Consider the following 144,179-nt stretch of genomic DNA (forward strand, 5'->3'; position numbering starts at 1 on the left):
ACATTCATCCTTGTCCTACCGGAAAAAATTCAATCTTACCTGTTCAGGATAATCTGCAGAAAATGTTAGTTGTTGACGAGTCCGTGTAGTCTACTGTGTTTTCACTGTGCTGCACTTGTTTCCGAAAAACCGTTTTTAAATTTCCCTCTCTGGAGCTGTCCAGCACGCTGTCATGCGCAATAGGCCTACCTACCTTAACGGAGCCTGTTGTTGCTCAAAGGGCAGGATCCCAAGGGTTTGACAGCTGCTGCCAATGTAACAACAACTTGTAACAGACTCCCCTGGAAGACAGTACACCATCCGAATGGACAAAAAAATATGCAGTCTGATCTCACTTTTTATATTTACACCTAGGCTAGTACTTCCTTTAATTACTGTGATTGTGGAGTTTCTGGATAAACAGTAGGCTATCCATGGACAATGACGAATTTGAGAAAGGATGGTTTCAAAACAATAAACCACTCTATAGCTGTAGCCACCCAGTCTCTATCCAATATAGTTGACAATTGTCATTGTACGGCGACATATGGTAGCATACTTGTGTGATACTTTTTGTTAGCTAAAATAAATTGTTTGGTCAAGATCGAGGCGCAGGTGCGCTTTAGATGCGTCGCTGTAGCCTACAATACACAACATTAATACATCACTTTGCCCAGTATTAATTTGAAATCAGCGCTACAAATTAAAACAAATTAATTTAAATAAAAAATAAGAGGAATAACTGCTTAAGAAATATGTAGTCCTATAGCGTATTTGTACCCTATACAATTTCCCTTCGATATAATGTCCAGTCCTCCCAAGTTCCAGTTTTCAAGTATTCCAACATAGTAATTATTAGAGACCTTCGACTCTGATTGTGTCTATCGCTGCTTGTTAGCGTCTGAAACGGAATGAATGTGAATTAAAAGGCGAGTGCTTGTAGACAATTTGTTTCCCCGCCGCTACACCCGCGTCTTTCTCCGCACAACAGCGGGAAAAATAGTCTGGAAGGCGCGCAGGGGAGGTAAAGGGTACATGAGCCAAGGAAACAACAGGGCTGAAAAGTTGTCACTTGTCAGAAGAGATTTGAGCTGGTGATGTCAACCTGTGTTATGGGACACAGTATTTCGACTTCAATCTTAGCCTACTTTAGGTGACAATATAAATTGGAAGCAATGGGCTCTTATGGGCTAAACTGCTAAAGACAACTGCTTAGGAAAGGTGGAAAAGTTGTCTACTTCACTGTTATTTTTGTGGGTGTACCAACTTTAAAATCTGTTGTCCACGTTCACATAAACAACTAGAATTTGAGAAACATCTAAGAAAAATTCACAACCGGAAATTAACACAAATGTCTGTGGGGATAGAGCCAATGAAAGCAGTGTCAACCCATGGGACACCACAGATGGTAAATCATGCTGCCGCAATGGACACAATCGATGATTACATGCATGAACGTAACTGACAAAATAAGACCTTCCCCAAAGATCCAGAAAATCTAAGTCCTAGAGCCCGTGGGGTTACACTGTATTATTCACATGGCTCTACTTAGATAATTTGCCGAGGGACCACAACTCCCTTCACTGCGCCATAAATATTTAGTAAAAGAAAGTCTGACCATCCTATTGTCTTCCTATGGCTCTTGCATAAATATGAAACAAGGTTAACGGCTTATTATGTTAACTGCATATTATTACGTTCAGAGAGAGGAAAAAATATGTGGAGGGAAATAATTGAGAAAATGGGGGGAAAAGTACTAAAATGTACTGTAGTGTCACAGTGGTAAATGTAACAAAACATTTCGAGTTCTGATTGTGTGTTTACAGGCTGATGTCATTTTGACTGTGACAGGGCTCTCTCAACAGATTTCAGAAGTGGTTACATTAGTTACATTATACTGATAAAGGATTGGAGTGTGTGACATAAAGTACAGCCAAGGCAATCAACCTCCTTCCAGTTCTCTGCTGCCAATGACTGGAACGAACTGCAAAAATCAGACTCATACTTCCCTCACTAGCTTTAAGCACCAGCTGTCAGAGCAGCTCACAGATCACTGCACCTGTACTTAGCCCATCTGTAAATAGCCCATCCAATCTACCTCATCCCCATACTGTATTTATTTATCTTGCTCCTTTGCACCCCAGTATCTCTACTTGCACATTAATCTTCTGCACATTCTACCATTCCAGTGTTTAATTGCTATATTGTAATTACTTCACCACCCTGGCCTATTTATTGCCTTACCTCTCTTATCCTACCTCATTTGCACATGCTGTATATAGATTTTTCTACTCTATTATTGATTGTATGTTTGTTTATTCCATGTGTAACTCTGTGTTGTTGTATGTGTCAAACTGCTTTGCTTTATCTTGGCCAGGTCGCAGTTGCAAATGAGAACTTGTTCTCAACTAGCCTACCTGGTTAAATAAAGGTGAAATAAGTAAATAAAATAAAAACCAGGGCCCATATTCATAAAGTGTCTCAGAGCAGGAGTGCATAGACAGGGGGGACTTTATCCTAGATCAGCACTCCTACTCTGAGATGCTTTAATAATATGGATCCAGATCACTAGTTCCCCCTACACAAGTAAAGTCACCACTGTCTGCATCAGAAAAGGATGTCCCAGTAAACAACTCCCTGTTCAGAGAACACAGTGATGACATTCCCTCTCGTGCCTTTGTCCAGGAATAATGGGGAAACAGTGGGATTTGACCATTGAACCACGGTTCCATCAACACATATTGATGTTTACACATTTGTTGTAATGGAAATGTTTGTGGAGTATCTACAAATCCTGGACACTCCAGTAGGTAGACATCAGTGTCTGCTCTGACCATTGAAGATGAAAAAAAAGGTGGGTGACTGGACATCTCTAGACTCTATCAGTACACCCAATTAGACATTACAAGATGCTATCATGACATTATACTCATTCATTCTCAATTATGAAAAAGACAAAAACACCAAAAAGAGTTATCAAAAGTGACAGCCACTAGTCCATCCATTCTACTGTTCTACAATGGTCCAGAGAGAGCAAAGATGGATTACTTCAGGACTGGCAATGAAGTTGTAACGGTTTATGGTAAGGAGGACACGAAACAAGAACTATTATGTATTGACTTTGAACCAGTCAGCTCTCAAGATGCTCCAACACAGGCAGCTAGCTGTTTAGCATCAGACAGAGAGGGAGCAGTGAAGAGGTTGAACTGCAGGGGCGACTCAGACAGGCTTGATCTAAATTCTCTCCTGCCGATTCAATCCCTCTTCTATTTGACATGGCAGATGATGACGGTTCTCTGAGAGACTGCTGCATGGACCTAACATCTGAAAGTTGCTTCAGTTCCTCTGTCACAGTGCTATTGTATTGGGAGATCACACACCCTCCATCTTTCAGGTTTAGAGAAATCAATGGGGTTGATCTTTGTGTGACCCGGGTCAAGACCAATTGGGTGTGTTCTTTGGGGAGGATGGCCCTTTTCATAGGCTCAGAGCAGTGTTTCTTCCTCCTGGTCCTGGGGACCCAAAGGGTTGCACATTGTCGTTTTTGCCATGATTTGAATTAGGTGTGTAGTGCTCGGGCAAAAACATACATGTGCACTCCTTTGGGTCCCCAGAACCTGGATTAACAAACACTGGTTTAGCAGTGTTTCTTAAACCTCAGGGACCCCAAGACGTTTCACAATTTTGTTGTAGCCATGAACTAGCTCACCTGATTGACCTAGTCAAAGGCTTGATGATTAGTTGACAAGTTGAATCAGGTGTGCTAGCTCTGGAATAGATCAAATACATGGAACAGTTGGGGTCCCTGAGGAGAGGTTTGAAAACAACTGGCTTAGAGGGTAAATGGATAAAAAGTCTCCATCTCATTCACCGGTGATGCCAGAGTTGTGGGTTCGATTCCCACGGGGTCCAGTACGAAAATGTATGCACTCACGACTGTCAGTCGCTCTTTAAAAGAGCATCTGCTAAATAGCCTCCAGAGTGGCGCAGCGGTTTAAGGCATTGCAGTGATAGCTGTGTCACTACAGATCCTGGTTCGATTCCAGGCTGTGTCGCAGGCTAGCAGAAAATAGGAGCATTGTACTGTGATTGGCTCAGCATTGCACCGTGATTGGCTAAGTGTTCTGTCACTGCCTTTAGAAGGGTAACATCAAGAATGTGAGCTCTTTGGGTCCTGCCATAGACTTAGATTAGAAGTGCCCTTCCAAGAAGGCTCAAGGTCATTGGCCACAGATAAAATGACGTCGAATCACGTTATATGTACAGTAGCTTTGATTGGATTGATCATGTCAACATCATACTTTCACAATCTTAGCTAGCAGTTATCATCATCAATAAAGTCGACAATCTACTGGCAAATCCTTTTTAATCCTTGTCATATAAAGATAAATAATGAAGATAAATTATAGACAAAATGTATCGTTGCTCATCGGCCATTGGACATACACATTACAAGTTGTAAATTTCAAATTCAACAATGAGTTGTTTGGAAATAATCAGTGACAGTGGCTAACTGCAAGCATTGCAATGTCGGAATAAACGCGCTCAGACTGGGAAAATACGTTTTGAGCGGTCATCCAACTCAGAACTGTAAATCTTTCTCTTTCTTTGATGGCAAAATTTGCCAACAAAGGACCGCCGCGCACAACTAGGTGAGTCTAAAAATGTGTAGGTGTAGCAGTGGTAAGGATTCACTCCATTGTGCTGGAAAGAAAGCTCTGCTGTTGGGACAGCTTTATGTAGGCCCTAACAGTTTGTGGGCACCACTCGTTGCCGTTGGAGTGGAATAAATATATTGTTTAGTGTTGTGTTGTGTAGTGGCTTTGCTGCTGGCATGCATCTAAAAAAAAAAATGGGTGTCTTTGCCCCACCAAGTTGTACATGCTAAAATCACCACTGATTGTGTCAAAGAAGCAGTGCGGCTTGGTGGGGTCGTGTTTCGGAGGACACATGGCTCTTGACCTTCGCCTCTCCAGAGTCCGTACAGGTGTTGCAGCGATGGGGCAAGACTGTAACTACCAAATGCATATCACAAAAATTGGGGAGAAAAAGGGGTTACATTTTTTTTTTTTTTAAATACACAAAATTAAAAAAGAGCATCTGCTAAATTACTGAAATGTATTTTTGACCAGGGCCCATAGGGCATAAGGGCATAGTGCAATGGCTATAGTGCAAGGTTGACCAAGTTGGAGATAACTTTTGGTCTGTTTTTCACTCTTATCCTTGTGCATTCCTGTTTCTCTGCACTGTGGATCTTTAAGTGGTGTAAAGGATATCGTCACAGCTGAGCTGAATTCAGTGCTGTATAGTCAGGTTGTTCATACTAGCAACTCGCATGCCCCTGTATTTTTCAGCCATCTATCTCCTGTGTTTGATGGGTGAAAAATCCACTTGTCAATTGGTGTGTATTCATAGATGCCAAGGAAAGCCAGACTTCCCCCCCAAAATGAATTTTTTACATAAAATAATGTATCTTTTATCTGTCTGTGTTTTATAATTTTCCTTTAATTCACAAGAGGCGGACTGTATTTCACAGGAGAAAGCAACCGAGCGAGTGAAACAGCGCCCCTCTGTCTCTATGTGTAGGCTATCTAGCTGATGCTGTCTGGTCCAAATGAGTATGACATTGTTGCCACACATAGCATTGCAGACCATTGCAGCCAGCGAGCATCTGGCATCTCTTGACAAAAAAATTATGAAAAATGTGCCAATCAGCGTTGAGCTAAACCGAGTGAGCTCAACTGTGAATGGTCCTGGTGCACCAAAGAAAAAGTGTCAAGGGAAGCCAGCTTGGATTTGGCGTCACTCCTATCAAATCCCATTGAGAGCATATAGTCGTTGACAGAAAAACATGAATTGTTGTGTTGTTGTCCTCCGGTGGCTAGCTAGTCAGCTAGAAAAAATTGTCCCTTTTCTAAATTAGCCATGGATGGAGATAGGGATTTGGACTTGTGGTTTTACTTAATTCTCTGTTCTGATCCAACCATTAATTCATACACTGTTGTACCCCTGGCCTGAGAGGATGGAAGTTTAATATGTAGCTAGATGTAGAAGTCTATAGTTAACTAGCTAATGTTGCCCATGAATGGAAGTTAGGCTAGCGAGCAAGCATTTTAGCCAGGTAGCCTAGGACAACAAAAAATAAGTGTGTACTGTTTGACAGAGTGATAGACCATTTTATCAACATGAAAGAGAGGTGGATGGCATTGGCGTTTCTCTACAAGTAGGGTGAGTCAACATGTTTTTCTACTTGCATGCACACACACCCACACACACAGAAATCCGAACATTGGACAGCCACATCATATTTAGCTTACGTTTGTTGGACCACATTTTTTTTGTTATCTTTTAGTTGTCACTGTATTAGACTAAGCAGAAGTGATTTGATGATGTTGAAGTTGAAATGGTGCTGGAATAGTTGAGGCAGCTCCTGTTTTCTTTGCGACTTGCGGTAGCTATGGTTCTAAATCAATAGTTGTTTCGTGGTCTAAAGATTTAGGAAACATTAACTTGCTTGACCCTGCTGTAGGTCATGTAACTGTCTGTTACTGTACATGCAATATGCTTTGTGAACTTCACTGGACAGAGATTGCTATCCGGTTTTGTGATTAAAAACAAAGGTGTGGTTGAATTTATTCTGCTACTGTGTCTTCTTATTGTCTCTGCCTTTAGGCCTATATATCATGGTGGCACTCGCAAGGCATATGCATTAACAGGTTATAGAGGGGGCGGCTTGGCTTCCCCAGTGATTTTACCCACGCATCACTATTGCTTGTCACTTAAATCTCACTGGATTGATTTTCATTTTACTCCTGCGACTCTTTCATACCCTTGCTTCTGCCAGTCTTTTCCCCCCCATGAACGTCATGCCCGCGGAAGTGTATGTAAGGTCCTATCAAACACACCCCAGTAATGGCGGAAATGGGCTCATGGAATGCATTATTTTCGTTGCATAAGAACAGTAAAGCTTCGTCTGGGATTTAAGACATCTCGACCCTTACATCACAAGAAAGAGAAGAATAAGACCGTTATTTTGATGGGTGTTCATTTTCTGTGGAATTGAAGAAAGTTATAATTTAATACAGCTGTGTTTACAAATTAGACTGCCTGAAATGAAAGCAACTTCTGAAAATGAACACTCGGATTATAGTGATATTATGTCTGATCTTGTAAACTGTGTAAAGTATATATATACAGTTGAAGTCGGAAGTTTACATACACCTTAGCCAAATACATTTAAACTCAGTTTGTCACAATTTCTGACATTTAATCCTCGTAAAAATTCCCTGTCTTAGGTCAGTTAGGATCACCACTTTATTTTAAGAATGTTAAATGTCAGAATAATAGTAGAGAGTGATTTATTTCAGCTTTAATTTCTTTCATCACATTCCCAGTGGGTCAGAAGTTTACATACACTCAATTAGTATTTGGTAGCATTGCCTTTAAATTGTTTAACTTGGGTCAAAGGTTTCGGGTAGCCTTCCACAAGCTTCCCACAATAAGTTGGGTGAATTTTGGCCCATTCCTCCTGACAGAGCTGGTGTAACTGAGTCAGGTTTGTAGGCATCCTTGCTTGCACACGCTTTTTCAGTTCATCCCACAAATTTTCTGTAGGATTGAGGTCAGGGCTTTGTGATGGCCACTTCATTACCTTGACTTTGTTGTCCTTAAGCCAACTTTGGAAGTATGCTTGGGGTCATTGTCCGTTTGGAAGACCCATTTGCGACCAAGCTTTAACTTCCTGATTGATGTCTTGAGATGTTGCTTCAATATATCCACATAATTTTCCTCCTCATGATGCCATCTATTTTGTGAAGTGCACCAGTCCCTCCTGCAGCAAAGCACCCCCACAACATGATGCTGCCACCCCCGTGCTTCACAGTTGGGATGGTGTTCTTTGGCTTGCAAGCCTCCCCATTTTTCCTCCAAACATAATGATGGTCATTATGGCCAAACAGTTCTATTTTTGTTACATCAGACCAGAGGACATTTCTCCAAAAAGTATGATCTTTGTCCCCATGTGCAGTTGCAAACCGTAGTCTGGCTTTTTAATGGCGGTTTTGGAGCAGTGGCTTCTTCCTTGCTGAGCGGCCTTTCAGGTTATTTCGATATAGGACTCGTTTACTGTGAATATAGATACTTTTATACCTGTTTCCTCCAGCATCTTCACAAGGTCCTTTGCTGTTGTTCTGGGATTGATTTGCACTTTTCGCACCAAAGTACGTTCATCTCTAGGAGACAGAATGCGTCTCCTTCCTGAGCGGTATGACGGCTGTGTGATACCATGGTGTTTATACTTGCGTACTATTGTTTGTATAGATGAACGTGGTACCTTCAGGCGTTTGGAAATTGCTCCCAAGCATGAACCAGACTTGTGGAGGTCTACAATTTTTTTTCTGAGGTCTTGGCTGATTTCTTTTCATTTTCCCATGATGTCAAGCAGAGAGGCACTGAGTTTGAAGGTGGGCCTTGAAATACATCCACAGGTACACCTTCAATTCACTTAAATAATGTCAATTAGCCTATCAGAAGCTTCTAAAGCCATGACATAATTTTCTGGAATTTTCCAAGCTGTTTAAAGGCACAGTCAACTTAGTGTATGTAAACTTCTGACCCACTGGAATTGTGATACAGTGCATTATACGTGAAATAATCTGTCTGTAAACAATTGTTGGAAAAATTACTTGTGTCATGCACAAAGTATATGTCCTAACCGACTTGCCAAAACTATAGTTTGTTAACAAGAAATTTGTGGAGTGGTTGAAAAACGAGTTTTAATGACTCCAGCATAAGTGTATGTAACCTTCCGACTTCAACTGTAGATAGATGTAATCTACAGCCAAGCATGTTGATGTTTTATCCGAGGGTGTCCTGCTGTTGGCACACTTGTTGAATTATACACCAGAACGTGACAACAACAGTAATTCATGAGGCAGTCTCTAGACAGTGCAGGTGAGTGCAAATAGTCCCAGCCAAGACAGAACAAGTTTTTGGTGATTGCAGCCATGTTCCACCCCTTTATTTTAATCTATTCATATATGTATCACGTTTCAGGTAAGACCCAGATGCAGACAGCGTCGAATTAACAGTTTATTAATCCAACATGGGCAGGCAAAAGACAGGTCAATGGCAGGCAGGGGTCCGTAATCCAGATAGGTGGGGCAAAGGTACAGGATGGCAGGCAGGCTCAGGGTCAGAGCAGGCAGAAAAGGTCAAAACCGGGAAAACTAGAAAACAGGAACAGAGGGAAAACTGCTGGTAAGGTTGACGAAACAAAACAAACTGGCAACAGACAGAGATCACAGGTATAATTACACATGGGATAATGGGGAAGATGGGTGACACTTGGAGGGGGGTGTAGACAATCACAAAGACAAGTGAAACAGATCAGGATGTGACAATATGAAAATACACCCAGTGTATTTATGCAAATGAGGCACATACAATTTTCTTAATTTTAACACAAAATATTTTTTAAATACCTGATACCATTAGAAAATGTGCTTTTCAGAAAGTATTCACACCTCTTTCCTTTTCCAGATGTTGTTGTGTTACAGCCTGAATTTAAAATGGATCAAATTTAGTTGTTTTTTTTCACTGGCCTACGCACAATACCCCATAATGTCAAAGTGGAATTACGTTTTTCAAAGTGTTTACTAATTAATAAAAAAAGAAAAACTGAAATTTCTTGAGTCAATAAGTATTCAACCCCTTTGTTATGGCAAGCCTAATTAACTTCAGGAGTAAAAATATGCTTAACAAGTCACATAATAAATTGTATGGACTCACTCTGTGTGCAATAATAGTGTTAATAATAGTGTTTAACATGACTGCCTCATCTCTGTACCCCACACCTACAATTAAGGTCCCTCAGTCGAGCAGGTCATTTCAAACATAGATTCAATTACAAAGACGGGCACCTATTGGTAGATGGGAGAGAACAAATATAGCAGACACTGAATATCCCTTTGAGCATGGTAAAGTTATTAATTACACTTTGGATGGTGTACCAGTCACTATAAAGATACAGGCGTCCTTCCTAACTAATTTGCCAGAGAGGATGGTATGGTAGCCAATGGTGACTTTAAAACAGTTACAGAGTTTAATGGCTGTTATAGGAGAAAACAGACAATGGACCACCAACATTGGAGTTATTCCACAATACTAACTTAATTGAGATTGAAAGTAAGGAAGCCTGCACAGAATAAAAATATTACAAAACATGCATCCTGTTTGCAACAAGGCACTAAAGTAATAATGCAAAAAAATGTGGCAAAACAATTCACTTTTTGTCCTTAAGTGTTATGTGTGGGGCAAATCCAATCCAATACAGTACCACTCTCCATATTTTCAAGCATAGTGGTGGCTGCAACATGTTATGGGTATGGTTGTAATCATTAAGGACTGGGGAGTTTTTCAGGATAAAAAAGTAATGGAATAGAGTTAAGCACAGGCAAAATCCAAGGGGAAAACCTGGTTCAGCTTGCATTCCACCATACACTGGGAGATGAAGTCACCTTTCAGCAGGACAATAACCTAAAACACAAGGCCAAATCTGCACTGTTGTTGCTTACCAAGAACAGTGGCTGAGTTTCAGTTTTGACTTAAATCTGCTTGAAAATCTATGGCAAGACCTGAAAAGGGTTGTCTAACAATGATTAGTTCCTCTCTAGGTTTCTTCCTAGGTTTTGGCCTTTCTAGGGAGTTTTTCCTAGCCAATGTGCTTCTACACCTGCATTGCTTGCTGTTTGGGGTTTTAGGCTGGGTTTCTGTACAGCACTTTGAGATATCAGCTGATGTACAAAGGGCTATATAAATAAATTTGATTTGAAAATAAATTTGATTTGATTAACAACAGATTTGACAGAGCTTGAAGAATTTTTAAAATAATAATGGGCAAATGTTGCACAATCCATGTGTGGAAAGCTACTTACCCAGAAAGACTCACAGCTGTAATCGCTGCCAAAGGTGCTTCTACAAGTATTGACTCGGGGGTCTGAATGCTTATTTCAATTTTCAATACATTTTGTTATTATGGGGTATTGCATGAAGATGGGAGAGAGAAAAAATGTGTCATCCATTTTGAATTCAGGCTGTAACACAATAAAATGTGGGCTTTGAATACTTTCTGAAGACACTGTATATGTGTGCATTCTATGAAAAAAAAAGTTAAATTTGACAATAAATGGAATACCTGAACTCATTATTTGTCAGTGCCAGTGAAAGGTTTTATGTGCTATAATTCAGTCAATATCTGATGGATTTTAAAAATCCATTGTCCAACTGTTGCATTTATTAGAATTGTTTTTAAAACCGTTTAACTATTTTGATGACCTGTTGCTATTCATACAGAATAGGGAAAAATGCTGTTCACATACATATGAAATCATACTGTAAATTGAAAGAAATACATACAGGTGGTTCTTATGTCACATACTGTAGCTTCAGAGAAAGACACGAAATGTTGTGAAAGTAAAGAACTGCCTTCAATGTATACAGGGAGTAATTAACCTTGCTGACCGTGTACTCCACGGCTGGAACATGAACTGAAGAAGGGAGCTCGGCCCTCGTTCCGCTGCTCTGAAAAAATTACTTTGATGGACTATGAAAGAAAGAAAAACAGAGAAAAAGGAAGAGAGAGAGGGATAGAGGAAAAGGGGGAATGGTGGAGGGAGAGAGATAGAGGGGGGAGGGGGGGGCGCGAGAGAGGGAGGGACTTGGCTGTAATGTTCTGATGATGTGAGTGTTATCATCCAGCCTTCATTCTCAGCATGGAATCTCTAATGGGAAAATCAACCTCTTTGACTCCTGTGTAATTGGATTTAACCGGGTCTCGTGCTGAATCAGAGCCCTGTGGGTAGCGCAAAGCTTGTTAAGATTGGACAAGCATTGCTGGGCTGCCGGATTGGGTAGAGAGAGGCGGGGTGCTCGGGCAGAAGTACCCCCCTGACAACTTTTCGGAGTGGAGGGTGGATAATTGAAATGGGCAACATCTGAACATCCATTATGTCTAACTTTACTCCAATGGTGGGAAGCAGCTTGAACTGCCACAAATAGAGAGACATTTGATATTTTCTCTCGTTTAGGTCATCGGGCCAGTGGAAACGGACACCTGTGCTTCTCCTTCCCCCTGTCTGTGTGTGTGTGTGCATGCGTACTTGCGTTGCATTCATGCATGCGTGTTTGCTGCTACAGGTTACCATGTTACTGAGGTAACCAGGTTAATGCTCCCTTGTGGTCTTTCCCTGTGAATACCCAATGCAAGGGAACACCACAAACGATCTTATCCTGATTACGACCCAAAAGTCTCTTGCTGAAATTTTTATTTTTTATGTTGTCTCTTCTTTTTTCTTACAACTGTGTGTTTATAGTGTAAAGATGTAAATATACTGATTATTATAAACTGAGTGGTTTGAGCACTGAATGCTGATTGGCTGACAGCCGTGGTATCAGACCTTATACCATGGGCATGACAAAACATTTATTTTTACTGCGTATGTAACCAGTTTATAATAGCAATAAGGCACCTCAGGGTTTTGTGGTATATGGCCGAGGGCTGTATCCATGCACTCTTCGTTGCGTTGTGCATAAGAACAGCCCTTAGCTGAGGTATATTGGCCATATACCACACCCCCTTGTGCCTTATTGCTTAAATATTTGATGGGAGAGTATAAAGGGTCATTTTGTTCGTATTCCCAGGCCTTTTGGAGGTTATCTCGTAAACCTTGGGACATTTCTTGTCAAGTGTGTGTAGTTTTCTATGGTGCAAAGCAAAGTTCCTTGAATCCACAATCAATGACATCTGATCAGAGAGCTCTAAGATTTAATATCAGGGTCGTACTCATTAGTCACTAAACGGACTGAGACGGAGTGATTACCTAAACTTGTCCAATAAGAAACACTTGTTATTGTATTCTGTTGCAAAACATTTTGCTACATTTTTCTATGGTGTGCAAGAATTAATATGACCCAGCTTGGCATTATGAGAACAGCATTATGTCGAGCAGGGCACTTGTAGCAGCAGTCAGAGACCCTTCTGAAATAGCAGTGGCCCAGTGGAACTATACTCTGAGTAGTTTGTAATTAGCCTGCAATGTAATCAAAGATCAGTAACCAGTCCTATGCTATGCCAGCGGGGGTTGCTGTGCTGCTGGTTCGAACATACACACACACACACACGACGAGAGAGACTCGGAGGAGGATTGGATTGTGTTTCTGCATCTTTGTGTTACACCCCGTCGAGCTGGTAGACACTCAAGTAAGCACTGAATAAGATCTCCCTGTCCCTCCACCTCCATCCCCCATGGCATGAATGATAGATTAAGCAGCCGGGCCGCAGTGCCCTGAGCCTGGGTCAGTATGACCAAGGTGTGGAGGCGCAGAGCACACAGGTAGATAGGACCACCAACCCCTGTGGTAGATCCTCAGTGATGGGTCTGTAGTGGCTGCAGAGGAGAAAGCACTGTACTGTAAATACAGGATTTCTTCAGAATTAGATTTTTGCCAACTAATTGTCAGTGATTCATCCACAGTGACTGACTAGGGCATGGGAGGACATGGAGAAGCAGCACACGTGTGATATAGCTCCGGTCCAGCGAGGGTGAATGAAGAATTTGGAGCCAACCTGAATGTCCGCATCCCATTCCTGAGTTTGACTGAGAACTGACCAATACAGATTTGGAGAATGCAGGTATGATTGAATGTTCCAATGTACTGTTGGTGTGCCATTTTGTATTTTTAAAGGTAGGATGTTAGCGTTAACTAGTTAAAAATCTTTACAAGTAAAAAATATAAAATAACCAATATCATCCCATTGGGGGCTCACTGTCTGACCGTGTTTTTCAGAAGGGGGGCATAGAGGCCCAGCCATTTCAGTGTAGATAGAGTGCTTAAGAAAGGGATGGAGGCCCACTCTGTTAGTGGGGTGTAACAAGATCTTGCTGATCAAGTGAAGAGATTGGCCGCCATGCTGCGGGGCAGAATAGAAGAATGGATGGAGGCAGACTCATTCCATCCTTAGGAGACAGGTTTTCTTGTTTCCTGGCTGAGGAGCGGACTGCCATGGAGTTGAGTGTCTCATGATGGTCCTGTTTATTAGAGCACGCAATGGAATCAAAACTAAAAAATGTTTTGCAACAGAAAACCAACATGCATGTTTCTTATAGGTAGTCCATCCCTGTTTCAGTCCATTTTCTTCCTTTTGGTGCCTAATGAATATGACCCATGTTTCACTGGGTCTTCCTAGTTAGTTTCCCCCTTCCACATCCATCTCTCACAGGGATGAGATGAGGTCACCACTGTTTCAGGCGATGTTGGTTGACACTCTAGACCAAGATGAAGGGGCATCTCTTAAGACAATTGGTCATTTGATCTGACAATGAATGGCTGATTGGGTTCCCTACGTAACCATTGTTTCCACTGTTCTTCATGGGCTTTGTATCTCTGAGTGTTTTAGGTACACAATATTTCAGTCACTTTTATCTGTTATTCAATATAGCCTAGATGGATAAAAGGCATTTGTCCATGGAATTCTGCCGTGTTCAGTAATATGAGCATGTCACCAGTCCACACAGTTGTAGTACAGTAACCTCACAGAGTCAGTGTATTGTACACAGTTATTGCTTTACTGTGGCCATTCTCCGAGTACAGAAATTCTGCCTCATCAGGTACAGTAGCTGTATTAACAGTTATATTAATTACTTAATACATATGATCTGTTATGGAGCTGTACAGTATCCCGTCCCGTTCGTCCCCGTCCGTCCGTCCCTGAGCTTTGCACATCGTCTGCTTGCACGGCCTTGAGAGATGTTTGTTCCCATGAAGGAGGGCAGTGTAAAAAAAATACACCACTACCATCAAGTTGCCAGATTGATTTTGACGTCTCAAATGGTGTGCCTTCAATGATATTGTTCACCTGTCTCAATGGCTTAAAGTGGGGGAAGACTGCGGGGAGGTGGTCGGTGAGGGTTATTGGTGGGGACACGGAGTGAGGGGTATTGTTAAGGAGAGGGGGTGAGATTTGGGGGGGTGGGGGTAGAGGGGGGGTTGGCTGACAGGTGGAAAAAAAACTCATCTGACCAGCCCCCCCTCTTTCCATCCATGGTGCCCGGTGTGAGAAGAGTAATGAAGTCCAAATTACAGCACAGGATTGCTTGGAACAAGCCCCTATTGTTCACTCCCAGGGCACACTAAATGAGTGTCATAGCAAACAGCGGGACATAGACCGTTACTGCACTATTTAGTCTGCCCCGTTGTCTCAAGACGGCCCCGTTTCAGAGGGTTCTCAGATCAGACAAATACTGCCCCCTCCCTCCTTCCCTCCCTCATTCCCTCCCTCCTTTGCCCTCACCCTTCCTCTGTCCAACCACCCCCCGCCCCCCCTCCCCTTCTCACCCCAAAATAGGGCAAATCTCCTCTATTGTGTTTCAACTGGCCAGTGTGAAATTGACTGTGACGTTAAATGTTTTCTAATGAATAATTACTGAATGGATATGCTGGGGGAATATATGTAATGGATTGTAGACTGCATTTTAAAAACCTCCTTTTTGTCTCTGCTCCGTGGTATTTACAGGACAAAAACACTTGGCCTTTCTCAGAAGTAACAAGGGCTATGGAATGGGAGGGGAGTGTGTGTGTGTGTGTGTGTGGGGGGGGGGGTACTAAGGGCTTTGTGTCAATTAGATCCAATGGATTATCTTTTTGAAATGTTTTTTTTACAGACAGAGTTGAGAATCAAAGGAGTTCTGCCTTCTAAAGAAGGAGAAAAAAAGAAAACCTACAAAAGCTGTGAAGAAACCTTTGGTCCAAGTGTTGGTGTTGAGAATGCAAAACAGATTACTGAACATTTTCCCACTCTGCTTTTCTCAAATGTGCCGTTGTTTTCGGGTTCCCCTGTTCCATTTGCACAGGGTGAGGTTGGTGTGTTTGGTTGGTGTGAGCTGTGGTGGCCTATGGGCTGCTGGCCAACACCTCCGTACTATGTGCTCTGTAGCCAACATTAGCTTCTGTCTGTAGACTACCTCGACACAATCAGAGGGCTCTGCTCCAAAGCCCCATGAGAGCCACAGAGCCCTTGTTTCAGTAGAACTAACAGGGACTCCGCTTGTGCTTTTTTTCTGTTCAACCAAAGAGCCTTTTGTAACTTGACTTATACACGATGGAGGAGTTGCTAGTTGTTTACGTCAAATGTTGGCTTGAATGTTGGCTGTATGGTTCATATACAAATGCCATACATATGATATAATATTAATACATTTCTTATCTCATGAAACTACACAAATCCTTAGTTTTAGGCAAACAACCAAAACAAAATTCTCATGAGGTGGAGTGGTGTGCTCAGGTCCAATGAATGTCTAGTTAGTGGACCCCCAAAGCCAAAAGTTCTGTGCCTCTTTAAGTCCTCTTATTTATCCATATACTTTTGTTTGGATGCATGTCTGTAAATGTGGAACTATATAAGGACTTCGTAAAACATTCATAAGCAGCTCATAATACCTTTATGAAATGCTCATTTTCTTCTTCAAGCCCTTATGTACAGTAGGTATCCTTCATATCAAGCATTGCTGCTGTGTGATTGGCTGTAGGGGCATAAGGCACAGGGTGCCCAGGGTCAGCTGGACATGGAGGGGGCTCTGACCGCCCGAGACCGCGTGGGGATCCAGGACTTTGTCCTGTTGGACACCCATACCAGCGAGACTGCTTTCCTAGGCAACCTGAAAAAACGCTTCAGTGAGGACCTAATTTATGTGAGTTCGGAAGTGGCTAACTTAGTACCAACATTATGATATACAGTATGTAGTATCATGTATAATGACGCCATCATTTTAGACTCACTTGCAGACCCTTTTTTGGTGCAATAGTTGAAGGAAAAATATATTATAAGCAACTTTCTGGGATTTTTAGCGAATGTTTTAGAACTATCAACTTACAGATATACTGTAAACCTGTTGTTTCTTCCTGTGCAGACCTATATAGGCACTCTGCTAGTGTCTGTGAACCCCTACAAGGAGTTGGATATCTACAGTAAAAAACAGATGGATATATACATGGGCGTCAACTTTTTTGAGCTTCCACCACATATGTGAGTGTGTTACATAATTTTTTGTGCATGTCTATCTGCATGTTGAAATTGTATTGTTTGTCACTCATGAGATCAGATGCCAATCCACAGTATAAGCCCACACACGGTACAACGTTTATACAATGTTTATACAACATCGCTGTCTGACGTCTGTCTGGGTGCAGGAATAAAGCACAGGAGCAGCATATACCATATATAGGATTTTCTTTCATTATTCTCATTCCTTATTGGCCCAGCATCTGTGTAGAAATGATTCATTGTGGAATGCAAAATGTGCATATCACTTGACACAATCCATTTTTTTGATTTTTGAAGTTATGCCCTGGCGGACAACGCCTACCACACCATGATGACTGAGGCCAACAACCACTTCATCCTCATCTCTGGGGAGAGTGGTGCCGGCAAGACCGAGGCTTCCAAGAAGATCCTACAGTACTATGCTGTGAGCTGCCCCAGTACCACCCTACTGGACAGCGTCAGGGACCGGATGCTGGTGTCCAACCCTGTGCTAGAGGTCTGATCGGACTGTTCTTAGCACTCACTATTATCACACATCTGGTCAGATCTGCTCTCTCACTATTTGTGCTGTGCTATGTTTATTGTCATCATAGCTGTTTAGTACAAATAGATCTGGGACCAGGCTATCACACATCCTGGATCACATAGTAGGGTTGTTCCACGAAATGAGTCATTTTGATATTTTAAGTAGGAATTGTGCCCCAATATTGGATTTTAAAATCCTGTTATATTAAATGAAGTGCACTTTAAATAGACCACATGGAAAATGAATTATAAAAAATATCCTATATATGAATAAAGACTTGCTAAAGTACCAAAATTCAGTATTCTCTGTGACTTCTCTGACGTCCAACCAACATTTATCCAAGTTTTCACCATCACTGTAAAGCCGTAGTTATTTTGTTGCTTTTACAAAGTAATTTCTGAGGATAATTATGTATTTAATGTGATTATTGATAAATTTTAAGGTAAAACAAAACCTTTCCCTCATTTTAAGGTCAACCCTGTTATGTTAACTGAACTCTCGTTTTAATATGGTGAAACTGTTCCTTTTTAAAAACTTTTTTCCAAAAGACACATTGAACACGTAATAGTCAAATCATAGTGTAGAAGCAGGCGAGCTGGTTCTACTCTTTACGTAAAAGCAGGCGAGCTGGTTCTACTCTTTACGTAAAAGCAGGCGAGCGGGTTCTACTCTTTACGTAAAAGCAGGCGAGCTGGTTCTACTCTTTACGTAAAAGCAGGCGAGCTGGTTCTACTCTTTACGTAAAAGCAGACGAGCTGGTTCTACTCTTTACGTTAAAGCAGGTGAGCTGGTTCTACTCTTTACGTAAAAGCAGGCGAGCTGGTTCTACTCTTTACGTAAAAGCAGGCGAGCTGGTTCTACTCTTTACGTAAAAGCAGGCGAGCTGGTTCTACTCTTTATGTAAAAGCAGGCGAGCTGGTTCTACTCTTTACGTAAAAGCAGGCGAGCTGGTTCTACTCTTTACGTAAAAGCAGGCGAGCGGGTTCTACTCTTTACGTAAAAGCAGGCGAGCTGGTTCTACTCTTTATGTAAAAGCAGGCGAGCTGGTTCTACTCTTTATGTTAAAGCAGGTGAGCTGGTTCTACTCTTTACGTAAAAGCAGGCGAGCGGGTTCTACTCTTTACGTAAAAGCAGGCGAGCTGGTTCTACTCTTTATGTAAAAGCAGGCGAGCTGGTTCTACTCTTTTTGGACATATTGGGGTGTGGGTCTAGCAGAACACGTTAACCGTGTTACCTATACATAGACAGGCTAGAATGTTATTTTAAAAATTATAATTTTTAGAAGCTTGCATTCAATTGGCCCTCCCTGTTGCATAGAACAAGCTTCCATTCCCCCTGTCACGAGGGGATTTATGACTGATTTAAGATGAAATCATCAACCCTGTTACTTTATTTGGCACTTAATAGGTACTTACTATAGTCTTTTTTTATAACCTCTTGAGATAAGATTTTTATATTTTTATTAAGTTGAACATCAATGTTAGATGAAATGAAAAGTGTTTTTTCAACAAGTTACACTACCCAAAAGGGACTCATTTCTTGGAACAACCCAGTAGTAAATCTCTCAGTGATTGATGCCTCAGTGTTTCCCAACAGGCTTTCGGCAACGCCAAAACACTGAAGAATGACAACTCTAGTCGCTTTGGAAAGTACATGGATATCCAGTTTGACATCCAAGTAAGGAATGATGGAGACTATGGGCTTATGTTCTTATAGTGAGCAGACGACATGAGTATTGGTTTTTCCTTGAAACACTTTTGCTCCACTTGATTTTGATGGAACAAAGCAATTCTATTTAACCCAGGACCCATATTCACAAAGCTTGTCAGTGTAGGAGTTTCCCAGGTCACCACTCCTACTCTGAGACGATTTGTTAATTCAGGTCCAGGTCTGGTAAGCAGTTCATTGAGGCTAATTGATAATTGATCACGTTTACCCTCCAGGGGGATGCCGTGGGGGGCCATATCCTGAGCTACCTGCTGGAGAAGTCCCGAGTGGTCCACCAGAACCACGGAGAGAGGAACTTCCACATCTTCTACCAGCTGGTGGAGGGAGGGGAGGAAGACCTGCTGCATCAGCTAGGCCTCGAGAGCAACTGCCAGTACTACAGTTACTTGGTGCAAGTATGGGCAACCACTGTGGTCCATTGATTGGCTAGCTAGGGCTAGGCTAACTGCCACTATATAATGGCAACTCCTTCTCTCAAATAGGACGAGTGTGCCAATGTGACCTCAATCAATGACAAGAACGACTGGAAGACGGTGAGAAACGCCCTGTCCGTCATCGACTTTGACGAGAGTGATATACAAGTGAGTTGCTGTCACACTGTTTGTGGAAACAGCTTTTGTGATGACATTCATTCAAATGAGCTGTATATCTTATTGAAATATACTGTGCAGTACTAGGCTGCACATACTTTTGCTTTGTGTATATGTGTGTGTGAGGGGAGCTGCTTACACACAGCCGGCCACCATCCTAACCCTATTCCTAACCCTCACATGTCTGCATTCTCTGCAGCACCTATTTGGGATCATAGCAAGCGTCCTTCACTTAGGGAATGTGCAGTTTGAAGCTGACAGCAAAGGCTACGCCACGTTGAACAAGAACACAGAACTCCGCTGGGTGTCAACAGTAAGCCTTGTTATTCCTTGGACACTCCGCAACGACACCATGCCAAAGCCCTGGAGACCACAGTCTGCCTACACTTTGCTGACTTTGTGTTGCGTGTGATCATCTGTAGTTGCTGGGGATTAACGTTCAAGTACTGCAGGAGGGGCTGACATACAGGAAGATTGAGGCCAAAACAGATGAGGTGAGAGAGTGAGGAGGGGTAATGACTGACTGAATTAACTAATTATTAATTAACTGCACTTACTAGTGGTAAACCCAGTACTCTTTCTCATTCATGATTTCAGCTGTTTCAATCAGATGTGAATTTGCATGCTCTTGTCAGGTTTGGAATTATGTAATGTTTTCCTTTTTAAAATCACCATCCAGGTGCTCAGCCCGTTCACAGTGGACCATGCCATCTATGCCAGAAATGCCCTGGCCAAAGCCATCTATGGACGCACCTTTACCTGGCTGGTCAATAAGATCAATGATTCCATGGAGAATAAGGTTAGCAGATACTGTAAGTGATAAGCTCATGTCAAGATGGAACAGGAGCCCTGGTGATCTGTGTGACTGACCACTGTTTCCTAAAACCTTTTTCGACAGGAACCGTCAAGGAAGACAGTCATTGGTCTCCTTGACATATATGGCTTTGAGGTTTTCTATGTCAACAGGTAGGTGGAACCAGAGCCATATATTTAGAGTTAGGACATTGATGTTTCCACATTTTTATGCATTTACATGACACAGTACAATCAAATAATTCCATATGGCAGCCATGTTAGCTCCCCATGGGCAATAGCAGTTTATGGAATTTTCTTAATTTTGAACAAAGCTATGTAACTGAACCTCTAAAATTAAAAGTAGAATCCAAATACTTGTCATGAATGGATCAATTGAAAGCTCAATGGCATCAACATTGCGTCCGTTTTAAAAGTTGTCCGAACTCTATATATACAGTGCATTCGGTAAGTATTCAGACCGCTTGACTTTTTCCACATTTTGTTACTTTACAGCCTTATTCTAAAATTAATTATATATATTTTTAATTACATTTTTAAAATTTAATATTTTTTTTTCCTCATCAATCTACACACAATGCCCTGTAATGACAAAGCAAAAACAGGTTTTTATACAATTTTGCAATTAATTAAAAATGAAAAACTGAAATATCACATTTACATAAGTATTCAGACCCTTTACTCAGTACTTTGTTGAAGAACCTTTGGCAGCGATTACAGCCTTGAGTCTTCTTGGGTATGACGCTACAAGCTTGGCACACCTGTATTTGGGGAGTTTCTCCCACTCTTCTCTGCAGATACTCTCAAGCTCTGTCAGGTTGGATGGGGAGTGTCACTGCACAGCTATTTTCAGGTCTCTCCAGAGATGTTCGGTCGGGTTCAAGTCCCAGCTCTGGCTGGGCCACTCAAGGACCTTACGAAACTTGTCCCGAAGCCACTCCTGCATTGTCTTGGCTGTGTGCTTAGGGTCGTTGAACCGTCGCCCCAGTCTGAGGTCCTGAGCGCTCTGGAGCAGGTTTTTATCAAGGATCTCTCTGTACTTTGCTCCGTTCATCTTTCCCTAGATCCTGACTAGTCTCCCAGTCCCTGCCGCTGAAAAACATCCCCACAGCATGATTCTGCCACCACCATGCTTCACCGTAGGATGGTGCCAGGTTTCCTCCAGACGTGACGCTTGGCATTCAGGCCAAAGAGTTCAATCTTGGTTTCATTAAACAAGACAATCTTGTTTCTCATGTCATGTGCCTTTTACTGAGGAGTGGCTTCGGTCTGGCAACTCTACCATAAAGGCCTGATTGGTGGAGTGCTGCAGAGATGGTTGTCTTTCTGGAAGGTTCTCCCATCTCCACAGAGGAAATCTAGAGCTCTATCAGAGTGACCATCGGGTTCTTGGTCACCTCCCTGACCAAGGCCCTTCTCCCCGGATTGCTCAGTTTGGCCGGGCGGCCAGCTCTAGGAAGAGTCTTGGTGGTTCCAAACTTCTTCCATTTAAGAATGATGAAGGCCACTGTGTTCTTGGGGACCTTCAATGATGCAGAAATGTTTTGGTACTCTTCCACAGATCTGTGCCTCGACACAATCCTGTCTCGGAGCTCTACGGACAATTCCTTCGACCTCACTGCTTGGTTTTTGCTCTGATATGCACTGTCAACTGTGAGATCTTATATAGACAGGTGTGTGCCTTTCCAAATTATGTCCAATCAATTGAATTTACCACAGGTGGACTCCAATCAAGTTGTAGAAACATCTCAAGGATGATCAATGGAAACAGGATGCACCTGAGCTCAATTTCGAGTCTCTTATCAAAGTGTCTGAATAATTAAGTTAATAAGGTATTTAAAAAAAAAAAAAAAAATTATACATTTGCAAAAATCTCTAAAAACCTGGTTTTGCTTTGTCATTACGGGGTATTTTGTGTAGATTGATGAGAACATTTTGTTCTTTAATCCATTTTTGAATAAGTCTGTTACATAACAAAATGTGGAAAAAGGGAATGGGTCTGAACACTTCCCGAATGCATTGTATAGCTCTGGGTGGAACTAGGCTGTGCAGTAAATTGTAGAAAACTGGTGGGCTACATTTTAAGGTACACATCAATTGTTATCTGTTGTATGTCCATTCCAGTTTTGAGCAGTTCTGTATAAACTACTGCAACGAGAAACTGCAGCAGCTTTTTATCCAGCTGACCTTGAAGTCGGAGCAGGAGGAATACGAGGCAGAGGGCATTGGGGTACACGTAATTTTTCCACACACGGATATTTATCTATCCTAGTCTATCCGGTTCTATTTAGTCAACATGTGTAATATGGCATTTGTACCTTGTCATAGTATTACTTTGTTGTTATAGTTACTGTTGCATCCTGCAATGCCTTGTGTGTTTATGCTGAGTTTAGCTTAGGTAGTATTCCCGTAACTCACACGTCTTCCCATCACCTATTTCCTTTCATCTTCAGTGGGAGCCTGTCCAGTTCTTCAACAATAAGATTATCTGTGACTTAGTGGAGGAGAAACACAGGGGCATCATTTCAGTACTGGTGAGGACACACAAATGGCACCCTATTCCCTATCTAGTGCACTACTTTTGATCAGGACTCAACCCATAGAGTAAATTAGTGATGCATGATGCATCCTATTGCTCTTGGGAAGGACATAGGCTGAAATGAAAGGGATGATCTTGTTGCTTTCTCAGGATGAAGAATGCCTGAGACCTGGAGAGGCCACTGACTTCACATTTCTGGAGAAGCTTGAGGAGAAAATGGGCAGTCACCCTCATTTCATCACGTGAGTTCAGCTATCTCCCTCGCTCCCCGAACCACAGTCCTGCATATGTACATGTTGACCACACACACGGATATACAACAGCGTTAATTCAACCTCTCTTATCACTTAAGTTCAAATCCCTAACCCCCCCCCCCCACCTCACGGGCAAAACATTTTGGTGGCTCCCTTCTTGACGGCAGAGAGAAAACATTTAATTTTCAAGTTAATTTCCTGCAATTCCACACATGTACATCATTTGAGTCAATTGGAGGTGTACCTGTGGATGTATTTCAAGGCCTACCTTCAAACCCAGTGCCTCTTTGCTTGACATCATGGGAAAATCAAAAGAAATCAGCCAAGACCTCAGAAAAAAATTGGTTCATCCTTGGAAGCAATTTCCAAATGCCTGAAGGTACCACGTTCATCTGTACAAACAATAGTACGCAAGTATAAACACCATGGAACCACGCAGCCGTCATACCGCTCAGGAAGGAGACGCATTCTGTCTCCTTTGGTGCGAAAAGTGCAAATCAATCCCAGAACAACAGCAAAGGACCTTGTGAAGATGCTGGAGGAAACAGGTACAAAATTATCTATATCCACAGTAAAACGAGTCCTATATCGATATAACCTGAAAGGCTGCTCAGCAAGGAAGAAGCCACTGCTCCAAAACCGCCATAAAAAAGCCAGACTACGGTTTGCAACTGCACATGGGGACAAAGATTGTACTTTTTGGAGAAATGTCCTCTGGTCTGATGAAACAAAAATATAATTGTTTGGCCATAATGACCATCGTTATGTTTGGAGGGAAAATGGGGAGGCTTGCAAGCTGAAGAACACCATCCCAACCGTGAAGCACGGGGGTGGTAGCATCATGTTGTGGGGGTGCTTTGCTGCAGGAGGGTCTGGTGCACTTCACAAAATAGATGGCATCATGAGGAAAGAAAATTATGTGGATATATTGAAGCAACATCTCAAGACATCAGTCAGGAAGTTAAAGCTTGGTCGCAAATGGGTCTTCCAAATGGACAATGACCCAAAGGATACTTCCAAAGTTGTCGCACAATGGCTTAAGGACAACAAAGTCAAGGTATTGGAGTGGCCATCACAAAGCTCTGACCTCAATCCCATAGAAAATTTGTGGGCAGAACTGATAAAGCGTGTGCGAGCAAGGAGGCCTGCAAACCTGACTCAGTTACACCAGCTCTGTCAGGAGGAATGGGCCAAAATTCACCCAACTTATTGTGTGAAGCTTGTGGAAGGCTACCCGAAACGTTTGACCCAAGTTAAACAATTGAACTGAAATACTAATTGAGTGTATGTAAACTTCTGACCCACTGGGAATGTGATGAAAGAAATAAAAGCTGCAATAAATCATTCTCTCTAATATTATTCTGACATTTCACATTTTTTAAATAAAGTGGTGATTCTCACTGGTCTAAGACAGGGCATTTTTACTAGGATTGAATGTCAGGAATTGTGAAAAGCTGAGTTTAAATGTATTTGGCTAAGGTGTATGTAAACTTCAGACTTCAACTGTATATGCAGTATATTATTTTTGGTGGTCTGGGGCCCCGTAACGTCCTGGGGCCCTAAGCAACCGTTTGTCACTTATGCCTGAAGCCGGCCCTGGATGGACCTCTTGTCCTATTCTGAACCTGTGAGTCGACACAGTAAGAAGGCTTAGGCTCTATCTTTAATTGCCTCTCACTCTTCATCCCTCTCCCCCCCCCCCCCCTCTCTCTCTGTCCCATTGACTGCAGGCACAAGTTGTCTGACAAGAAGATACGTAAGACGCTGGATAGGGGCGACTTTCGCCTTCTGCATTACGCTGGGGAGGTCACCTATGGCGTTGTGGGTAAGGGATCCCATGGTCTCAGGCCCAGTGGTGGCATTACCCTCCTCTTCAATGTCCCTACATGTCCTACTTGTAGATTTCACTGCCACTCTCACGTGTCCCTTCTCACTCACCACTCTTTCTCGCATGTTGTTGTTTGTGTCATCCCAGGGTTCATCGACAAAAACAATGACATGTTATACAGAAACATCAAAGATGTAAGTCTGCAGGTTTCTACTGATGGATTATGTGAGACAGGGGAGGAAGGAAGGAGGGGAGGAGGGGGGGGGGGGGGCAGAGAATGGGACTCTTTTCAATTGGTTCCTTAATTATTTACTCTCCTGTAGAAGTTTTGTAAATAATACAAGAGGAGGGGAATGCAGTGAATTTGCCCAATTGGTTTTGAGTATCCACTTTGATGCGTGGTGTGTGTGTATGTGTGTACACAGGTGATGCGGCAGTCTAAAAATGCCATAGTCAGAGAGTGCTTTGCTTCCACAGAGTCGGATAGCAGGCGGCGACCAGAGACGGTGAGAGCTCACCAAGTTTTCCCCACCACTTTCTTGTCTGTCCCCCTGAAGTCACAATGACATTGTTTTTTCCCCCTTGTACACTGCCTCAATAGTATAACATATTGTACAGTATAGCTGGATAGGAACACACAGTTTTCAGAATGACGGACAACTGAGAAAAGTAAAAGATGTCTCTGTGTTTATATTGGATTATTTATTGTCCCCTTATGCAGCATTTGAACGTCATTTACCTCTGTAACTGGCAGCCTGTTGTGGTCCATCATCCATGTGTATTTGACAGATAAACTGTTGGGGGACTCTACAACTGATCCCAGGCCTGTTTCTCTGTAGGTTGCTAGCCAGTTTAAGAGCAGTCTGCTGGGACTGACAGACATCCTCATGTCTAAGGAGCCCTGGTATGTGCGCTGCCTCAAATCCAACGAGTCCAAACAGCCAGGTGAGAGACCCTCTGACCTCCACCACGTGCACAATATCATCACCAGCTGGTGGTACTTCCAAACTTCAATCTACTTCAATCTGTCAACTGTGTTTATGAAGCAATTTCTCCTTCATTCTCTCTCTTTTTCCCTTTGTGTCTATTTCTCCCTCTCTCTTTTTTTTGGCACACACACAAACACACATGCTACAGGTCGTTTTGACGACGTGCTGGTTCGGCACCAAGTGAAGTACCTGGGGCTGATGGAACACCTTAGGGTCAGACGGGCAGGTTTTGCATACCGACGCCGCTACGAGTTGTTTCTGCAGAGGTAGGCCAACAGAACTTGTTGCTTTAGTAGACCACATTGATTACTTTGTAGAAACAATATTTTCCTTATAACATTAGGCTTCACCGGCAAATGATTCGACCAGAATCTTTGAAAGATTTTGCCTTTACTTGAGCTGTTGATATCAAATAATGAATTAATTTCTTTATTCTGTCCCCTTGGGTAATGTTGTGTTGCATTTTAACACAAACAAGCACAGGCATTACAGGCATTCCAAATACTGTACATCTAGGACAATGAGGTGATGTGTGATCCACCTCCAGATACAAGCCCCTATGCCCAGCCACCTGGCCCCATTGGAGAGGAGTGGCTGCAGAAGGAGTGGAAGTGCTGGTGCAGCACCTGGGATACCTACCAGATGAGTACAAAATGGGCAGGTGAGAGCAGTTTGGGCAACTCATTTCTCCTCCACTAGATTGGTTCTTACAAATCTCTGTTACTTTTCCATTTCACTCTAGAACCAAGATATTTATCCGCCACCCCAGGACACTTTTTGCCACAGAAGATGCCTTCGAGGTCTGCAAACATAAACTTGGTAAGGGCATGAAAGCTAAGAGAAATCAAGAGATTTTATTTACTTGCATAGAGATTTCAATATTATTAATGGGTATTACAGCATCAAGGATTCAGGCCCAGTACAAGGGATACCGGCAAAAAGGAGAATTCAGAAGACAGAAAGAAGCTGGTAAGTGACAGCAAAGCTACATGGATGTGGTCCTCTGTAGCTCAGTTGGAAGAGCATGGCACTTGCAACACCAGGATAGTGGGTTCGATTTCCAGGACCACTGATACAGTGCCTTCAGAAAGTATTCATACCCCTTGACTTTTTCACACATTTTGTTACGTTACAGCCTTATTCTAAAATGTATTAAATACATAAAAATCCTCAGTAATCTACACACAATGCCCCATAATGACAAAGCGAAAACAGGTTTTTAGAATTTTCTGTAAATGTATAAAAACTAATTACCCTTTTCTATGAGACTCGAAATTGAACTCAGGTGCATCCTGTTTCCATTGATCATCCTTGAGATGTTTCTACAACTTGGAGTCCACCTGTGGTAAATTCAATTGATTGGACATGATTTGGAAAGGCACACACCTGTCAATATAAGGTCCCACAGGTGACAGTGCATATCAGAGCAAAAACCAAGCCATGAGGTCCAAGGAATTGTCCGTAGAGCTCCGAGACAGGATTGTGTCGAGGCACAGATCTGTGGAAGAGTACCAAAAAATGTCTGCAGCATTGAAGGTCCCCCAAGAACACAGTGGCCTCCATCATTTTTAAATGGAAGAAGTTTGGAACCACCAAGACTCTTCCTAGAGCTGGCTTCCCGGCCAAACTGAACAATCGGGGGAGAAGAGCCTTGGTCAGGGAGGTGAACAAGAACCCGATGGTCACTCTGATAGAGCTCTAGATTTCCTCTGTGGAGATGGGAGAACCTTCCAGAAGGACAACCATCTCTGCAGCACTCCACCAATCAGGCCTTTTAAGGTAAAGTGGCCAGACGGAAGCCACTCCTCAGTAAAAAGCACCACAGCCCGCTTGGAGTTTTCCAAAAGGCACCAAAAGACTCTCAGACCATGAGAAGCAAGATTGTCTGGTCTGATGAAACCAAGATTGAACTCTTTGGCCTGAATGCCAAGCGTCACATCTGGAGGAAAACTGGCACCATCCTACGGTGAAGCATGGTGGTGGCAGAATCATGCTGTGGGGATGTTTTTCAGCGGCAGGGACTGGGAGACTAGTCAGGATCTAGGGAAAGATGAACGGAGCAAAGTATAATCAAGTCAAATCAAATTTTATTGGTCACATACACATGGTTAGCAGTGTAGCGGAATGCTTGTGCTTCTAGTTCTGACAGTGCAGTAATATCTAGCATGTAATCTAACAAATTCACAATAACTACCTTATACACACAATTGTAAAGGGATGAATAAGAATATATACATATACATTTATGGATGAGCGATGGCCGTGCGGCATAGGCAAGATGCAGTAGATGGTATAGAATACAGTATATACAGTACATATGAGATGAGAAATGTAGGATATTTCGACATTATTAAAGTGCCGTTATTTAAAGTGATCAGTGATACCTTTATTAAATCCATTTATTAAATGTATTAAAGTGGCCAGAGATTTGAGTCTGTATGTTGGCAGCAGCCACTCTATGTTGGTGATGGCTGTTTAGCAGTCTGATGGCCTTGAGATAGAAGCTGTTTTTCAGTCTCTCTGTCCCAGCTTTGATGCACCTGTACTGACCTCGCCTTCTGGATGATAGCGGGGTGAACAGGCAGTGGCTCGTTGTTGTCCTTGATGATCTTTTTGGCCTTCCTGTGACATCAGGTGCTGTAGGTGTCCTGGAGGGCAGGTAGTTTGCCCCCGGTGATGCGTTGTGCAGACCGCACCACCCTCTGGAGAGTCTTGCGGTTGTGGACAGAACAGTTGCCGTTCCAGGCGGTGATACAGCCCGACAGGATGCTCTCGATTGTGCATCTGTAAAAGTTTGTGAGTGTTTTAGGTGACAAGCCGAATTTCTTCAGCCTCCTGAAGTTGAAGAGGCGCTGTCGCACCTTCTTCACCACGCTGTCTGTGTGGGTGGACCATTTCAGTTTGTCAGTGATGTGTACGCCAAGGAACTTAACTTTCCACCTTCTCCACTCCACTAGAGAGATATTTTGATGAAAACCTGCTCCAGAGCACTCGGGACCTCAGACTGGGGTGAAGGTTCCCCTTCCAACAGGACAATGACAATGAAGAATGGGAGAAACTCCCCAAATATAGGTGTGCCAAGTTTGTAGCGTCATACCCAAGAAGACTCGATGCTGTAATCACAGCCAAAGGTGCTTCAACAAAGTACTGAGTAAAGGGTCTGAATACTTATGTAAATGTCATCTTTCATTTAGTTTATTTCTTATAAATTACCTAAAATTTCTTAACCTGTTTTTGCTTTGTCATTATGGGTTATTGTGTGTAGATTGAGGAAAACAACTATTTAGTAGAATAAAGCTGTAACGTAAGAAAATGTGGAAAAAGTCAAGGGGTCTGAATACTTTCCAAAGGCACTGTATGTAGACAAATGTTTGGATGCATGTCTAAGTCGCTTTGGATAAAATCATCTGCTAAACGGCATAGATATATTATATATCATAATGTGTGTAACATGACAGGATAAACAGTGTGTCTTTTTGGAGAGCAGAAACATTGTAGGCAAGATACAGTATATATTCATGTCACTGGCCATGCAAACATCTACAGACATTCAATAAATTCACATTTTTCTCCATCTTGATTTGATACCTGTTGTGTAATGTGTTCTTTAGCCACCAAGATTGAGACTTGCTGGAGAGGAGTACAAGCCAGGAAAGAGAAAGAGAGGAGACAATGGGCTGTCAAGGTCATCAAGAAGTAAGAGGAGGGAGGACAAGATCACATCTTTAGGCTCTAGCACTTTAGGCTCTAGGCTCTAGCACTCTAACACCAATGTTGATCCATCAACCAAAATAACATATCATAAATTTATACTCTGAAGTTTATGCCACAAACTACAGATCCATAGTGGATTAAAGCCTATAATGTTCAGCACATTCCCAGAGGGCAGTATTATTATTAATACTGTAGATGACCAATTATGTACTTCTTTATTCCAGGTTTATTAAAGGATACATGACCAGAGGGGAGGCAAAGACTACTGATAACTCTGAATACCTGGCCTTTGTCAGACAGAACTACCTAAACAGGCTGAAAGACAATCTCCCAAAAACGGTTCTGGATAAAATCAGCTGGCTAACCCCTCCACCTGTATTGACTGAGGTATTTATTCACATTGGAATTCAATTACATTGAATTGAGGACAGCTATTTTGGTGTTAAAAGGGAAGCTCAGTGAAATGTCTATTGGACTGTGCTTGCTCTTCTTCTACAGGCCTCAGCGATCCTGCGTCAGCTCCACATGTGTGTCATGGTGACGAGGTACGTCAGAGGGATCACTGCACAACAGAAAGCACAGGTAAGGCTAGGATTACTCCAGAATTGTCCCTTTTAAATCATGATTTTATCAGGTTTGAAGGTAAGATCCAGGTGCAGACAGTGTCGAAGTAACAAAAGTTTATTAAATTGAACACGGGCAGGCAAAGGTACAGGACGGCATGCAGGCTCAGGGTCAGGTCAGGCAGAGGTCGGTAAGCCAGAGTAGTGGGGCAAAGGTACAGGACGGCATGCAGGCTTAGGGTCAGGTCAGGCAGAGGTCGGTAAGCCAGAGTAGTGGGGCAAAGGTACAGGACGGCATGCAGGCTCAGGGTCAGGTCAGGCTGAGGTCGGTAAACCAGAGTAGTGGGGCAAAGGTACCGGGCGGCATGCAGGCTTAGGGTCAGGTCAGGCAGAGGTCGGTAAGCCAGAGTAGTGGGGCAAAGGTACCGGACGACAGGCAGGCTCAGGTTAGGCAGAGGTCGGTAATCCAGAGGATTGGGGCAAAGGTACAGGACGGCAGGCAGGGTCAGGGCAGGCAGAGGTCGGTAATCCAGAGTAGTGGGGCAAAGGTACAGGACGGCAGGCAGGCTCAGGGCAGGCAGAAAGGTCAAAACTAGAAAACAGGAACTATAGACAATACAGGAGCAAGGGGAAAACCGCTGGTAGGTTTGATGAACAAAACTAACTGGCAACAGACAGAGAAAACAGGTATAAATACACAGGGGATAATGGAGAAGATGGGTGACACCTGGAGAGGGGTGGAGACAATCACAAAGACAGGTGAGACAGATCAGGGTGTGACAGACTTACATCATGGACATAGTAGACAACGTACTGTTGTTGTATACCTTACCTTTTTAGTGCCCTGTATAGCCTATTCTGTGTAACCAATTCGTGATCACAAAGATCCTATAAATCATAATTCTTTAGCTAGTTCTATGTTGGTGATGTTCATTCCTTGTCTCACCCTCCCAGCTTCAACTCAAGGGGATCACCAGTGTTATCTTCAAGGGCAAGAAGGACAGCTACCCTCAGAGTGTCTCCCAACCCTTTGTGGACACCAGGATCAGTCAGTATATAGTAGCAGATATCTGCTAATTACATGTGTCATCTTACTCACACTCGTATTTTAGGATCAAGTGCAAAAGGTGGCATTTGATATGTTATATTTTCAGGTGAACAGGACATCAACATGAAGGTCCTGCAGATAATTCGCCATGAACGCATCAAGGTAATTAAGACATTTGCATTGCAGTATGTCCTTAACCCTTAAACTCCCTTATTTTAAAATTCTCACTTTCTCTATCATTTTAAAACCCTTAACACTATCACTTTCTCTCCCGCTCCCTCCCTCTCTCTCTCCCAATCTCTGTTCTCTCTCTCTCTCTGCAGTATAGCGTACCAGTGGTGAAGTATGACAGGAATGGGTTTAAACCCCGACCTCGGCAGCTCATCCTCACGCAGACGGCTGCCTATGTGGTGGACGAGGCCAAGATCAAACAGAAAGTGCAGTACACTACTCTGAAAGGTGAGCCTACAACATGGTATGGATGTGATGCATGGGGTTTGAGCTTGTCTGGTCTCACTTGCAAAATAGATTTGATTTCAGTGGGGCGAATCCTAATTTCCATCTGCATCAAATTTTCACAATGGATTATTAGTTTAAAATTCAACTGAAGTGTAAGTTAGGAAAATACTGGTAATATATATAATATACAGTTTGTTTAAAAGTGTACTGATCTGTGTGAGTGCTGCTTACTCCATTGCAGGTGTGTCTGTCAGTACCTTGAGTGACGGCATCATAATTTTCCATATTGCAAGTGAAGACGTTAAACAGAAGGTAGGAGGACACTGTCGTCACACAGCATAGTATAATAGCTCGGTAAAGTGAGTGTAGTGCCTCTGTTTTTCAAGTGATTCTAACCAGGATATGTTTAGAAGGAAATCCATCCTATTACAGTGCACTACAGGCCTTGGAACATGGTGCCCTTTCAGGCACACCCCTAATGCTACCCAATGTGTCCTGACCTCATGTTCAGGGGGACCTGGTCATCCAGTGTGACCACCTGTTTGAAGTGTTGACCAAACTCAGTGTGGTTGCCAACAAGCAGAGCGCTATCAACGTGGTCCAGGGCAGGTGAGGCTGTGGCTGACAACAGGATGGATTCTGGGAGTTCTAGTCCGATGGATCAAGTAGCCAGATGAGCTGACTTATGTTTATTTCATCTTTATTTATTTAGCCAGGATAGTCCTCTCCGTAACACGTGCCACTGTTTTCCATGGAGTCCTGGATGAATATGATTATGCTGTTGTTTTTCAGCATCTCGTTTCAGATACAGGCGGGGAAAGAGGGCATTGTGGACTTCAGCAGTGGCCAGGAGTCCATGGTGTACAAGGACAAGAATGGACACCTCATGGTGGTGAGTAATGCTATTGCTGCTGCTGAGAGGAGCCTGGTCCCAGACCTGCTTGTGCTGTCTTGCCAACTCCTATGGCCATTGCCCACCATCCTTTGCCTCAGATCTGGGATCAGTCTTGTGCACAGTTGGCTAGTATCACATGCTTTCTGCTGACTTTAGCTGCTAGAAGAATAACAAGTCCTGTATTGTCCACACAAAGTGGAACGTTTCCTTTGGCTTCCTCGTGGCATTATACACAGAACAGACAAACAAATATTGAAACCACTGTGATCACGTTGAAATTATATCATATATACTGTATGAAATGTTAAAGGTCCAATGGAGCTGTTTTTATCTCAATATCAACTCATTTCTGGGTAACAATTAAGTACCTTACTGTGATTGATTTCAAAGAAAATTGTAAAAAAAAAAATGCTACTTAGCAACAAGCAATTTCTCAAGCAAGACATTTGCTAGGACTGTCTGCGAGTGGTCTGAGTGGGGAGGGGAAAACTGAAAACTAGATGTTATTGGCAGAGAGCTTTGGAACTCTTATTGGTCTAACTAATTTACTGCCTGGTGATTACACCAGGTAGGCCAAAACTCCATCCCACCCAAACAGGCTGAAATTTCAGACAGTCTTCTCAAACAGCTTTTGCACTAAGGGCATTATCAACATTTCCACAGTATTATTCCAATTTCATAGTGTGGAAGTACATATAAAACACAGGAATATCACATTTTTGACTGCACTGGGCCTTTAACAAATGTTTGGAGTAAGATACAGTGATTGTATGGTGGTCTGAAAGGCATGCACTATCTTGTTATGGACACAGTCAACCATTTAAAAAAAAGAAATGCAGAGTCTGAAACAGAGGGACTACATGGGTGTCCAATACAAATATCTAATTTAATTGCAAATGGTTTTTAAATGTTTTCTGTTATGTTCCCTAATGAACTTGACGCAGGTGATCAACACATGCAGGCTGAACAAATAACATATTTGTCACTCTAGGTATCCACTCGGACCAAGGCTCGGTGACCTGCTCAGTGCCCAGCAGATACACACTAAGGAGAGAACGAATAAGGTCTCAGGAGACTGACCAGGCACATTAGAACCTGTGGACAACATCTGGATTAGACCTAGAATTCTGCTCCTGTATAGCCTGATTCCAGATCTGTTTGTGTTGTGCATATATTTAACTCAATAGCCAGTTGGCAAGACACCACAAACAGATATGGAATCAGGCTGAGTTTTATAGAGATGAACCCCAAAACAGAACTACAACGGTTGTTTTCATGAAAGCTACAAACCATTGAACGACATTCTCTAGGCAGAGCTCATAAGAAAATAAATCCCCCTTCTTATGCCCCCATCCTGTCTAAGATAATTGACTGGAGACAAGTGTTCATTTAAGGGACCAAAACAGCACAAACCTATAAGGATCTTTCTTTGTGAATTCAAGGCTAAGGGAGGCATGTGTATACTGGTTTAGTTTTTCAGTTGTAAACAATACATTACTGCACTGTTGAATGAGAGCAGAATGCATTGCTCTCTAAAATAGTCAACTACATTTCTTTGCACTATATCAAACCATCAGGCTACTCTTGTATAGGAATCATTGATCGATTTCGCAACATGTACCATCATTTTACACTTCAAATAAGAGTAAACGCAAACATTCTTGTAGAAATGTTTTATTTGTTATAAGGTATGTATAAATATATGTAAAACATTTTGTGGTACAATTGTACAGATGAATCTACAAGTACTGTGTTTGTTAAAAGGGGACACAGTGTGTAGATGTACGGTTAACAGATCTAATTTCTCTGCCTGTTAAAAGCCCTCCTTGGGTTGAGCTCTGGTTTCAGACATTAATTTCAGCCTTGGAGCTCTTTCAGCCCAGATAACACTTCACACCACAGCTCAAGTTGTCTCCTTTTAAACAATCACTTACATGGCATGAAGGGACATTGCATTAAATGGGAAATCCTATTCATTAAAAAAAGAGGTTGTGGGAGAGTGGAGGTACTCGATTGTATGATATTTTGATTCAACCGATATTCACAGAATGGGGCAAAAGGAAAATACAACGATTTAATTGGAAATTGATAGCGGCCTGTCTCAGATTGTTTCAATAATGCCCCCTGGTGGACTGTTTTTGTAGAACACCTGATTGACTGCCATTATAGTGTCTCCATACACTTCAAATATCCAGACACTCAGCAACAGGCGTAATGATTCTTGTTCTTCTTGCTGCAACAAAGCAAGGACCAAAGACAAATGCATGATGCTGACATTTTAATTCCCTCCAGTATAACCACTGACAATTCCATTCCACACAATTGACGTCCCATTCATAATCCAATTCACATTCACACATAGTAGAAAATCCAATCACCTCCTAACTCGGCCTCCACCAGCCTCTGAGACACTAAACACCCCAAAATGTTGGATGACTCAGGAATTCTTCCTCAGAGTACTACATGAAACAACTTCACCACTACACACAAAGTCTCCACTCGTCTCTCCTCAGCAGTGGGCTCCCGCTGTGGGGGACTGGTGAGAGAAGAAGAGAGAGCGAGGCGCTGGAAGTAAGGCACACACATGGTCCACTGAGAGTCCAGGATCAGACATCCAGGGATGGGCTGGGCTTTGGATGGTCAAGGGGGGTGGTCAGTCAGGGGTTACTGGTGGTGGTGTGTGCGATCGTCGGGCCGCTTGACGTGGATCCTGCGGACCCTGTCAATGCGCTCCTCGTCCTCGTCCAGGTGGTGCGAGCGGCCAGCGGCACCCCCTGTAGCCTCCAGCAGAGCGTTGTCAGGACCCCTCCCATCCTGGGACTCATACAGCAGGATGTTGAGGGTCTCCTCGTAGATTCGTGCCTCAGGGAATTCCACCTGGAGAGGAAGGGGTTTATGTATTTAGGTCTGCCTGGTCATTATGGTATCTGAATGCCAAGAATGCCTGTACTGTGTAGCAAAGAAAATGTCCCAATGGCATATTAAAGTATACTTTTCTACAGTAATCTAACAGCAGGCTAGCGACAACAAACTCCCAAATTGGGGTAGTTTACTAGAGGTGTTCTACCTTCAGAGCCTTGAAGCCAGAGACATGTAGGTGCTGAGTCTGTGTTCAATAAAATATCTTAAGATTATATGCCATTGCAGAGTGATTTTTTTTTGCATTACCTTGGTCTGCTTCTTCTCTGTGGCGTAGACGATGGAGGTGCAGCACACCTCAGCGATCTTGCGTCCCTGACCGTAGAAGGACCAGCAGCAGATCTCGTCGCCGATCACATCCTTGATGAAGAGCACACGGTTGTTGAAGCGCAGCGACAGCTTGTCAAACAGCTCAATGTTCTTCAGCATGTTGTCGTCAGAGTTACTGCATGGAGGGAAGGATGGGGAAGCCTGGTTAGTGATGATAAGAGGTCGCGTTCCACGCCAACTAGACTGCAGCCACGTAATTGCTGTCGCACAGTAACCACCTATTGTTTGCCACGTCATCGACTATGCAGTCGGACATCAGATTGCTATATCATATGATGTGGTTAGGTGATGTTAAACACTTATCCAGGCGTTGTGAGATCTGGCAGCTGGCTACAATGTAGTCAGCCTGGGATGTGGACTGCACTTAAACCATACATTTTTCACTTTACATTCATCATTTACACGTCTTTAATAGATGTAAGAATCTCTCACCTGGTGTAGGAGTATTTGTTGTTGCTTCTGTTGTATAAGAGTTTGACAGTGGGCTATGTAGACCCAAAACAGGAAAACGTCAGTCAGAATTGAATACGTGAGACTAGATCTTCTCAAGTAAATACTGGGCGTGTCCTTCACTCTGATGCGTGACTTGGTCAACAATACCTTATTAGAGGTGGCGATGAGTCTCTGTTCTTCCTTCAATGATGTCACCAGAGGAACTTTACAGAACGGCTCGTATGACTCTTTGTTCTAGAACACCAATAAAAATACTTGAATGGTAAAGACAGATTTGAGCTAGAATGGATGATTTTTAACATAAGTCCTCTAACAGATAGATGCAGATTGAGTGAGTTGGCTGGGCCCGTAACGGTGTATGTGTAGAATGTAGTGGCAGTGGGAGGTAGAGCTAGTTGAAGAGTGGGGGTGGAGGGATGAGACTGACCATTTCACACCATTGTGCCAACCCAAACAGTATTGGCTCTGATATTTTCCTTTTGACATGTCCTTTCCAGCACGGTTCAAGCAACTATGGTCGATGCATAACCAAACCTGTGCAGTGCAGTTTGGCTCAGCTCAGTAGTGTGAAAAGGGGTAAAGAGTGAGAGGAGAAACGAGCAGTCCCGAGGGTGACGGTACCTGCAGGGCAGCCTGACACTCATCAGCCAGGCCCTGGACCAGATAGTATTTGGCCTCAGCCATCAGCTCCTCAGTCTCCCGACGACTCTCTGGGAGCGGCACAGCCCCGTCTCTAAGGTAGTTCAGAATCGTCCCAAAGTGTTTCCCACACCGGTCAATCAGGATCCAGCCTGGACAGGGACAACCACCAGTTGTCATCATCGTCAGCCGGTGATTGTCAAGCAAATAACTGTCGGTCTCACGGTAATTCACCGTTAATTAACAAACACATTTAGCATCTCCTGGCTTCCACACATAGCCTATAAGCCATTGATGCAGACCTTTGAAACATCTACGTTTTAAAAAGTCTAATAAATCCATGTAATATAGCCTACACCTTCACAATGAATCCATTATTTGTTTTAGACAGGTCTAAAGAAGCATGATATGAAGAAAATGTAGTCCATTTCAGAAGAACAGAATAGCATATTATGAGTTGTTCTCATGTTAGGTCCTGATATGGCTGTGGGCTACACTAGTTCATTTAGCAGACAAGATTTGCCTAGAATTCCATGGCATTATTTTACAGTATGAAAAATACAATTGAACAAAGCTGAATAAAATAAAACATTTATCCAAACGATTTGATGGAGTGCGCATATGCGGCTATTCTGTGTTGAGCGGTTAACAAAGAAACAGGTACTCCTATATGGTTAAATTTAACTTTAGTTATGATACAAATGTTTGGCAATATGTTTTGATTTTTAATACATTGTAAGGCTGCATGATGCGACGAATGATGACTTGAAAAAAGCTTGCCTTTGTTTTTTGTGCAAGTTGTACACACTTCATTAGTCTCTCATTCACAATTTGACAAGCACTTGATAATGCCTCGAATTTCATGGTGGCATCCCCTTTGTGGCTGTAATGCACCCTGCGATTTTGCATGTAATGCTTTTATTATAAAGATGCATTTTTATGGTGAAAATGATCTTCCCCAAACTTAAAACTCATGTGCTGCTTATGTATTCCAGTTAGCCTCTACACTCCTTGTAAAGCAGATTAATCTGCTTAATTTTAAGAAGTTATTTGGCCACTTTAGATGTGATACTAACCTTATCAAAACATATAGGCCTATGGGCTAGACTACATGAGGTGTGCGACTATGATTCGAAAAAGTCGCAAAAAAAGGCAGTTTCTTATTCTGTGATATATAACTCAAGTGATAGGCTAATATTGTCACCCATCAGTCTATTCTTGATTTACATATACTAAATAATATGTAAGAAATTTGTTTTGATTTAGAATGGACCATTATCATGCACCTGTCTCGAAACAGGGGCAACGGGAAAAAATACATGTCATCTATGCACATAAATAGCGAATTGAGGACGCTTTTCCTGTGGTTCATTTTCGTGCCAGCCAGGTAGGCTATACTCCTGTTGTAAAGATAAACAATGTGCTTAATATTAGGAAAGTTGAGAAATAAATATAGTAGGCCTAGCCTATAGAAAGCTGATCGGATCCTCCTCCTTTCAGTAGAGGCTATCACTGTGTTTTGTTGTACAATTGCATAGCCTACAGAAATGTTGCGCAATATGAGCTCATGGGTTCTCATGAAGTGTTTAATTAGATTTTCAAAATACATTTGCATTGATGTCAAAGTGATTAGAGGGACAATAGAGTGCCAGGCAGTTAGCAAGTTTGGTAGGCTACTAAGGACCATCAGCGGCATCAGAGCTTGGAGAAGCCTAATTACCGTGACTAACCGATCACGTGGAATTGGACTGCCTTTATGACTCGTGACCACTGGTGTGGCGGTAATAATACAGGTGTTAAAGACTCCTCACTCTCACTACCGCCAAATGTATCTGAAATGAGTGGTGCCATGGAGGTCTGACAGATACAGTACCTTCACTGTCTGTGAGGACTTCCATCCTGCCGCTGAACATGGCCTTGAGCATGGTGTCCTGCTTGGTGAGGGTCTGCATGGTGGTGTAGTAGAGCGCCCCGCCCACGTTTAGCTTCACATACTTGGAGCTGGGACTGGAGCCCTTGAAGGAGGTGGTCCGGGTTGTAGCCGCCGGCACTGCCGAGCTCACCACGCTCTCTCCTGACATCTCTTCCTGTGACGGGGGCACAAAACACCCCCAAGTCAGGTGTCAAGATGGCAAACAGGACAATGAGCCGCATGGACAGGTCAGCTTTGGAAAACTAGTCCATTCAATCCCACATTGACACCAAGCCTTTAACTCTAAATTGCCCTTATGGATTTGGGATCGGAAAGGATTAGCTAGCTAGATAGGTAGGACCAATATGATTATCAATTCTTACAACTATGACTTGTCTTGCCCAGTTAGTTGCCCTGCCACTTACACACCCCGAATGGCAGTTAACTTTTGTTCTGGTGAGTTCAGACGGACAAAGACTGACAAAACCAGCACTTTATATTCTACAAAACGCCCATGATATCCTTTACAGTGATCTAACTAAAGCATAACTAGGCGTACCCCATTCATAGACGCTAACGACCTTTAGCGTTTATTGATTAAGGTATTTTCTACCCGGGGGACTGTTAAGTGCCCAAATGCTCGGTCTTAACTAGCCCAAAGGCCGGCTGATGGTGATATTGAGTCGTTTAATCTTACCGTCCAAAGGGAATCTATGCAGCCGGCTATACACTCGTACCCCCGTGGACCGGTTCAGACATAAAACATTCTCCCTTCAGGCTGCAAAGGCGTCTATTTTCTGCTTAACTCGATTTAAGACTTCTCTGTTTTCATCTACGCGGGCCGGGCGACATGGCTTCGGCGGACCCGCTCTCACTTGCGGCCAAAGCCAGGCCACTGGTACTTTTCAGTTGTAATTTACATAACAATGGCTTACGGTGAACTGTAACTCCTCACCACCAACCACAGGTGGCCTCATGAGCCCACTCTGGTAATCATCAGATGGGAGGAGGAGAGGAGGCTCATGTGGGTAAGTAGGGGTCCCCTTCTTGGTTGGGTAACTGATTCTGGGCCGGCCCTAGCCTCTTGGGGGCCCTAAGCAAGATTTGGTTGGGCACCCCACCTCGTGGGCAAAACACTTTATTCGCCCCCCCCCCCCCTCTTGACAGCAGAGAGAAAGTTAATGTCCTATATTATAAACATTTTGCTATGGGGCGGAGAGTAATTTTTGCAGTTTTAAAGCTAATTACCTGCTATTATTCACATTTGCCATTGCTTATGCCATGTTAATGATCTGAGTGAGAGTGACTAACAAAATCAATGGGGGCCCCATGGAGGTCAGGGCCCCTGAGCACGGTCAGTATTCTGCCATTACTACTACACGTTTGGATAGCTGGCTAGACTAATTTACCAATCTAAAAATTGTTAGTTGACATGGCTAATTGAGTGAGTGACATAAGATAAAGTGCTGATGCACAAAAAAAATCGTAATTGCACCTTGTGTACCCTACTATTCTGAGAGTAAGTTGAAACCCTGACAGAGTCGTCGTCATCGGCATAAAAAAAAAAAAAACAAAGCCCCGAGGTTTATGATAAGTTAATACAGGCCCTGTTCAAAAATCCTCCTGTCAGCCCGAGTTATGGAAACACAGTTTCCCTAGTATCACATAAGAGTGCATACTAGTGGTACAGTCCAAAATTAGCAATAAGGTCTTTGGAGTAACGGTAAGCTCGCCTACATTATTGCGCTAAAGTAAACGTAACGTTTGCTAAGAGTTCCGGTTAGCTAGCTAACGTTAGCTAGCTAGGAGACCTGAACCAAAGACGGCTAAACGTTAGCTAGCTAACTTAGGCAAAACGGACAAATACGTCGACATTTCACCAATTAGTGATGATTTATTCAATTGTTTTCTATTCCGAAAGTGTCTTTTAAAACAACATTGTTCAGTCATATTTACCATAGAACCCCCCAACAGACTTCGGAATTCGACGAGCACCAGCCCCAAGAATCACCTGCTTCCGGACCAGCAAACAATTGATGACGTCATTATAGGTAGGGACTGTGCGCACCAACAAATTAATAATTTTCCCTTTTAATTTACCCTGCATTTTGTCTCATCATTCATTACTAAATTAGTTGACGGAATTGGTTAAAATGGTGCAATGGCCCATTTTGCTTATTTTCTCTAAAGTTTATAACATGTATTGTTCTTAACAATACACTGAAACACTTCTTCAACACAAAGTAGAATATTCACCAGGTCATTGGCCATGTTCGAGAGGATCAAAACCGTAATCTATCATGGTAAATTCAAATCAAATTGTTTTTGTCACATGCGCCGAATACAACAGGTCTGTAGACCTTACAGTGAAATGCTTACTTACAAACCCTTAACCAACAATTCAGTTGTAAGAAAAATAAATGTTGAGTAAAAAATAGATAACTAAAAATAAGAAATAAAAGTAACAAATAACAGCAGTAAAATAACTAGTGAGGCTATATACAGGGGGTACCGGTACAGAGTCAATCAATGTGCGGGGGCTCTGGTTAGTCAAGGTAATTGAGGTAATATGTACTGTACATGTAGGCAGAGTTAAAGTGACGATGCATAGATAATAAACAGAGAGTAGCAGCTGCGTAAAATAGGGGGGATTTGCAGATAGTCTGGGTAGTCATTTGATTATTGATTAGCTGTTCAGGAATCTTATGGCTTGGGGGTAGAAGCTGTTAAGGGTAGAAGCCTTTTGGACCTAGACTTGGTGCTCTGGTACCACTTGCCGTGCGGTAGCAGAGAGCTCAGTCTATGACTAGGGTGGCTGGAGTCTTTGACAATTTTTAGGGCCTTCCTCTGACACTGCCTGGTATAGAGGTCCTGAATGGCAGGAAGCTTGGCCCCAGTGATGTACTGGGCTGTACGCACTACCCTCTGTAATGCCTTGCAGTCGGAGGCCGAGCAGTTGCCATACCAGGCAGTGATGCAACCAGCCAGGATGCTCTCGATGATGCAGCTGTAGATCTTTTTGAGGATCTGAGGACCCATGCCAAATATTTTCAGTCTCCTGAGGGGGAATAGGCTTTGTCGTGCCCTCTTCGCGATTGTCTTGGTGTGTTTGGACCATGATATTTTGTTGGTGATGTGAACACCAAGGAACTTGAAGCTCTCAACCTGCTCCACTACAGCCCCGTCGATGAGAATGGGGGCGTGCTCGGTCATCCTTTTCCTGTAGTCCACAATCATCTCCATTGTCTTGATCACGTTGAGGGAGAGGTTGTTATCCTGGCACCACACGGCCAGGTCTCTGACTTCCTCCCTATAGGCTGTCTCATCGTTGTCGGTGATCAGGCCTACCACTGTTGTTTCATCGGCAAACTTACTGATGGTGTTGAAGTCGTGCCTGGCCATGCAGTCATGAGTGAACAGGGAGTACAGGTCAGCTGAGCACGCACCCCTGAGGGTCCCCCGTGTTGAGGATCAGCGTGGCGGATGTGTTGTTACCTACCCTTACCACCTGGGGGCGGCCGGTCAGGAAGTCCAGGATCCAGTTGCAGAGGGAGGTGTTTAGTCCCAGGGTTCTTAGCTTAGTGATGAGCTTTGAGGGAACTATGGTGTTGAACGCTGAGCTGTAGTCAATGAATAGCATTCTCACATAGGTGTTCCTTTTGTCCAGGTGGGAACAGGCAGTGTGGAGTGCAATAGAGATTGCATCATCTGTGGATCTGTTGGGGTGGTATGCAAATTGGTCTAGGGTTTCTGGGATAATGGTGTTGTGAGCCATGACCAGCCTTTCAAAGCACTTCATGGCTACAGACGTGAGTGCTTGGGGTCGGTAATCATTTAGGCAGGTCACCTTAGTGTTCTTGGGCACAGGGACTATGGTGGTCTGCTTGAAACATGTTGGTGTTACAATGTCAGTGAAGACACTTGCCAGTTGGTCAGCGCATGCTCGGAGTACACGTCCTGGTAATCCATCTGGCACTGTGGCCTTGTGAATGCTGACCTGTTTAAAGGTCTTACTCACATCGGCTGCGGAGAGCGTGATCACACAGTCGTCCGGAACAGCTGATTCTCTCATGCATGTTTCAGTGTTACTTGCCTTGAAGCGAGCATAGAAGTAATTTAGCTTGTCTGGTAGGCTCGTGTCACTGGGCAGCTCGCGGCTGTGCTTCCCTTTGTAGTCTGTAATAGTTTGCAAGCCCTGCCACATCTGACGAGTGTCGGAGCCGGTGTAGTAATATTCGATCTTAGTCCTGTATTGACGCTTTGCCTGTTTGATGGTTTGTTGGAGGGCATAGCGGGATTTCTTATAAGCTTCCAGGTTAGAGTCCCGCTCTTTGAAAGCGGCAGCTCTACCCTTTAGCTCAGTGCGGATGTTGCCTGTAATCCATGGCTTCTGGTTGGAGTATGTAAATTGTGACCGACTGACTAGTTATAATGAGTAGTTATTTTTTATCTTTGTAGATCAGTCAGACTGCAATGTCGAACAAGTTAATTCTTTATAGGGCGTTAATCAAGAAAAGAGCATGTTGGACAGTCAACGGTCCAATCCCAAATGGACTCCTGGACCCTATGCACTTGTGGAGAGCTGACAGATTTTTTTGTTGTATTTTATTTATTTGTATTTAACCTTTATTTAATTAGGCAAGTCAGTTAAGAACACATTCTTATTTACGTTGATGGCCTACCAAAAGGTCTCCTGCTGGGACGGGGGCTGGGATTAAAAAATAAATAAAATATAAATATAGGACAAAACACACATCACGACAAGGGAGACAACACTACATAAAGCGATACCTAAGATAGCAAGGCAGCAATACATGACAACACAGCATAGTCTATCAGAGGATAAGGTTGAGGTATTACCATATTGGGTGCACCTGTCAAATCTCAGATCGCCACAAGTGGGTGCAGGGTGTATGGATCCATTTGGAATTGGGCCATACCAATGCGATTGGCCGTGTTCAAGAGCATCAAACCGTGATTTATCAGGGGTAATCTGCGACAGACTGACTGATCTACAAATAATACTGACTCGTTATTTAAGATGCAAGGTGATTTTTAGATCAGTCAGTCGGCAGTCGCCTGCACTGTCGGCTGTAAATATCGAACAAGCCCATTCATAACTATCTGTGGCCATACGTCATTAATTAGCTTTCACTCCGGAAATGAGTAACCAATAATAGCTCCCCCATTTTCTTTAGATTTAAATTCATATCCATAGTTCTATGAATTGGATCAAAAGCTTCAATTGAATAGATCCAGTTTAGACAAAATAATAATTCTTACAAACATAATTTCAGTGTACATCAATATGGAAAAGATCATGTAAATTGTTTACTCTCAGAAAAATACACCCCACTTGGAATGTTTTCAGTGCGAAAGTGCAAGGATTAATGGCTGCAATCACGGATCTCTTGTTATTGTTTACATTTTGAAACAGCCTAAGGCCTCTACTTTATGGGGGTGTCATTGACAGTGAACGGCAAGTTCTTGTTGAGTAGTGTTTTACCTAGCTTTTCACGTTCGTAAAATGCGTTGACAAGAAGCTAAGTCAATTGGTGGTGACGAAGTAGCTAGCTAACGTTAGCCTGCTATGCTAATCAGCGGCTAGCTAACGTAAACCATAATACAGTAGATTGTTGGCTACAACAAGCTAGCGAGTTATTTGTCGGGTCTAGTAGTTATCTAGCTAGTATAGCTAACTGTTACTCTTGATTTGTACCACAATGTTAGTTTGTCATGGATTAAAATGTTTATGTTGTTAGCTTGCTAGCTTTCTACTGTAACTAAATTAGGAACGTGTCATTGTTTGAGACCAGACAGACCATCCACAATTTGGCTAACGTTGGCTGGCTAGCTAGCTTAAATGGTCTCAAAGTTGTAATGATGGGTTAACTCGTTACATATGTTCTTTATGTGTTATTTTCATAGAGATGACACATTGATCCGCTTTTGCTGGGCTAACCAAAGCGCAGCTATAGCTCTCGAAGGGTTTCTGGAAACTTGGATTTCGAGGATGTTCAAATGACTGCAGAAACATAGCGCATAGTTGCAAAGGTCAAGCCAAGATCACCAGAGAAAAACACAGGTATAACACACCATGTCCTGTTTTTGTGCTATTGTTTTCTGTGTGTGATGTCATTACATTCATTTGAATGTATTCTTATTCTATTGCAGTGTACGGCTAGATCTAAGTCATGTTATTGTTTTCCCCCCTTCCCCTTTTCCCACAGAGAATACTGATAAGTGAATTTGTCCTTGAATATTCATCACTATTGTGTTTCTGCAGCAACTAAATCTGTCAATTTTGCCTGATCTTAGGGGTGCACAATGTTTAGTGCAACTCAGAGTTCCAAGTCTGAGTTCCTGGACAAAGCCAGGCAGGCACGTGAGGAGAGGAAGGGGTACAAAGAGAGGGAGAGAGCAGCCACTCTGATTCAAGCGCTGGTCAGGAGATTCCTCTGTCGCTGCAAACTCCAGAAGCAAATAAGGTTAGCTTTACAAGCAATACTTGCCATTATGCTTTAGGAGGACATATAATCTTTCGTGAGACTCAATGTGTGAATTCTCTCTCTTTCTGACCAGGAAAGAGGTTGATGACTTCTTTCAAGATGTCGGAACAACAAAAAGAAATGCACTATCAATTTTTAAAATTGCTCGGAAGTTGTTATTCATTTTTTGTCAAGAGGATAAGCTGGTGAGTTTCTTTAACCCCTACACTTTACCCTCACTGATAATATATAAAAATATGTTTTGTACATTGTTATAACTGATTTGAATGTTTTAATTGTCTCTTACTGGAGGATGTCTTTTATTTACTTACGAACTGAAAGGCATTTCAATGATTATGTATCAATATAGTACTTGAGATTACTGAAGATTGCTTAGTCTACATTTAACTAACGAACTATGATGTTTTTTTCTACGCAGAGGTTTGAGAAGCTTTGTCGCTCCATTCTTGGTAGCATGGAGGTTGAAAATGAGCCCAAAGTGAGTATGATTATTATTGATCATCAGTGATTACAGATTTTTTATGAACCCAGAGTGTGATTGACTCTGTGACTGTGTTCTTGGTTATCAGGTTTGGTATGTGTCACTGGCCCTTTCCAAAGACCTCACCATCCCATGGATAAAGCAGATCAAAGATGTTCTGTGGGTCTCCTGTAATTTTCTGAAAAAATTAAAGGTAAATATTAATACTTAGGATAATAACCTTCTATAAAATAACAGGTGTATAATTTTAAATATTGAAATGTCAAAATTGTAACTTTACCTCTCCCTTCCTTCTCCTGTAGCCTGACATCCTGCAGGACAATAAGCTGGTGACTTTGTACCTTACCATGCTGGTGACCTTCACAGACACGTCAACCTGGAAGATAGTGAGAGGGAAAGGTCAGTCTCAGGTCAAACCACTGCTGCAGTGCACACACATCCTCTATTATCACAAGTGTCTTGATATTGAAAGAAAAAAAGACACAAAGTGGAATCCACATTTTTTCCCCTCTGTTCTAGGAGAGGCCCTCAGACCAGCGTTGACCCGGATCTGTGAGAACATCATGGGGCATCTCAATCAAAAGGGATTTTATTCAATACTGCAGGTACAGTTACACACGTGGCATCTTCCATCTTTTCCCCAGGCCTTTTGGAACGATTATTATGATGTTAACAGGGTTGTGGTCAATTCAATTTAAATTCCAGTCAATTCAGGAAGTACACATTCTAATTCATATTCTCTTTAATGCTTTTCAATTAGGAAGAATTAGAATTTTGTCTTACTTTTTGAATTGACTGGAACTGAAATGGAATTGACCCCAACCCTGGTTGTTGACGTGTATTGGTTGTTTATGCAATATAAATAAAAAATAAAATGTGTGACCTGTCACCTTTGGATTCCCTGGTAGATACTACTCACCAACGGATTGGCGCGCTCCAGACCCTCTCTTACCAAGGGCACACTCACAGCAGTATTCACGTTGGCATTAAGGTGAGTGGTTGTTGGGAGTGCTCTAATCCCCATTTAACCACAATGGATCAATTGTCTCTGCATCACTAGAGCCTGGAGCAGACCTATTACAGTAGATTCCCAGGGTTCAGCTAGCTCACGTTCCCTCTCAGTAACAGGGTTTGTAGTAAGAAAATATTCCTGTTTTAGCTTCATGGAGAATTAAGTCCTATCTTATCATAGTGTATGATCTGCTTGGTTACCGTTTTAGAATGCTCAGAGCCAAAGAAGCTTTGGGAGCCATTAGTGTAACTTGTCTTTATTTTATAGACCTGTCATTGCTGCTCACTTCTCTGACAACCTGCTGAGGTCTCTTCTCATCCACATCATGTCTGTCCCAGCTGTCGTCTCCCACATCAACACCATCACCCCAGAGGTAGACACTCACATGAAGAAATGGCACCCTATTCTCTACCTAGTGCACTGTATGTAGGGAATAGGGTGCTCGAAAGTAGTGCATTACATAAGGTATAGGGTGCCATTTCAGACGCACCCTTTATTGTGTAGACATCATAACGTGTACAATGAGAGAGCCTCTGAGTGTGCGCTTGTCTGTGCAGTGCATGGCCACCATACAGACCCACGACCTGCTGAGGAAGTTCACCCTGTTCCTGAGCCGCGAGGAACAGTGTGTTGACATCTGTGTCTGCCTGGAGGGGAGCCACACACTGTGCTTGCTGGGTACGGTCCTTTACGCTGCCTCACATAGCTATTCTATGGCAATAGTTTTTAATTCTCTTCTATAGGGCAGGGTTTCCCAAACTCGGTCCTGGGGCCCTCCCTGGTGCACGTTTTGTTTTTTGTCCTAGCACTACACAGCTGACTCAAATAATCAAAGCTTCATGATGAGTTGGTTATTTGAATCAGCTGTGTAGTGCAAGGGGAAAAACAAAACCTGCGCCCAGTGGATGGGGGGGGCAGGACCGATTTTGGGAAATGTGCTATGGGCTACTGTTTGTGTGAGTGTACAAGTTTGAGTTTTTTTGCATCACTCTTGTTTTTCTCTGTGAAACTGAATCAGCTCTTTGTGGTTGCTGCTCTGTGGGGCCTCTGTTTCATCCTGTTGTACTGTAGGTAACCTGATTCACCTGGGCTACCTCAACGAGAAAGTCCTGGAGGAGGAGGCCAACCACTTTGTTAAAGACCTGACGGACATGCTGTCCTACTGCCAGAGATACGTGTCCCAGAAGAAATCCAACCTCACTCACTGGCACCCGGTCCTAGGCTGGTTTTCCCAAACTGTAGACTACGGGTCAGTGGGACATCCTCAGAACCTGAAAGGTGTACCCTGATCCAAGATATGTTTCTGCTCTCTTGTCGACTCCTATTGTCATGCCAAACTCATGACAATGACCATAGGAGCAAAACGGCACAAAAAGATATGGGACCGGGCTATGAAATGGGATCTCAACCATTGAATGTCATGGATTTAAAGTGGATCTTAACTCCCTCACCCTGTCCCCCTCTTCAGTCTGAATGAGTCGATGCCACTGGTCACCAAGCAGCTGCAGTACCTGTGGGGCATGCCTGTGATCCGGACTCTCTTCAGTGACGTCCTCAGCAAAAAGCTTGAGACCCAAGAGCCCACGCCTCCACCACAGCCTACCACGTCGCAGAACAACCTGCCAGTCAAGAGTAAGTCGAATTTGGTTTCAGTTTGTTGTTTTCCTCCCAGTCACTTAATCAATCAATTTCAAGGGTTAATTATTTTGACACTATTATCAGTTTTTTCGCCCACTTACCTGGGGTTTTGTCGATCAATCCAGACACTGTATTAAAGGTTGTGTTTTAAAACAATGAACTAAACCTTATCAATGAAGTAACCTTGTCAGAGTGGTTTCTGATTGACATGTGGGTTTCTCTTAGGCCTCTTTAAGCGGGCGTTTCAGAAGTCTGCCTCGGTGCGCAACATCTTGAAGCCGGTCGGCGGGAGACGAGTGGACTCTGCTGAGGTGCAGAAGGTGTGCAGTATCTGTGTGCTGTACCAGACAGCCCTCACCACGCTCACTCAGATACGACTGCAAATCCTCACTGGTGAGTCCCTGCGATTTGAGGCACACACACACACACAATGTATGTTCTCTCATGTTGTGTCCGGCGGTGTCGCCCTCAGGCCTAACCTACCTGGATGACCTTCTGCCTAAGCTGTGGGCCTTCATCTGCGAGCTAGGCCCCCAGGGAGGCCTCAAGCTGTTCATGGAGTGCCTGAACAACGACACAGAGGAGTCTAAGCAGCTGCTGGCCATGCTCATGCTGTTCTGTGACTGCTCCAGACACCTCATCACGTGAGCTCCATGAATTGCTACCATATAACAGACACGTGATAGACACATCCAGTATGGGAGGGTTTCCTACATATAGATTACATCTAGTCCTGGACTAAGAAGCACTTTCAATACTAATCTGTGTCTGGAAAACTGTACATAAATGCAGTATCCCAGACCCACTGGATGTCTGTAGTTACTCATACGTTATACTGTATGTCTTCCACAGGATCCTGGATGTCTGTAGTTACTGACACGTTATACTGTATGTCTTCCACAGGATCCTGGATGTCTGTAGTTACTCATACGTTATACTGTATGTCTTCCACAGGATCCTGGATGTCTGTAGTTACTGACATGTTATACTGTATGTCTTCCACAGGATCCTGGATGTCTGTAGTTACTGACATGTTATACTGTATGTCTTCCACAGGATCCTGGATGTCTGTAGTTACTGACACGTTATACTGTATGTTTTCCACAGGATCCTGGATGACATCGAGGTTTACGAGGAGCAGATCTCATTTAAGACGGAGGAGCTCGTCACCATCTCCTCGTTTCTCAACACGTTTGTGTACAAGATGGTCTGGGACGGCATCTTAGGTGAGTCGCCTCTTACCCCTGTTGGAACTCTTGTCAAACTCAAAGGTCAAGCTGATTGACAGTGACAGAATTGCCAATCCCTGGTTCCGGCACCATGAGAAATAGTTTGGGGATAGGGTTAGTGAGTGGGTGCATTAATTTAGTGTGTTGTTGTGACAGAGAATGCCAAGGGGGAGAAGCTGGACCTGTTCCACAGTGTTCACGGCTGGCTGATGGTGCTCTATGAGCGGGACTGCAGGAGGAGGTTCTCCCCTGATGACAACTGGCTGCGCAAGTAAGTGCCCCTCCGGAAACATACTGATCCTAATCCCCAATACTTCCCATATTTGTTGTTCTGCACTTCCCAAATCCTTATAAGGTGATCCTAGTGATCAGTAGCAGTCAAATACTCTCAAAGCTTGAGGTGCGCTTGATGAAGCTTGCCCACCATAATGAAACCAATGGAATGTTAGTGCCAAAAGCGCCAACTTTGTCCACCCTGTACACCGGGGAAATATTGGGCCCATCTCAAGTATTTGATTTATGTATTTGTTCCAGATGTGATCTGTAGGAGACAATTGTGATGTTGGAAAAAGGCACACACACACACTCTTTCACCCCTTATGTCCAGGGATCTGAAGCCGAGCCTTTTGTTCCAAGAGCTGGAGAAGGGCAAGAGGAGAGCTCAGCTGTTACTGCAGTACATACCACACGTCATTCCCCACAAAAACGTGAGTCTGCACAGAAAGAATATTGTCCCTCTGGGGCATCTGTAGTTGTAGTTTCACTGTACCGTGTCCTTATCAATATGTACATGGTGTCTCACCCCCATTTGTAATCTTGTCCTACCCACTTTAGAGGGTCCTGCTGTTCCGGAACATTATTACCAAGGAGAAGGAAACCTTGGGATTGGTGGAGACAAGCTCCGCGTCTCCGCATGTCACCCATATCACCATTCGCCGCTCACGGATGTTAGAGGTATGAAATTGATGTATCGATCTGTTGCATGTTTTCCCCCACACTCGAATACCACTTAGGATGAATTCTGTATTCAAGTGTACAGATTGAGACAGAGTCTAGTTGTCAAATACAGTCAGGTATGGTGGCTGTGACTTCAGCCCAAACTGATCACCCAAACTCTTTGTGCCTGAACACTCTTCAGGATGGTTATGACCAACTCCGCCGGTTGCCTGTCAACTCCATCAAAGGTGTGATCCGTGTGAAGTTTGTCAACGACCTTGGTGTGGACGAGGCCGGAATCGACCAGGACGGCGTCTTCAAGGAGTTCCTGGAAGAGATCATCAAGAAAGTCTTCAACCCGGCACTCAACCTCTTTAAGGTTTGCTCTCCAGACCTCGTTTCAAATACTTTTGAATAATTTTGAAAGATTCACTCTCACAAGGTGCTTTTAGCCATTTTCTGTCGACCATGCTGCTGCTGATGATGATGTATTTTACCCCATAGACCACCAGTGGCAACGAGAGGTTGTACCCCTCCCCTACATCCTACATCCATGAGAACCACCTGCAGCTTTTTGAGTTTGTGGGGAAGATGCTTGGCAAAGCAATGTATGAGGTGTGTCTGCACTCACAGAGGATGTTAGTCATGTGAAATTGCCATATATTTACAAGAATGACTCCTTTTAAAGCCACAAGCCCTGCCCACCACTTTCCCCCCTATAAAACTGAGGGATGGGTCTGGAGAAATGTAACGACGGTTCATAGCTGGAGCTATGGATGCAATGCCTGATAGTCCATGAGATCAACGTGTGTGTGTGTTTTTCAGGGTATCGTGGTGGACGTACCCTTCGCCTCCTTCTTCCTCAGCCAGGTGATGGGTCACCACCACAGCACCTTCTACAGCTCCATCGACGAGCTGCCCTCCCTTGACTCTGAGTTCTACAAGAACCTCACCTCCATCAAGGTCAGAAAGATCCCCCGCCCCAACTACCATAGTCATACATTCCCTGGTATCATGTGTATTACAGCATAAACCGTGTTTATTATGAAAGCGTTGTAAAAAAAAAAAAAAAAATTGCAACTGAAAATGAGCGTTTCTGATTGGATAAGTCCAGGTGGTCCCTCCCTGTTTCAGTCCGTTTTCTCCCGCTTGGTGCCTGTTGAACACGACCCCGGTTTATGGTTATAATTGCGCTCTTTTGATTTGAGACGTTTGTTTTGCTTTGTCGCTACTTTTTGTGATCAATTTGACTTCAAGTTGTGGAAGTTGACTCAAAATAGGTGTTTGATCTTGGTTTTGTCCTTTTCCAGCGCTATGACGGGGATGTTGGTGATTTGGGACTGACACTATCGTATGACGAGGACGTTATGGGACAGGTAGAAACTATATTTTTTCTCTGCAGGAAAACAGAACTGCTCTTTTAATCTCTTAATACTCTCTTCATGTTTCCTGGCAGCTGGTCTGTCACGAGCTGATTCCTGGAGGAAAGACAATGCAAGTCACCAACGAAAACAAGTGAGTAAGATGCAGATCCAGTATCTAGTGGTTCTCAAACCTCTCGGGGACCCCCACCCTTTCCATGTATTTGATCTATTCCACAGCTAGCACACCTGATTTCAGCTTGTCAACTAATCATCAAACCCTTGACTAGGTGAATCAGGTGAGCTGGTTCAGAGCTACAATGAAATTGTGAAACATCTAGCGGTCCCAGGGGAGAGGTTTGAGAACCACTGATATACTGTAGAACCAAACTTACAGATGTTAGTTGTTAATGCCACTTGATGTTCACACCATTGTTTGTCTAATACAATATGTATTTATTGTCCCCCTCCCCCCAGACACTTGTGGAGATCTAAAAGGATCTGATAGGTATAAGCAATAAGGTGAATGTCCTACCAAGCCAGGGCATAATAGATGTACATGCATTGCTCATTATACCTATCAAATCCATTCATATCTTCACTGTTTCTTTTTTATTATTACTTTTTATTTTAGTCTACTTGGTAAATATTTTCTCAACTCTTCTTGAACTGCACTGTTGGTTAAGGGCTTGTAAGTAAGCATTTCACGGTAAAGTCTACACTTGTTGTATTCGGCGCATGTGACAAATAGTTTGAGTTGATTTCACAAGTGTCCAGGAGGGAAGGGCTAGGGGTTTGTTTCTAGACAGGCCCATGGTCAAAGACGGTACAGTAAGAAGATGGAAACTGCTTCTGCAATAGAAATCCTGATCACGCTTGTAGCTGATGTCATGGTGACGTTGGCTAGCAAGGCTCATGCATAGAAACACGTCATCGGGTCTAACAGTCCTCTCTCACTGAACTGCGCATGTGAAGGTCGTCAAATCAAAGGCACTCCTTTGCTATAAAGTTGTTTTTGACAAATGAAAACGTGTCAGTTTGTCACTTTCACAAGGTTGGAGTAATAACATGTTCAGCTACTTAAGACATCGGCTCAAATCTAGGTTGTGCCTTTAGAGTTTCAGAAAATTAACAACCAAGGAAGAATTTTTCCCTTTTCTCATTGACTTCTTAAACCCTGGTCTGCTTCACAAGCGTTCCCGGAAGTCTTGAGATCAAATCAAATGGTTAGCAGATGTTATTGCGAGTGTAGTGAAATGCTTGTGCTTCTAGTTCAGACAGTGCAGCAATTCTAACAAGTAATCTAACAATTCCACAACAACCACCTAATACCCACAAATTTAAGTAAAGGAATGGAATAAGAATATATAAATATATGGATAAGCAATGACAGAGTGGCAAAGGGAAGATTCAATGGATGGTATAAAATACAGTACATATGAGATGAGTAATGCAAGACATGTAAACATTATTAAAGTGACTAGTGATCCATTTATTAAAGTGGCCAATGATTTCAAGTCTGTATGTAGGCAGCAGCCTCTCTGTGCTAGTGATGGCTGTTTAACAGTCTGATGGCCTTGAGATAGAAGCTGTTTTTCAGTCTCTGTCCCAGCTTTGATGCACCTGTACTGACCTCGCGTTCTGGATGTTAGCGGGATGAACAGGCAGTGGCTTGGGAGGTTGTTGTCTTTGATAATTTTTTTGGCATTGTGTTGTGCACATGATGCGTTGTGCAGACCGCACTACCCTCTGGAGAGCCCTGCGGTTGTGGGCGGTGCAGTTGCCGTACCAGGCGGTGATACAGCCCGACAGGATGCTCTTAATTGTGCACCTGATGTTTGCTCCTCTGGGTTTAGAAACTCTGCCATGGTGTTCTGAGTCTGATGTAACCTCACCTTTGACCTTCTCTGTGCTGCAGGATCAGCTACATCCACCTGATGGCGCACTTCCGCATGCACACGCAGATCAAGGAGCAGACGGCAGCATTTATCCGAGGATACCGCAGCATCATCAACCCCGAGTGGCTGCACATGTTCTCCACCCCCGAGGTCCAGCGCCTCGTCTCCGGGGACAACGCCGAGATCGACCTGGACGACCTCAAGTGCGTAACCTTCGACCCCTTTCACCCCAACCAGCCCCTCCACATGTCACTACTGTTGTCACTCGACAGCTCTTCAACGTGCCAATTCTCAAACATTTTAGGGAAATCCTGAAATCCATGGTGTTCAAATGGTGTGAATCTCCCATTTGATTGTTTCGCTGACTTTGTAAGAAGGTGATGAAGCCAAGGTGAAGGTGCTCGCTGACATGGTCTCTCTCTCTATATCTCTTTCCATCACTCTGTCTCTCTTTCTGTCTGTCTCTCTCCTGTTGTCAGGAAACACACAGTTTACTATGGAGGTTTCCACAGCAGCCATCGGGTCATCATCTGGCTGTGGGACATCCTGTCCAGTGACTTCTCCTCTGAGGAAAGAGCCATGTTCCTCAAGGTAATAACCAGCCCCAAATGTTACAAAAATGCTATTTTACCATTCATTCATTTAGCTGCATTAAATCGACTTGCGGGGCGCCAGTTTGAGACTTGTAACTGTTATGTGATCATCCATTGTTGTTCTTGATTTACAGTTTGTCACCAGTTGTTCAAGACCCCCCCTCCTAGGTTTTGCCTACCTCAAGCCCCCTTTCTCCATCCGCTGTGTGGAGGTGTCTGACGATCAGGTGAGAACACTGATAAGTCAAAAGTCAGATGTTTATACATGGAGCTCAGTGATATGGGAAAAAATCCATACCATGATAATTTGCCTGATTTGATGCAATAACAATAAATTAAACTATAAGTTTATAACAATGTGCACCACAGTTTAACATTTAAAAAGTTGTAGCCATCAATTGTCCCAGTAACAGTAAACCATATTAGCGAACTTATTTAATTTCAAACTTTACATTTCTGTAGCATAGGCTACTAATCGTGATGAACGATATCCGCAAAATGCCTGCTATAAGTGATCAGTATGGTCGGTGTCGATCATTTTTGGTTTATGGTCCCAGCTCTACGACAGCACACCGACACCAGCACCCCTGCTACTCTCCATTGAACTTTTACCTTTTTGTTGAAGAAGAAAATAGCTCTGGGAAGTCAGTCCCTTGGGAGTACTTTGGGGTCACTGTGTGTTTATGTGTGCTCCTGTCGCCTGTCTCTCTCTAGGACACTGGGGACACCCTAGGCAGCGTCCTCCGGGGTTTCTTCACCATCCGGAAGAAGGAACCAGGCGGTCGCCTCCCCACCTCGTCCACCTGCTTCAACCTGCTCAAGCTGCCTAACTACAGCAAGAAGAGCATCCTGCGTGACAAGCTCCGCTACGCCATCAGTATGAACACAGGTTTTGAGCTCTCATAAAATAAACTCCCCCCTGCTCGTGGCCTGCTGACAGCAAAACTAAAGGGAGAACGACTGAAGAGCGTCCTCCTTACCCAGGCTAGAGGTGGGAGTCCGTTAAGTCAGTGGAGCTTTACCAAAGCGGAAGGCAAAACACATAAGATACCCCCCCCTTACCTTTATCGTAGCCTAGGAAACCAGAAGAGCTCCACCCTCTCTTATCCCAATCAGTCTGGATTCTGGAAGCTACCCACCCCAAGGGCTCTCAAGCCCATTTGCTGCCTGTGTAACCACGGTAACCAATTTTCTGACCAGTTGTAGTCATTGACTACGTTAGATTTTTTTTCTTCAAATAGACAAGTAGCTAAAGAAACAAGTGCTGTGGGAGCAACACATTTGGAACAGTCACTTTCTACTCTCTTAACTTTAACCCCATGCTAATAATCGTAACAAGGAGGAGAAGAATGTGTTACCTAACACATTGCCAAACTAAAATGGCTCCATGTCTTACCATTTCTTCTCAGGCTTAATAGAACGATACTTGGATCTAGCACTCCCACGTCAAATTTACTGGAAAGCAATATAGATGCAATGCAAGCCATTAGACACGTGATAGACTTCTCACTGGAGCAAAACCATAGAACAAAGTTTCCTATCTATTGGAATACAATATTACCCATGCAACTTTCAGCTGTCATTCGATGAGTCTTAATAGCCTTGTTGAACATGACGAAAGCACCTTTTTATAAAGAGACAACAAATCACTGCCTCATGTTCAACAACAAGTTCTAACCACGGAGAGGTGGTCACCTGTGTCATATTTATATTGGCTCTCATGGATTAATTAAGGAATTAAATCCTGACGATCTGTCTCTTTCTCTCCCCATATACACAGTCACCTGACAAAAGCATTAGACCTTGTATCTCTGTTCTCTAATGTATTGAAATTAGAACTCATGTTACACAGCAATGCATTTGTAATCCAAAGTGATGCCTGTCTGTCATGTCAATACTTTCACTGATCATGCGGTTGTTTGATACAGACAAACGATGCCCCATTATCTTATGTCGTGGTTCCGGAGTCTTTTTTTGTTTGTTGGTTGCTTTTGATAATGAATTAGTGGCTCTTGAATGTTTTATATGATTTGCTGTGAAATATCTGGGTCCTATAACTACAGCAGACAACTGTTGTTTTTTCTGCATTGCATGTCGCTGATTGTGACCTTCCCAAACAAATCTGTTACAGTGAAGTCAATCACGAACGTTTCTCTATACACTAGGATTTCACTGAATAACTCTCACTACACCTCTGAAAAATGCTGAGTGCCTCGTATGTCCCCACCTCATATGTCTAAGTGTGGCGTTTGATCGCGTTTGTGACTGACCATGTCTCTTCGAAATGGAATCAAGCCATAAACACACAGGACAAGGTATTTATAAGGACTTGAGCCTGCTTAGAGACAATTCAATTTCAATGCTCCCTCTACCGTATCCGCCACTGAACAAACCAACCAACCAAACCAGGAAAGTTTGGTGTCATTTGTCACTGGCTGTGCATGCCAACCCTGTAAGGATGCTCCCTTGTCTGTAGACCTTACAGCCACATGGAAAGGGGTTACACAGGGAGCAAACCATACTACAACATGATGTCATGGGTTGGTTGATCACCTGAAACTGAAAGCATTTCTTTTGTATCCATCTACCCTCCTTCAGACCCTCTCTTGCACAGAAAACCCTGCAAAATACCATGCAAAATGTTGCATTAACAGGGTCAAATAAAAATAGACTATGTGGGGCAGTTGTTAGTGACTTGGTGGTGGGAGACAAGGCAGTTTAGGGTCTTGATTTGAATGAAGTGAAAGATAAACAGGCTGATAAAAAGCAATAGCCTGTTTGTTGATTCTGTATTTTATGCAGAACTTTTTCATGAGGGGTGTACATGTGCACTGCGTGGTTGTTGTCAGCCATTGATACGGCTCTGGTTGTGGTCAGCCATAGATGCGGCTCTGGTTGTGGTCAGCCATAGATGCGGCTCTGGTTGTGGTCAGCCAGAGATGCGGCTCTGGTTGTGGTCAGCCAGAGATGCGGCTCTGGTTGTGGTCAGCCAGAGATGCGGCTCTGGTTGTGGTCAGCCAGAGATGCGGCTCTGGTTGTGGTAATTTCTAGTTGAAGGTATAATGCACCCCAACACCTCACGGCATTAATCACTAGTTAACAGAAAAACACCTTTCTGATGATGTTATGGGGATTATATGGGCCACTAAACAAGGTTCTGTATGGTTTTATATTGCTTCGCTATCTTATATCGACCAATGAACCGAAATCTGTGATCTATTTGTTTGTGTATAGTAATATTAAGGTGCACAACCTACATGTACAGGCATTTCCCCCAGTTATGAATGCCATCAATTTCATTGACAAATTGAAATAACTATTAGACTATAGTATGGGAAGATCTTACCTCAATTTTGTCTGTTGTGACTGCGATATATTTAATTCCCAAGAGCCTCTGACTGTGGCCCCTCTGACAAATCAGTGGTCAATGTCCTCAGTGGTGTCTGACTAAATGTTACCCATAAATTCTTTCAATCAATTGTTTCAACAGCCTGATGCAGATTAGAAATGAGGTTTGGAAATGGAGCTGTAGTGAGACAAATGTTCAGTGTCCAAGAGAGAATGGACGATATCTCACACACTCTGTCTGTTGTGTTTGATGAGGTCATTCCTCACTTTTAAATGATGTCATGAGATCTTGCTATCTTTTTATTAGAAGAAAAGGAAATCCAGGAAATGTGCAACATACTCCTATGAAAGTACTGTCCTCGCCCTCCTTTTAAAAAGTGTTTTTGAAACTGGTTGCACTATGTGAAATACAGGTTGTTGAAAAGGTTATTTCAATGTAAAACATGTCTGTGTAAGATATTTCTGCTGTAAAACATTAACAATTGTTGAGTCATGTTAACCATATTTATTCTAAACTTTACTTCACTAAAGTGAGTGTCTTTCTTCAGGAATCAAGCCATGCTTTTCTTCAGGAGAAGTTGTATAGTGCAGATAGGTATTTATATATTAAATAATGAAATAGCAGCTGTGTAGAACAGGTTATGTCATGGATTCGTGTGTCAGTTCTCTATTTATTACATTTCTATCTGCAAAGTCCAGATCGTTTCCTTGCTATCTGGGATCCTTGGGACGTCCCTACCCCGTTGAAATTTAAAATAGTTAACCTGGTTGGAGGATTCCAGATTTCCTGCTTATTCCCTCCTGATTCCGGGAATACTCCAGGGAATATATTGAAATTAGCGGAATTTTGTAACTATGGTTTAGGGTGGGGGACATCCCAATGATTCCAGATAGCACTAACCCTCCCTTACTAGGCTATAGCGACGTATGTCAGTCGACTCAAGTTTGGGTCAGGTGAGCATGAATTTCAATGCGTCCTCTTCATACACTTTAAAAAAAGTAGTTTAACGATCATTGCATATCTAAAACCATGAGTACTCCAACGCGCTGGTTCAAAGCATTGCGGAGGTAAATTGGCTACATTAAAACTAGTCAGACTCATCCCAGATCGCTGTCTAAATTCACTTGAATCACTTTGGTAGTAACACGCATTGTTTTATTGATTTACTTTTGTTGCTCAAACTTAATGTATATTGTTAAACTTTGTTCATCTTTGAGATCAATATTACTTATCTTTCAGAAAGTTCATGTGACAGGTTTGAACAACTTCATTTCTTCATCGCTTTTCTTTGATTATCTTTTGCGTTGTCTGATTGGTTGCCTGGAAACCCGACGGCAGAAATTAGTGTTTGAATCAGGAACTGTTCATCTCGCCGCCTCTACAAGCCAGAATGTTATAAAAGTACATTAAAGTACATTACCGGTTATGTGAGACAATATATCCACAGGGAAGTATAATTACATGTTGGTAGTGCATTCAGATTTCTATCACCTGAAGCATGCACATAACCATGTGCGTCAGTTTGGCAAATATGCATGGTTCTCCTGCAGGGTGGGTATAATTTGTGGAACGATCCAACAGGAATCTGTTCCAAAAACTGCTTAAATAACAAGGTTGCCAACAAACAACAAATACAAAGTTGTATAGCGGCAGAATAAGATAACGAGGTAGGGAGTGGGCTATTTAATTACGTTTTTTAAATTATGTTTATTCCGAAAAATGTCTACTCTGGTAGCCTATCGACAAACATTTAAGAATAAGCTGCATGGTGAGTTGATGCCTATTCGGCAACTAGGTGGATTGCTCATGTTACCTTGTACTTTACGAAGTTTTTGGAACAGTTTCCTGTTGGATCGTTCCACAAATTATACCCACCCTCTCCAGCATGTATTTGTATCGCATGCTTCAGGTGATATAAATCTAAACGCTCTACCAGCGCTTTTAAAAAATAATAATTATACTTTCCTGTGGATATATTGTCTCACATTCCTACCGCCCAAAGGACCAAACTCCCTGAATGGTCCTTGGGACGTCCCTACCCCGTTGAAATTTAAAATGGTTAACCTGGTTGAAGAATTCCAGATTTCGTGTTTATTTCCTCCTGATTCCGGGAGTATTCCAACCGGGATTTCGGGAAAATCAGGGAATATATTGAAATTAGCGGAATTTTGTAACCATGGTTATGGTTTAGGGTGGGGGACATCCCAATGATTCCAGATAGCACTAACCCTCCGTTATAGGCTACTGCGCACGCCCGAAGACGTATGTCAGACGACTCAAGTTTGGGTCAGGTGAGCCTGAATTTCAATGCGTCCCCTTCATACACTTCAAAAAGTAGTTTAATGATCATTGCATCTCAAACCTCCAACGCGCGTACTCCTCCAACGTTCTGGTTCAAAGCATTGCGGAGGTAAGTTGCCTACATTGTTATTATTAATCTTATTATTATTGTATTTTTATTTAACTAGGCAAGCCAGTTAAGAACACATTCTTATTTACAATGAAGGCCTACCCGGGCCTAACCCAGACGACACTGGGCCAATTGTACGCCGCCCTATGGGACTCCCAATCACGGTCGGTTGTGATACATCCTGGAATCGAACCAGGGTCTGTAGTGACGCCTCTAGCACTGAGATGCAGTGCCTTACACCGCTGTGCCACTCCGGAGCCGATTAAAACTAGTCAGACGCATCCCAAATCGCTGTCTAAATTCACTTGAATCACTTTGGTAGTAATACGCATTAATGTTTTATTGATTTACGTTTGTTGCTCAAACTTAATGTATATTGTTAAACTTTGTTCATCTTTGAGATCAATATTACTTATCTTTTAGAAAGTTCATGTGACAGGTTTGAACAACTTCATTACTCATTTCTTTGATTGATTCTCTTTTGCGTTGTCTGATTGGTTGCCTGGAAACCCGACGTCTATGTGGGCAGAAATGAGTGTTTGAGTCAGGAAATGTTTCTCTCACCACCTCTACAAGCCAGAATGTTATAGAAGTATATTTAAATGTACTTTACTGGTTGTCTGTGTGGTTGGTCCTTTTGGTGGCAGAAAAGTATAATTACATGCTGATGGTGCATTTGGATTTCTATCACCTGAAGCATGCACAGAAGCATGTAAACATGAACATGTGCACCAGCTTGGCAAGTATGCATGCCTCTCCAGTAAGTATCCATCCTTCTCCAGCATGTATTTGTATCGCATGCTTCAGGTGATCGAAACGCTCTACAAGCGCTTTGAAAACCTTCCTGTGGATATATTGTCTCACATTCCTACCGCCCAAAGGACCAACTGCAAGGACAACCGGTAAAGTACATTTTAAAATATAATTTTATTCACCATTCTGACTTGTTGCGGTCATGAGAGGAAACTTTCCTGATTCAAAAACTAATTTCTGCCCGATGTAGAGTTAAATGCAATTCAACAGGTTTCCAGGCAACCTGATTGGCTGAGTCATTTTCCTCTGATACTGGGGTTTTAAAAATATGGATACTGCCCATGGGCTGTCCTCTGTTTGGCACACACTTTTCACCAGGCTTATACACTACATGGCCAAACGTATGTGGACACCCCTTCAAATTAGTCACTTTTTTTTTTAACCTTTATTTAACTAGGCAAGTCAGTTAAGAACAAATTCTTATTTTCAATGACTGCCTAGGAACAGTGGGTTAACTGCCTTGTTCAGGGGCAGAACAACATATTTTTACCTTGTCACCTCGGGGATACGATCTTGCAACCTTTCGGTTACTAGTCTAACACTCTAACCACTAGGCTACCTGCCGCCCCGTATAAAACCGAGCACAAAGCCATGCAATCTCAATAGACAAATATTGGAAGTAGAATGGCCTTACTGTAGAGCTCAGTGACTTTCAATGTGGCACTGTCATCGGATGCCACCTTTTCAACAAGTCAGTTGGTGAAATTTCTGTCCTGCAAGAGCTGCCCTGGTCAACTGTAAGTGCTGTTATTGTGAAGTGGAAATGTCTAGGAGGAACAATGGCTCAGCCGCGAAGTGGTAGACCACACAAGCTCAAAGTATGGAACCGCCGAATCGCATAGCGCATACAAATCATCTGTCCTCGGTTGCAACACTCACTACCGAGTTCCAAACTGCTGCTGGAAGCAACATCGGCACAAGAACTGTTCGTTGGGAGCTTCATGAAATGGGTTTCCGTGGCCGAGCAGCTGCACACAAGCCTAAGATCACCTTGCGCACTGCCAAGCGTCGGGTGGAGTGGTGTAAAGCTCCCCGCTATTGGACTCTGGAGCAGTGGAAACGCGTTCTCTGGAGTGAATCATGCTTCACCATCTGGCAGTCCAACGGACGAATCTGTGTTTGGATGCCAGGAGAACATTACCTGCCCCAATGCAGAGTGCCAATTGTAAAGATTGGTGGAGGAATAATAGTCTTGTCGAGATCTGTGTGGAAGAACTTGACTGGCCTGCACAGAGCCCTGACCTCAACTCCATGTAACACCTTTGGGAGGAATTGGAACGGCGACTGCGAGCCAGGCCTTATCGCCCAACATCAGTGCCCAATCTCACTAATGCTCTTGTGGCTGAATGGAAGCAATGTTCCAACATCTCGTGGAAAGCCTTCCCTGCAGAAGGTGTACTGAATATGATTTGATCTAGAATACTAACTACAAGACTTGTTTCCTTTACACATAGGAATACACTGGCTTTTGTCTGACATGTGTTTCAGGAACAGGCTGGAGGAGCCCTGCATGAAGACCCGTCTTTTAGAGTGTATGGAGCTGCTGAAAAGGGCCAGAGCTGCCTTCCAAGCTGGCCGCGCATTTGACGAGAGCTTCAGACAGGTCCAACTGGAAGCCCTAGTGCGCATGTTGGTGGAACACGAGTGTGACTTTGTGGATGCACTTGGGAGGGACCTCCATAAGGTGGGTGTACAGAGGTTATACTCCAGATGGAAAATTTTAATAATTTAATTTAATCTAATAATTTCTCCATAGTTTAGTAGGAGCTGAAGAGGTTGACAAGATGCAGACCAGTACATAATAACAATATACAGCGTATTCGGAAAGTATTCATACCCCTTCACTTTTTCCACATTTTGTTACGTTACAGCCTTATTCTAAAATTGACTAAATCGTTTTTTTCTCTCAATCTACACAATACCCCATAATGACAAAGTAAAAACAGGTTTATATACACTGAACAAAAATATAAATGCAACATGAAACATGGGACCAACACTTTACATGAGCTGAAATAAAAGGTCCCAGAAAAGCTTCTTTCTCTCAAATGTTTTCAAACATTTGTTTACATCTCTGTTAGTGAGCATTTCTTCTTTCCACGACAATCCATCCACTTGACAGGTGTGGCATATCAAGGATCTGATTAGACAGCATGATCATTACACAGGTGCACCTTGTGCTGGGGACAGTAAAAGGTCACTCTAAAATGTCCAGTTTTGCCACACAACACAATGCTACAGATGTTTTTGAGGGAGCGTGCAATTGGCATGTTGACTGCAGGAATTTCCACCAGAGCTGTTGCCAGATAATTTTATGTTTATTTCATTACCATAAGTCGCCTCCAACATCGTTTTAGAGAATTTGGCAGTGCGTCCAACCGGCCTCACAACTGCAGACCACATGTATGGTGTCATGTGGGCGAGCGGTTATCTGATGTCACGGTTGTGAACGTAGTGCCCCATGGTGGCGATGGGGTTATGGTATGGGCAGGCATAAGCTACAGACAAAGGACACAATAGCATTTCATCGATGGCAATTTGAATGCACAGAAATAACATGACTAGATCCTGAGGCCCCCTGTGAGACCATTTCTTTTAAGGCAGTGGTTCCTACTTTTTATAGTCCCGTACCCCTTCAAACATTCAACCTCCAGCTTCGTACCCCCTCTAGCACCAGGGTCAGCGCACTGTCAAATATAGTTTTTTTGCCATCATTGTAAGCCTGCCACACACACTATACTATACATTTATTAAACATAAGAATGAGTGTGAGTTTCTGTCACAACCCTGCTCGTGGGAAGTGACAAAGAGCTCTTATAGGATGAGGACACACATAATAATACATTTTGCTCTTTTATTTAACCATCTTACATATAAAACCTTTATTTGTTCATCAAATTGTGAATAGCTCACCACAGGTTAATGAGAAGGGTGTGCTTGAAAGGATGCACATAACTCTGCAATGTTGGGTTGTATTGGAGAGAGTCTCAGTCTTAAATAATTTCCCACACACAGTCTGTGCCTGTATTTAGTTTTCATGCTAGTGAGGGCCGAGAATCCACTATCACATAGGTACTTGGTTGTAAAGGGCATCAGTGTCTTAACAGCGCAATTTGCCAAGGCAGGATACTCTGAGCGCAGCCCAATCCAGAAATCTGGCAGTGGCTTCTGATTAAATAAAATTCACAGAACCGCTTGATGCAATTTCGATGAGGCTCTCTTGTTCAGATATCGGTAAGTGGGCTGGAGGCAGGGCATGAAAGGGATAACGATTCCAGTTGTTTGTGTCATCCGTTTCGGGAAAGTACCTGCGTAATTGCGCATCAAACTCACTCGTTTGCACACACAAAATCATACAATGATGGAAAGACCTGTGTGTTGTCCTTGTTAATGCAGACAGAGAAGAACTCAAACTTCTTAATCATAGCCTCAATTTAGTCCCGCACATTGAATATAGTTGTGGAGAGTCCCTGTAATCCTAGATTCAGATCATTCAGGCGAGAAAAAACATCACCCAGAGACCAGTCGTGTGAGAAACTCGTCATCATGCAAGTGGTCAGACAAGAGAAAATAATGATTAGTAAAAAGAACTTTAAGCTCATTTAAAAAAAAAAAAACATGTCAATACTTTGCCCCTTGATAACCAGCACACTACTGTATGTTGTAAAAGCGTTACATGGTCGCTGCCCATATCATTGCATAGTGCAGAAAATACACACGCGTTCAGGGGCCTTGCCTTTAACAAGTTAACCATTTTCACTGTAGTGTCCAAAACGTCTTTCAAGCGGTCAGGCATTCCCTTGGCAGCAAGAGCCTCTTGGTGGATGCTGCAGTGTACCCATTTTTTTTTTTTTTGTCTTTTCCCCCAGCATTGTCCCTGCCATATTCGCGGCAGAAGGAAGAATTAAGCACTCCACAATAGTATGGGGCTTGCCTGTCCTAGCCACTCGGTAGCTCACCACCATATAAGACACTTCTAGCCCCTTCTTATTAATTAGTTGCATTTATGCACGTCTTACTACTCGAAAGTTGTCTTAATTCTCTTTGGCTGCATCAGATTCCCAACTGTCAGTGTCCATGCTAGCTGGGCTACCTGTATTTTACATTGTTGTTATTTCGCTGATCACTAGATGGTTTAATTTTATTTGTGGCAGTGAAACTAGGCTAATCAGGTGAGGGGGGAGGGGAGGGGGGGGGGGGGGGAAACTCACCCAAATGTATAGCCCGTTGGAAAATATAAATGGACTGTTTGAAAATGTGAAGAAAAATACATTTTTATTTGGTGTACCCCCGACGGCATTGCGCATACCCCTGGGAATACCTGTTTTAAGGTATCTGTGACTAACAAATGCATGTCTGTATTCCGAGTCATGTGAAATCCATAGATTAGGGTGTAATGAATTTATTTCAATTGTCTGATTTCCCTCATATGAACTGTAACTCAGTAAAATCTTTGAAATTGTTGCATTTTGTTCTATATAATGTATATGTGTGTGTATATACACTACCGGTCAAAAGTTTTAGAACACCTACTCGTTCAAGGGTTTTTATTTTTACTATTAGAATAATAGTGAAGACATCAAAACTATGAAATAACACACATGGAATCTTGTAGTAACCAAAAAAATGTCAAACAAATCTAAATATATTTTATATTTGAGTTTCTTCAAATAGCCTTTTCCTTGATGACAGCTTTGCACACTTGGCATTCTCTCAACCAGCTTCACCTGGAATGCTTTTCCAACAGTCTTGAAGGACTTCCCACATATGCTGAGTGCTTGTTGGCTGCTTTTCCTTCACTCTGCCTGTCCGACTCATCCCAAACCATCTCAATTGGGTTGCGGTCGGGGGATTGTGGAGGCCAGGTCATCTGATGCAGCACTCCATCACTCTCCTTCTTGTTAAAATAGCCCTTACACAGCCTGGAGGTGTGTTGGGTCATTGTCCTGTTGAAAAACCAACGATAGTCCCACTAAGCCCAAACCAGATGGGATGGCGTACTGCTGCAGAATGCTGTGGTAGCCATGCTGGTTAAGTGGGCCTTGAATTCTAAATATATCACTGACTGTGTCACCAGCAAAGCATCCCCACACCATCACACCTTTTCCTCCATGCTTCACGGTGGGAACCACACACGCAGAGATAATTCATTCACCTACTCTGCGTCTCACAAAGACACGGCGGGTGGAACCAAAAATCTCCAATTTGGACTCATCAGACCAAAGGACCGATTTCCACCGGTCTAATGTCCATTGCTTGTGTTTCTTGGCCCAAGCAAGTCTCTTCTTCTTATTGGTGTCCTTTAGTAGTGGATTCTTTGCAGCAATTTGACCATGAAGGCCTGATTCTGAACAGTTGAATTTGAGATGTGGCTGTTACTTGAACTCTGTGAAGCATTTATTTGGGCTGAAATGTCTGAGGCTGGTAACTCTAATGAACTCTGGGTCTTCCATTCCTGTGGCAGTCCTCATGAGAGCCAGTTTCATAACGCTTGATGGTTTTTGCGACTGAAAATTCTTCAAATTTTTCGTATTTACTGACTTAAAGTAATGATGGACTGTCGTTTTTTTCTTTGCTTATTTGAGCTGTTCTTTTTTTAGTTACTACATGATTCCATGCGTTATTTCATAGTTTTGATGTCTTCACTATTATTCTACAATGTAGAAAAGAGTAAAAATAAAAACCCCTGAGTAGGTGTTCTAAAGCTTTTGACACGTGTGTGTGTGTATATCACCTTCTTTATTACTCCCAGTGATTTTATTAGGGAATCCACATTCCTGAAGGCACACATTGGTTCCCCAATAAATCACTGTGTGGCATTTTATAATGTTTATCTTCAAGGTAATCAGTAGTGTAAACAAACCGGCTACCATCAAGGCCTTATTTCAAATGTTCTGTCCGAGACCTGAGCGTTTGTGGTGTTTTGCCAGCCGCGGTTTGAGACGGTAGTTTCTGAACTGATACTGGTGAAGAACGAGGCTCTTCATGCCATCAACAACCTCAAGAAGTGGATGGAGCCGCAACAGGTGGAGAGGAACCTGGTAAGACTGTTGCAGGGTGCCCTGTGTGTGTTTTCTGAATACTGGGTCGTGTTCAGTTGGGAGAAACATTTTGAAATGGAGTGAAACGGGGAGGTACTACTACCTGAATTTGTCCAGTAAAAACACAGTTTTCTGTTGCATAACCTTTTGCTATGTATGAGGGTGGGTTAGTTGGACTTTGTAGGAATACACAAGTTTTAAAGCCACTTAAAATATGATTGTTGGATCATCAATTAGTTAAATTGTCTTTGAGAGAACGGGCTGTCTCTCAGCTACAAAGCAATATATTGTGCTGAACTTGTCAAAACAGCTTAGAATAGTCTGGGTGCCAGTCTGTTTTTGCTCTATTTCCAACTTCTTATGGAATTGTCATGCCAAACAGTGACTATGCATGTAGTATCTGTGACTCATGAGTTTTCCATTGGCTGGGTAATGTGAGCTCCTCCCCTCTGCCTTCTTCTGATTGGTGCAGACCACCACGTTGGATGAGTGCCTGGTGGTGTTTGAGCCACTGGGGGTGGTGCTGATTGTGGGGGCCTGGTGTAGCCCTGTTCAGCTCTGTCTGGTACCCCTGGTTGGGGCCATTGCCGCAGGTAACAATACACTGTAACTATAGGCTTTAGGGCATTTAAGTGTCACACACTCAAACACAATGCTCATCCATTTGCATTCAATACTGAAAGTTGCTTGCCAATCGTTGTACTGTTGTATCTGTTTGTTCTTTAGGGAACTGTGTGATCCTCAACCCCTCAGAATGTAGTTCTCACACATCGGAGCTGCTACACCATCTCATACCGTCATATCTGGACAATGTGAGTTGAATTCAATGTTACACAGGTGGCTGTTTTGGTGACTTGTCATATAAGTGAGTATACCTTTTAACCTACAAACATTCCTGCTCTTTTCAAAGGAGTGTTACCATGTGACCCTTGCAGGGGTGAATGACCTGACTGAAATAGTGGACCTCAAATTTGATCATGTCTTCTTCACAGGTAAAAAAGGTTCTGATTTAAAATGTCACCATTGCCTTATCTGAATTTTGCGCCCTAATCTTTGTTGTATCAGAAGTAATGTGTGCTCTGTGTATGAGGTAATAATGGTTCCCCTAGGAAACCGTGGGGATGGGGGCAGAGTGGCACAGGCAGCAGCCCGCACCCTCACACCCGTCACCCTGGTCTTGAGCGGTGGTAAGAACCCCTGCTACGTGGACCAGCAGTGTGACATCACCACCACGGCACGACGCATCACCTGGGCGCGCTTCCATAATGCTGGGCAGAGTATGGTAGCACCCGACTACGTCCTGTGCCATGCCGAGGTCAAAACACAGCTGCTCCAGGCCTTGCGCTGCTGCCTCCTGCAGTTCTATGGTTCAGACCCCCAGGAGTCAAGGAGCTTTGGCCGCATCGTGAACCTGGAGAACTTACACCGCACCACGGACCCGCTGCGGAAGTCTGGCAAGGTGGCTGTAGGAGGCCAAGTGAATGAAGCAGATAAATACATTGGTAAATGAATGAGGAAGGAAGTTTTGAAGAGATTCTAAGGCCTGGTTTCCTTGACGAAGATTAAGCCTAGTCCTGCGCAAATAGCATGCTCAACAGAGAATCTCCATTGAAAGTGCTTTTCAGTTCGGGATTAGGCTTAATTGGTGTCCAGGAAACTATTCATACATGTATATGCACCTGATTTACAGTCTGTGTACTACACCACAGTATTTGTACATAATGACTTTTGTTTATATATTTGTTTGTGTGAAGCACCAACCATTCTGTGCGATGTGATCGACTCGGACCCTATCATGCAGCAGGAGGTTTTCGGCCCCGTTCTGCCCATTCTGACCGTCAACAGCATAGATGAGGCAATCTCCTTCATCAGTCGTCGAGAGAAGCCTCTCTGTGTGTACGCTTACTCTAGCAACAGCAAGGTGACTGGCACAAGCTTACACACACAATTCATGTGTACACATACAATATATGCTGGCTGTCATGCCTCTTTCTGCTTCCCGTGCAGGTAATCTCAAGGCTAATGAGTGAGACCTCAAGTGGGAGCTTCTGCTCCAATGACAGTGTCCTGCAGAGCCTGATGGTGGTCCTGCCTTTTGGGGGAGTAGGTAGGTTTGAGAACGGTCTGCCTGGGTCAGATTACTGCCTCAGGTCTTCAACCCTTCTCAGTACAGAGACCTGGGTCATGTTCAGTAGGACATGCTGTAATAAAATGTTTTGCAGCAGAAATCTGTTCTTATTGAACAAAGTATTAAAAACAAACATGCTATTGACAGGTGAAAGCTAAGATCCGTTATTGATGTCACTTGTTAAATTCACTTAAATCAGTGTGGATGGAGGGGACAGGTTAAAGAAGGATTTTTAAGCCTTGGTAATAGGATTGTGTGCAATTCAGAGGGTGAAGGGGCAAGACAAAAAATGTAACGGTATGGTGGTACAGTACGTGCCTGGCGCACCGGTTTGTGTCGAACTGCATCTCCCTTAAAAAAAGAAAAAAGATTCCATAATAAGGTCTGACAGGCAGCACCATAGTGAATGAATAAATATATTATATTAACCCTCCCATATTTGGTTAACTCTACTTGACAGGTGCCAGTGGGATGGGTTCCTACCATGGGCGCTACAGCTTTGACACCTTCTCACACCGGAAATCATGCCTGCTCAGAAACACTTGCATCGAGTGTGTCACCTACCTGCGCTACCCACCATATGAGGAACGCAATCTGTCACTTATGACCTGGGCAAGTAGCCTTTCCCAGAAGAGCCAGGGCTGGTGCCAGATACTGTGACTGTGTGCGAGTTGGAAGACGGAGACCTTTTTACAACACTGAGCCGGGCTGAGCTCTACTGTACTGGCTTGATTACACATCCACCATAGTTGTTGAAACCATGCTGTAAAGCCCAGTGTGAAAAGAGGATATCTGAACCTACAGTACATTCTGAGGACCGGTTGTGATAGTTCTCCAATATGACAATATATTCAGCACTTTGCATTTGATGTAGAACATGATGCTAATGCAGTGACTATGATCAGCAAGTTTATTTACTGCAGCATGGCATGATAGCCCATCAGTATAAATATTGTATCTATGGGATATTTTAAGCTATTCATCCAGTGCTCTCTGAAATACTTTATAAAGAAGCTTCTTGTGACCCAACCTGTGACATTTAAATACAACAATGTACATTGTGTGCTTCCAACACAGGATTATAACTTGCTCACTTCATTACAAAATTTGAATTCTTTATTCGGTATTATCCTACTGTCACAGGTTATTGTTGTAGCAGTTTCCACATTTCATTAAAAGCAACGTGCCACTCAGTATGTTAAGGTTTAGCCTCCAGCAAAGTCGAACTTGGATTCTAGTCTTTATTTGAAATTTAGGGGCAGTTCCATTACGAGATATTCAAGCTTAGACCATCAATCTGTCTTTTACATATGCCAATGATGAATTCAACCCTTAAACAGAATAAATGTTGTTTCAAAGTTCCCCAGTCTGTTCATTCATGTGTAGATGTGTCACTCAGGTCTTTTGTAGATTTTCTCCTCATTACCTTATTTCATGGCTGTGTACCTGGCCACTGTAAACAGGTAGTCATTCAATCTGTGGGAAAACGTGAGGTGAATGTTCATCAGCTAGAGCACACCACATTCTAAAATGTGCATACCAGGAACATAGTGGCTTGCGAAAGTATTCACCCCCTTGGCATTTTTCCTATTTTGTTGCCTTACAACCTGGAATTAAATTAATTTTTGGGAGGGGGTTTATCATTTGATTTACACAACATGCCTACCACTTTGAATATGTTTTATTGTGAAACAAACATAAGACAAATTAAACTTGAGCGTGCATAACTATTCACCGCCTCAAAGTCAATACTTTGTAGAGCCACCTTTTGCAGCAATTACAGCTGCAAGTCTCTTGGTGTAGGTCTCTATAAGCTTGGCACATCTAGCCACTGGGATTTTTGCCCATTCTTCAAGGCAAAACTGCTCCAGCTCCTTCAAGTTGGATGGGTTCTGCTGGTGTACAGCAATCTTTAAGTCATACCACAGATTCTCAACTGGTTTGAGGTCTGGGCTTTGACTAGGCCATTCCAACACATTTAAATGTTTCCCCTTAAACCACTCGAGTGTTGCTTTAGCAGTATGCTTAGGATCATTGTTCTGCTGGAAAGTGAACCTTCATCCCAGTCTCAAATCTCTAGAAGACAAACAGGTTTCCCTCAAGAATTTCCCTTTATTTAGCACCATCCTTCAATTCTGACCAGTTTTCCAGTTCCTGCTGATGGAAAAACATCCCCACAGCATGATACTGCCACCACCATGGGGATGGTGTTCTCGGGGTGACGAGAGGTGTTGGGTTAGTGCCACACATAGCATTTTCCTTGATGGCCAAAAGCAACATTTTAGTCTCATCTGACCAGAGTGCCTTCTTCCATATGTTTGGGGAGTCTCCAACATGGCTTTTGGCGAACACCAAACGTGTTTGCTTAATTCTTTTTATTGGGCAATGGCTTTTTTCTGGCCACTCTTCCGTAAAGCTCAGCTCTGTGGAGTGTACGGCTTAAAGTGGCCCTATGGACAGATACTCCAATTCCAAGACATATGCAGCTCCTTCAGGGTTATCTTTGATCTCTGTTGCCTCTGATTAATGTCCCCCTTGCCTGGTCCATGAGTTTTGGTGGTTGGCCCTTTTGGCAGGTTTGTTGTGGTGCCATATTATTTCCATTTTTTAATAATGGATTTAATGGTGCTCTGTGGGATGTTCAAAGTTTGGGATATTTTTTTATAACCCAACCCTGATCTGTACTTCTCCACAACTTTGTCCCTGACCTGTTTGGAGAGCTCCTTGGTCTTCATGGTGCCCCTTGCTTATTGGTGTTGCAGACTCTGGGGCCTTTCAGAACAGGTAAAGTTGAAGTCGGAAGTTTACATAAACTAGTTTTAATTACTCCAACCTAAGTGTTTCAACCACTCCACAAATTTATTGTAAACAAACTAGTTTTGGCAAGTCGGTTAGGACATCTACTTTGTGCATGACACAAGTAATCTTTCCAACAATTGTTTACAGACAGATTATTTCACTGTATCACAATTCCAGTGGGTTAGAAGTTTACATACGCTAAGTTGACTGTGCCTTTAAACAGCTTGGAAAATTCCAGAAAATGTCATGGCTTTAGAAGCTTCTGATTGACATAATTTGAGTCAGTTGGAGGTGTACCTGTGGACGTATTTCAAGGCCTACCTTCAAACTCAGTGCCTCTTTGCTTGACATCATGGGGAAATCAGCCAAGACCTCAAAAAAAAATGGTAGATCTCCACAAGTCTGGTTCATCCTTGGGAGCAATTTCCAAACGCCTGAAGGTACCACGTTCATCTGTACAAACAATAGTACGCAAGTATAAACACCATGGGACCACGCAGCCGTCATACCGCTCAGGAAGGAGTGGTGTTCTGTCTCCTAGAGATGAATGTACTTTGGTGCGAAAAGTGCAAATCAATCCCAGAACGACAGCAAAGGACCTTGTGAAGATGCAGGGGGAAACCGGTACAAAAGTATCTATATCCACAGTAAAACGAGTCCTATATCGACATAACCTGAAAGGCTGCTCAGCAAGGAAGAAGCCACTGCTCCAAAACCACCATAAAAAAAAGCCAGACTACGGTTTGCAACTGCACATGGGGACAAAGAAAGTACTTTTTGGAGAAATGTCCTCTGGTCTCATGAAACAAAAATAGAATTGTTTGGACATAACGACCATCGTTATGTTTGGAGGAAAAATGGGGACGCTTGCAAGCCGAAGAACACCATCCCAACCGTGAAGCACTGGGGTGGCAGCACCCGTTGGGGTGCTTTGCTGAAGGAGGGTCTGGTGCACTTCACAAAATAGATGGATGGCATCATGAGGTAGGAAAATTATGTGGATATATTGAAGCAACATCTCAAGACATCAGTCAGGAAGTTAAAGCTTGGTCGCAAATGGGTCTTCCAAATGGACAATGACCCCAAGCATACTTCCAAAGTTGTGGCAAAATGGCTTAAGGACAACAAAGTCAAGGTATTGGAGTGGCCATCACAAAGCCCTGACCTTAATCCAACAGAAAATTTGTGGGCAGAACTGAAAAAGCATGTGCGAGAAAGGAGGCCTACAAACCTGACTCAGTTACACCAGCTCTGTCAGGAGGAATGGGCCAAAATTCACCCAACTTATTGTGGGAAGCTTGTGGAAGGATGCCTGAAACGTTTGACCCAAGTTAAACAATTTAAAGGCAATGCTACCAAATACTAATTGAGTGTATGTAAACTTCTGACCCATTGGGAATGTGATGAAAGAAAAGCTGAAAGAAATAATTCTCTCTACTATTATTCTGACATTTCACATTCTTAAAATAAAGTGGTGATCCTAACTGAATTTTTACTTGGATTAAATGTCAGGAATTGTGAAAAACTGAGTTTAAATGTATTTGGCTAAGGAGTATGTAAACTTCCGACTTCAACTGTATATATATATATATATATATATGTACACTCAGATCATGTGACACAGATTGTACACAGCTGGACTTTATTTAACTAATTATGTGGAGGTAATTGAAGGTAATTGGTTGCACCAGATCTTATTTAGGGGCTTCATAGCAAAGGGGGTGAATACATATTCACACACCACTTTTCCATTTTTATTTTGTATAATTTTTTTAAACAAATTCTTTTTTAAATTTTACTTCACCAATTTTGACTATTTTGTGTATGTCCATTACATGAAATCCAAATAAAAATAATTTTAAATTACAGGTTCTAATGCAACAAAATAGGAAAAACGCCAAGGGGGATGAATACTTTTGCAAGGCACTGTACCTGTTCAAAACTGTGGCAACATCAGGATCGGCCTCACCTGACCGCACTATAGGGGAAACACTGAACAAATAAGACAGTGTTATAGTTAATATGGCTGTTTCTGGGACAATGTTCAGGATGACTGTTTTACAGTGGTTGGTCTGAACAACCATATGATTAGCTCAAATTGACCTGCATTCTGCTCGGCGACACACTGTCCGTGCTATGTGGAGGGCTGCACTGCTCTTTCCTACAGACTATGTAACCGGACAGACAAGTTAAGAGACCACATTAAACCAATATGCATAGATGTATTCACCAACAAAGGGACCTAATAAATAATGCATCATTGGTTAGTAAATGTCAATATACATGTATTGAGGTGCTTTAAACATGAATTAACATATCAAAACCTCATCTGATGTGTTACCTGGAAGTACGCTAAGACTATTTGGAATTTGAACCTGTAAACCGATCATCAATACTTCCACATCACCTTATAAATGTTCAATTCTCGGGCCAACTCTTTTCTCTGTATATATCAATGATGTCGCTCTTGCTGCTGTTGAATCTCTGATCCACCTCTACGCAGACGACACCATTCTGTATACATCTGGCCAATCTTAGGATACTGCTAACAGACCTCCAAACGAGCTTCAACGCCATACAACACTCCTTCGTGGCCTCCAACTGATTTTAAATGCTAGTAAAACTAAGTGCATGCTCTTCAACCGATTGCTGCACTCACCCTCCTGCCCGACTAGCATCACTACTCTGGACGGTTCTGACCTAGAATATGTGGACAACTACAAATACCTAGGTGTCTGGTTAGACTGTAAACTCTCCTTCCAGACTCACATTAAGCATCTCCAATCCAAAATTAAATCTAGAATCGGCTTCCTATTTCGCAACAAAGCCTCCTTCACTCATGCCGCCAAACATACCCTCGTAAAACTGACTATCCTACCGATCCTTGACTTCGGCGATGTCATTTACAAAATAGCCCCCAACACTCTACTCAGCAAACTGGATGTAGTCTATCACAGTGCCATCTGTTTTGTCACCAAAGCCCAATATACTACCCACCACTGCGACCTGTATGCTCTCGTTGGCTGGCCCTCACTACATATCCGTCTCCAAACCCACTGGCTCCAGGTCATCTATAAGTCTTCGCTAGGTAAAGCCCCACCTTATCTCAGCTCACTGGTCACCATAGCAACACCCACCAGTAGCACGAGCTCCAGCATGTATATTGCATGGTCATCCCCAAAGCCAACACTTCCTTTGGCCGCCTTTCCTTCTGGTTCTCTGCTGCCAATGACTGGAACGAATTGCAAAAATCTCTTATCTCCCTCTCTAATTTTAAGCATCAGCTGTCAGAGCAGCTTACCGATCACTGTACCTGTACACAGACAATCTGTAAATAGTACACCCAACTACCTCATCCCCATATTATTACTTACCCTCTTGCACCAGTATCTCTACTTGCACATCATCATCTGCACATCTATCACTCCAGTATTAATGCTAAATTGTAATTATTTTCACCTCTATGGCCTATTTATTGCCTACCTCCCTACTCGTCTACATTTGCACACTGTACATAGATTTTTCAATTTTTCTTTTTTGTGTTATTGACTGTACGTTTGTTTATGTGCAACTCTGTGTTGTTTTTGTCGCACTGCTTTGCTTTATCTTGGCCAGGTCGCATTTGTAAATGAGAACTTGTTCTCAACTGGCCTACCTGGTAAAATAAAGGTGAAATAAAAAATTTAAATAAAGAAATGAAAGAGAAGTTTCATCCAGAGTGGGTGCTTACAGGTAATATAAAGTTTGTCAGTGGTGGCAGCTCCTCTGTGAATGGTCGAGACAGCTTTCCAGGTCTGCCACTGGCTGGGAACTGAACTTGCTTTTCTCTGTTGGATAGAGTGAGATAAGAGTATGAATAGAATGAGAATGCCACTGGCTGGGGTGAGCTGTGTGTAATAATTCTACAAAAGGATTTGCAGAAATATATTTACTTATCTTTCTCTTGCAGGTGACAGAGGTGTGGCAATGTTGGATCCCACATCTTGTAAGACACACTGAATCTGTAGGGTTAGGCAGGTAAGCACTGAGTAAAATATAACATATGTTCATCATTACTCTCCAAAAATTAACTGAGTAAGTTCAAACTCAGACCTTGTCCAGCTGATCTGTGAAGTATGACCTTTGTCGATGCAAAACACAAGACCGTGAATACGTCACAAAGCATAATACCCAATAGAAGGAAAGGACATCACATTACCCTATTGCTGATGACAGCTCATCTGTTGTTCCCAATGCTTCAAACACATGATCTTCCTTGGGCCTTCTCTCTCCAGTGTAAGTGCTAGAGAAACCTTTGGCAATGACAAGATGATGAGCAAAGCTTTCTTTGATGAAATGACCATATGATGTGCAATGACTTGCTTGAATATTCACCTTTATCGCCCGTTTTTGTGTATATTTTGGGTATGCTGCTGTCTAGCTTTGTGCTGACAGTGGTGTTAAATGTGTGTCAAATCTAGCTAACTTGTTACCAAACAAGATACAATATTGTAGCATTAAAAGCGAGTTATACTATACAGCTAACTACCTTATTTTTGATCCAAATGATGTCTGTCCAATTCACAGTTAGACATGTTACTTTTGTTTGGATACACCGTAGGTGAGATGTCTTTGTAATCATTGTAATCATGTTTAAATAAAATAAAAACGCTCCTTGTGCCTCTTGTCTATCGGTGGCATCCGTATGTTAGTGGGCTGAACCAATCTGATCACACGACCAATGGCACGAGGGTGAGAGTAGGATTTTGATTGGCTATCAAAATATCTGTACATCTCACCTCTAGCGCTGATTGGACATGAAGCCAGAGGCATGTCCCGCTGCTGTGTGTGTTGTGTTGACTGTCGCTTGATGTTTTCAAGATTGTGGTATTTAACAGTGCGGACAGCTTCATAAGGACGCTTTATCCCTTCTAAAAATACAACGGGAGTTTGTAAAGACTATCCCTCATCGGACGGAGTGGTTTGGAGGTATTACTATATATATAGCTACATGACGTTTTCCTGATGAATTAACTGGAAAAAGCTAGCTAACGATAGCTATTTTACTAACAATTCAACATTTACTTGGCAGGCTACATTTTGCTATCAGAATGCAAATCAAGGAATGTATCGTGTCTGCACCAGGGAAAGCTATCCTCCACGGAGAACACGCTGTCGTGCATGGCAAGGTAAGTATGTTTTATTATTTTTATTTCACCTTTATTTAACCAGGTAAGCTAGTTGAGAACAAGTTCTCATTTACAACTGTGACCTGGCCAAGATAAAGCAAAGCAGTGCGACACAAACAATAACACAGTTACACATTGAATAAACAAACATACCGTATATAATACAATAGAGAAAGTCTATATACATTGTGTGCAAATGAGGTAGGATAAGGTGGGTGAGGCAATAAATGGGCCATAGTGGCAAAATTATTACAGTATGGCAAATTAAACACTGGGGTGATAGATGTGCAGAAGATGAGTGTGCAAGTAGCGATACTGGAGCAAAATAAATAACAATATGGTGATGAGGTAGTTGGATGGGCTATTTACAGATTGGCTATGTACAGGTGCAGTGATCTGTGAGCTGCTCTGACAGCTGGTGCTTAAAGCTAGTGAGGGAAATATGAGTCTCCAGCTACAGTGATTTTTGCAGTTCGTTCCAGTCATTGGCATCAGAGAACTGGAAGGAAAGGCAGCCAAATGAGGAATTGGCTTTGGGGATGACCAGTGAAATATACCTGCTGGAGCGCGTGCTGTGGGTTGGTGCTGCTATGGTGACCAGTGAGCTGAGATAAGGCGGGGCTTTACCTAGCAACGACTTGTAGATGATCTGGATCCAGTGGGTTTGGTGATGAATATGTAGTGAGGGCCAGCTAACGAGAGCACACAGGTCGCAGTGGTGGGTAGTATATGGGGCTTTGGTGAACAAAACGGATGGCACTGTGATAGACTGCATCCAATTTGCTGAGTAGAGTGTTGGAGGCTATTTTGTAAATGACATCGCCGAAGTCAAGGATCGGTAGGATAATCAGTTTTACTAAGGTATGTTTGGCAGCATGAGTGAAGGATGCTTTGTTTGCGAAATAGGAAGCCACTCGCTACTATTGCCTATTGCCCTACCTCCTCATGCCATTTGCACACACTGTATATAGACTTTATTTTTTTCTATTGTGTTACTGACTGCACGCTTGTTTATTCCATGTGTAACTCTGTGTTGTTGTTTGCGTCGCACTGCTTTGCTTCATCTTGGCCAGGTCGCAGTTGTAAATGAGAACTTGTTCTCAACTAGCTTACCTGGTTAAATAAAGGTGAAAATAAAAAATAAAAAACAGACATGTACTGAACAACACTATAAATGCAACAATTAATGATTTTACTAATTTACAGTTCATAAGGAAATCAGTCAATTTAAATAAATTTAATTAGGCCCTAATCAATGGATTTCACATGACTGGGCAGGGGCGCAGCCATGGGTGGGCCTGGGAGGGCATAGGCCTACACGCTGGGGAGCGAGGCCCACCTACTCAAGACCCAGGCCGAGCCAATCACAATGAGTTTTTCCCCACAAAGGGGCGGTATTACAGACAGAGATACTCATCAGTTTCATCAGCTGTCTGGGTGGCTGGTCTCAGACGATCCCACCGGTGAAGAAACTGGATGTGGAGATCCTGGACAGGCGTGGTTACATGTGGTCTACGGTTGTGAGGCCGGTTGGACTGCCAAATTCTCTTATACGACATTAGGAGGTGGCTTATAGTAGAGAAATGAACATTAAATTATATGGGATCATCTCTGGTGGACATTGCTGCAGTCAGCATTCCAAATGCACACTCCCTCTCAACTTGAGACATATATGGCATTGTTGTGTGACACAACTGCACATTTTATTTGCCTTTTATTGTCCCCAGCACAAAGTGCACCTGTGTAATGATCATGCTGTTTAATCAGCTTCTTGATACGCCACACCTGTGGATGGATTATCTTGGCAAAGGAGACATGTTAACTAACTGGGATTTAAACAAATTTGTGCACAACATTTGAGAGAAATAAGCATTTTATTTTGTGTATGGAAAAATTCTGGGATCATTTATTTAAGCTCATGAACTATGGGACCAACACTTTACATGTTCCGTTTTATACTTTTAAGTATATTTTGAGCCTGATTTACTTTATTGTTTGAATATCTTACTGAAGATAGTTGTCCATGCCAGTCCATCATCTTTATGTATTCATGAGATTTGTTCGTCATATGACCCCCAGGACAAGCAGTGTTATGGTTTTCTGTTCACCGAAAGATTGGTTGTTGAAATGAAATTGATTTGACATTAACCACAACAATAATTCAGAGGTATTTTTGCTCCAACCTGTGCTAGGTGGCTCTGGCTGTAAGTTTGAACCTGCGCACATACCTACGGTTGCAGGCCACATCCACCAGTAAAGTCTGCATCAATCTCCCCAACATCAACACTTTCCTCAGCTGGGATGTGACCGCGTTGAAGCAGCTTCTCCCTGACTCTGGAGGTGAGATCTATTCCACTTCTGATAGTGCTGAGCTATTAGTGCTTTTTGTGGTCGTTTCGGTTAAATTATTTTAATGAAAAATTATCATGGATTTTGGTTTTAATTATTTGGATAAGGTTAAATGCTGTAACCACACAGAATAAAACAATGAATAAAAGTCCCATGATGGTACTGACTGCCCATTACTGCTTATCACCTATTAACCATTTATGCACATTACTTTAATAAAATATTTCAGTTATTGTGTGTATTACATTTGTTTTATTTAACAACTTTATTATTTAATTCCAAGTAATCTAATCTCTATAGAGCTGCTGCCTATGCTTTCTGACAAAATCACTGTTTTGTAGTTCTTCAAAGTAAATAAAGCATACTTTTATGACTGCTGAATACCAACTATCAACCACTTAGATCATGTTCTTTCAGGTAGTGATACCTCTCGAAGCAACAGCTGGTCTCTATATTATATCACATCACAATCGTGCATTCTTCTGCTTCTGTAGCAGGCGTAAAAGAAGAACAGACCAAACACCTACTGTGCTGGAGTGTGTGATCAATTATGGTCTGCCGAATTCTGCGCTACTAAGAAAAAATACATCTATCCATACTAATTTCTATCACCCCCCCCCCCCCCCCCCCCAATCAAGCCCCCCTACCCTATTACACTTGCTATCATGCTGAAACAATCCACCCATAGGATTATTCAGCATGTTCGACAGTAACATCTGCTTTCCATTTCTTGCATTGAAAAAAGGAATCCTATCTGTACTCAGCAGCACTGATAAGCTTTCACTTCTTTGACCTTCTTTCCTACTGATCAATCCTTTGGTCTCAATCACTCTGCCTCTCTTCACATTTTCTATAATATCATCTATGGCCATAGATAATGGGACCCCAGTGATGACCCCTCAATCTAGCATAAGCACCAGGGACATGGCTTTTAATCTTCTTCCCATTAAGCTTTTACATTAGCAGAATATTCCCTTGCTGAGCCTGGCTACCACAAAGTATTAGCAGTCTACCATTTCCAATGAACCAGGCTAGTTTGAATTCACCTATCTCTTTCTCTACGGCATTGGTTAATCGGATAGGGTGTAAACGAGGCCCTGTGGTCTCAAACACCATCAGAACTTTCCAATCCGACACATTATTAGTCTTGCTTCCTACCTTGACCCTCTTTTTGCCTTCTTTACTAGATGCTCCACTGCTTTCTGTTTCATAATCTCTCTTCTTCCTATGTCTTTCCACTACAGACCATTCAGATCCTTGACCCTCATCCTCCTGATCCATATCATCAGAACTGTCACCCATATTGATCACATTCCAGCACAGCTGTTGCTTCTCCAACCGTTTCTCCATTTTCTCGACTTGGTCCGCACTACTCTCCATGTCCAACCATCCGCCATACGTTCCTACAAATCGTCCCGATGTCCCGCTTCCTCTTCTGTCTCTCCATTATGGTCATTGTAGTTAATTACCATGTTTTATGCACTACAATATGTAGAATATTGGCCTGTTTGAATCTACAACTCCCCCTACTACATCGCATAGTTCAGGCTTGATCTGATTTATCTCTAGAAAAACTGCAATGTATGTGTGCATTGAGCTCACTCCAAAAAAAACGTCACAAATTAATAAAAATATATATATATTTCTTTCCAGTTAATCAATCAGCACAAGACACCAATGTAGCACATTTTGGAGATGAACTGGACTTAAACCCAAAACTATTGGCAAAGTTGTAAAATAACAGCTGAAGTATCGTTGTGGTTGTTTTATTCTCCTATTGTAATGTTGTCTATTTGTGTCATTCTGTCTCACAGCTGAGCTGGGGAATGTGAATGAGCTTGATGCAGAGCTTGTCAGGATGCTGCGAAACTTTGTTGGTGTATCAAATGGAACCTTGGATACTCGCAGCATGGCCATCCTAGCCTTCCTCTACATCTACCTCTGTGTCTTTGCCAAGTCAGGGTAAGAGTGTCAACTGATAGAGCTAATTGATTTATATAGGCCTGTTAACATAGGGTAGTGCTAATCTTGGGACCCAAGAACCAAACCTCTAATGCCCTAATGAACACCACAGACCCCATCCTAGTGAGAAAGACTTTGGCAGCTAGGAGCTGGGTAGATGCTAAGGAGTAGGCCTAATCGTGAGTTGACGCTTGCAGCGCTATGCTAGCATGTCTGAGATAGTGGCTGTCCGTCCTGTCAGAGCCCGTCCACCACTAATGAGAGGCTGGCACTGGGCTCACGCTGCAGCCTTAACAAGTCTGGATGCGCTTGTCCCTAGGGAAAGCAGCTCCTTAATTAGTTTTGAGCGTACTCCTGTCCTGTCTGCCCGGAAAGAGCCTGGCTGTCATGGGCATTGACAGTGCCTGTCTTGTCTGCCCGGAAAGAGCCTGGCTGTCATGGGCATTGACAGTGCCTGTCTTGTCTGCCCGGAAAGAGCCTGGCTGTCATGGGCATTGACAGTGCCTGTCTTGTCTGCCCGGAAAGAGCCTGGCTGTCATGGGCATTGACAGTGCCTGTCTTGTCTGCCCGGAAAGAGCCTGGCTGTCATGGGCATTGACAGTGCCTGTCTTGTCTGCCCAGAAAGAGCCTGGCTGTCATGGGCATTGACAGTGCCTGTCCTGTCTGCCCAGAAAGGGCCTGGCATTCATGGGCAAGTCTGCTGCAGTCACACCCATGCACATATGTACGCCACGCTAGTCGTTCACAATAAAAAGGACTGCTGTGTCTAGACCCTTTGGTCAGTTGGATTAAGATCAAAGGAAATGTGCTTTTTTGGGATGTTTTTGCTGTAGGAGCTTTTGCAAAGTGTGGTGTTTTTGTGTGAGATTGAGTGCCCTAAAACCTATTACAAACACTAGTAGGTAAAAACAATAGTGCTGTTTTTAGCTTTTTCATCCACATTTAATAGTTTTTCACTCAGCCATACCCAACTAGGCTGACGAAATCCTACTACAGTCACATTCCTAGATGTAAGCAAGCCATGCTGAAAATGTTTGCAGTAATTGATTGAATGTGGTTAATAATTCTCGTCCATCTCAGGGAGTTGCCCAGCCTGACGGTGTCTGTGTGGTCAGAGTTGCCAACTGGAGCGGGTCTGGGGTCCAGCGCTGCCTACTCTGTGTGCCTGGCTGCAGCCATGCTTTCTGCCAGTGGGACCATCCCTTCTCCACTGAGTGACCAGGAAAACACAGCCAGGTAATGACTTAACACCAAATATCCTACTGGATCTATTAACATTGAATTATTTAAAGAAATCTCTCAGTAGCTGTTTTTTTTATTGAACAAACAAACAAATAAAACATTGTAACCCATATGTCTTAATTTATAGTTTTTTTATTTATTTTTACCTTTTATTTAACTACGCAAGTCAGTTAAGAACAAATTCTTATTTTCAATGACGGTCTAGGAACAGTGTAGTTACTCGAATAGTTACTCAAGTTAATTTAGAGTAGCTGCTGCAGCACCACTAGCTGAGTCCTGGGATATGCTATTCCACCCTCCAGACAGTCAGTCAGTACAAATATATTCTGCCCACAGTGTGAACTATTTGCTTCTGTTTGGCTGCAGTTTCTCCAGCAACCTACATATTGTTTTTCAGTCATCTGTAGAGATTTTGATAGTTTTCAGATCCCCATTTTTCTTAAATCTATTTCCACAACTGGAGGATGCTAGTCCGTTATAAATTCTGGAAGTCAGATCGGACTTTGTTTCTGATGTCCTCACATGTCAGTATGGGTGGGGCTGGACTCATCACAAGCACAGAGTGAGTGACGAGGGCTATGTTAGATAGGGGTTGAAGGCCCAGTGTAAATCCTCATTGTAATCATCTCTTCTGTATTTCATTGTGTTTCAACAGGTGGGGTGAGGTGGAGATGGAGCTAATTAACAGGTGGGCGTTTCAGGGAGAGAGGATCATCCATGGGAACCCCTCAGGGGTGGACAATGCTGTGGGGACATGGGGTAAGACCCGGATCCCTCTGCCTTGTGCACAGACCCCACGGTACCACACAGCTTTGTGGTGTGTGTGGTACAATGAATGGTGTGATACAATCTGCCAGCATGTTCTGTCTGCAGAACGGCACTGAACAGTATTGTAGCGGGAGTTACTTTTCTTGTGTGTGTTCTCTGTGAGCAGGCTGATGTTACAGTTAACAGTGGGGAAATGTGCAGTATTCCTTTGTGTGGTGCGAGGGCTGTTTTGCGGCCAGAAAATACTATTTTGCTCAAATTACTCTACTCTATTATGGTATCTGATTGATGGCCGATTCTATCACTTTGCTTTGACTCTTGAAGGTGGCATATTGAGATACCGTTCTGGGAAGATAACAGCCTTAAGCAGGTACTGTACACTAAACCAAACCCTTTCCATGTCACTGCAGTGAATATGGTCAATGGGCCTAATTTACATTGCCAGTTTTATAGAGTGTGATAGCATGCCTTATTTTAAAGTAGTCGACTGTGTTTTGGAGGGATTAATGAATGTCATCCAGGTCAGTGGGTTAATGGGTTATACTCTTGAACAATTATGGCAGGTGGCATTAAATCCCCAATGCAGTTACAATGGATTACTTTAGAATAAGGACGTACCTCCGTGACACTGCCCATGCTGTCACAAACAATGAATGGAAAAGATAGTCTGTGCTCCTTCTCTTTGGATTCTATGGACTCCACTCTGCTATTGCCACTCATGAGGAGAAATATTGACAATAGCAACACCTGAATGAATACAGGTACATAATGTGGCATGATATTGCTAACTTTCCTTTAATGTTTCCCCACTTGTAGGGTCCCAATGTTAAGGATCCTACTCACGAACACCAAGGTCCCTCGCAGCACCAAGGTACTTGTTGCTGGAGTGAAGGACAAATTGAACAAGGTACTAAATGGCTGTGGTCTCGTCTCCACTGTGTTCTCCTCCCCAGCCCTGTAATTAGTGTAATCACCAGTGCTTTAATTTGCATGGGAAAGACACTCTGGGGCCTGGCATTGACTGCCTTCATAAAACATGGAGAAGAAGCGCTAAGCTAGCACCCCTGTGTGCCGTTGCCTAGGTGACATCCACAGGTGTGAGCACTTCTGTTCTGTTAGATTGTCATAGGTGGTGTTACTGGCAGTGTTGTGATTGGGGGAAAGAGCTACATTTTTTTTTCACTCAGCACTGAGTGACTGGCTTTTTGTGCTGCTATGCAATATGTACTGACTGTTTTAATTAATGATATGACCACTAGATGAGATGATATTATGTACATTTGCTGCTTTAGTCTGCACTGTTGACTTCTTTTAAGTATATTTAGTGTTGTTAAATTCCTTTACATTGAATTCCCAATTATTTGTAAAAAGCATTCATTCTATATTTTATTTGCTGTTCTCCCCCCTCCAGTTTCCCTTTATTATAAACCCTGTACTGGAGTCTGTGGATGCAGTCTCCTGCACCTGTGAGCAGACCTTAACAGAGATGGCCAGCGACACCCCCACACCAGAGCACTACAATGTCCTGGAGGTACAGTATTGAAACACATGTTGCCTATGGACGGTGTGTTCTGGTGTGGCAGACACTACCAGTCTGACACAGCGTAGAAATGATTGACTTCCTCTTACACATGGTAAAAGCCAGGGGTGCAACTTTCACTAGGGACGGGGGACATGTCCCCTTAACATTTTGAAATTGCATTGTTGTCCCCCCCAGTTTATCATTGGAATGTGATACAAAATGAGGCAACGGTGTGCTTTAGGACCATGCGGGTGCCTGCGAGCGGTCGGGTAGGCTGTTTGGAGTGTTTATCTTAATTTATAAAAATAATTATACCCCCCCCTCACTTCTAAAACCAAAGTTGCACCCCTGGTAAAAACTACAGCTGCATGAAAAGCCAAAATACAGAACAAAATTGTGTTTTCATACAAAACAGATTGATAATGAAATTATGTAAAACCCACAGCTGCTATTATGTCTCCCATAGGAGCTTATTGACATCAACCAGCACCACCTGAATGTGATTGGTGTCGGACACACGACCCTGGACACCCTGTGCCAGGTCACCCTGGCCAGAGGGCTACACAGCAAGCTGACTGGTGCCGGAGGAGGGGGCTGTGGCATCACCTTGCTTAGACCAGGTACTATAGCTGTCTGCTAGTAATGCCTCCCTACACTTTCATCTGGCTCGCAGTAATCAAGTGGGGGCGTCCCTATGTTATGTGTTCTTACGCTGCATTGGTATTGCCACCATCTATGGCCCTCGCCTTATTTTTGGGGCAGAGAGTTGCTGAGAGCCTTGTTGTCTTGTCTATATTTCTATGAATAGCGTGACCTCTTAACAGTGAGCGAGATCTGTGAAATGACATCTGCATGCTGATTGTATGTCGACACATCAGTAGATTTGGCTCCATTATATTGATTTGACGGTGAGCCAAGATATGGGGTGTGTGACAAAATGTCACCCTCAGTCATCCTCTTTTGAGGTAAAAGTTCTGTAGTTTCAAACAGACGGCATAGAGAAGGAGAGCTGGTTGAGTTAGCCAGGAGGATCCTGTGTTTCACGCTTATTTCCACAAAAATCCACTGCCACCTTTGCTTATGCCTGCAGCCCGTAACACATAGAATATATAGCCCCAAATGAAGTTGATTTGTTTTGTTGTACTAGCAAACAAGTGTTGCACATTTTTTGTGGTTTGCAGCTATTTTCCAAAAGGTTTAGTCAAGTGTTTTCCCCTCAGTGCTCTCAGATCAGCTTTGACCTGAGAAGTTTTGATTTGAGCAAGAGCAGGGACGAAACATGCAGTGAAGTAACCTGCTATCCTGCAGCCTTGTTAAAACCCACCACTGTCTGATGACGTGCTACGTATTTATCATTTCTTTGTAATGAGCATTGTAATGATTTTTCTCCACATAGAGATGTACTTTAGCTTACTGTTTGTTCTTCAGCTGAATAAGTACTACTACTACTAATACAGTATAGTAGCCATTTCAGACACTTTTATCCAAAGCAACTTACTGTACAGAGAGTGGGATCATACCTTTTTTAAATATATTTGACCCCAGTGGGAATTGAACCCATGACCCTGGCATTGCTAGTGCCATGTTCTTCCCAGCTGAGCCACACAGAAGCGGTTCAGGTTAAATGCCCTCTTCAAGGTCAGTCTGAAATCCAAATCCCACGCAAACATTTCCTTTGCTGCATGATGGGAGGCTTTCTACTTTTACTTTCAGAAATTGCTCCCCTATTTGACACATTTTTCACCCCAGGCATTTTAGCCCTAGCCTATGTTTACACATTATTATCCAGTTATTGGGCACCCTGGTGTTTGCTAGAGAGGGCTTTGTGGGTTCAGCTCTCACAGCGGCCGTCAGACTCCACCTCCTAGTGGGAGTCTCGCATCACAGAACCCTAGGGTGCGGACTCCGAGGGGTGCCATTTCAGTAGCAAACCTAGTCCTTCTCCCAAGCTCTGCAGATGTAAATGAATCCTCCGGTGCAGTAAGCAGGAACGGAGGGTCAAAAACAAGTTGGGTGTTAAATGTAGTTCACTGTGTGTGATGGTTTGTTTTTCTTTGTGATTTCCTCTCGTAGAAACGGAGTGCTCGGTGGTCCAGAACACGATCCAGGACTTGAGAGACTGTGGCTATGACTGCTGGGAGACCCGTATCGGTGCAGCAGGCGTGCAGCAGCACTCTCCCCTCGCTGTGAAAGAGGAGGTCCTGGAGGTTTTGGCGCGCTACTGAGACTCACTGGCCATGGGTGTGCCCAATGCCCTCCCTATAGGGTAGCTGGGAGCTTTGCTGCATGACTCTGGCCTACCAAGTATTCTATTGTTAAGGAATGACAGCGAACAATAGAGTTGGCTCCAGTATGGGTTGACGCGTGAATGTTAATAGCACTTGTCTATTAGACTACCAACAGTCAAGACAGACTCTTTGTGTCAGGGGAGGACAATAGCTCATCACACACTCATCACTTATTTTTCTAACTCTGAAATCATGCCATTTCATGAGGTCATGAAACTAATATTGTAGGGGAACTAGGCAGGTGATCACACGTCACTTTGAAATGTTGTTTTCTAGTTTTCAGTATTGGAGTATGAGCCTGGCCTGAAATGAATGTTAACAGATGTGGTTTTGAACCGTTTTTCATTAGATTTCTAAAGCGGATGCTGCAGAAAAGCAAGAAACACTGTGCTCAGCAGTGTGTCTAGCTGCTGGTTTTGGCAGGGCCAACTACTATTCAAAAACGAGCCCACTGGGACTTTTTTATTTTTTAAAAAGATAGATGACCAACCTTGACTTTAGTGCTTATTTGTTTTCAACTCAAGATAGGTCCATCTGTCCTTTTTCAGTGTGCGGTTTTTAGTCTTATTTTTGAATATCTCTACCTTCATTGACGTCGTGTTAATTTTGAAAGAGGGTGCAGTGATCTGTTTTTCCAATAGATGGCAGCAAAATGTAAGAATTCACTAACCTCAACAGGGACTGAGTGAGTCAGAGCGATAGATTGTCATTCAGTGTTTGCTTCAGCTGTCAATACAATGCCATGGCTGATGCACTATTTGTTAAACTAACCTTTTAAAACTGAAAACCTTCTAGTTCTATGTGTCACATAAATGGTGTGTGGATGTCTTTTTAAAGGAGCTATTGCTCACTTGGACACCATCCAAGACTAGTTATGGTGAATTCATTGACTAAAAATAGAAAATGGATTTTTAAGATAAACCACTTCCTCAAGAAGCATAGCAGGGTAATTGTTTTCTCAAGGTCCAAAGCAAAAATTGTATTTCTCCATACTTTTTTTGTGGTGAGACCATGTTTTTTTTGAAGACAGCCCCTCAAGCTCTTCTTTCCAAGAGCTGAGTATGAAATTGAAAATGACAGCCATTATCTGATTTCTTTGGTCATCAAATATGTCTGACGCATCATGCCGCAGACCAAGAAATGCAAGGCCTTTAAAAATAACTATTGGTAGGTAGGCTAGGCTACATCCCTGCCTTTCACATTGGTTTTCATGTTTGTTATTTATATTAACCATGATATGCTACAGCATGTATAAGGGGAAAAAAATCAAATCTTGAATCAATGTATTTCAGTACATATCAGAGGAGGCTGGTCGGAGGACCTAAAGGAGGATAGGCTCATTGTAATGGATGGAATGGAGTCAAACGTGGTTTCCATGTGTTTGATGCTGTTCCATTAATTCCATTCCAGCCATTACAATGATCCTGTCCTCCTATAGCTCCTTCCACCAGCCTCCTCTGGTACATATGCATCCCATATTTCTATTGATTTATTTTCAAAATTAGGAAAGCGTTTGTTTTTGATCAGTGTTAATGTTGTGTGAGAAAGGTGGTGTAGCACATGAGGAATGGGAGGCTGGCTCTCCAAGGCTTATCAGTGAGCCTGGATTAATGTCCTCTAATGTGGATCAACAGCTCGTGGCGTGCAGTGACTCACGCTTACTTTTGTGCTGACACACACACACACACACACACGGGCATCTTCAAATTATGTTTTACTTAACTGCTCATCCTCTAAGCATAACAGAAATTTCTGCCTATGCTGCATTCATATAAGATGTGGATTAGCCTAATTTAGAAAACTTCTCATTTCGGAAAAGGTCATTTGGGGATATCTTAGTCTTCAATCTCAATTTTTATTTAATTTTAAATGTCATGAAGATTGAGTAGTGTGGACCTGGCAGTGTGTATGAATGAATGGCATTTGTCACATGCCCCCCCACCCCCCTCCTTTCCGCCTGTCGCCCCTCTCGTCCCCCTGAATTGTGTCATCTTTATGTCAGTGCTGCCCCCGTCACTGCTCTGCACAGTCGCCCCTAACCCCCGCTGCAATTTAATTACCACTGCACTTTTCAATTGAAATGGCATTGACGAGGGGGGACAAGAGGGAGACAGCAGCCCAGCCGTGCCCGTTTCATTTTAAGCTCCTCTTTCTTCTCTACTTTCTCTCTTCTCTACTCTCTCTCCTTTTACCCCTGCGAGGCACAGATGTTTTTTTTTAATCAATGTCAGTGCCAGCTTCTTTTTGCTCTGATGAATAGATTCTAAGAAGGCGCTGACATTATTTCAGATAACAGAAGGAGCAATGAAAGGGGGTCAAGGATAGAGGGAGAATGACAGCACTGGAGATGACATAAACACTAGAAAAGCCTTAAAAGAGAGAATATGTGTAAATTATATATTTTTGTTGTGGTTTTGTTTTCACAAAGTGTGCAGTGTTTGAATCATTATGAGAGAATAATAAGGGATGCAGAAGTCGTACTGCTCAAGCAAGAGTAACGCAATGGTTAATTTTGCTATGGAAATGTTGTGATCATGATCCCTATGGCACCACCATCCCTCTGGTCTCAATGAGCTGGTGAAATGTTGGCATGACCCATTCACTTTCAACACACAATTGGAACTGGCTGACAATATATCACTTTGTACTTGGCCATGACTGTTTGCCTATGCATGTTTTTCCTTGCAGGTCATTATATCGGTATCCATGTCAGTTGGAGATTTTGAGTACAGTATGTGGTCATTAACATTTAGTAGTTTCTTAGGATCCCCATTAGCTGTTGCCAAGGCAGCAGTGTGTGCGCGTGCGTGCGTGCATGTCCATCCTCTCCCAGCCTCCAGGCACAGACAGACGGCTGACAGACATCAGCCACTGAAAGCCCTCGTGGGTCGAGCCTCTGAGCCCCCACCACCATTCATTAGGGCTCTGTGACCCTCCTGTGGGGAGGTTGCCCTTTTGGGGAAGTGACGGGGCGGAGGGGGCCAGGGGCAACTGGCTCTGGTGAAAGCAGGGATCTGCTGACCCTATTAAAGCCAGCGGGGGTGTGGTGGAATCTGTGACAGAATTCCCCAGAGTCCCCACGCTTCATTTGAAGAGGACTGAAAAATTGGTGCCACTTTGGAAAAACAATGGGTCACTTGTGACTCACGTGAGCACTAACATAACTAGACAGAGTTACCAGAACTACATCAACATAGAGAGCGTTGACCACCACAGCATATGACTAGTGTCCACTGCACATACCATATTCATGTCATTACATCGATCAGGTAACTGGTTGTGTGAAGTAGTGGAAGAAACCTGCACAGTAGTATGTCATCCCCTTAGTGCCGGCAGCTCTTGTTTTAATTGCAGGCTAAGGTTTCGCTTTTTCTTGTTGCCTTTGAAGAGCCTTATTGATTTTTATACCACCCCTCATCTCTGCTCTGCTCGGTTTAAGAGCAAATCCCTTATGGCAAAGTTACCGGGAATGTAAAAGCATAAAATTGTCAGCAATTTAAAAAAATATATATTTTTCACAAGACTGATGTGCAATCGAGACGTTTTAACATTGAAGTTTTGAAAAATTGGGCTCCTCTGCTTTTTAAAAAGAGTGAGAGGAAGTATTGAGGCTGTATTTTATTCCTGCGGTCTGTCTCGTAGACGGGTCAGCTCAAGGGCTTGCTCATCGCCAACTCTGTAAAAAAATATGTATATTTTCTACTGAATGAGTCAAGTGCACCCCAACTCTAAAGCAGCTATGCTCCTGTTATGGTTAAATGAACTGACCCTGTCAAAAATCCCCACCAAAACTATGGCAATAATGATTTCTCAGGCTGTGTAGTTGTCTTCTGTGGAAATAATGCTATCTACTGTGGCATTTGGGTGAATATACTAGTATATAATATTGAAGTGGTTTCTCTTGATGTCTCTCGGTTATGAAGCTTCAATCAGAAATATGACTCATTGCATCTATTGTAAATCTAGCGACGCAAACATTGATGCCAAATCTTTAATCATGCTACCACCCGCGTTAAGAACCTGGCATAGAACTCAATGCAATTACACTTGGCTTTCTAAAGAACCCAAATATCCAAGAAGAAATTTGATAAGCTGGCTATTATTAAATGAATGCTAATCTAACTTGCATACTTTGAACTGCCTTTTGAATAGAAAATACATTCATCATTGTCCTTGGGATGCCTGCCAATTTAATTGAATCCTGCTGTGTGTCGTTGAGGTTTTGAGAGGATGAAGATCTTCCTATTTAATCACGTGTCATCACAGTGTGATTGACGGCCTGTTAAAACTGTCAACCGCTCATACTTAAAGATTCAGCATTAAAGTGAATAAATCAAGGTGAACAACTGGATGCATAGAATGGAGGGAAACACATTCATCCCTATTAGGAGTTCTGTGATTATATCCCGTTGGTGTGTTCCCCACTGGGGGACATACCCCCCTCCCCCAAACCCTTTCTGGGGTATCTGTACTTTACTATTTATATTTTTGCCAACTTTTGCTTCACTACATTCCTAAAGACAATAATGTACTTTTTACTCCATGCATTTTCCCTGACACCCAAAAGTATGTGTTACATTTTGACAGGAAAATGGTCCAATTCACAGTTATCAAGAAAACATCCCTGGTGATCCCTACTGCCTCTGTTCTGGCGGTCTCACTAAACACAAATGCGTCGTTTGTAAATTATGTCTGAGTGTTGGAGTGTGCCCCCTGACTATCCGTCAATTAAAAAAAAAAAATTGTGCAGTCTGGTTTGCTTAATATACAGAATTTTAAATGGTTTTTACTTTTGATACTTAAATACATTTTAGCAGTTCCATTTTAGCAGTTCCATTTTACTTTTTATACTTAAGTACATTTAAAACCAAATACTTTTACTCAGGTAGTATTTTACTGGTTGACTTACCTTACTTTTACTTGAGTCATTTTCTAGTATCTTTACTTGTATGACAATTGAGTACTTTTTCCACCACTGCTGTTTAGACCACTCCACTCATGTAATTACTATGGGACAGGTAGGAGTGTTCATATTTCATCCGCTGCATTCACGATAATATCTAATAATCTGAAAGCGTTGCAAAATTGGTATCTCTTCTTGCTCATGCATTATGAATGAGTCACTGTTTTGCATAGATTAGCAATCACAGAAACCTTTCATATCAAAATGTGCCAGGAGGGTTCTATCTCTCTCTCTTTTTGAAGACGTTAGGTGACACATCCCTGCGCTTTTTAAGATATGACAGATCAGGTGATACTGTCTCTCCCCCATTTCTCTTCTATGCTCCCTCTTGCTCTCTGATTTATTTCTCCATGCATATCATCATCAGGGGGAATATATGTAATTTTCAACCTGCTTTTAAATTGATTGCTCACTTGCTGAATATCTTTGCATCTGTAGTGTTGTGTCTGGGGCAGCGTGGCTAAGCTCAGCAGGGATGTTCTATTATCAAATTAAATATTTGCCACAACCTAGGAAGAGGAAGATGGCACCCGGACCATCCTTTAAAACCTCTACAGCTGACAGGCAAAAATGTGAATTTCCACCTAAAATGTTATACCCAAACTAAAAAGTTTATAACTTAGGAATTATTTGCTGCACATGCATATGGATGGTATCGTTTGAAAGGAAACGCATTGTAGTTTGTATAGAAATGCTCATATCATAGATAGGAATTACACAAGATAAGGTGCAGAAATAATACATTTTCTTTTTTTTCCACATCACATGAAGTAGTGAGCATTGTTTTGGAGTTGTGGCCCAAAATGTACCCAAAGTATGACATACAGTTAGTTATACAATTGCAAACATTTCTTCACAGAAAAACTGAAATGGTCGAACCGTTTTCAAAACTGAGGGCTAAAACATCCAAAATATCAGAGGTGCAGGGCAATGTTTTCAACAATACACAATAAATCAGTGTCCTGGGGACATATTGAAATGTATTTGATTTGGGCCAAGCTTAGGTGCACTCACACAAAACAATCAATAATGCTGGCAGCAATCAAGCTGGAGATGTTGGCCAAGGGGGTGGGGGGTGATAGGGGTGGCAGTAGGGAAGGACAGCTGACTGGGCCCCCAGCCGGGTTATTGGCTCCCATTCATCATCAGTGTCCTGACGGGGTGGTGAGGAGAAATTATCATATTGGAAGCTACATTACATTACAGTGGAAACTGGTGCAAAATACAAAGCCTGAAATATGTATTTGATTTGAGCCACACAGAGGTGCACTCACAAAAAAATATATAAATATGTACAAAAGCACGGAAGCATTGGGCAGTAATGCCCAGTGGTACACTCACACATTTTTTAAACTAAGGTAAAAACAGCCTACTATGAAAAGATAAAGATTGCTAGTTATCTAAACCAAAACAAAAGTAATGCTTTGAGCCTGGACCTTTTAGTCCCAAATGGTACTATGTAGTGCACTCCTTTTGACCAGGGCACATAGTATCATGGACAAAAGTAGTGCACTGTATAGGGGGAATAGAATGCAATTCGAGACTTGTTCTAAAAAAATACAAATCCAAAAACAAGCAATGCCACATGTTCTACATGCAGAACAAATCAAAATCTAATGTACTTACAATCATCCAAAAGAGGATGCAGAGAGCCCTTAAAAAAATGTAATCGCTGCAAAATTTCAGCTGTCCAAGTTGCCGCTATTATCCTCCATATGTTACGTGTCCGTTGCCCTATCCTCCAGAATCATAAATCAAATCAAAGTTTATTGGTCACGTGCACAGATTTGCAGATGTTATCGCAGGTGCAAAAACAAACGACAATATATACTACCGTTCAAAAGTTTGGGGTCACTTAGAAATGTCCTTGTTTTTGAAAGAAAAGCACTTTTTTTTTTGTCCATCAAAATAACATCAAATTCATCAGAAATATCAGAATAATAGTAGAGAGAATTAATTATTTCAGCTTTAATTTCGTTCATCACATTCCCAGTGGGTCAGAAGTTTACATACACTCAATTAGTAATTGGTAGCATTGCTTTTAAATGGTTTAACTTGGGTCAAATGTTTCGGGTAGCCTTTAACAAGCTTCCCACAATAAGTTGGGTGAATTTTGGCCCATTCCTCCTGACAGAGCTGGTGTAACTGAGTCAGGTTTGTAGGCCTCCTTGTCGCACATTCTTTTTAAGTTCTGCCCACAAACTTTCTATAGGATTGAGGTCAGGGCTTTGTGATGGCCACTCCAATACCTTGACTTTGTTGTCCTTAAGCCATGTTGCCACAACTTTGGAAGTATGCTTGGGGTCAATGTCCATTTGGAAGACCCATTTGCGACCAAGCTTTAACTTCCTGACTGATGTCTTGAGATGTTGCTTCAATATATCCACATAATTTTCCTGCCTCATGATGCCATCTATTTTGTGACGTGCACCAGTCCTTCCTGCAGCAAAGCACCCCCACAACATGATGCTGCCACCCCCGTGTTTCACGGTTGGGATGGTGTTCTTCGTCTTGCAAGCATCCCCCTTTTTCCTCCAAACATAACGATGGTCATTATGGCCTAACAGTTCTGTTTCGGTTTCATCAGACCAGAGGAGATTTCTCCAAAAAGTACGATATTTGTCCCCATGGGCAGTTGCAAACTGTAGTCTGGCATTTTAATGGCGGTTTTGGAGCAGTGGCTTCTTCCTTGCTGAGCAGCCTTTCAGGTTATGTCAATATAGGACTTGTTTTACTGTGAATATAGATACTTTTGTACCTGCTTCCTCCAGCATCTTCACAAGGTCCTTTGCTGTTGTTCTGGGATTGATTTGCACTTTCCGCACCAAAGTACGTTCATCTCTAGGAGACAGAACACGTCTCCTTCCTGAGCGGTGTGACGGCTGTGTGATCCCATGGTGTTTATACTTGCGTACTATTGTTTGTACAGATGAACGTGGTACCTTCAGGCATTTGGAAATTGCTCCCAAGGATGAACCAGACTTGTGGAGGTCTTCAATTGTTTTTCTGAGGTCTTGGCTGATTTCTTTTGATTTTCCCATGATATCAAGCAAAGAGGTACTGAGTTTGAAGGTAGGCCTTGAAATACATCCACAGGTACACCTCCAATTTACTCAAATGATGTCAATTAGCCTATCAGAAACTTATAAAGCCATGACATCATATTCTGGAATTTTCCAAGCTGTTTAAAGTCAGTCAACTTAGTGTATGTAAACTTCTGTCCCACTGGAATTGTGATACAGTGAATTATATGTGAAATAAATTGTCTGTAAACAATTGTTGGAAAAATGATTTGTGTCATGCACCAAGTACATGTCCTAACCGACTTGCCAAAACTATAGTTTGTTAATGGTGGTTGAAAAACGAGTTTTAATGACTCCAACCTAAGTGTAGGTAAACTTCCGACTTCAACTGTATATATATCAGAATGAGCAATGTCAGAGACCGGAGTATAAATATATATAATGGTGTGTAAAGACAGTATGGAAAGTATATGAATAGAAAATGTGTGTACAGCAGTAGTTATATAGGATGGGCCATCACCAAAATAAAGTATATACTGTACACATAAAGTGGGTAAAACAGTATGTAAACATCATTAAAGTGTCCAGTGTTCAATGACTCAGTACATATGGCAGCAGTCTCTAAGGTGCAGGGTAGAGTACCGGGTGGTAGCCGGCTAGAACAGTGACTAAGTGGGGTGCCAGAACAACAACGTCAGCCTCTCCCTCAACGTCAGCAAGACAAAGGAGCAGATCGTGGACTACAGGAAACGGGAGGCTGAGCACGCATCATGGTCCACACACAGCAACACAGTGAAGTGGGCACGACAACGCCTCTTCCCCTTCAGGAGGCTGAAAAGATTTTGCATGGGCCCTCAGATCTTCAAAAAGTTCTACAGTTGCACCATTGAGAGCATCTTGATGGGCTGCATCGCTGCTTGGTATGGCAACGGCTTGTTATCCGCAAGGCGCTACAGAGGGTAGTGCGTATGGTGCAGTACATCACTGGGGCTGAAGTCTGCCATCCAGGACCTTCATAATGTTCCAGGCGGTGTCAGAGGAAGGCAGTCAAAATTGTTAAGACTCCAGCCACCCAAGTCATTGGGAACCGCCTCATGGGTTTCCCTGTCACGGCCGGCTGTGACAGCTTGGGATCGAACCCGAGTCTGTAGTGACGCCTCAAGCACTACAATGCAGTGCCTTAGACCGCTACGCTACTCGGGAGGCCTAACTTGAAGCTTTTGACCCTCTCCACTGCGGCCCTGTCGGTGGATGTGAGCATGCTCTCTCTGCTGTCTCATGTCGTCCACGATCAGCTGCTTCAGGGAGAGGTTATTTTCCTGGCACTACTCTACCTGGGCTCTCACCTCCTCCCTTAAGGCTGTCTCATCGTTGTTGGTAATCAAGCCTACCACTGTTGTGTTGTAGCTGTAGTCCATTACTTATTTTTGCCACTAGCCATATCGATACTACCTACACTAGCTAGCTATACGAATACACTAGCTAGCTATCCAAATATGTATAAAAGTGCGTACAAATATTTTTTGTGTCAAAACTGTGTCTGCTGCTCTGTGCGTTGGTTCGCTGGCTGACTGCAAGAGGAAATAACAACTCACATGCAGCTTTGAGCACTCCTCTTGCAAAGAGGGGAAAACTCCACCCCTGTGATGTGGATATGGTCTCAAAAGCTTATCTTATTTGCTACAACCCTGTAAAGTAGTGGTGCATGGGTCAACTGTTTGTTCACCTGCACCCGCCTGCAATTGCTAATAACCCATCCGACTATATTTGATAAAGTGAAAATCTGAGGCCCGCACCCGACCCGACCCTAATAGCCGATTTATGCTTGATCCAGCAATGTTGTCCGGAGGCAATGTGGTCCAGAGCCCCACATTCTTTGCAAAAATATATTTATTTTTTGCAAAATATATATTTTTGGGCTTGCCTGTTTTGCATGTTATTTTGGCATTAATACGTGTCACATATCAGTATGCAAAGAATGTAAAAAAATATATAATTGAGTTAATAAAGCCGCATACACACACGGTCTCTTTTTTGTTTTCTTGAGTAAGGCAGCTCCAAAATGCAGGTGTTTCAGCCTAGCGCAGTGCTTTCTGTGGTGGTGGGGCGAACCAGCAAAAAATAGGAGCATTACGCCGTGATTGGCTCAGTGTTCTGTCACTCATGGGGACATTACGTCATCTTCAAGTTTAAGTCCTTAGTAAGGGTAGACATCCAAAATTTGAGTCCTGCCATAGTTATATTACAAGTGCCCTTCCAAGAAGGCTCAAGGTCATTGGCCACAGATAAAATGACGTCAAATCACGTTATATCTAGTAGCTTTGATTGGACTGATCATGTCAACATCTTACTTTCAGTCTTAGCTAGCAGTCATCATCATGAATCAAGCCGACAATCTACTGGCAAATCCTTTTCATCCTTGTCATATGAAGAGAAATATTGGAGAGAAATTATAGAAAAAATGTATCGGTGCTCATCGGCCATTGGACATAAAGATTACACAACAAGTTGGAAATTGCAAATTCAACTATGAGTCATTTGGAAGGAATCAGTGGCTAACTGCAAGCATTGCAAAGCAACCAGTAGTCAGCTATTAAATGTTATTTTATCTTTATTTAACTAGGTAAGTCGGTTAACTTCGCCATTTCCACTTTGTGAAAAAATAGTGCCCAAATTAAACGGCCTCGTACTCTGTTCTAGATCATATGATATGCATATTATTATTACTATTGGATAGAAAACACTCTGACGTTTCTAAAACTGTTTGAATTATATCTGTGAGTAAAACAGAACTCATTTGGCAGGCAAACTTCAAAACAGGAAGTGAAAATTCTGAAATAGGTCTCTGTGAAAGGCTTTGCCTATTCAATTGCCTTGTATTTATGGATATGTATGCACTTCATACGCCTTCCACTAGATGTCAACAGGCAGTAGAACGTTGAATGAGGTGTCTAGCCTGATGTGGGACCGAATGAGAGCTTTTGGAGTGACAGGTCAGCCATATTGGCAGTACCTGGCTACGCACTAGGGTTTGTCACATCGTTTTCTGCAATGCGTTAGGTAGACACGAAGAAATGCTCCGTCTGGGACGTTATTGGATTGATTTCTGAAAAACATCCTAAAGATGGATTATCAACTGAGTTTGACCAGTTTATTCGACTATTATTATGACTTTTTGAATTTTTCGTTCATGCGTAAAATCTTCATGGACACGTGAGCTCCACTATGCTAGCCAAAGTTGCTAATTCGACAGAAGAAATGGACATTCTAAAACAAAACAACGATTTATTGTGGAACTAGGACTCCTTGCACTGCATTCTGATGAAAGATCATCAAAGGTAAGAGAATATTTATGATGTTATTTCGTATTTTTGTTGAATATGTTGACTCCAACATGGCGGAGAATGGCTGAGCGCTGTCTCAGATTATTGTATGCTGTGCTTTTTACTAAAGTTATTTTTTTTAATCTAACACTGCGGTTGCATTAAGAACCAGTGTATCTTTAATTATATGTCCAACATGTATTTTTCAGCAAAGTTTATGATGAGTTTTTCTGTTAGATTATGTGACTCTCTAAAATTTCTCCGGACAATTTGGAGCATTTTGGCGCCATGTTCACAATGTAAAACCAGGATTTGTAGCTATAAATATGCACATTTTTGAACAAAACATAAATGTATTGATGTATGATGTTATAATGTTATATGTTATATAACATATATGTTATATGTTATATGATGTTATAAGACTGTCATCTGATGAAGTTGTTCAAAGGTTAGTGATTATTTTTATCTCTATTTGTGGGTTTTGTGAAAGCTATCTTTGCGGTGAAAAAATGGCATTGTGTTTTGGGCTATTGTGGTGAACTAACATAAATAACATAAATAACATAGCTAACATAAATATATGTTGTGTTTTTGCTGTAAAACATTTAAAAAATCGGACATGTTGGCTGGATTCACAAGATGTTTATCTTTAATTATGTGTACAACATGTATTTTTCATAAATGTTTTATGATGAGTATTTCTGTATTTCACGTTGCTCTCTGTAATTATTCCGGCTGTTTTGGAGCCATTTATGATCATGGCACCAATGTAAAACCAGGATTTGTAGCTATAAATATGCACATTTTCGAACAAAACATAAATGTATTGTATAACATGATGTTATAAGACTGTCATCTGACTGTCATCTGATGAAGTTGTTCAAAGGTTAGTGATTATTTTTATCTCTATTTGTGGGTTTTGTGAAAGCTATCTTTGCTGTGAAAAAATGGCTGTGTTTTTTTGGATATGGTGGTGAGCTAACATAAATATATGTTGTGTTTTCGAAACATAAAACATTAAAAAAATCGGACATGTTGGCTGGATTCACAAGATGTTTATCTTTCATTTGCTGTATTGGACTTGTGATTTCATGAAATTATATTATATGATATTCCCTGTGGCGCTAGGCTAGGCTATGCTAGTCAGCGTTTCTGATGAGGAGGATCCCGGATCCGGGGTCGGTAGAGGTTTTAAGAACAAATTCTTGTTTTCATTGACGGCCTAGGTACAGTGGGTTAACTGCCTTGTTCAGGGGCAGAACGACAGATTTTTACCTTGTCAGCTCGGGGATTCGATCTTGCAACCTTCCGGTTACTAGTCCAACGCTCTAAGCACTAGGCTACCTGTCGCCCCACAATGCAGTGGATATGTGTTTTTTTCCCGAGTTCCCACCATAAATCCAGAAAATGCCAGACTGATGACAAAATTTGCCCTCAAAGGACCGCTGTGCCACCTTCATGTTTAAGTGAGCACATCACAAGCCAAGGTGAGTCCAAAAATGTCTTGTATGCTGCTGCATACTTGATGTAATATGCAAGGGAGATATATATACTGTAGCTAAGTAAGTAATACTAAGTGTACGTTGTGTAGTAAGCTGTTAGTAACCCATGTGCCTCACCACAAAAATGTGGTCTATTTTCACCTCTTAATTTCTCCTAACTGACTTGGTGGTGCTGCACATGTAGCTTATAACCTGTTTTTGAGAAATGTAATCATCTAATATTGTAAGAGGTTTCATTGTCTGCTTCATTTATCCTACGGTTCTGACTTGGTATACAGGGAAAATACTGTAAGAGCAGTCCATGTTCTGCATTCTGTCGCTGTACATTTCAAAAGTGCTGAAAACATAGTTATATTGACTACGTCCGTTGTCGCTCGCTCATTAATATCTTAATCGAAATTACGGAATGTCTCTTATCCGCTCATCGTTCCCTTATGCTATAGTTTGTACATCTCAATTGTCAGTGGAAACCACATTTGTTTAAGCAAGTCGGCCATATCAGCTATGTTTTTAAAAAAGGCAGTAAATGAGGCTAAATTAATTGTTTCGCTGCCAAATAAGGCTCCGCTGATAGCCAGGTGTACCTTGTTGTCAAGAGACTGGACATTGGCGAGTAGCATACTCGGGAGCGATGGACGATGTGCATGTCTACAGAGCCTGACCAGGAGGCCGCTCCGTCTGTCCCTTCTGCATGCGCCATTGTTTTGGGTCGGCTTCTGGGATTAGGTCCATTGTCCTGGGTGGTGGTCCAAACAGAGGATCCGCTTCGGGAAAGTCGTATTCCTGGTCTTAAATTTGGTAAGTTGACGTCGTTCTTATATCCGATAGTTCTTCCCGGCTGTATGTAATAAGACTTAAGATTTCCTGGGGTAACAATGTAAGAAATAATACATAAAAAAACAAAATACTACATAGTTTCCTAAGGACTCAAAGCGAGGGGGCAATCTCTGTCAGCACCATCTTGTTTTGAATAGATAATAGCTGGGAGCTGGCTGTGTCTGATACTTGTGAGATTTGTTTATGACAGTTTGTGTTGGAACACATGGGGAAAAAGTTATCGAGCTACTCATAGGTTGACCTGTTGGAGACCCCTGTTATAGACTTTTCAGTTTCCATTTAACCCATCTTAACAGTAGGCCTAGGCTACAGTTCCCTTGAACTTCCCCATTTGAAGTCACTGTCTTGTGACTGTCGAATTTGTATAGCGCCTCACAATCATCACATAACATAGATAGCTATCATCCTCTTTTACCACTTCACCAAACATTACTTTTCTGGCCCTCCCTTCTCTTTATTTTCAACTCTCCATTTCACAGCTTTTCTCTTTTTGAATTGAACTTCAACAATGTACTTTCTGTCTCCGTGGATTGACGTTAACTTTTTCTGTTTGTTCCCAAAAGTATTTGGCGATTGGTGTGTAGGTTATTTGGCACACGTACAGTTAGGCCCTGAAGCTTACATGCTGACTAAACTGGCTCAGCGCGTGTGCCATCATGCACATGTTGATTTTGTCTATTCCCACCAGACGCTTTCATGACACGCAGTTTAAAATACCAAAACCAACTGTGAACCAACTATATTAATTTGGGGACAGGTCGAAACACACGTGAATCATTGATGGACATTTAGCTTGCTTGCTGTTGCTAGCTAATTTGTCTTGGGAGATCAACATTGGGTTGTTATTTTACCTGAAATGCATATAGTCCCTTTTTTGATGGATTTTTGTGTAATGTTGACCCATTTTTAGTCACAGAAAATCATGTGTTCTCTACTCTGACAATTAATCCACAGATAAAAATGAGAAACCTAGTTAGTTTTTAGTTAGTTTTCTTTGGTTAAGGTCTCCGCTTCATTTGTCTTCTTCTATGGATATTATATGACAGTTGGCAACCAACTTTAATGTGCATTACCGCCACCTACTGGATTGTGGACCTTGTTCATCTTTCAATCGCACATGTGGATTAGTTTGCTCCTAAAAACCAATGAGTAGATGGGAGAGGTGGGACTTGCAGCAGGTCCAAATAATAGAACCAAGTTCTATTTTAGAGCCTGCAGACGCGCGCAAACAGTTTTGATGAAATTATTGAATAACATGTATGTGTAAATTTATTTTGCAACGCCTGCGCACGCAAAGCGGCTGGTTTGTTCAGCAAATCGGCTGGTTATGTTTGGAACAACCTAACAATTCATTTAATACCCCATTTGTAGCTTTTCATCAAACACAGACAAGTGCACAACTCATATGATAAAATACTTTCTTGGGGGTGAAATCTAAATCAGTAGACTATCAGCTTTCAGAATATGACAAGTTTGTGATGTTTTCTGTTCTCTGCCACGAACGAAGTGTAACTCGTCACCATTTCAGGAGGTTCTTATTCTTCTTCTTATTTGGTTTTATGGCGTTCACACATTTTGTTTGTGCGTGCCGCCACCTACCGTGTGGTAGTGTGTGGTCAATCACGTTACATTTTGTGATACAAAAATGAAAAAGGAAGGGGGAAAAGGAAAAAATTGCCCAACCAACTAACCCTACACCTATATAGGCCTACCGCTATTTCAAACAAATAAAAATCACCACCCCATTCCACTACATTGACCCTAACTGATCCTAAACCAGGCCGACCATGGCAATGAATGCTAAGAAGCCAGCCTTGCTGAAACAAAAATTTGTATCAATCTGTATTGGCCTAAGCCTACTACTCACCATCGACCCATTATCCTCTACTCTCTTCACTGCCTTAACATACGACATCTTCTGTTCTACTCCAACCCTGGCAACCTCAACCTGTCTCTCTCGCAACGGGCACTTCTTATCCCCAGCAACATGGGCACCCCCACAATTCACACATGGTTTTTGTCCACCGATACTACACATTCCTTTGTCCCATGCCCTCCTGTACACTTCTCACATCTCGGAATCTCCCTCCTACACACTGCTGCAACATGACCATAAGCTTGGCATCTGAAACACCTTAGTGCAAAAATGTCACTCCCACTGGGCCCGAATTATCCTTTGCTCAGGTCTTCACCACACATGCCACCACAGGTAATTCATCCTCACTCTCATGAGGTTCAATTTCTGAGCCATCAGTGACAGCAGAATATGGTTTGTACTTGGCACTATTCTTCCTCAACACACATCTTCCCACTGCACTCGGCTCTTCTCCTTCTTCCTCGCTGTCCATTACCACGTCTATCCGTGCAGAGCACGCACTGATGGCGTCTCTCCAAAACCCAACTTCTGTTCCTTAGCCCAATTTACCAGTCTGGCTATCTCTGGCCTCTCCATGCGTCTCTTCTATCGTTGTAACTTTTTCCCTCTGGGCTACATGTCTCAGAGGACTCTATCCCCATGTTCCTATCTAGCTTTCATCTTTTTCAGCCTCAGAAGGAGGTTGTGGGTGGGCAGGCACTGGCCTTATATGGAAGATCCCCATCTTTCAAACGGTCGCGTATGCAACTTACTGTGTGAAAATGTATTAATATCTTAATGTCTTATAAATATTATGCTAATTAGTGCCAGAAATCGCTGGTGGTTAGGAAAATGGACTAGTGGTTAGATTGCTATCTTTGTACACACTCACAAGCATGCCCTCACATGAACCCAGAACCCAGTTGTTGTACTTTCATTTTATTAGTGACTGGTGTGTGTGTGTGTGTGTGTGTGTGTGTGTGTACTTTGTGTCTCCAAATCTTGACCCCGAACCTTTGCCCCTCTCCCTCGGCTGGCAGGTCCTCAGCCAGAGCCCTGTGGAGGTTGGTGCCCGCTGTCTGACAGCCCGTCACTGTGCCAAGGTGGCAGCGTTTTCATAACCCCCACACCCTTATTTCTGCAGGAGATGCTGTCTGATTGGGAGCAGTGTGTGAATAGCCCTGTCACACTCGATAAGCCAGCAGGACAACCTGTGATGGGGACATATGGCATGTTTGACAGGGAGAGAGGGTGCGAATGGCACTGAATGATAAAATTGTGTTTTTCCCCCTTCAGCAATGTCATGATTTCAGGCAAGCGTGTGGACCATCGCTCGGTCAAGTGGCAGACTTACTCCGGCCTCCTCATGACATCTCCTTCAAGGTCCTGGGGTTTCTCAGCCTGCCTCGTGCCTGGCCAATTCTGACACTCCAGGCCCACACTGCCGCGCTGCAGAGCTATGGTGCGGCTCGCCACCACTCGGTTAGCCTGTCAATGTGGGGAACATAATTGGATATCAGTTCAGTTTAGTAATGCAGAGTGGGAAATTCATCTTAAGAGCCTGTTCGTCTCGGTTTCCTCGTGAAGCTCTCTCTGTCAGACTGCAGCACATCAGCTCCCCTCCTCTGAGCCAGTCACACTTCACAGGCACTCTTCAGACATCCTATGGCTGTGGGCTTGAACCCAGCAGGACCCTGACATATTTTAAAGGAGAGAAGTAGAGCAGGCGAGAGAGAGACAGAAGGAGAGAGAGAGAGGCTGGGATTCCAGTGGTCGAGGGAGGGATGTTATGGAGTTTAGCTGCGTGCACCTCATCCACACTGTCACCCGGGTCTTGACTTCTAGTGCTGCAGCCTCAACTGCTGTCCTGTCATGTGTCACATAAGTCTGTGTTTGTAGCCCTGTGACAGACAGCGCAGGTGCACACTCAGGCTTCAGCGCGCCGTCGGTCGCCTCCAATCCCCAGTGGCTCACGTCAGACAGCACAGCTCCTTCGCTCCCTTACCCGCTCTCTCCGCCCTCCCAGTGGAACCCTGAGGAGACCTGAGGTGGGTGACAACGAGGGGGCACACTTGGGAGCACTACAGTCAATACCATTTTAATACATGCTGGAAAGTCTACCCTGATATATAAGCTATATAGACCTGCACAACATACTAATAAACTATGGGTTTTGACCATTTTAGAAAGTAACTAACTGTTTTCTGTCTTGGTGAGGGAGAAGGTAGCCCTTTCCTGCAGTTAAAATGACCAAAAGTGCCTTTTTTGGCATCATGGTTGGAATGTTATTAATATTTTTCATAATTTCAAAATACATTTAAAAAAATTATAAAAAAATTTACCCCAAAAATACAGTTTCTATGTCAAACAGTTTTGTTATATTTCAGTCTTCTGTGATTTATATAAAGTGTAATATTGGGATGCAATCTCAAAATTGAATAAATGTCAACTCTATATCTGACATGACTTCTTTTTAAGCCCATAGCCATGTGTGCTAAGTGTATCATTTTGTTTCAAAGTAGATTTGTCTTAGATGACCAAGAATCACTCTGTGAGACCCTGATTTAGCCCACTGCAGTAAAAGGTTAAATAGCAAGGCCTACATTCACAAAGGGGCTCCGAGTAAGAGTGCTGATTTAGGATCAGGTCCATATCTTTTTTTATTTAAGGAATTGAGAAGATGCTCTTATCCAGAGTGCATACATTTTCATAGTTTTTTTCTTACTAGTCCCCCATTGGAATCGAACCCACATCTTTTGTCAAATATACGTCACAATTATTTTATTTCTTTAGTATTTTAGCTAACCCATTTCCTAACCTTAACCTAATTCTCCTAACCTGCCACATGTATTCTCCTAACCTGCTGCGTAAGTTCTCCTAAACCTGCTACGACAAATCTATTCTGACAAAAGCTGGATCCCTTCTAGCCATGACCCTCTGAAACCTTTTTTGAAAATGGACCCAGATCTATAATTGTTATCAAATTGGTCATCCTATACCTTTTAATATGCTTAGTGTATAATGTCCTTACACCAGGGGCCTCCTAGTCCCAATGCTCTCTGTGACTGCAGCTGCTCCATTGGCACTCCATTGTGATCATAACACCAGAGGCACCGTTGACCCTTATTGACACATTGCTCCCACTTCTGTCCACTAGTATACATCCAGTCAATAATGCTTTGACTGACAGGCTCTCTTGTCAAGCGAGCTGTCTGATGAATCCCAAGGCAGACTATGGGTGTTTCCCAAATGAAACCCTATTTCCTATATAGTGCACTACGTAGGGAATGGGGTGCCATGTGAGATGCAGACTATAGGTTTTACAGGCGGTAATGACCTCTGTGATGTGACACATCCCACTGCAGTGCAGCTAGTGGACAAAGGAAGGGCCAGTGTCATCCACCGCCTGTTGAAAGGAATCAGACGCTCTTTTTGGAATGAAAGTGAGGATAGTGTTTTTCTGATGCAGAGCGATGAAGGACATTTGGGAGAGATTGGAGGGAGTTTTTGTAGGTGTTAGAGATTTAGAAAAAACACTATTATGTCACTCAGAGATTCTGAGATTCATCATTGCCCTAGCTCTCCCCCATGAATTTAAAAGTACTCTCCACTTTCTGGAATAGTAATGTTTTGCCATGTCCATTATTCAGTGTGTCCTGTTGCTACAGCAACATACTATGTATTCACATGAGCCTAGAAGACACACACACACACACACGCACATGCACACGCACGCGTTCGTCCTCATCACTAGTAATGAGTGCATTAGCATTGATGTGCACATACAGTCAGGGTCACAGCACTTACACTAAACATGGAGGGCCAGTACTTGTAATCACATATATGATAATCTCATTCACTAGTGGAGCTGCCATTCAACATATGCTAATGTATTTAATGGACCATGCATTTGTGAGGTTCATTTTGCGTTCTATATGTCTGAGTATGGAGTGTGTGAGCGTTGAGTGTGTGTTCAGTTGGTCTGATGTTTGTGTGTTCTGCATGGATTTGGAAAGCAGAATATATTCAGGGGTGTGTCATACACATAAGAGCTCTAGCCCTTTCCTTACTAACAGGGCTGCCTAACCCCCAGCCCTGTAATTAAGAACAACATTTGGTGTTAGAGTATATGGGGACCCAGTATGCCATTGTGCTGGCCTGCCTGATTAATAAAAGACAACTAATTTTGGTGGTGGAAGGCAGCACTCCAAAATGGCTCCTAATTACACATTAGGATTGTGAAAGGCTCCCCCCAACCCCCTACCTTCCTTATGGCATGCCCACTGGCACATTAGCGCCGGCTCCCAGGAGTGGCTAATTCCAGCCAGCCCTAACAGCACAATCAGCGGCAGATGTCAGGAATGGAAGATGAATTATGAATATCTTGGAGATGTGGGTAGAATAGCAGCGCCATGGGAGACAAAGGTTCCCTTTTCTCCGATGCCATTTCGGTCAGCCAAACAAGCAGATTTAGAAAAAAACAACTGATTGATTTAAATTTAAATTTCCAAATGGGGTCTGACTGTAAATGGGATGTTTTAGTGAAGTCGTCAAGGACTACGAGTTGGAGCGGCTGCCTTGCGGCATACAGAGTGCACCAGCCTGGGCTGTGATAGCGCTGATGACTTCCCCTTCTCCCCTCCCCTGGGTGGTCAAGTCAAGGGCTCTGACAGCTGGGAATAATGTCCCGGAGAGGGGAGCACGAACCTCTCACCGCACAGCATTTGCATGGTTACATGATTACAGTTGAAATGGAAGGGGCTGGCGGTGACAGCAACAGCTGCAGAGACCAGGGACCCACAAGAAATTAGAGAGCAGTTGTTTTGGTTGCCGCTGAGCCTCGTCTACTACAGGCAAGTTGAGAGGGGAAGGAGAGAGTGGAGTTGTGCAACTTTCTACAGTCTAGAATAGATAATCATCTGGACTGTATTAAGCTACAGTTTCTATTCTTTGTACTTCCTTAAAGACATACATTGTGGTTTCATATAACTTATCTTTAGGTGGGATGAAATACAGCCAATATAAGATCATGTGCATTTCTTTCAGCTTGAGGTAGGTGCAGGATACTTTGTGTTAGGTCATCTTACCCCTCAAAGAAAATCACCTCTTGGATATGGACACAAGAGCAATAGACACTAGACTGACAATATCCACTGTGTCCAAGCAAGGATCTTGAGACGTGATGATCGAATTGGACACCTTGTCAAAACAGATGCCGGGCTGATGATGTAGGTAGGCTGGCTGGCTACAGGTGTGTGGAGTAGATGTGCACCTGGAAGCCCCACAGGGGATCACTGCCTGGACCAGTGGCATGGGAGGATGAAGAGGTGAGGTGGGAGACGGGCAGTCTGCCCGGCCAGACTTCACCTTGCCACCCTAACTGATCCCAGCACCTATTTACATCGTCTTTCCTACCATTCATCACCAGGTGGCCATGACAAAATTATTTGAGCAGGAAGAGAGAGGTGGCTAGGCTAACTAATCCTCTCTTCAGACAGTGATAGACAGGGCGCTCTAGAGGACGGGTGCAGCAGGAAAGAAATTAAGCTAAAACTGCTGGTGATGTGTGGGGGGTGACTACAGAAAAGTGTCTGTGTCAGTCAAGATGAGTGACGTGCAGTAGCACCAGTCTCACATTAATGGCAATTTTAGACGCATCAGGCAAAATCTGACTTTTTGAAAGTTTTTTACATTTTAAACCCAGTTTCATTGCTGTTTGTCAGCTAGTCGACTCCATCCCAGAGCAGAGGGAAAAAACATCTGGCTGTGTATATTTTTTTACATTTTATTTACCTTATTTTACCAGGTAAGTTGACTGAGAACACATTGTCATTTACAGCATCAACCTGGGGGATAGTTACAGAGGAGGGGATGAATGAGCCAATTGTAAGGTGGGGATGATTAGGTGACCGTGATGGTATGAGGGCTAGATTGGGAATTTAGCCAGGACACCGGGGTTACCACCCCTACTCTTACAATAAGTGCCATGGGATCTTTATTGACCACTGAGAGTCAGGACACCTGTTTAACATCCCATCCGAAAGATGGCACCCTACACAGGGAAATGTCCCCAATCACTGCCCTGGGGCATTGGGATTTTTTATTTAGACCAGAGGAAAGGGTGCCTCGTACTGGCCCTCCAACACCACTTCCTGCAGCATCTGGTCTCTCCATCCTGGACCAACCCTGCTTAGTTTCAGAAGCAAGCCAGCAGTGCGATGCAGGGTGGTATGCTGCTAGGTAGAGTTATCTTCTCTGATCATTTGGGTTTCTTTAACGTGGCATCTTCACCCATCGAAGAGGATAACGTTAGTGTTGTTTCAGGGTCATGTTACTCTCTCTGTAGGGCTGTATATTGATGTAATTTCCTCCCATTTGTGCCTCGCTTCTGACGCCCACTCGGCTCCTCATATTCACAGCGGTCAGCATATAAGTGGGCTCTCCACCAGCAACTCGGCTACATTGCGAAAAAATCTATTCATCAACATGTTTTTTGTTAACCACATCTGAATGCCGAGTGGAATCCACAGTTTAGTCGAGTCATTACTATCTGTAAAATAACCCCATTATAATCCCTGTGAATACAAAACTGTCCCCCCTCAAAGGCCCTGTGCTTTGCTTCAAGCATGCTGTCTCTCCAGACGTCTGACTTTAGACGTGTGAAGAGCCCAGGGGGGGATCATTTCTGTACATTTTTCTCCTTCCCTTGAGTGACTCGTGAAATACAATCTGGGTGCCCATTTGTCTGAGGAAAAGCGAGCAGCCCGAGTTGCAAGAACGAGAAGGAGGAGGAGGTGGAGGAGCAGGAGGAGGAGGAGGAGCAGGAGGAGGAGCAGAAGGAGTAGCAGGAGGAGGCCCAGAGGAGTCTAATGAGAGACCACAGAGGCTCGGCTCCGTCGGTCTCTTTGCCTCATTTTTCTTGATTCCAGCCTCTCCGCCGTGTCAGCATGGATGCTCCTCGGTACGGGCTTCCTGCTGGTCAGGTGATGGCGGTGCCAGCTGGTGCATCCAGCGCTGACGGCCGGCGATTAATTTTCCTAGGCTGGTGATTTATGGGCCAGCAAAAAGCACCGGGAGAATCCGGTGCGCATGGCACCGGGCAGACTGAGTTAGTGCACTCTCCGGCCCCCGTCATGCTTTACCACACAGCGGGCTGGACTGCCTAATTTACGCTGGCAGACAGTCACATATATCACCTCCCGTCTGGCCGATGAAGATTGGTGGTGTTTGAAAGGTCTGTGTACACAGTGGGTTTTACCCATGCTGAACTGCCTGCTGCACTGGACTGCTGCACTGACTGCTGCACTGAACTGCTGCACTTAACTGCTGCACTGAACTGCTGCACTGACTGCTGCACTGACTGCTGCACTGACTGCTGCACTGACTGCTGCACTGGACTGCTGGTGCTGCTTTTCTTTCTTTGGTATTTCTGTATGTTCTGGATATCTGTCCTCTCTCTCTACCTATAACTCTTCTCCCCATGCCTCTTCACTCTTTCTCCTCCCCTCTCATCCTCTCCCTCCCTCCCTCTATCTCACTCTCTCAGTGTGGATGTAATATAAAGTGACTGGTGGAGGTAGGCCCTCTCAGGGCTGACTCCGGCTCCTGAGGACCGTGCCCTTCTGCTCGGGGAGGTCACAGTAGGTAGCTCCCCCGAGCCGCGGCGTATTATTGCCTGCATTGACCGCGCCGATAAGAGGGGAGGCTTCAGGCACATGTTTGATTTATGAGCCCATCCTCAGTGGGCCCTGGGGGGCTTTTTTCCACTGGCTGTCCTCTTACTGGCAGCGAGAGAGAGGAGTGCTGCAGGGGAGGCACAGGGCACAGGGCTGCCTGTGAGAGGGGCAGGGGTTGGGACCACAGAGTAGCCCCTGTGTGGGACACATGTGATGACATAATGCCGGGTGGTGATGTGACAGCGGTGGAGTGTTGAGAATTATTGTAATGGATGTCAGCGACAGGGCTTCTCCCCCCCCCCCCTCCATGAGCGTCTCTCCTTCCCTCCTGCCTGCCTACATCAATGGAGGAGGCAGTGCATGGGCGTGGGGTGGGAGGGAGACTGCGAGAGAGGGATGAGAGAGTAGGTTAAAGGGCAGTTGATAGTGCCATTTCTGACATGTCTTTTTCAATGTTTAAATTTTTTTATCACTTCAAGAAATCAGACACCGGCTCTATGCACACTCACCGGACTCTACCCACACTAACATACTACACACACACACACACTCACACTCACACTCACACACACTACATATGCTCAACAAAAAAAAACTAAACACACACAAAGCACACACATGCATATTGACACCACACACTCACACATACAGTTGAAGTTGGAAGTTTACATACACCTTAGCCAAATACATTTAAACTCAGCTTTTCACAATTCCTGATATTTAATCCTAGTATAAACTCCCTGTCTTAGGTCAGTTAGGATCACCACTTTATTTTAAGAATGTGAAATGTCAGAATAATAGTAGAGAGAATGATTTATAAAAGCTTTTATTTCTTTCATCACATTCCCAGCGTGTCAGAAGTTACATACACTCAATTAGTATTTGGTAGCATTGCCTTTAAATTGTTTAACTTGGGTCAAAGGTTTCGGGTAGCCTTCCACAAGCTTCCCACAATAAGTTGGGTGAATGAATTTTGACGCATTCCTCCTGACAGAGTTGGTGTAACTGAGTCAGGTTGGTAGGCCTCCTTGCTCGCACACGCTTTTTCAGTTCTGCCCACACATTTTCTATAGGATTGATGTCAGGGCTTTGTGATGGCCACTCCAATACCTTGACTTTGTTGTCCTTAATCCATTTTGCCACAACTTTGGAAGGATGCTTGGGGTCATTGTCTATTTGGAAGACCCATTTGCGACCAAGCTTTAACTTCCTGACTGATGTCTTGAGATGTTGCTTCAATATATCCACATAATTTTCCTGCCTCATGATGCCATCTATTTTGTGAAGTGCACCAGTCCCTCCTGCAGCAAAGCACCCCCACAACATGATGCTGCCACCCCCATAATTCACGGTTGGGATGGTGTTCTTCGGCTTGCAAGCCTCCCCCCTTTTCCTCCAAACATAACGATGGTCATTATGGCCAAACAGTTCTATTTTTGTTTCATCAGACCAGAGGACATTTCTCCAAAAAGTACAATCTTTGTCCCCATGTGCAGTTGCAAACCGTAGTCTGGCTTTTTTATGGTGGTGGTCTTCCTTGTTGAGCGGCCTTTCATATTATGTCGATATAGGACTCGTTTTACTATGGATATAGATACTTTTGTACCTGTTTCCTCCAACATCTTCACAAGGTCCTTTGCTGTTGTTCTGGGATTCATTTGCACTTTTCGCACCAAAGTACGTTCATCTCTAGGAGTCAGAACGCGTCTCCTTCCTGAGCGGTATGACGGCTGCGTGGTCCCATGGTGTTTATACTTGCGTACGATTGTTTGTACAGATGAACATGCTACCTTCAGGCATTACATAAATTATGGACGTTATCGAACAAAACAAAAAATTATTATGGAACTGGGATTCCTGGGAGTGCATTCTGATGAAGATCATCAAAGGTAAGTGAATATTTATAATACTATTTCTGACTTCTGTTGACTCCAGAACATGGCAGATATCTGTATGGCATGTTTGGGCTCTGAGCGCTGTACTCAGATTATAGCATGGTGTGCTTTTTCCGTAAAGTTTTTGGGAAATCTGACACAGCGGTTGCATTAAGGAGAAGTTTATCTGAAGTTCCATGTATATTACTTGTATCTTTTACCAATGTTTATTATGAGTATTTCTGTAAATTGATGTGGCTCTCTGCAAAATCACCGGATGTTTTGGAGGCAAAACATTACACGCCAATGTAAACTAAGATTTTTGGATATAAATATGAACTTTATCGAACAAAACATACATGTATTGTGAAACATGAAGTCCTATGAGTGTCATCTGATGAAGATCATCAAAGGTTATTGATTCAAGTTCTGCTTTTCTGATGTATCAAATACTTATGTCATGCAATAAAATGCAAATGACTTACTTAAAAATCATACAATGTGATTTTCTGGATTTTTGTTTTAGCTTCCGTCTCTCACAGTTGAAGTGTACCTATGATAAAAATTACAGACCTCTACATGCTTTGTAAGTAGGAAAACCTGCACAATCGGCAGTGTTTCAAATACTTGTTTTCCCCACTGTTTCTATCTTACTTTTTAACTCTGCATTGTTGGGAAAGGACTCGTAAGTAGGCATTTCACTGTAAAGTTTACACCTGTTGTATTTGACGCATGTGACAAATACTATTTGATTTGACATGTTTTAAGACCTGGCAAGGGGTACGTATCTAGACTGAGATGGGATGGAAGATGGGGTTTTGGGGGGGTAAGCCGACACAGTTTCGGTGCCAGCGCACGTCTCCAAATGACATCCTCTAGAGTTTGGTTGGGGATTACCCCTGTCTAATCCTGACAAATGCTGCCGAGTGAGACGCCTCTCTGACTACAGAGAAAACTGCAGAGACTGTGATGACCATGGTGATCGGTTTAAACAAGTGCAGGGCACAGGACGTACACTCGCCCACGCAAATCTCTGGATGCTTCGGCTTCGCACGCTAGGCTGAAAAAAAAGAAAGTATTTTGAGTAAAAAATCCTATATTGTAATGACAGTCATGAAATAGACTTAATTAATGATTCGTTTTAGATTCTGAGTTTTTTGGGGTTCACTATATAGTCAGTCAGTGGGACATTAGTTACAAACAAAAGCAAAAAGTTTATAGGGGTGGCAGGTAGACTAGCGGTTAAAGTATCCGAAAGCTTGCTACTTCAAATCCCAGAGCCGAGTAGGCAAAAAAATATGTCAATCTGCCCTTGAGCAAGGCACTTAACCCTAATTGCTTTCGGGTTGCCATCAATAATGGCTGATGCCGTGACCCCACTCTCCGAGGGTATCTGAGTGGGATATGCAAAAAACACTTCCATTTCACCACGCTTTTACATGTGTGAAACAGGACAAATATAAGCACCCCCTATTTGACCTTTGCTTTAAGCAAGGTGGTATTTTCCAAAGGCACAGATCTCAGTAATTACATAGTCATAGAGACATCCATTCTTGAAGTTCTTGCAAAAATATACATCAGCTCCCAATGCCAGCTGTTTGAGTTGCAGTGTGTAATTCATAATCCCGATTTGTGTTCTATTCAGTCACCAAAAGATGAATACACGCCTCAAAGAAACTTGTCAAGGCTTTTCTGCATGCGTTGCATACTTTCACTCAAGTTGATGCTTGTCAAACCTACTGCTATCAAAAACATCCACACAGAAGGGAGTGACAATCCACATTTCACATATCCCACTGCTGTCACCGCAGTCTGCCCGTCACTAATCTTTCAAAGCTATTTGCAGTTTTAATATAGATCTCAAATCCCCCTTTCCTCTACCTCTCTCTCTTCTCTCTCCCTATCTCTCTTTGTTCTTCTTTTGTAGTTTTATGGAGAGCTGGCTTCGGTGGATAGAGTATGCAGTCTCATTCCTCAGTGTTCCCATGATCGTGCTTTTGTTTTTGCTAAACTGGTGCCCCCGGATTAAAAGGAAAATAATCTTTCTTTCATTGTTGGTTTTGTTTTGAAAGCTCGCTGAAAAGCGATCTGTTGATTTTTCTCTCCTATTTCACAGATTATGTTTAAATTGAACGATGAAAGGAGAATTTGAGGCTAATGTCTGTTTATGTTTGTGGATGCTTAGGCAGGGGTAATGTTGACATTGTTTTACCTTGCGGGTTTTAGGTTTTGCATTTCTTTTGCAAATCTCCTTTTTGGCTCAGGCTAGTCGATTTAGTTTTTGGATGGATTTCTTTTTGAACACCGTGCTGCATCAGAAGAAGTGGATATCAGCCCAACTGCCATTCCAAATCTTATGTGCATAAATCTTTACAATGTAAAATGTCTGTTGGATTTTCTTATGTCCAATAACGTCTTTGAGTCTACTCAACTGTGTTATTGTCTGCATGCTCCCCCTCCCAGCCATCAGCGTCAGATGGCAGACTAATGCTGATATTAATGAAGCCATTGCTTTAGTCAGAAAATCAATAGTCACTCGAAACAGTCAACACATTCTGGTGGGCTTGGATAGGGACCTAGTTCCCATGCAACGACCTATCATAACCGACTGAGTATTGTCTGACGCTCACAACATCTGCTACACCATACATTTTCTATTTACTGTATGTTGCAAAAACGCTAGCAAATACAATACACAGCAGAACAGAGACTAGATGAGAGGGAATTGGGGAAGCTGTAACTTTGAGGGGGTTTGTGAGTGGAAACAAGTGCACCATAGAGAATCACCAGGTGTACTTATGCTTTACACAGATAGGAATTCTACATCATTCCAAAGGCCACTAAAGATAGGGAGGCAGGTTGAACTTATTGCTGGATCTCGTTAGTTAGTGAATGACCCAGCCGTGTCTATGTTGGAGTGGGGCCACTGAGAGGTCAGCTGTCCTGGGAGGTCGAAGCATGCAGACTCACACGCACACAGACACAGATACCCGCAGACTCACGCACAATCGACCATGGAGGCTGGATCTGCCCCTCAAAGCACAGCCCAAAGCGCTGTACCTTTCAGTCAGAACTTATGAACAACAGAATACTGTCGGCTTTGGAGTGCATGTGAATTATTTTCCAGCTTGAGCAGCTGAGCAAGCCAATGTGGACTGTGGGGGAACTGAAAGAGTCCACACTTAGGATCCCCACATCCGTAAAAAAACACCTTTTAACCACATACACTACATGACCAAAAGTATGTTGACACCTGCTCGTCAAAAATCTCATTTCAAAATCATGGGCGTTAATATGGAGTTGGTCCCCACTTTACTGCTATAACAACCTCCAATTTTCTGGGAAGGCGTTCCACTCCGCTGCAGGGAATTCCATTCAGCCACAAGAGTATTAGTGAGGTCGGACACTGATGTTGGGCTATTAGGCCTGGCTCACAGTCGGCGTTCCAATTCATCCCAAAGGTGTTAGATGGGGTTGAGGTCAGGGCTCTGTGCAGGCCAGTCAAGTTCTTCCACACCAATCTCGACAAACCATTTCTGTATGGACCTCGCTTTGTGCACAGGGGCATTGCCATGCTGAAACAGGAAAGGGCCTTCCCCAAAGTTGGAAGCAGAGAATTGTCTAGAATGTCATTGTATGCCGTAGCGTTAAGATTTCCCTTCACTGGAACTAAGGGGCCTAACCCGAACCATGAAAAACAGCCCCAGACCATTATTCATCCTCCACCAAACTTTACAGTTGGCACTATGCATTGAGGCAGGTAGTGTTCTCCTGGTATCCACCAAACCCAGATTTGTCCTTCAGACTGCCAGATGGTGAAGCATGATTCATCACTCCAGAGAACGTGTTTCCACTGCTCCAGAGTCCAATGGCGGCGAGCTTTACACCACTCCAGCCAACACTTGAAATTGTGCATGGGGGCGGGATATGTTAAGTGTGGAGTGAATGCAAAATGAGCTATTAAGGAATGGGGGAAAGCGTCTTTAAAAAATTACTGCACATGATGCATTTTGATCACTTACAAAGCTACATGGTCAACCAAAAGGGTTATTCCACAAAAGGCTTTCCCTCTTCAGAGAGGTCCTGTTGAGACCGAGGGTTTGTTGACGAGCGCGTGTGTGATGTTCAAACTGTTCAAGATGTTCAAACGTTCATAGATGACCTGCAGGGTACAGTAGTAATCACAGTGGTTATAGAGGGTCAACCTCACCCCAGGTCCTTGGACCATCTTCTCCTGGTATGGTGGCCAAAGAACTTAAGGAAGGGCCACAGGGCAGCCAGGCAGGAAGAGCCACAGGGCAGGCAGCAGGAAGGGCCACAGGGCAGCCATGCAGGAAGGGCCACAGGGCAGTCAGGAAGGGCCACAGGGCAGGCAGGCAGGAAGGGCCACAGGGCAGCCAGGAAGGGCCACAGGGAAGGCAGGCAGGAAGGGCCACAGGGCAGCCAGGCAGGAAGAGCCACAGGGCAGGCATGAAGAGCCACAGGGCAGCCAGGCAGGAAGAGCCACAGTGCAGGCAGGCTGGCAGCAAGGGCTGGCAGGCAGGAAGGGCCACAGGGCAGGCAGGCATTGCTCTGGCACTCTGGAGGAGGACGCCACCATGCATCCCAGGGAGAAGGCTGCAATATGAGAGAGAGAGAGAGACACACCATGGAGTTCACATCAGATTAGCCCAGTCCCGGTGTGTCTGAAATATCCGCTAAGCGGGCCCTTGTTAAAAGCAGTGCACAATATAGGGAATATGATGCCATTTCAGACACAGCCTGACTCTGCCCTTCCCCAGCTTGGTGTTTCAGGTGTTTTCGCTTTTTAGCAGCTCCCCCCGGGGACCATCAATGGGCTGAAATGGATGATTGCCCGCATCCGCCGCATTAGGGTCATTAATCCCGGCTCTTATCATGCAGGAAATGATGAATTGGTAGCGTCAGCTCTAGGCTCACCTTTGTTGTCATTTAAACAGAATCAAAGGTTTAAATCACAGGCACTGCACCTGGTAATGGGAGGGGGTTGGCATTGTAATACGGCATGTGACAGAGCTGCACTGGGTGGGGTGGGGGGGCTAAATTAACATTTGAGCACAAATTTTGGAAAACTATAATTTTGGCTGAGTTTTGGCTGTCACTCAATCAATGTCAGGCCCATTTTTATCAAACCTGGTCTAGTGATGCCTCTACTGTAGTGGTTCCCAAACTGTGGGGTGCGCCCCCTTTTTTAAGGAACTCAGTCCAGCTTTCAATTTACTTTTGAATGTTGTAATACTAGAATGTACAATGTGCAATTTTCGAGATGTTCCCCAATGATGGAAGGAGAGACCTGAGTATACTAGGGTTGCAAAATTCTGTGAACTTTCAATAAATTCCCTGGTTTTCCCAAAATCCCAGATGGATTTTTTATTGAAAGTTCACAGATTTTGCAACCCTAGTTGTTAATGCTGGGAGCAAAGGGACTTCAGGTCCTCTTTGAGGGATAAGGTGAAAAAAAGACTAAACAATTCCCTTACGGTGATTACTTTTCAAATCCAATCAGTTTTCCACATTGATTGGAGCTGTCTGTGCCAGCCGCTCCAGAATTTCCCATAAGTGGGTTGAGATCTGGTGACTGAGACAGCCATGGCATATGGTTTACATCGTTTTCATGCTCATCAAACCATTCAGTGAGCACTAGTGCCCTGTGGATGGGCAACAACTGGTTGAATCTACGCCATTTCAACAAAAAGATTCAATGTGATGACGTTGAATCACCGTGGAAAACTGATTGGATTTGAAAAAATGTATTAACATAAAGGATTTTTTCTTTTTTTCACCTGACCCAAATCCAAAGACATGGTGAAATTTTTTGTTAAATTCACGTTAGTTGACAACTAAACCAAACGTAAATCAAAACTAGATGTTGAAATGAAACGTACAGTGCATTTGGAAAGTAGTCAGACCCCTTAACTTTTTCCACATTTTGTTACGTTACATCCTTATTCTAAAACGGATTAAATAGTTATTATTCCTCATCAATCTACACACAATACCCCATAATGACAAAGCGAAAACAGGTATTTAGACATTTTTGCAAAAAATACTGTTTTCGCTTTGTCATTATGGGGTATTTTGTGTAGATTGATGAGGAAAAAAAGTTATGTAATCCATTTTAAAATAAGGCTGTAACGTAAGAACATTTTGAAAAAGTAAAGGGATCTGAATACTTTCTGAATGCACTGTATGTGCCCAGCAGCCATGGTAGACAAAATAATGGCCAAACTAATGGCCTGTCCAGGACCCTAAGCATGATGGGATGTTAATTGCTTAATTAATTTAGGAACCACACCTGTGTGGAAACACCTGCATTCAACACACTTTGTATCCCTCATTTACTCAAATGTTTCCATTATTTTGCCAGTTACCAGTATAATCAATGGTGACCTGTCATTCAGAGCAGGTGGGCTGAGCCCCACCTGTTTTGAGCCACACATTTTTTAAAGAAAAAAAATGTCATAAAAAAAAACATTGTGGGGGGCTTGCCTGTTTTGCTGTTATTTTGGCATTAATACGTGTCACATATCAGTTTTCAAACAATGTAAAAAAAAAAAAAAATATGTCATTGAGTTAATAAAGCCGAATACACACGTCTCTTTTTTGTTTTCTTGAGTAAGGCAGCTCCAAAATGCAGGTGCTTCAGCCTAGCTCAGTGCTTTCTGTGGTGGTGGCGCAAGCCAACAGAAAATAAGGAGCGTTGCGCCGTGATTGGCTTAGTGTTCTGTCACTCATGGGGACACTAAGTCACCGCCAAGTCTAAGGGTAGACAGAAAATTCTATCCTCTTCGGTGCTGCCATAGAGTTACATTAGAAGTGCCCATCCAAGAAGGCTCAAGGTCATTGGCCACAGATAAAATGACGTCAAATCACGTTATATCTACAGTAGCTTTGATTGGACTGTCTGTCACCATCGTCGAAATAACATTCGGACCAAGGCGTGATATGGGTTCCACATCTTTTTATTCGTGAAACGCACAAAACAATTTAAAAAAAGCAAACGATACGTGGAGCTATGGAGTGCTCACAGGCAACTACACATAAACAAGATCCCACGAAAAAACAGTGGGGAAATGGCTGCCTAAATATGATCCCCAATCAGAGACAACGCTAAACAGCTTCCTCTGATTGGGAACCATACCAGGCCAACATAGAAATAAAACAACCTAGATTACCCACCCTAGTCACTTCACTGTCAACATCTTACTTTCAAAATCTTAGCTAGCAGTCATCATCATGAATCAAGTCGACAATCTACTGGCAAATCCTTTTTAATCCTTGTCATATGAAGAGAAATAATGAAGAGAAGTTATAGATAGAAAGTATCGGTGCTCATCGGCCATCGGAGATAAACATTACACAAGTTGTAAATCGCAAATTCAACAATGAGTGGTTTGCATTGCAAAGCAATCATTATCCTGCTATTCAGTGGAGTGGCTGTGGCTGTGTGTCCTAAGTCTAAGATCAAGGGTCTCTGTTCCTAGTTTAAAATTGTAAAAATTCAACATTGGCCATGCTGTCAATGAAGCATGACGTGTGCCCACGCTCAAAACAACTGTTAACTCGAAACTCGGAACTGCAAATTCGGACTTTAGTGAGTTCAAGACAACTGGGAACTCGGGAAAAATTAGCTACGACTGAGAAAATACGTTTTGAACTTTCATCCAACTCAGAATTGTAAATCGGGATCTCAGGCTGTGTAAGGGCTGTTTGACCAAGGAGAGTGATGGAGTGCTGCATCAGATGACCTGACCTCCACAATCACCCAACCTCAAACCAATTTAGATGGTTTGGAATGAGTTGGACCGCAGAGTGAAGGAAAAGCAGCCAACAAGTGCTCAGCATAAGTGGGAACTCCTTCAAGACTGTTGGAAAAGCATTCCTCATGAAGCGGATTGAAATAATACCAAAGCTGTCATCAAGGCAAAGGGTGGCTACTTTGAAGACTCTAAAATATACAATATATTTAGATTTGTTTAACACTTTTTTTGGTTACTACATGATTCCCTATGTGTTATTTCATAGTTTTGATGTCTTCACTATTATTCTACAATGTAGAGAATAGTAAAAATAAAGAAAAACCCTTGTATGAGTAAGTGTGTCCAAACTTTTGACTGGTACTGTACTTAGATGAAAGGTGAAATAATCAAAGAATAATGTCAGAGCAAAACAGATCACTCTTTGTGCATTTATTTGTTTTTTTGCTCACTTGTTTGAAACAATGAACAGTTAAATTGCAGTGTCAAAGTTACTTAGTTCAGCCTAAATGGTTCATAAAGTAGTATGCTGCAGAAAAACACAGTCTGAGGAGGAAATATATTGCAACGGCATGTATTAATATAAATAAAATGTTTTTGTATTAGAATATATAGCCTATTTCCTTTCCATATATTCCCAGATTAAAATAGCCTATTAAATGGAACTAATTACACTTCGAGGTCACACTTTATTTGGATTGTCCGGATTTTCCATCTGTAGATTCTTTACAGATCGTCCTACTATCAACAAACTATCTGTTGATAAGCAACTGCTTGCTAAGGTTATGGTTAGGGTTAGGTTTAGAATAAGGCTTAGGGTAAGGGTTAAGTTTGGGGCTAGGGTTAGGGTTAGGGTTAAATTTAGGGTTAGGTTAAGGTTAGGTTAGGTTTAGAGCTAGGGTTAGGGTTAGTAGATAGCTAATTGAAATGTTACTGATAGTCTGTAGATAGTCTATGGAGCATCTACAGTGTTACCGACTTCGATAAAATGTGAACGTTACTTAAAAAATGTAAACAATCAGTGAATCGAGTTTTTTGAATAATTTGCCTTGACATTTCACTCAGCTAAAGGTGAATTTCCATTTTTATATGTTTGTTCCATTATCATCATCCTCCTCCGCCTCCTCCTTTCCCCATCCCTTCGAACACACCGCAGTGACCACAGAGGTCTATAGGTCACTCTCCCGGTTCAATTCAATTCAAATCTAATTTTAACCTTACAGTGAAATGCTTACAGTTTTAAGAAAAATAAGTGTTAAAGTATTTGCTAAAATAAACTGAAGTACAAAATAAAAAAATTGAAAAATAATTAAAGAGCAACAATAAAATAACAGTAACGCGGCTATATACAACCGGTACAGAGTCAATTCATACCCTTCATGTGGAATGCAAAACTCTCCTTACAGTCTCTTATAACAGCAAATGAATATAGGACAGTTACTATATGTTGCAGGAAAATATGGCTCTGTGATACGGTGTACATTTTAGGATATCCTCAGCCTCAAGCCTTGCACGATTGACTCAAGGAGGGTTGAGGCTTGAAGCTGAGGATATCCTAAAATGTGCACTGTGCTGAGGAGTGCATGCTCTTTGCTAAGTATAAGGGTTGGGTTGACACGTAGCCAAAGACATCATTTAAATCTGGGGAGGTCACAAGAAACATTAACAAATTATCTACCCAATGTGTTCCAAGATCTCCTAACCGATAATGAAAAAAGCCAATCTATTCTGCTGATCTATATCTTATCGGAATAGGCTGAGAAATGCTCAGAGTAATTTCACTTGATATGATAGGAGATTTCTTCTCACTTTCAGATTGGGTTACTGGACTTGTATGCCTCAGGGATCTACCATAATTGTAGGCATCTAACAAGGTGAACATTGGTAGAATTTACAGCAACCTTTTACAGTGAATATTCAAAGCAGAAGTGCACACAGTATTGACATGATTAATTCATGATTAACACTCATTACTATTTTGTAATGTTGATAAACATCATTTAATCAACTGAGCGTGACTATAGATGAATATGGATCCAGTAGGTAGCAGATACCAACTTCCCTTGTCGATTTCCAAATCTTCTTGAGTTAGAGATGTTTTCTTCCACTTAGCTGACTAGTTTTTGGAAGTTGCTCATTTTACTGGTGAAAGTGAGGAGTGTTTTAGCTAGTTGTTTCTTCATGTACTGCATGGGGGAATGAGAACACACCCTGTTATCCTTCTGATTAATGTTCTTCCTGTGAGCAGTCCCCCAAACCCTGTTCATTGCCCAATTGATCTCCTGCTGACCTACAGTAGAATAAATGTGTTCTCACTGTTTCCATAGCTAGTGGCAATCAATGAAGAGCCTGTGTAAACAGATGACCAAGTTATTCACCGGGTCAATTCAAAACACCATGACAACGTTCAAGGTGAATTGTGAAATGCTCTACCTTATCCTGACGTATCTATAGTGGTCATGTGTGTGTGGTGTTCTCACTGTCTTTTGGTCAAAACGTTGTCTTCGTCTGATCTTAAAGAAATTCAAAAACCCTCCATCATTGAACCAGGAGCCATCTTTCTCTCGTCTGCAGGAGAGACAGGAACGTCGGAAACGTCATCGACTTCCAGGGTGTCACGCCCTGGCCTTAGTTAGCTTTGTTTTCTTTATTATTTTAGTTAGGTCAGGGTGTGACATGGGGGATGTTTGTGTGTTTTTGTCTAGTCTAGGGTGTTTGTATTGTCTAGGGGGTGTTTGTAGAGTTCATGGGGTTGTGTTCATTGTAGGTGTTTATGTAAGTCTATGGTTGCCTAGATTGGTTCTCAATTAGAGACAGCTGTCTATCGTTGTCTCTGATTGGGAGCCATATTTAGGCAGCCATAGTCATTAGGTAGGTTGTGGATGATTGTCTATGTGTAAGTTGCCAGTGTCTGCACTTATTGTTTGTATAGCTCCACGTTCGTCGGTTTGTTAGTTTGTTTTAGTGTTCTTCGTCTTTCTTAAATAAATACATAATGTATTTATATCACGCTGCGCCTTGGTCCTCTCTTTCACCCGAAGACGATCGTGACACAGGGAGAGAACGAGGGAACGTTATCTAGCTAGTCAGCATGATTCCATTAGACTGGTTTGTTCCCAATATTCCTACTGCACTCCCAGCTTTTGTTTTAGTTAAGCACTAAAACAAACTGCTCCTCCAACTGCTTTTAAATGCAAGCAAAACTAAATGCATGCTCTTCAACCGATCGTTGCCTGCACCCGCCCGCCCGTCTAGCATCACTACTCTGGACGGTTCTGACCTAGAATATGTGGACAACTACAAATACCTAGGTGTCTGGTTAGACTGTAAACTCTCCTTCCAGACTCACATTAAGCATCTCCAATCCAAAATTAAATCTAGAATCGGCTTCCTATTTCGCAACAAAGCATCCTTCACTCATGCTGCCAAACATACCCTCGTAAAACTGACTATCCTACCGATCCTTGACTTTGGCGATGTCATTTACAAAATAGCCTCCAACACTCTACTCAGCAAATTGGATGTAGTCTATCACAGTGCCATCCGTTTTGGCGCCAAAGCCCCATATACTATCCACCACTGCGACCTGTATGCTCTCGTTGGCTGGTCATCGCTTCATATTCGTCACCAAACCCACTGGCTCCAGGTCATCTATAGTTCTATGCTAGGTAAAGCCCCGCCTTATCTCAGCTCACTGGTCACCATAGCAGCACCCACCTGTAGCATGCGCTCCAGCAGGTATATTGGTCACCCCCAAAGCCAACCCCTCCTTTGGCCGCCTTTCCTTCTAGTTCTCTGCTGCCAATGACTGGAACGAATTGCAAAATCACTGAAGCTGGAGACTTATATCTCCCTCACTAACTTTAAGCATCAGCTGTCAGAGCAGCTTACCGATCATTGCACCTGTACATAGCCCATCTGTAAATAGCCCACCCAACTACCTCATCCCCATATTGTTATTTATTTTTTGCTCTTTTGCACCCCAGTATCTCTACTTGCACATTCATCTTCTGCACATCTATCACTCCAGTGTTTAATTGCTAAATTGAAAATATTTCACCACTATGGCCTATTTATTGCCTTACCTCCCTAATCTTACTACATTTGCACACACTGCATATAGACTTTTCTATTGTGTTATTGACTGTACGTTTGTTTATCCCATGTGTAACTCTGTGTTGTTTGTGTCGCACTGCTTTGCTCTATCTTGGCCAGGTTGCATTTGTAAATGAGAACTTGTTCTCAACTAGCCTATCTGGTTAAATAAAGGTGAAATATATATATATTTTTTAAAGCACGAGCAAGCCACGCTCAGACGCAAAGGTCTGGGATTGATCAAAATTGGGTCTGACAGCTGCGGCTATAAAGTGGAAATAGATCCATGGCATGCTATAGAATTGCCATTGGAATTCCAGTGCTCTCTGAGGGGAATCAGCTGTCCATTAGACTGGATCGATTGGATTCCATTGATTCCTCAGCCTATTTAATTTGGTTTCTGATGTCTGATTAGTAATGATTTACAGAGCCCTTTGTGCCACGGCGGAATCCCTCAAATATATGGGGGAAAGTCATGCTGCCTTTGATGGGCTGTCTGGATTTGAGTTTCTGTCAAAGCAAGCATGAAATCTTTGGTTTCTGACCCTAAAGACAGATGAGGGGTATCACATTCTACACCCTGTGGCTTCTGCATAGAAGTCGGCTCTCTCCAAAACAATGGGAATGTTTTGATACGGCTGGGTGGAGCAGTTCAGTTGAGGGCTTCTGTTTGGTATCAATCCAGCCTTGCCGGTTGAGACTGAGGCTATAGCCAGGGCGGTGTGAGCAGAGACCACCGTCATCGAGACTCCCCTCCCTCTAACCTCTTTCACACCCTGTAGAGCGGGCAGTGTTCTGAGTTCACAGCTGTAGGATGTGGTGGTTGTGGTGGAGGGGGCAGTTGGGGAAGGTGAGCCGGGACAAAGGCCCTATCTTCTGATCTCTCATAGGGAGGGAGGCCGGTTTTGGGGTAGGGTGAGGGGGGGGAGTCAAGGGAGAAGGTTTGGGAGACTCTCTACCCTGCTGTCAGAGTGGCGAGGAGGAAGAGGAGCTCCTGCCCGAAAAGTGGCGTTTCAGTCCCCCCACCCCCCTTATTCCTTATTGGCCCCTGCATCAGGTTACTGTCGTGCTTACAGCCCAGTGATGAAACACGGAGACAACACGTGCTGAGGAGACAGCACCAGCCTCATAGAAGGAAAATATCAAAATAAACTATAAACTCAGCCAGATATAGAATTATTTCATAAACAATGATAGCGATGTGGTCCTTTTCTCATCACACAAGTCTGTTTGTAAGCTCTTCCTCCATGATGCTGCAGCGGTTAAGTTATTCACTGTTGGGTTCTGTGTGCTCCTTGATCACTCAACGCTGACGAAGCCCCCATATAGATTTTTTGCAACGCAAACAGTGCGCCGCAGACTGTGACGTATTTACAACACACTTTTAATGCCTCTACCGTTTATCTCTGTGGTAGTTACTGAAGACATTTTTACATAGAACTTTGTCTTTCTACATCCATTTTATTTGATGTGAGAGCTGCAAGATTTAAGTTAGTCGGTAGACTTCAATCCCCCTCAGTGGTGGCGTCTGAACCACTAATCTTGTACTTCTAACCCAGGCCGTTCCTAGATGTTATGTATTCTCTGGGCTTTGTAGTTTGGCCATCAGTTTGACTAATAAATTATTCGGAAGGTACCTCTTCCAATATATTGAAAATAGATCAAAATGCTGATAGTATCTCAATCTTCATCTCACAGAGGTAATTTCAATTATGTACTGGATACCACGTCCACTAGATATAAGCCAAGGCTAGAGTTCCTCTTGGACTCAAAGAGAGAAACATTTCCATGTGAAGCCCTTCTGATTAGAGAGAGCGAGAGAGAGAACTGTTCTCATGCTCCACATGAAGGGGTGGAAATGACACGCAGCCTCCGGCGTAGAGGCTGATCGTGTGCCCGAGTCATTTGACTGCCAACATGCATGAAGACAGAGGAAATGAGGCGTACCACACTGGTTCTCACACGCCAACCAGGTGACATGGCAGTTGCTGGGTTTCTGAGTTCAGTGCCTGTATTCATAACTTTCAAGTTTTAATGTCATGTGCACAAGTACAGTGAAATGCCTTTCTTGCAAGCTTTAAACCCTACAATACAGTAATCAGTAATAAAGCACTGGAGTGCCGATCTAAGATCAGTTTATGATCTATGATCATAATTAATATGATTATATGGACACAGGGGACCTGATCCTAGATCAGCACTCCTCTGAGATTCTTTGTGATTGCGGGCCCAGGTTTCTACAGGCTTAATGATCTCTAGTGAACCCTATGTTGACAGTCAATATTGGAATGTTGTTCCGTACCACAGAAAAAAGGAGGAACAGTGTTTTTCTTGTCCATTTGTTTCTCAAAGCTTTTGGTTGAATATCATCCTCCTCTTGGCAAGTGTTTATTTGTAGATTCTATATGGGGGCAATTTGATTTTACCAATAGGTATTTGTGAGAATTGTATTGCATCTGAAACAGTCTCATGAGCCCCATTTCCGACAGTATGCCATTATACTCAAATCAAATCAAATTTCAAATCAAATCCAATGTTATTGGTCACATACACATATTTAGCCGATGTTATTGCAGGTGTAGCAAAATGCTTGTGTTCCTAGCTCCAACAGTGCAGTAGTATCTAACAATTCACAACAATACACACAAATCTAAAAGTAAAACAATGTAATTAAGAAATATATAAATATTAGGACAAGGAATGTCGGAGTGGCATTGACTAAAATGCATTAGAATAGACTACACTATATACATATGAGATGAGTAAAGCAGTATGTAAACATTATTAAAGTGACTAGTGTTCCATTATTAAAGTGGCCAGTGATCTCATGTCTATGTATATAGGGGAGCAGCCTCTAAGGTGCAGGGTTGAGTAACTGGGTAGTAGCCGACTAGTAATGGCTGTTTAACAGTCTGATGGCCTTCAGATAGAAGCTGTTTTTCAGTTTCTCGGTCCCAGCTTTGATGCACCTGTACGGACCTTGCCTTCTGGATGGTAGCGGGGTGAACAGGCCTTGGCTCGGGTGGTTGATGTCCTTGATGATCTTTTTGGCCTTCCTGTGACATCGGGCGCTGTAGGTGTCCTGGAGGGCAGGTAGCTTGCCCTCGGTGATGTGTTGGGCAGACCGCACCACCCACTGGAGAGCCCTGCGGTTGCGGGCGGTGGAGTTGCCGTACCAGGCGGTGATACAGCCCGACAGGATGCTCTCAATTGTGCATCTGTAAAAGTTTGGAAGGGTCTTAGAGGCCAAGCCGAATTTCTTCAGCCTCCTGAGGTTGAAGAGGCTCTGTTCTTCACCACACTGTTTGTGTGGGTGGACCATTTCAGATTGTCAGTGAAAAATACACAAAGGAACTGTCACGACTTCCGCCGAAGTTGACTCCCCTGCCTGTTCGGGCGGTGCTCGGCGGTCGTCGTCACCGTCCTACTAGCCGCCACCGATCCCTTTTTCGTTTGTCTGTTTGTTTTGTCTTATTAGTTGCACCTGTTTTTTGTTTCGTAATTAGCTTCCCTATAATTAGGAGTTTGACCCGCCCTTGTTTTGTGCGGGATTGTTTTTGTTACGTGTGTGTATTTTTGGGTGTTTGGCAAGTGTTCTCTCTGCGCCCTGTATGTTCGGGCTTATTCAGTTTTTGTTAAGAAAAAATATAAGGAATATTTTTTCCAAGCGGCTCTCTCTCTCTGCGTCTGGTTCTTTCGCCAACCTAGTCCCGCGTGACAGGAACTTGAAGCTTTCCACCTTCTCCACTGCGGTCTCGTCGATGTGGATAGGGGCGAGCTCCCTCTGCTGATTCCTGAAGTCCACGATGAATTCCTTTGTTTTTCTGACGTTGAGGGAGAGGTTATTTTCCTGGCACCACTCTGCCAGGGCCCTCACCTCCTCCCTGTAGGCTGTCTCGTCATTGTTGGTAATCAGGCCTATTACTGTTCTAACGTCTGCAAACTTGATGATTGAGTTGCAGGCATGCGTGGCCACGCAGTCATGGGTGAACAAGGAGTACAGCAGGGGGCTGAGCACGCACCCTTGTGGGGCACCTGTGTTGAGGATCAACGCAGTGGAGGTGTTGTTTCCTACCTTCACCACCTGGGGGGCGGCCCGTCCAAAGTCCAGTGGTTAGAGCGTTGGGCCAGTAACCGAAAGGTTGTTAGATCAAATCTCTGAGCTGACAAGGTAAAAATCTGTCGTTCTGTCGTTCTGCCCCTGAACAAAGCAGTTAACCCACTGTTTCTAGGCCGTCATTGTAAATAAGAATGTGTTCTTAACTGACTTGCCTAGTTAAATAAAGGTAAAATAAAAAAAAATAAAGGTAGAGGTGATATGATCCTTAACTAGCCTCTCAAAGCACTTCATGATGACAGAAGTGAGTGCTACGGGGCGATAGTCATTTAGTTCAGTTACCTTTGCTTTCTTGGGTACAGGAACAATGGTGGCCATCTTGAAGCAAGTGGGGACAGCAGACTGGGATAGGGAGGGATTAAATATGTCTGTAAACACTCCAGCCAGCTGGTCTGCGCATGCTCTGACGGCGCTGGTTTTCCATTTGTAATCTGTGATTGTCTGTAGACCCTGCCACATACGTCTCGTGAATTGCGACTCCACTTTTTCTCTGTACTGACTTTTTGCCTGTTCGATTGCCTTATGGAGGGAATAACTACACTGTTTGTATTCAACCATTTTCCAAGTCACCTTGCCATGGTTAAATGTGGTGGTTCACGCTTTCAGTTTGGCGGGAATGCTGCCATCTATCTACGGTTTCTTGTTTGGGTAGGTTTTAATAGTCACAGTGAATCAACATCCCCTATACACTTCCTGATGTACTCAGTCACCGTGTCCGTGTATACAATTAATGTTATTCTCAGGGGTTTCCCGTTACATATCCCAGTCCACGTGATGAGAACAATCTTGAAGCATGGATTCCGATTGGTCAGACCAGCGTTGTATATTGCTATGAATTTTATGAATAAATTACTAAACTATGTATACATTTAGCTATAACTATAACTAATTGAATTACTGTTTTTCTATATGGATGAATAATGTTAGTTCTTATGGAACATGTATGAGGGTAGAAAGGAATGTATGTGTGTCTCTAAAGAAAACGAAATGGATAGTTAACCTATGTTTGAACCGACTCAGCTATAACTCTGTGGAGATAAGGGAGAATAGTTCAAGACCTCTGGGTTTTCCATATCTGGGGGGGACTGGAACTGGCAGTTAAGTGGTAATAAACTGAGGAGAGATTTCAGGAGATAATGCAGACATATTGTGTAGGGTATGTGCTTGAGTGTGTTGAAATGAACTATTTGATCATCTTTATCCTCGTCGGAGGGGGAGGGATTCTATGACGCTGTTTGTGATATATAAACTGAAATACATGGTTTTTGGGGAGAGTACTCTCGAGAATAAACACTATTGATTCAATTTGGACACTGGTCTAAGTCTATTTTATGCAAATAAGGATCTTACAAATTCTTATAAACGGACAGAGTGTTTGCTTTGTATAATTAAATTGGTTAATGAACATATAGGAAACAAATTCCTTTAACATATAGACCTTAGCATGGGTACTTCCTGTTTGAGTTTCTGCCTATAGGAGGAGGGAGGAGGGGAATGTAGTTTAATCTGATTTGCTGAAAGGAGGGCGTGGGAGGGCCTTGTAGGCATTGCGAAAGGGGGAGCAGCAGTGGTCGGGTATTTTACCAGAGTGAGTACTGCAGTCAATGTGTTGATTGAACTTCGGTAGCATTTCCTCAAATTTGCTTTGTTAAAATCGACAGCAACAATAAATGCAGCCTCAGGATATGTGGTTTCTAGTTTGCATAAAGTCCAGTGTAGTTCCTTGAGGGCCGTTGTGGTATTGGCTTGAGTGGGAATATACACGGCTGTGACTATAACCAAAGAGAATTCTCTTGGGAGGTAATACAGTTGCATTTGATTGTTAGGTATTCTAGGTCGGGTGAACAAAAGGACTTGAGTATCTCAAATCAAATCAAATGTCATTTGTCACATGCGCCAAATACCACAGGTATTGTATTCGGCACATGTGACAAATACAATTTGATTTACAAGCCCTTAACCAACAAGCCCTTAAACAACAATGCAGTTATAAGAAAAATAAGTGTTAAAACCTCTTAAGGATCGACCCCTTTTTTCAATTTTTGCCGAAAATGACATACTCAAATCTACCTGCCTGCAGCTCAGGACCTGAAGCAAGGATATGCATTTTCTTGATACCATTTGAAAGGAAACACTGAAGTTTGTTGAAATGTGAAGATAATAGAAAGAAAAAAAACATGTGTTTTTTGGTATTTTTTTGTACCATCATCTTTGAAATGCAAGAGAAAGGCCATAATGTAAACTCAGCAAAAAAAGAAACGTCCCTTTTTCAGGACCCTGTCTTTCAAAGATAATTCGTAAAAATCCAAATAACTTCACAGATCTTCATTGTAAAGAGTTTAAACACTGTTTCCCATGCTTGTTCAATGAACCATAAACAATTAATGAACATGCACATGTGGAACGGTCATTAAGACACCAACAGCTTACAGACGGTAGGCAATTAGGGTCACAGTTATGAAAACTTAGGACACTAAAGAGGCCTTTCTACTGACTCTGAAAAACACCAAAAGAAAGATGCCCAGGGTCCCTGCTCATCTGCGTGAACATGCCTTAGGCATGCTGCAAGGAGGCATGAGGACTGCAGATGTGGCCAGGGCAATAAATTGCAATGTCTGTACTGTGAGACGCCTAAGACAACGCTACAGGGAGACAGTATGGACAGCTGATCGTCCTCGCAGTGGCAGACCATGTGTAACAACACCTGCACAGGATCGGTACATCCGAACATCACACCTGTGGGACAGGTACAGGATGGCAACAACTGCCCGAGTTACACCAGGAACGCACAATCCCTCCATCAGTGCTCAGACTGTCCGCAATAGGCTGAGAGAGGCTGGACTGAGGGCTTGTAGGCCTGTTGTAAGGCAGGTCCTCACCAGACATCACCGGCAACAACGTCGCCTATGGGCACAACCCGCCGTCGCTAGACCAGACAGGACTGGCAAAAAGTGCTCTTCACTGACGAGTCGCGGTTTTGCCTCACCAGCGGTGATGGCCGGATTCGCATTTATCGTCGAAGGAATGAGCGTTACACCGAGGCCTGTACTCTGGAGCGGGATCGATTTGGAGGTGGAGGGTCCATCATGGTCTGGGGCGGTGTGTCACAGCATCATCGAACTGAGCTTGTTGTCATTGCAGGCAATCTCAACGCTGTGCATTACGGGGAAGACATCCTCCTCCCTCATGTGGTACCCTTCCTGCTGGCTCATCCTGACATGACCCTCCAGCATGACAATGCCACCAGCCATACTGCTCGTTCTGTGTGTGATTTCCTGCAAGACAGGAATGTCAGTGTTCTGCCATGGCCAGCGAAGAGCCCTGATCTCAATCCCATTGAGCACGTCTGGAACCTGTTGGGTTGGAGGGTGAGGGCTAGGGCCATCCCCCCAGAAATGTCTGGGAACTTGCAGGTGCTTTGGTGGAAGAGTGGGTTAACATCTCACAGCAAGAACTGGCAAATCTGGTACAGTCCATGAGGAGGAGATGCACTGCAGTACTTAATGCAGCTGGTGTTACTTTTGATTTTGACCCCCCCTTTGTTCAGGGACACATTATTCAATTTCTGTTAGTCACATGTGTGTGGAACTTGTTCAGTTTATGTCTCAGTTGTTGAATCTTATGTTCATACAAATATTTACACATGTTAAGTTTGCTGAAAATAAACGCAGTTGACAGCGAGAGGATGTTTCTTTTTTTCTTAGTGTATTACTCCAGCACAGTCGCAATTTAGATTTTGGCCACTAGGTGGCAGCAGTATATGTGCAAAGTTTTAGACTGATCCAATGAACCATTGTATTTCTGTTCAAAATGTTGTATCAAGACTCCCCAATGTGCCTAATTGGTTTGTTAATACATTTAAGTTCAGAATTGTGTACTCTCCTCAAACAATAGCATGGTATTATTTCACTGTAATGGCTACTGTAAATTGGACAGTGCAGTTAGATTAACAAGAATTTAAGCTTTCTGCCCATATCAGATATGTATATTGTCACATTCACATGAAGAGATTCGAGAGACAGGCGCAGGAATGCGTAATAGGGTTTTTTATTCAGCCCAAATTATGGCGTGCCGTGTAAAGGCACAGGGACGAAGACCAAACAAACGTGTACACAAAACACAGGGTTGAAACCCAAACAAAAGAGCGAGGAGTACCTCGAATAAATACACACACGCACAATGATTAACACACGGGACAAGACCCATAATCATTTGCGCAATCCTCAAGGGCACGAAAGCCCAAAACACACAGCACAGGTACTCACACGCACCAACGGACATTGTAACAATAATCGACAGCACCATGGTGAACAAAGGGCACATATATACAAATACAATCAGTGGGAATAGGGGCCAGGTGTGCGCAATGAAAGTTCCAAAGGGATCCGTGACATCTATGTTCAGGGAAATGTTCATGTTACTTACAACCTCATGCTAATCACATTAGCCTACATTAGCTTTACCATCCCATGGGGGGACACAGATCCTGTAGAGGTTTAAGTAAAATCAAAAGGTAAAAAAAATAGATAACTAAAAATTTAAAATAAAAGTAACAAATAATTAAACAGCAGCAGTGATGCTATATACAGGGGGTACCGGTACAGAGTCAATGTGGGGCACCAGTTAGTCGAGGTAATATGTACATGTAGGTAGAGTTAAAGTGACTATGCAATAAACAGAGAGTAGCAGCAGCGTAGAAGAGGTGTCTGGGTAGCCCTTTGATTAGCTGTTTAGGAGTATTATGGCTTTGGGGTACAAGCTGTTAAACATTTTGGACCTAGACTTGGCGCTCCGGTACCGCTTGCCGTGAGGTAGCAGAAAGAACAGACTAAGACAGGGGTGGCTGGGGGCTGACAATTTTTAGGGCCTTCCTCTGACACCGCCTGGTATAGAGGTCCTGGATGGCAGGAAGCTTGGCCCCAGTGATGTACTGGGCCGTATGCACTACCCTCTGTAGTGCCTTGCGGTCGAAGGCCGAGCAGTTGCCATACCAGGCAGTGATGCAACCAGTCAGGATGCTCTCCATGCTGCAGCTGTAGAACCTTTTGAGGATCTGAGGACCCATGACAAATCTATTTAGTCTCCTGAGGGGGAATAGGCTTTGTAGTGCCCTCTTTACGACTGTCTTGGTGTGTTTGGACCATGATAGTTTGTTGGGGATGTGGACACCAAGGAACTTGAAGCTCTCAACCTATAGCACTTCATGGCTACAGACGTGAGTGCTACAGGTCAGTAGTAATTTAGGGAGGTCACCTTAGTGTTCTTGGGCACAGGGACTATGGTGGTCTGCTTGAAACATGTTGGTATTACAGACTCACTCAGGGACAGGTTGAAAATGTCAGTGAACACACTTGCCAGTTGGTCATTGTATGCTCATAGACCACGTCCTGGTAATCTGTGCTATCTGTATGTTATCACAATCACACCATGAGTAGTTAATCATGAAATATACACCACTGCCCTTCTTTATTCCTGAGAGTTCTTTATTCCCTACTGCGCAATGTACTGAGAACCCAGCTGGCTGTATGGACGGGGTCAGTATATCCTGAGAGAGCCATGATTCCGTGAAACAGAGTATGTTACAGTCCCTGATGTCTCTCTGGAAGGAGATTCTCGCCTTGAGCTCGTCTGCTTTATTGACCAGTGTTACGAATCCCTTTGGCCCGACAGTCTAGGGGGGATGGTAATGGGACCCGTAACACAACTCATGCAAATTATAGTAGTGAAAACGTAACAGTGAGAACAAATAACACAGACAACTTAATTACCGTCAAACACTAAATGTTTATTTATAAACACACGGTAAATGGGGGGGGAGCAGGAAAAGGGGCTGAGCGCGACCCAAGGAATGAAAGAATAATAATTCAAAAACACCCCTAAGCTAGACTAGCCTACTTCACAAACAGCTAACTAACTAACCAAAAATACAGGGGGTGGTCCGCCCAGTTCTAACTAGTGTTTTTAACAATGTTTAACTACGGGTAGTGTAGCCCAAGGGCGACTTGTCTGGTTACCCCCTTTTCCCACCATCAAACAAACACTCAAACACCATAACCAAAACAATACTCACAGGTGGGGACAAAGTGACATGTAGCTGCAAAACACACAAGCGATCTACAGACAGAAGGCATGTTACAAAGAGATTGAGCTGGGGAGACAACAACTGACAGGGGTTTTAAACCAAGGGAAAGGGACTGTGATTGGGTAAGGGAAAAGGAGCAGGTGTCTTCCGATTAGCGACTGATTGATGACTGATTGGGGAATGATTATTGTCACCTGTGAGTAGGGGAGAAGGAGAGAAAAGAAATACACACAGGATACACACAGAACACTTGTATCCGTAACACTCCCACCCTTAAAAGCGCAACCCTAGGGATTGCGAACACATTTACAAAACATACAAACATCATTATTTTTACACACGTGACAAAGCATCTGCTAATACATTTTCTGAACCCTTTTTGTGGCGGACCTCTCCAAATTATAATTTTGCACAATCAGGGCCCAACGCATTAGGCGCTGGTTCTGATTGTACATACGGTGGAGAAACACTAAGGGGTTGTGGTCCGTATATACAATCACTGGTAGGGCACTGGAACCAATGTACACCTCAAAGTACTGCAGAGCCAACAACAAAGCAAGAGCTTCCTGTTCTATTGTGGCATAACTTGTCTGACATTTGTTAAACTTCCGAGAAAAATAACACACTGGATGATCCACTCCACTCTTGTCCTGCTGCAGTAGAACAGCACCAGCACCTCTGGCACTAGCATCTACCTCAAGTTGAAACGGTTTTTCAAAATCCGGAGCAGCAAGTACAGGGGTATTACACAAGAGGGCTTTCGCAGATTCAAAAGCTCTTTTACAATCCGGAGACCACACAAATGATTTAGCCGAACTGAGCAAAATCGGTCAATGGAGCAACTACCGCAGAGAAATTTTGACAGAAACTACGGTAGTAGCCAACCATCCCTAAAAAGCGGCGTAGCTGTCGTCTGGTGGTAGGTGCGGGAAATGCAGTTATAGCCAAGACCTTGGCATCAACAGGGCGCACCTGTCCATGGCCGACCTCTTTGCCAAGATAAGTAACAGTAGCTTTTCCAAACTCGCACTTTGCCAAGTTCAGGGTTAGCGAAGCAGCTGCCAACCGTTCACATACTACCCTGAGAGAGTCAACATGATCTGACCACTCAGACGAATAAATCACCAGATCATCAAGATAAGCACTACAGTTGGGTACTCCAGCTAATACGGAGTTAACCAGTCGTTGGAAAGTGGCTGGTGCATTTCGCATCCCAAAAGCCATGACTGAGTACTGTAGGAAGTTGTCTGGGGTTACAAAGGCAGAAATCTCCGAAGCACGTGAAGTTAACGGAACCTGCCAGTAACCTTTTAAGAGGTCCAACTTAGTAACATACTTAGCAGCTCCAATAGTGTCGATACAGTCGTCCAGTCTGGGTAACGGGAACGAATCTGGCATTGTGACAGAATTAACCTTTCGATAATCCGTACATAACCTGGACGTACCATCAGGTTTAGGAACCAGAATGCAAGGAGAACTCCAAGGGCTTGAACTTGGCGTAGCCAGGTCATTCTCCAACAAATATGTCACTTCATCCCTCATTATCTTCCTTTTGGAAGCGTTGATACGATAGGGGTGTTGCTTGATAGGTGTAGCATTTCCAACATTAATGTCATGTTCCAACACGTTTGTGCGAGTAGGAACGTCATTAAAGAGACATGGAAAACTGTGTAGTAGCCTCACAACATCGTCGGCCTGTCCGTCCGTTAAATGAACCAGACCTGACTGGATAGACAGCAGCATTTCTGAGTTGGGCAATCTAACGCACTGCTGCTGAGTATTGCGCAACTCTAATCCATCTCCCTCAACATTATCAATATGACAGTCCACTATCATAGCAGTAGAAGCAGCGGAGACAGCCGTACCTTCCTCTGTTTTTGAACTATCCACTTGGGTGTTGGGTCGGGTGTGGTATGCTTTTAACATGTTAATGTGGCACACACGAGATTGGCGTTTTCTATCAGGCGTTTGAAGCACATAATCAGTTTCACTTAATTTCTTCTCAATGAAATAAGGACCAGAGAAACGAGCTGACAGTGAAGATCCTGGAACAGGCAATAAGACCAGTACTTGGTCACCTGGCTGTAGTGGACGAGAAACAGCCTCTTTATCATAGTGTCTTTTCATGCTCCTTTGGGAGGAAGACAGAGCTTCCTTTGCAAGAGCACAGGCTTGGTGTAGGCGCTCCCGAAAGCGACTAACGTAGTCCAACACATTTTCATCTCCTGTACACAACTCTTGGGACAAAAACTGTTCTTGAAGAACTTTCATTGGTCCTCTCACTGTGTGACCAAACACTAGTTCAGCCGGGCTGAAACCTAGGGACTCCTGTACAGATTCACGAGCAGCAAACAAAACTAGAGGAACTCCCTCATCCCAATCTTTCTCAGATTCCAAACAATATTTACGTAGCATAGACTTCAATGTCTGATGCCAACGTTCAAGCGCACCCTGAGACTCTGGGTGATAGGCGCTTGACACACGGTGCGTAATTGACAAGGATTTTAACACCTGCTTGAAAAGCTTGGACAGGAAATTGGTACCTTGATCACTTTGTACCACCTTAGGTAATCCGAATGTCGTGAAGAATTTAATTAAGGCTTTACTCACTACTGGGGCTGTAATCCTTCGCAGAGGAATGGCCTCGGGGTATCTTGTTGCCATACACATAATTGTCAACAGAAACTGGTTACCCGATTTTGTCTTCGGTAATGGTCCAACACAATCAACCACCACATGTTCGAATGGTTCACCTATGACAGGTATTGGACAAAGAGGAGCGGGAGGAATAACCTGATTTGGTTTTCCTGTTATCTGACATGTGTGGCATGTACGACAGTACTGAGCCACATCTTGTTTTAAACCTGGCCAAAAGAAATGGCGAAGAATCCGATCATAAGTTTTTGTGATTCCTAAATGACCAGACCACTGGTGATCATGAGCAAGGGATAACACATTTTGTCGAAAGGCTGTAGGAATCACTATTTGGTAAACAGCATTCCAATCTCCGCCCGCGTCATCATGGGATGTCCATTTACGCATGAGGAGATTACCATCAATGAAGTAAGCCACGTTTTTCTTCTTTACCTCTTCCAATGAGACAACACTAGAAAGACATTTAGCAAGCTTGGTGTCAACCTTTTGGTTAGCAACCAGCTGCTCACGAGTGACTGGTAACTGTATTGCATCAGCAATAAGTTCAACATTCTTCGCTTCTTTCCTGGGCTGTTTGTCAGAGGTGATCAGCTTCCCAGAGGTAGCGCACAACCCATCCTCTTGATCATCCTCTTTGAACAGAACAGTGTTCGACAAATCTATCACGTCACTCTCTTGTCGTGCCTGAGCACGAGTGACAGCACAAGCAGGGAACACATGTGGATAACTCTGTGCCAGCTCATTGGAGATAGAGTGGTCACTTTTATCCAATACTTCCAATACGGGTACTACCTTTCCTCCGGCAATATCGTTACCCATTATAAAGGTCACACCTTTTACTGGCAACATAGGACGTACCCCCACTCTGAATATTCCACTGATTAACTCAGTGTACTTTCACAAAGTGCAATGGCACTGGGACAAAACCCATTTCTATACCCTGAACTAACACACTGGAACCACAGTATGTATCGTCGGATAAGGGCAACACATCAGACAATATAAACGACTGCGCCGCACCAGTATCTCTAAGGATTTTAACCGGACGCTGAGACGCTTCGTCATTCGCTAGGGACACAAACCCCTCGAAAATGAACGGTTCATAACTACGGTCGGGAACTGGGTCTTTCAAAATACATTTACCCTTAGGCACCTGTTTCGTTTCAGACCTCACAACCGTACGAATTAGACCAACACCTGTTGGTGGCTTGGCACGAAGAGGCATCCCTTGTTTACGTTTTAGCAGGAAGCAATCATTAATCATATGTCCCACCTTATGACAATAGAAACAGGGACGCTCATTTTTCTGGCGTGCTTGATATACTGCTGGCCGACTAGGGCTATAAGTAGGCAATTCTGTAACTCTACTCTCAGTATGAGCCGAAAACACACTCTTGTGCGTCAACACAAACTCGTCTGCCAACACAGACGCTTCTGACAGGGAGGATACTTTCTGTTCGTTTAGGTACACTACAATGCGTTCAGGTAAGCAATTTTTAAACTCTTCCAACAAAATTAACTCCCGGAGAGAGTTAAAAATCAGTTACCTTGCTAGCAGCATGCCATTTATCAAACAGATTTCCCTTCTCTCTAGCAAATTCCACATAAGTCTTACTAGAAGACTTCTTATGAGACCTAAATCTCTGTCGGTATGCCTCAGGCACAAGCTCATAGGCGCGAAGAACAGTAGCTTTGACCACTTCATAATTTAAACTGTCTTCAAGAGGTAGCGCTGACAAAACCTCTTGGGCTTTACCAGTTAATTTACACTGAAGTAATAGGCACCATACCTCTTTAGGCCATTTCAAGGCTACGGCTATACGTTCAAATACACAAAAATAGGAGTCAACCTCTGACTCTCTGAACAAAGGTACCAAGGCAATCTGCCTACTAATGTCAAAAGTGTTGGGAGCTCTAGTTGGTGAGGACGGCTCACTAACAGTCACTGCAGGAACGAAGGCTAGCCTCGCTGTCTCTGCCTCCAGTTCCATCTGGCGCATTTTTAACTCCATCTGCCGCTGTTCTCGTTCTTTTTCTGCCTCAATTTTACACATCTCCAAATCTAACTGCCGCTGTTCTCGTTCTGCCTCAATTTTACACATCTCCAACTGGAGAGTCTCTCGCCTAATTTGGGCTCTCTCTTCCGCCTCCAGTTGGAACTGTATTGACCGGCCATCCCTCCTGGTATCACCGGTTGACTGTGGGGAGAGTGGATCAAAACGGGGCAATGTGGCTGGAGCTTTAGCCTCGCCCACAGACACCACTGGGCTTAGAGGAGCAGCACCATCCCCTACAGGGGTAGTAGGCTCAGGCAGCGGTAATACAAGCACCTGTTCTTCCAACAAAACATTCAACACTAATTGTTTAACCTCCGCTTTAACTACATTCTGTGGAATCAATACTGAATAATGGTCAGCCAAGGTCATTAAATCAACTCTACGACACCTATCAAAAACCTCCCACGAAGGGTTATCCAAAAAGGACTTCAAATCAAATGTAGCCATTTTTAAATACTACACAGAGCCAACAAATAGCAAACACTAATTCTACTTTAGCTATAACGTTCAACACTGAACTAGACCACTAAAACAATCTGCACAAGCGGTATGGGTGTCAGTAATGACAGATCCCGGATGAGCCCCCACTTATGTTACGAATCCCTTTGGCCCGACAGTCTAGGGGGGGATGGTAATGGGACCCGTAACACAACTCATGCAAATTATAGTAGTGAAAACGTAACAGTGAGAACAAATAACACAGACAACTTAATTACCGTCAAACACTAAATGTTTATTTATAAACACACGGTAAATGGGGGGGAGCAGGAAAAGGGGCTGAGCGGGACCCAAGGAATGAAAGAATAATAATTCAAAAACACCCCTAAGCTAGACTAGCCTACTTCACAAACAGCTAACTAACTAACCAAAAATACAGGGGGTGGTCCGCCCAGTTCTAACTAGTGTTTTTAACAATGTTTAACTACGGGTAGTGTAGCCCAAGGGCGACTTGTCTGGTTACCCCCTTTTCCCACCATCAAACAAACACTCAAACACCATAACCAAAACAATACTCACAGGTGGGGACAAAGTGACATGTAGCTGCAAAACACACAAGCGATCTACAGACAGAAGGCATGTTACAAAGAGATTGAGCTCGGGAGACAACTGACAGGGGTTTTAAACCAAGGGAAAGGGACTGATTGGGTAAGGGAAAAGGAGCAGGTGTCTTCCGATTAGCGACTGATTGATGACTGATTGGGGAATGATTATTGTCACCTGTGAGTAGGGGAGAAGGAGAGAAAAGAAATACACACAGGATACACACAGAACACTTGTATCCGTAACAACCAGAGACTGAACATTAGTGAGTAATATACTCGGAAGCGGTGGGTGGTGTGCACGCCTCCTGAGTCGGACCTGAAGTCCACTCCGAATACCTCTTCTCCACCGGTGGTGTGTTGGAGCAGCCTCTGAGATAAGTTCTATTGCCCTGGGGGTACGAACAAAGGATCCAATTCGGGAACGTCGTATTATTGGTCGTAATGCTGTTGAGTTACCGCCGCTCTGATGTCCAAAAGTTATTTCCGGCTGTATGTAATAACACAAAAAACATTCTGGGCTAATAATGTAAGAAATAACATACACAAAAAAACAGAATACTGCAAAGTTCCTTAGGAGCTAGAAGCCTGAGCTACCATATCTGTCGGCGCCATCTACTCCAATCAACTTTTCCTTATTTTTTTAATTTTCTTGTCAGCAGTTTATACATCATTCTTTAAGTCATTAATGATGTTCAGTACAAATCCAATCAACTTTTCAATAGCCTCTACGACTTTGGTCTGAAGTTGAGATATAAAACACGGAGGAGTATTGAGATCAGCCAGCTCGACCCAGATCAAGGCAACACAGTTGGGGAAAAACAAACTTGTCTCAAGATGAAAAGAGTCAGAGTGTGTTGATGCAACCCCAAAATCAAAAGGCCTCACCTACACTCTGTTCTTCCATCCATAGGATCATGTGATGTGATGACACCCGGGTAATGAAACTAATTTGTTTCCAATCAGAGAAACAAGACTGATGTTGAGCTCTCGTCAAAGCTTCAATAGCACTGCCTCACCTGGAGATGTGAAAAGTACAAGGCCTCAGCACACACACATTGTCACATGATCTATTCCTGTCAAATCATCCCTTCTTTCCATGTTCCGCTTTGTTCACAGTAAAAGACACCAAGCAGCGCCTCGTGTTTGGTTTTTAGTGCTACCCACGATGCATGTTTGTTTATGGAGCGTGTGTGTGTGGAGTTTCTGTCTGCTTATAGGCAAAAGTAGGGTGGATGAAGCTAGAGGACTCTCCATCTTAGTAGTGGCTTGATTTGTGTGTCTTGATTGAGAGAGGGTGCGTGTGTGTGTGTGCGTGTGTGTGTGTGCGTGTGTGTGTGTGTGTGTGTGTGTGTGTGTGTGTGTGTGTGTGTGTGTGTGTGTGTGTGTGTGTGTGTATGTTTGTGTCCAAATGCCACTCTTTAGGCTTGAGGCAGCAGGTGAAGAGGTCTGTTTGTGGGACCTAGTCAGTAGGAGCCATCTGCTACAGACTAATAGCTAGAACCTATGCTCTGTGAGTTTTTGTGTGTGTGTTGTGTGCAGGTGTGTGTGTGTGTGTGTGTGTGTGTGTGTGTGTGTGTGTGTGTGTGTGTGTGTGTGTGTGTGTGTGTGTGTGTGTGTGTGTGTGTGTGTGTGTGTGTGTATATGGTTGTTCAGACTCTAATGTTGACTTGGATTCCAAGCTCTGGAGCATATTGCACTGGGGCTTCATGTAGGACACCTCTCTCCTCTGTCTGACGCAGTTCCCTCTCAATGCTCTGTTGGATCCTTGCTTTGGCTTGGCCACTGAGGAGCTGCTTCCGGCCTCTCCTCTCCCCAGTGCCTGTGGGAGGGACATGCTGGCCTCCTCTCACCTCTCTTTCCTCCAGAGGGCCCTCAGTATCACTCTCCCTCTCTCCCTCTCTCAGTTCCCCCTCATCTGCCACATCAAAGGACCTCATTACGAGCTGTCATACCAGCCCCGCTCGAAGCCAACCTGCCTCTGCCGTGATATTTAAATAGCGACACATTGTATTTATAATAGGCAATGTCACGGCAACATGCTCTCTGATGTCTCCCCCCAGCTCTCCCTTGCTTTCTCCCCCACCCGTCCCCCCACCCCCCAATTCCCCCCAAACCTCCACCCGGCCCCATGCACGCCGACAGACGCCCCTCTATAAAATTCTCTTTTATTTATCACTTGTTTGCTTTTTTATTAGGCGGCTGTGTAGAAGCCAAAGTCGCTCGTCTAGTTTGATGCTCGCTGTGTCGTCTCTCTTCTGTGATTACGAATTTCGTCTTTAAAAAAAGACAGGCCATTAAAAGAAACGACTGGAGTGGCGGTGCTTCCTGGGCTGTACATGATACTGGTGGTCGATTGGCCCTACCCCCTTCATATTCCTTATTGGCTCTCTTGCCCTGCTGTCTATATAAGACCCCATGCAGGCATCTCACCTGTCCACCGTAGCCTACAGGGGGAGGGGCCTACTTTGGCTTGACAAGGCCACCTGGAACCATTAGTTACCCTGGGCCCGCCTGTTAGTATGCCAGAGTCCCGGCCGCTGCAGCCAAGAGCATCATTAACGGGAGTGGGGTTTCTGCTCCTGCTGCTCTTGGCCCTCATTTACCCACTTAATTTATTTACTAAAAGAACAGAGCAGTGCCACCGGCTCGGCTCAGCTCTGCTCAGGTTCCCGGCAGCACTCTCTATCCACACTGCAGCGGTGGCGGGGCCATTAAAGGAAAGGGCAGGGCCTTCCAATGCGCCGTAAATTATCTCAATGGCGCACTTTGGCCGAAGCCAATGAGCACCGCCAATGATAAATATTAGGGTGATGACAGTGGGCTTTGGCGTAGAGGCCTTTTATCACGATCAATGTCGCTTGTTTAAAGACTTTGGGTCTACAGTGGTTCCTGCTATGTAGTAGTGCAACTCTGTGTGATGCATCTAAGATTGTCAAGGCCTTTGTTGTTCCTCTCCTACTCTGTCCATGGCTCATACAACCCTTCTAATGTATCTATCTCGCTGGCTGGACTGACATCACTCTCCCCATGCACAGACTGCCAATTAAATCAGCATGGTAGTGAAACCTGAAAGGCCAAGAGTTCGCTTGACTGACCCGGTCGCCTATGGAGGTATATGTGCCAGAGGAGTGTGTGATTGTGGGGGCAGAAACCATAACCACAAGGACAACTTCTCCATCTCTCTCCAGACATGTATCTAAAAGTACATTAATAGATGGAGCAGTGTTTTTGGAAGGCGATGACTTTTATTTCAGAGGGATATTTAGTTTTTCCTTGGAGGGCTTCTTTTAGCAGGGCTATTACTCAGAGGCAGTAGTCTTTCTTCTCTTTTTCTCTCTTCCTCTATCTTTTTTCCTCTATCTTTTCACCTCCATTTTTGTCCCCCTCTCTCGCGCGCACTCTCTCTTTTTGTTTGATAAACTATTGAGATTCTCAATTCCTATAACAAAGCACACAAGAAACTCCAGTAGCTGAGGAAAGGACAAGCGCATTGTCAAGGTGCTTTGAAGAGCAGAGCAGAGCAGTGC

General features: G+C 43.2%; 5 protein-coding genes and 1 pseudogene across 5 annotated transcripts; 4 read left to right on the forward strand and 2 right to left on the reverse strand.

Moving 5' to 3' along the window:
* Window positions 1–16,583: 16,583 nt before the first annotated feature.
* myo1ha (myosin IHa) lies at window positions 16,584–34,041 on the forward strand. Its single transcript, XM_038997169.1, has 31 exons — window positions 16,584–16,724; window positions 16,944–17,059; window positions 17,375–17,573; window positions 19,200–19,280; window positions 19,547–19,726; window positions 19,814–19,912; window positions 20,121–20,234; window positions 20,344–20,415; window positions 20,601–20,720; window positions 20,820–20,887; window positions 22,859–22,964; window positions 23,188–23,268; window positions 23,424–23,515; window positions 25,258–25,352; window positions 25,503–25,549; window positions 25,781–25,861; window positions 26,195–26,300; window positions 26,493–26,610; window positions 26,892–27,005; window positions 27,087–27,163; window positions 27,245–27,313; window positions 29,956–30,040; window positions 30,283–30,445; window positions 30,557–30,640; window positions 31,576–31,669; window positions 31,776–31,831; window positions 31,993–32,128; window positions 32,370–32,440; window positions 32,640–32,737; window positions 32,921–33,020; window positions 34,015–34,041. The coding sequence occupies exons 1-31, from the start codon at window positions 16,599–16,601 to the stop codon at window positions 34,039–34,041; spliced, it is 3,075 nt and encodes a 1,024-aa protein (XP_038853097.1). The 5' UTR covers window positions 16,584–16,598.
* Window positions 34,042–34,681: 640 nt separating this feature from the next.
* Window positions 34,682–41,314, reverse strand: kctd10 (potassium channel tetramerization domain containing 10). Its single transcript, XM_038995981.1, has 7 exons — window positions 41,233–41,314; window positions 39,238–39,451; window positions 37,347–37,516; window positions 36,873–36,959; window positions 36,705–36,757; window positions 36,192–36,387; window positions 34,682–35,900 (listed from the first exon to the last, which is right to left on the reverse strand). Exons 1-7 carry the CDS (start codon window positions 41,233–41,235, stop codon window positions 35,688–35,690), a joined length of 936 nt encoding a protein of 311 aa, XP_038851909.1. The 5' UTR covers window positions 41,236–41,314; the 3' UTR covers window positions 34,682–35,687.
* A 3,895-nt stretch (window positions 41,315–45,209) lies between these two features.
* LOC120049707 (ubiquitin-protein ligase E3B-like) lies at window positions 45,210–58,905 on the forward strand. Its single transcript, XM_038996101.1, has 27 exons — window positions 45,210–45,361; window positions 45,595–45,764; window positions 45,859–45,970; window positions 46,204–46,263; window positions 46,355–46,459; window positions 46,569–46,665; window positions 46,786–46,871; window positions 47,175–47,257; window positions 47,546–47,651; window positions 47,836–47,956; window positions 48,350–48,527; window positions 48,747–48,910; window positions 49,142–49,309; window positions 49,389–49,560; window positions 50,024–50,142; window positions 50,302–50,416; window positions 50,753–50,852; window positions 50,980–51,099; window positions 51,284–51,460; window positions 51,586–51,696; window positions 51,907–52,044; window positions 52,392–52,457; window positions 52,538–52,596; window positions 54,361–54,543; window positions 54,820–54,931; window positions 55,068–55,160; window positions 55,648–58,905. The coding sequence occupies exons 2-27, from the start codon at window positions 45,604–45,606 to the stop codon at window positions 55,837–55,839; spliced, it is 3,198 nt and encodes a 1,065-aa protein (XP_038852029.1). The 5' UTR covers window positions 45,210–45,361; window positions 45,595–45,603; the 3' UTR covers window positions 55,840–58,905.
* A 9,095-nt stretch (window positions 58,906–68,000) lies between these two features.
* Window positions 68,001–71,022, forward strand: aldh3b2 (aldehyde dehydrogenase 3 family, member B2). The gene is made up of 6 exons (XM_039001377.1): window positions 68,001–68,139; window positions 68,273–68,358; window positions 68,457–69,048; window positions 69,301–69,467; window positions 69,554–69,653; window positions 70,135–71,022. Exons 3-6 carry the CDS (start codon window positions 68,643–68,645, stop codon window positions 70,332–70,334), a joined length of 873 nt encoding a protein of 290 aa, XP_038857305.1. The 5' UTR covers window positions 68,001–68,139; window positions 68,273–68,358; window positions 68,457–68,642; the 3' UTR covers window positions 70,335–71,022.
* A 43-nt stretch (window positions 71,023–71,065) lies between these two features.
* Window positions 71,066–77,285, reverse strand: LOC120050583 (annotated as a pseudogene).
* Window positions 77,286–77,323: 38 nt separating this feature from the next.
* Window positions 77,324–92,305, forward strand: mvk (mevalonate kinase). The gene is made up of 11 exons (XM_038996232.1): window positions 77,324–77,441; window positions 77,545–77,641; window positions 79,834–79,981; window positions 81,805–81,952; window positions 83,033–83,188; window positions 83,850–83,953; window positions 84,287–84,332; window positions 84,779–84,869; window positions 85,374–85,493; window positions 85,951–86,104; window positions 87,558–92,305. The coding sequence occupies exons 2-11, from the start codon at window positions 77,564–77,566 to the stop codon at window positions 87,707–87,709; spliced, it is 1,197 nt and encodes a 398-aa protein (XP_038852160.1). The 5' UTR covers window positions 77,324–77,441; window positions 77,545–77,563; the 3' UTR covers window positions 87,710–92,305.
* Window positions 92,306–144,179: the final 51,874 nt, after the last annotated feature.

This window comes from Salvelinus namaycush, chromosome 1 (assembly GCF_016432855.1).
Source record: "Salvelinus namaycush isolate Seneca chromosome 1, SaNama_1.0, whole genome shotgun sequence".
NCBI lineage: Eukaryota > Metazoa > Chordata > Actinopteri > Salmoniformes > Salmonidae > Salvelinus > Salvelinus namaycush.

Coding starts and splice junctions, on each gene's coding strand:
- aldh3b2 (XM_039001377.1), top strand. CDS start 68,643: ATGGTTCCCCTAGGAAACCGTGGGGATGGGGGCAGAGTGGCACAGGCA. Junction 69,468..69,553: donor CTTACTCTAGCAACAGCAAG/GTGACTGGCACA, acceptor CTTCCCGTGCAG/GTAATCTCAAGGCTAATGAG. Junction 69,654..70,134: donor CCTGCCTTTTGGGGGAGTAG/GTAGGTTTGAGA, acceptor TCTACTTGACAG/GTGCCAGTGGGATGGGTTCC.
- kctd10 (XM_038995981.1), bottom strand. Junction 37,517..39,237: donor AGTCCTCACAGACAGTGAAG/GTACTGTATCTG, acceptor GTCCCTGTCCAG/GCTGGATCCTGATTGACCGG. Junction 36,388..36,704: donor AACAAATACTCCTACACCAG/GTGAGAGATTCT, acceptor CCCTCCATGCAG/TAACTCTGACGACAACATGC.
- mvk (XM_038996232.1), top strand. CDS start 77,564: ATGCAAATCAAGGAATGTATCGTGTCTGCACCAGGGAAAGCTATCCTC. Junction 79,982..81,804: donor GCTTCTCCCTGACTCTGGAG/GTGAGATCTATT, acceptor TCTGTCTCACAG/CTGAGCTGGGGAATGTGAAT. Junction 86,105..87,557: donor CATCACCTTGCTTAGACCAG/GTACTATAGCTG, acceptor TTCCTCTCGTAG/AAACGGAGTGCTCGGTGGTC.
- LOC120049707 (XM_038996101.1), top strand. CDS start 45,604: ATGTTTAGTGCAACTCAGAGTTCCAAGTCTGAGTTCCTGGACAAAGCC. Junction 50,143..50,301: donor GGTCTGGGACGGCATCTTAG/GTGAGTCGCCTC, acceptor TTGTTGTGACAG/AGAATGCCAAGGGGGAGAAG. Junction 55,161..55,647: donor TGGAGGTGTCTGACGATCAG/GTGAGAACACTG, acceptor GTCTCTCTCTAG/GACACTGGGGACACCCTAGG.
- myo1ha (XM_038997169.1), top strand. CDS start 16,599: ATGGAGGGGGCTCTGACCGCCCGAGACCGCGTGGGGATCCAGGACTTT. Junction 16,725..16,943: donor TCAGTGAGGACCTAATTTAT/GTGAGTTCGGAA, acceptor CTTCCTGTGCAG/ACCTATATAGGCACTCTGCT. Junction 20,235..20,343: donor AACTCCGCTGGGTGTCAACA/GTAAGCCTTGTT, acceptor GATCATCTGTAG/TTGCTGGGGATTAACGTTCA.